This window comes from Scophthalmus maximus, chromosome 6, assembly GCF_022379125.1.
Source record: "Scophthalmus maximus strain ysfricsl-2021 chromosome 6, ASM2237912v1, whole genome shotgun sequence".
NCBI lineage: Eukaryota > Metazoa > Chordata > Actinopteri > Pleuronectiformes > Scophthalmidae > Scophthalmus > Scophthalmus maximus.
Window position 1 is genome coordinate 17,999,131 of NC_061520.1, and position 116,639 is coordinate 18,115,769.

General features: G+C 43.5%; 7 protein-coding genes across 15 annotated transcripts in view; 6 read left to right on the forward strand and 1 right to left on the reverse strand.

Moving 5' to 3' along the window:
* Positions 1-9,631, forward strand: part of LOC118309095 (RNA-binding protein Musashi homolog 1-like) — a 22,772-nt gene extending 13,141 nt beyond the window's left edge. Inside the window, exons 7-14 of the mRNA XM_035630816.1 lie at positions 4,301-4,349; positions 5,196-5,278; positions 5,433-5,550; positions 6,656-6,736; positions 7,323-7,379; positions 8,428-8,487; positions 8,723-8,877; positions 9,036-9,631. Of these exons, the coding sequence (XP_035486709.1) occupies positions 4,301-4,349; positions 5,196-5,278; positions 5,433-5,550; positions 6,656-6,736; positions 7,323-7,379; positions 8,428-8,487; positions 8,723-8,877; positions 9,036-9,077 (645 nt within the window). The 3' untranslated portion in view covers positions 9,078-9,631. The remainder of the gene's footprint in view (positions 1-4,300; positions 4,350-5,195; positions 5,279-5,432; positions 5,551-6,655; positions 6,737-7,322; positions 7,380-8,427; positions 8,488-8,722; positions 8,878-9,035) is intronic.
* Positions 9,632-12,709: 3,078 nt separating this feature from the next.
* On the forward strand, positions 12,710-15,283 carry LOC118309345 (transmembrane protein 233). The gene is made up of 3 exons (XM_035631362.2): positions 12,710-13,084; positions 13,637-13,771; positions 14,344-15,283. Exons 1-3 carry the CDS (start codon positions 12,899-12,901, stop codon positions 14,353-14,355), a joined length of 333 nt encoding a protein of 110 aa, XP_035487255.1. The 5' UTR covers positions 12,710-12,898; the 3' UTR covers positions 14,356-15,283.
* A 9,096-nt stretch (positions 15,284-24,379) lies between these two features.
* Positions 24,380-44,809, reverse strand: dnai1.2 (dynein, axonemal, intermediate chain 1, paralog 2). 4 transcript variants are annotated; one of them, XM_035631357.2, is made up of 20 exons: positions 42,457-42,475; positions 42,321-42,375; positions 41,706-41,804; positions 41,417-41,497; positions 41,014-41,137; positions 40,753-40,808; positions 40,454-40,603; positions 40,222-40,281; positions 40,016-40,144; positions 39,639-39,723; positions 39,415-39,532; positions 39,217-39,260; positions 38,782-39,029; positions 38,306-38,395; positions 38,035-38,122; positions 37,797-37,876; positions 34,145-34,293; positions 31,910-32,009; positions 28,789-28,974; positions 24,380-25,548 (listed from the first exon to the last, which is right to left on the reverse strand). In XM_035631357.2, exons 2-20 carry the CDS (start codon positions 42,360-42,362, stop codon positions 25,447-25,449), a joined length of 2,031 nt encoding a protein of 676 aa, XP_035487250.1. In that variant the 5' UTR covers positions 42,363-42,375; positions 42,457-42,475; the 3' UTR covers positions 24,380-25,446. The 4 variants fall into 4 exon arrangements, with proteins under 4 accessions (XP_035487250.1, XP_035487251.1, XP_035487248.2 ...); XM_035631358.2 differs by lacking the exons at positions 42,321-42,375; positions 42,457-42,475 and adding an exon at positions 44,678-44,809; XM_035631355.2 differs by lacking the exon at positions 42,321-42,375 and having other exon boundaries at positions 42,457-42,591.
* On the forward strand, positions 42,892-55,458 carry fam219aa (family with sequence similarity 219 member Aa). Of its 3 annotated transcripts, none has more exons than XM_035631359.2 (6): positions 42,894-43,163; positions 48,809-48,905; positions 49,600-49,693; positions 50,340-50,420; positions 52,008-52,083; positions 52,553-55,458. In XM_035631359.2, the coding sequence occupies exons 1-6, from the start codon at positions 43,104-43,106 to the stop codon at positions 52,709-52,711; spliced, it is 567 nt and encodes a 188-aa protein (XP_035487252.1). In that variant the 5' UTR covers positions 42,894-43,103; the 3' UTR covers positions 52,712-55,458. The 3 variants fall into 3 exon arrangements, with proteins under 3 accessions (XP_035487253.1, XP_035487252.1, XP_035487254.1); XM_035631361.2 differs by having other exon boundaries at positions 42,896-43,163; positions 52,008-52,062; XM_035631360.2 differs by lacking the exon at positions 52,553-55,458 and having other exon boundaries at positions 42,892-43,163; positions 52,008-52,546.
* A 302-nt stretch (positions 55,459-55,760) lies between these two features.
* On the forward strand, positions 55,761-60,995 carry zgc:109965 (Nicalin-1-like). Its single transcript, XM_035631638.2, has 16 exons — positions 55,761-55,979; positions 56,356-56,524; positions 57,147-57,337; positions 57,440-57,584; positions 57,710-57,807; positions 57,880-57,957; positions 58,113-58,216; positions 58,679-58,767; positions 58,878-59,017; positions 59,106-59,284; positions 59,397-59,484; positions 59,590-59,628; positions 60,010-60,182; positions 60,263-60,316; positions 60,397-60,475; positions 60,640-60,995. The coding sequence occupies exons 2-16, from the start codon at positions 56,377-56,379 to the stop codon at positions 60,694-60,696; spliced, it is 1,662 nt and encodes a 553-aa protein (XP_035487531.1). The 5' UTR covers positions 55,761-55,979; positions 56,356-56,376; the 3' UTR covers positions 60,697-60,995.
* A 948-nt stretch (positions 60,996-61,943) lies between these two features.
* On the forward strand, positions 61,944-64,214 carry LOC118309495. 2 transcript variants are annotated; one of them, XM_035631686.1, is made up of 5 exons: positions 61,944-62,089; positions 62,921-63,234; positions 63,313-63,363; positions 63,518-63,649; positions 63,778-64,214. In XM_035631686.1, the coding sequence occupies exons 1-5, from the start codon at positions 61,970-61,972 to the stop codon at positions 63,866-63,868; spliced, it is 708 nt and encodes a 235-aa protein (XP_035487579.1). In that variant the 5' UTR covers positions 61,944-61,969; the 3' UTR covers positions 63,869-64,214. The 2 variants fall into 2 exon arrangements, with proteins under 2 accessions (XP_035487579.1, XP_035487580.1); XM_035631687.1 differs by having other exon boundaries at positions 63,530-63,649.
* Positions 64,215-64,695: 481 nt separating this feature from the next.
* Positions 64,696-71,521, forward strand: myorg (myogenesis regulating glycosidase (putative)). 3 transcript variants are annotated; one of them, XM_035632502.2, is made up of 3 exons: positions 64,696-64,825; positions 67,013-67,393; positions 67,559-71,521. In XM_035632502.2, exons 2-3 carry the CDS (start codon positions 67,131-67,133, stop codon positions 69,348-69,350), a joined length of 2,055 nt encoding a protein of 684 aa, XP_035488395.1. In that variant the 5' UTR covers positions 64,696-64,825; positions 67,013-67,130; the 3' UTR covers positions 69,351-71,521. The 3 variants fall into 3 exon arrangements, with proteins under 3 accessions (XP_035488395.1, XP_035488396.1, XP_035488398.1); XM_035632503.2 differs by lacking the exon at positions 64,696-64,825 and adding an exon at positions 64,845-64,998; XM_035632505.2 differs by lacking the exon at positions 64,696-64,825 and adding an exon at positions 66,239-66,822.
* The last annotated feature ends 45,118 nt before the right edge of the window (positions 71,522-116,639 follow it).

A 116,639-nucleotide genomic window follows, 5' to 3' on the forward strand; every position in this document is an offset into this window, starting at 1 on the left:
GGCAGAGAAAAGCAGGAATGTTGAGATAGTGAGGAGGAAAAGTGGCCGCGGAAAAAGGGGGAAACCACCAATCTGATGGGCCATCAACGTGTGAACGTGTCCACCGCGCTGGAAAGGTTTGGTTACTCTTTAGCTAACTTCACTGTGAGGGGGTTCGGGACTGTGTTTCAGCTTCAGGCTGTGTATTAACTAATCACATGCAACAGCTGCTCCTGTAACAGCCCCCCCCCCCGCTCCTCCACCTTATCCCAAATCTGTACCTCAGACACAAACTCCCCTCCCGTCCCGTACAGACACAAACCCTGCTCCCTTCCCTCTCAGCTTGTTGCCGTGGTGACCTGCTTTCGCCCATTGTCCTGCTGTAACCCTGTGTGTGTGTTTGTGTGAGTGTGTGTGTGTTTTTTTTTTTGTTTCCTCTAAAAAATGCGAGAGAAGTGTGTATTTGCATGAATGGAAAGAAGGGCGTGAGGCAGTTTGAAGGTGCGGCCGTGTGTCCAGATTCAGCCAGACACTTGCTGATCCACTTGTCACAAACTTCAAGTGTGTGTGTGTGGTTGTGCTGCTGCTGTTGGTGAGCAGGACTGTTCGAAAGCGAACGCTGCTTCAGGATGTGGCCTAATGGTTTGGAAGAAAATGAACAGCCCGCCGCGGGCTCTGCCTCGTGTCTGCCCGTGTTTCTCTCCCAGGTGGCCTCCGTCTCATGTTTGGGGCTTATTTCCATATTGCAGGTGCTGATGCAGATTCAAATAATGTCCTCTGATTTCGGGCCTCGGGTCGACGCGCGTGACCATCGCGCCCATTGTCAGGTGGATGTTGGGACATGCGTCGGGTTTCCTGTGCGTGTGTAGTCAAAAGTGGCCGAATCAGTTTCTCCCCCGGTGATCGCGGACGCTCGTATCTGAGACAACATTCCCTCCGCAGGATGAGGGGGATGTTTGGACTGTTTGGACACGTGAGACCAAAGCTGTGTCATGGACAGTTCCAATCCCACAGTGCATTCCTGCTGAGCAGGAGGTATTTCTTGTTTATTATCCGAGCCTGGTTACAAGGTGCAGGTCGGGATGGAGTAGGACTCCGTGCCCTGTTTGTTTTCATACCGTGGCACCGCCTCGCAAAAGGAAAACACAGAATGCACTATGCATTTTCCGCAACTCTTTGATGCGTGCTGACGACGACTATTTATTTTCTTTAAGTGTACTTCTGAAAGCACACTTGCGCAAACTTCATTAGGCTGGACGGACACGGCGGCCTGGTTGGTCGACACACATCAGGTGTTTTGGACCAGAGCGAGGAGTCGCAGGCACGTGTGTTTACTGAACGAGTCTGAGCTGCTGTTGCTGAACGTCCCCCGGACCAGCGAGACCACAGCGGCCATGTTTGTCTGGGAAGTGAGTCTGAATCCTGAGATGAGGGTCTTGTGATCCTTCTCAACCTGGTGGAGAGCTGAAGGGGAAAGCACCTCCCGTCCTTCTGCCAACGCTGAATGCAGAGCCCTGTGTGGACCAGAGCAACGTCTTGTACACTGGATATCAGGCGGAAAGTGTGGCCATTTTTTTTTCAGGCATTTTTCGGTCCCACAGTCAATTATTAAATTCCAGGTTTTTTTTGCCTTTTATCCTGCCTCTGTGTGCTGCATTCCTGAAAGTACCTTACATGACAAAAATACCATTAACCGACCCCCCCCCCCCCCCCCCCCCCCCCCCCCCCCCCAACCCCAAACTATTTTAAAAGTAAAAAAGAAGAAAAGAGAGAATGTGTTTCAGCAGCAAGCGAACGGAAGAAGTGGACGAGATGAAAAGTGCCGCATGTGGACAGGACAGACGGGAAAAGTTAGGACTCCGCTCACCCATGTGAGCTGGCGATTAGGAGGCTTGACTGAACACTTTGTCTGCTGGCCTGTTTAGAGAGAGAGAGGTGGCCGCAGAGAGAGAGAGAGAATAAAAGAGGGAGATGTGAGGAGACAGCAAGGGGGGGGGGGATGTGAATGCCACCTTTCATAATCTTGGAGGAAAGTGAACTGGACTCGCCAGCAAACGCTTGTTCTTCAGACGAGAGCTGTATGCTTCACTGAAACCTGTTTTGCTGCTCAGTTCGCCCTCGCGTCGCCACACCTGAGAAAGACAGAACTTCACGGGGGCGTGACCGTAACTCTTTTCCCCTCCACTCTCCGCGCGCACGCTGGGCAGTCATCACGGACCCCCTGCCGCTATCCAATCAGATTGTCTTACAGCACCCCGGGGGGCGTGGACACTGGAGAGCGTCTCCTCGTTGGCTCTGGCAAGGCCGAGGTGGACTGGTGTTCGACCACATCGTAAGCTCGCACACGTCGGCGCTGCGTTCTCATGGAAGACAATTAGACTGACCGTATTAGCTCGACTTCACGGCATATAATATTTTCTGGGCTGGCAAACAGCTCAAAGCCCCTGGCACCGTCCGTTCTAGCCATCCTTCCAGAATAGATGCTGCAAATGCTACCGGGAGGGCTAGTCCTATGATAACATGTTGGCTCGCAGCTGTCTGCCCACTGTCCTGCTCCCCGGCTCTCTGCTGTGTCATTGAGTTTGGACGACCGGAAGGGTGGAAGGCATGAGGAGGGAGGGGGGGGTTAAAACTGAATGAAGGACAGACAGAGGAGGGGGTGTGTGTGTGTGTGCCTGTGTGTGTGTGTGTGTGTGCGTGTGTGTGTGTGTGTGTGTGTGTGTGTGTGTGTGTGTGTGTGTGTGTGTGCCTAAGCTATACATTGAGAGTTAAAAGGGTCAGGAGGGCTGTAGAAGCAACCTTGATCCTCTCCATATTCATCATTTGGAAAAAAAAATTACTTTTTCCCTTTGCACATGCACAAGCGTAATCTCAATCTCGGAAGGTGTGTGTGTGTGCGTGAATGTGTGTGTGTGCTTGCGTGCGTGCGTGAATGTGTGTGTGTGCGTGCGTGTGGATGTGTGTGCGTGTGTGTGCATGCGTGTGGATGTGTGTGTGTGTGCGTGTGTGTGTGTGGATGTGTGTGCATGCGTGTGGATGTGTGTGTGTGGGGGTGTGTGTGCATGCGTGTGGATGTGTGTGTGTGGGGGTGTGTGTGTGGGGGTGTGTGTGCATGCGTGTGGATGTGTGTGTGTGGGGGTGTGTGCGTGCTTTTCATCCGAGCTAAAGGTTAGAAATCAGACTGCTCTGGTCATCCAGTGGCCTCTGTGCCACTCGTGTTACACTGGTTTGAGTTTCAGTGTTTGCTGCCTAATGAAAATAGCAATGCAGTCATACTCCGCGTGTGTCTCCATGTGATATAAACTGTATTAAGGCCGGCTTGTAGATTTCTGTGAGTGCTGTCCCGGGTTAACAGAAAACACAAAAGTTATTTCTGCAGCGATCCCGGCCTTGGCGTCCCTGTCTCTCTGTCTCTCTCTCTCTCCTCCTGCCGTCAGAGCTGGAGCAAAAGCTGCTAAACTTTCCTGCCAGTGAAGGACAAGGGAGGGAGGAGGGAGGGAGGAGAGAGAGGGGGGGGGGGGGGGGGGGGGGGTGGAGAGGAGAAGGAAAATGAATAGGGCAGTGGAGTGAGTGTAGAAAGGAAAGTGGAGGGAGAAGGAGAATAAAGGAGAGCATGTTAACAAAAAGAGCCCAGTTCACTTTGTCCTCTGATCGAAAAAAATGTTCACAGAGAGATTTTCTGTCCTCTATCAAAACTTTACCTTCCACCTTTTTTACCACCCCCGTTATTCATCACCGTTTCCCCTTTTCTCTTTCTCTGTCACATGCTTTCTCTTACTCTCCTTTCCTCTCTTTTCACTCCATTCTATTCATTGAAATGAGTTTGGGTTTGGGGGGGGTAAGTTCTTCTAATTGAAATTCTTTACAGGGTCTCCATGGGAATAGTAAACTTTGCAGGGAGGGAAAGAAAGACGGCGAGGGTGAACAAATGAAAAGGGGAAAAAAAGAGGGAGAAAGACAGAGACAGAGCAAAGAGTGGGAAAGAGTTTTCTCCGGCGTCTCCTGAACGGGGAACGTTCACTCTTCTCTTTTTCACGATGATAGATTGTATTTCATTTTATTTTTATACAGCTCCTCCTCATTTCCCCATCGCTCTCTTCCCCTCTCTGCTCCTCAATCTCTCTTTTTCTTTTTCTCCTTTGTCACCTGTCACCCCTCCCTCTCTCTCTCCTCCACCCTCTCCATCTGCTTTCCCCTCTTACTCCAATGCTGAAAAGGGACAATGGCACCCCATGCTGTGTAATGGTGTGTGTGTCTCTGTGTGTGTGTTAGTGTGTGTTACTATGTCGTTGCTCATCTATTCTTTGCTTTGTTCTCACAGGTCGATGATGCCATGCTCATGTTCGACAAAACAACCAACAGACACAGAGGTATGTACGGAGAGTTACAGTCGAACACTATGTCAAGACGTGTTGGGCGAGCTGAGCGAGACACCCAGACACAGGTTCACATAAATGAAAAGAGAAACGGCGTGATGAGACTCGGTAGGTGAGGCTCCACCAAAGTAGCCGAATATTTCTCAATTCCCATTCTTTTGTCTTTCCTCTTCTCTGGCCCGCCCCTCGGTTCATTTATCTCTGTCCTCTCCCTGCGAGCCAGAAGAGCAAGTGCCCGCTGAGGGTCGCAGTGCAGGTTCAGGATGCTTACAGGCGAGGGCGTCACTTAATGAGACGTGAGAAGTGAGGAAAGCGGCGGAGGGGAAAACCGGGAGGGCGCGGAGCTAGAGGAACTCGGCTCTTGGTGAACCTCACCCCGTCCCCCCGCTCCTCCGCCGTGCCGACGCCTGATTGACAGAGCGATGCGGACGCTGGTGTCGTCAGCCGCTCGTGTTAGGAATGGCTGGTAGTGGAGGGAGAGGAGGAGGACGAGGCGGAGGAGTGGATTTACGGCCCCTTGTCAATTGTTAATTACGTATGCACATAATCGCCCTTTACAGTCTCCCCCCACAAGATTTGATGTCATTTCTCCAAACAGTTTTTACTAAGCTACTCATATTCAGGACTGTACGTTAATGGCACACTGTTCTTACGCTTAGCAGAGAAGTCGTCTAAAGGAAACGCTTTCACAACATTTTATTCTCAGTATAATTGCTGCGATCTGGGGTCGCGGGGTCTCAGCTGCAAAGTGTTTGCCTTCGTAACAAGCCCCAGGACGTCGCAAACATGTCCCATCAGAGAGGCCGAGGGCTGCAATAAGCCTGTGTGTGTTTCTTCCAGGCTTTGGCTTCGTCACCTTTGAGAGTGAGGACGTGGTGGAGAAAGTGTGTGAGATCCACTTCCACGAGATCAACAACAAAATGGTACATACATCTCATCAACATTTTCATTCTCATATTGTAATTTAAACGATCAGAAAACATTGAGCATGATTTATTCAGTGGAACAAGAAATGTTGTGAAATTAGGAATTTGTAAATCTTGAACATTAAATAAACATTTGTGTCCTGTATTTCAGGTGGAATGTAAGAAGGCCCAGCCCAAGGAGGTGATGACGCCGACAGGCTCAGCCAGAGGCCGCTCCAGAGTGATGCCTTACGGGATGGACGCCTTCATGCTGGGCATCGGCATGCTGGGTAAGATCCAAATATGCGAGTATTAAAATCATAAGTACGGCCTATTTACATATATATAATACCACTCATTGAGAAGTTTCATCCATTATGTTGTTGTGTAAAGCAGAAGCTTAATGCAACACTATTCAGTTTTATCAAATATCTCTTTTGTGATATCAAAAGATGGGTAGTAAGTATCACTGGGTTTAACCGTCGAAATGAGTATCCTCACATGTGTAATTGAAGAGTTTGAATGATTGCTTGGGAAAAATAAATATTTAAACCTGCAAAGCCTTGATTCCCTGAGCTGATTCTCATATGCTCATTTCCCGCGAACAAAGCAAAGATGAATGAAAAATTTAGAGGTCACGGACTGAAGGTCGATACACTTCTGCACACTGGAGTGAAAATATCACTTGGAAAAGAGGATTTAAGAGAAAGCGTTACCCTCGTGTCATCTGTAGCCATTTGGCTCCCTCTAATGGACAGTTGAGATCGCATCGTCCCCATTTTTCTCACTAAGGGCTACAGATGTGGATCACATCAGGTGTCGTTTGTCAGTGAATAGTCTTTGGTGAACCACCCCTAGAAAGGAATACAGAGAAGACATGTTATAATAATAATATAGACGCCTTAATAATCACATGTTCCATTTAGGTGAGTTGCTCCAGATTCATTCATTTTAAACTCCCAGTTATCTTATAAAAAAAAAAAACAGAAAAGAAAGAAAGAACCCGTACAGCAAAATACCAACCAGTCAATACTAATATCTATGTTTGCTGATTTAGTTTTTGTTAGGACCTGGTAAAATCTGCATTCAATATTAATGAGTTTGTGACATGGCGTGCCTCAGATACTGTATATACCATGCTGATAAGAGACTGGTTAGCTAAAAATCTGCAGCACCTGAGGTACAAGCTGTATTGACTCACTCACACTGTATTTTATTTTGAAAATCAATACCTGCTTAGGCTCTAATACTTTGTCAGGTAAAAGTGGTTGCCTGCTGTCGCCAATCACAGAATGTGATGCATTTGTGTTTAGCGGCAGCTCAATCTTTTAAAAACATCATAAAGTTACGAAAGCCGAGTTGACAGAACGGACGATTTTGCGTCTCTTCTAACAGGCTACCCAGGTTTTCAGACTACGACCTACACCAGTCGCAGTTACTCCGGAATTGCTCCTGGCTACACTTATCAATTCCCAGGTAAGTCTGTTTTACACCTCACACCTGTTTCACTCTGCAGGATACAGGCTACAGCATATAAAGTTTATTCAGCTGGGAGGACTGGGAATGGAACACACACACACTAACACACACACACACACACACACACACACACTGTTCACATCGTCTTTATATCAGCAGTCTCTGGCTGCTTGTAGATTTTAAGAGTTCGATAATTCAAATTTTTCCTGTCACTTTTCAAACTATCCTCCTATGAAATATCGCCGTCCGTTACAAATGTCAAATGTTGATCTCCGCCCTTTGGTTTGTGATTTTTTGCCTGTTTTCCTCTTTTATTCTTCCGTGTTTATTTTAGTTTCTTATGTAAGCCCCTTTCATGTGGCCGTGTTGCCCCTCCTTTTCCTTTGCACCGACCTTCCTTCCCTTTCGTACCACAGATTTCTAACTGTCTGTTCTTGTGCTTCCATGTTAGTGTTCTACTGTGTCTACATATCTATGTGTGTGTGTGTGTGTGTGTGTGTGTGTGTGGCTTTGTAGTCTGGCTGGTGACTGTACTTACAAAGTGCTCTTTCTCTCTCTCTCTCTTGACCTTCTCTGTTTCTAGAATTCCATTTAGAGAGGACCCCCCTCCTGACATCATCCCACCCCCCTGAGCTGACAGGTCAGTGGCTCCTCACTCGTCCAAGGGCCCCATGCAGAGAAGAAAAGAAAAAAAACGCTAAGATATTTTGGAGCAGAAAGTCAAATGAATCTTCTTTTGGCATTTCTGCTGCTTAATACAGTTAACCTGGATGACTGAGAATCTTAATAGGCATACTGTAGATCTGACAAAGGATCAGTTAGAATCCACAGGTCTAATGCAGCTTTTTGCTCTTTAGATTCATTTTAAATAGTCACGACAGACATGAGAGTATTCTTGTGATGATAGTTTACTATAACAATAAACCTTTTTTTAAGATTTTGGATTTAAAGTACAAATTAATTTAAAATTCATTAGAATTGAAAAAAAAATCATACATCAAACAATTGTTGGTGATTGATGGCCATGAAATCAGCTTTACTTAATTTTTCCTTTCGGTGATTAGTTATCGACACTTTATGAAAAGCACATTTTTGGTTTGAGTGGTAAGATGAGATGAGCTAAGATCATCTCTGGTGTTCCTGTCTTCATTTGTTAATGAGCGGTTTCAATCCCTAAACTGACCCGCCATTAAAAAGTATATGTTAAAAAAAGTAAATTTTATGTTATACTTTCCCACAAAATCTGCAGCATCTGTTGATTGTGATCAGGTTTTAGTTTAGAGTTTGGTCTCCTCAGAACTGCCTCAGAACTTATCCCACAAACGCTGCACCGCTTTGTAAATGACTGTTAGAGCAAAGTTATCCACGTAAACAGGATGTTTTGTGAACATGGCCCCTGAAGCAGCAGCTCTGTCTTTACATCGCCACCCAGTGGCTCTAAGCTGTACTTTCATCTTTGCACGGAAATGTCATCGTTTTTTCTCGGCAACATTATGTCGTTACTTATTTAAAGAGCCTATGGTCTAATGTCATATTACCGGTGCAGGTGGTTTTTGGATTTTAGTCCCTCCACCAGTTGGATTTAAATCAGACGGTACCGAGCTGTAAATTGTTACTTGTTTTGATATGAGAGTGATCCACTGTGAGTCGTCTGTGCAATAATTTGGTTTGTCTTGTGTAATCCTCAGCCATTCCCCTGACTGCATATGGACCAATGGCAGCAGCCGCTGCAGCAGCCGTAGTTAGAGGTATGTGTGTGTGTGTGTGTTTTGTGTGTGTGTGAAATATGCTGAGACAAATCGTGTCTTCTTGTGCATATTTGTATGCTTGCCTCAGGTAGCATAGCCTGCTTGGATAAATAAAAGAATATTTTTAGGTGTGTGTGTGTGTGTGTGTGTGTGTGTGTGTTTGTGTGTGTGTGTGTGTGTGTGTGCGCGCGCGCGCAGAAAGCCAGAAGCCTGACTTGTCTCTTCGGTCTTTTAGGCTCCACCCCTTCACGCACAGCTGGTTTCCTGGGCACCAGCAGCCCTGGACCAATGGCTGACCTATATGCCGCAGCCAATCAGGATTCAGGAGTCGGCAGCTACATCAGCGCCGCTAGCCCCGCCCCTAGCACAGGGTTCGGCCATGGTCTTGGGGTAGGTCACACACATACACACAAACGTTCACACACACACACACACACACACACACACACACACACACACACACACACACACACATGCATGGATACGCTTATGTTTTCACAGAGTGAATAGAAAGTGTACTCAGCCTTTGTGTGTGTGTGTCTCCTCAGGGTCCACTGATTGCTACTGCGTTCACTAATGGCTACCACTGAGAAGTCTCAGGTCACTGAAGATGGGAGGGCTTCTCCTCTGCTGATGAGCCAATCACAATGCTGGCTGCCCACTGATGGCACAACCTGATTGGCCGGTCACAGGCTCTAGCGGGCATCCCTGTGGCTCCACCCACCGACTGAATATCTTTTTAAAAATCCTGAACTCTTGTTTTTTGCTGTACTAATCTCACTTCCACATAACGTCCCCCGTCTCTCCTCTTTTGTCCTCATGTAGTCTAATAACTAGTCTCCACCCACTCTCATCCTTTTCTTTTGAAGCTGAGAAGAGAAAACTCGAAGAAAAAAAAATCTCTGAGGAAATATTTGTCGTCTTTGACAAAGACACAGAGGACTATTGAGTTTTTTATTATTATTATTATTATTATTATTATTTTATTTCAATGTTATATGTTGTTTCATCATGAAATTGTTGAAAGCTGTTACTGATGTGGCCAGAGGGAGAAAAAGCCGTGTGACATGGCTCTTTGTCTGAAAACCATTTTTCACAAAAGGAAGAACAAATCCAACAGTCTTTTTTTTTTTTTTTTTTTTAACTCAAGCTTCACGGAAACACGAAAAAAAAACAAAAAACTAAAATGTATATTTTGGTAGTCTTTAAAAACAAAACCTTTGTAATATTGTTATTAATATTGACATAATAATGATAATCTGTAAGGTATTTTATTCTGTAATTGGTTTTAAAGCAATGTTTTTATGTCTTCCTGTAAGATACTGTACATAGAAGTTGGGGTGGGTGTGGGGGGTCGGGCGGTGGGTGGGGTTTTAAACGAACCGGCTGGCATGAAAAGGGTTATTAACAGCAGGATGTCATCTACTACTTTGTGTGGTCATCTCACTACTTTTATCGGTATACATAATGGTATATGTGTACGTCGTTGGCCAGTCCGCTCCAGCGTCGCCCTCCGTCACAATAACTGTCGAGAGCCTCCGGGAGTTTAGTCTGGCATATTTGTTCAGTTATAAAAACTGTTGTTATTTTTTTTTTTTGTCACAAAGTCAATGCTGCGTTTGCTTTACTTCTCGAAAAAGCAACGTTGACTTTTATAGTTTTTTAACACCGTGATGAACCAGATTTCCTGCATCTTCGCGAAAGCTACTTTCAGATTGAGATGACGGACTACGGAAGAACAACAACGACCTTAACAGCAGAAATCGGGTTCGCGGGGTCGGGGTTCGACTTGACTTCCTCTTTTTTGAAAATATATATATATATTTTTTGTGCGAATCACTTCCTAATGTTTTGTTTTTTTTGTTTCGTTTATTTCTTTCGTTGAAAAAAAGAAGAGAAAAAGAAATCTTTTATGTGGTGTTCTCCACAGTGAAAACAAAATGAAGGACATTCTCAGAGAAGCAATTGTAGAAAACACCACGGTCATGTTCTCTTATCTCTATTGAAAGTGCATGTGATTGCGTCTGAGTGTGTGTGAGTGAGTGTTGTGCGCATACATCAAGGTGTAATATGGAACTACTTTTGGCAACGAAAGGAGCATTTCGATTGCCTTTTTTTGGTACTGAAAAAAAAAGAGAAAAAAAGATCACCCTGTTCCATTTTGGCTCATCTGCTCCTCTCCCCTGCCTCCCTCCCATTTCATATTTAGTTTTAATAAATTTGAGCTCCTCTGGAACCGACATGTTATTGTTAATGTACAGTTGCTGCTCTGTGTAGTGGTGAACAGAGGGGGTCCGGGCAGGGAACCACAAATCGAACAGGGTCTCGCTCCCAGTCGGGTCTGATGCAGGTCCTCAGTACAGACAACGCTGGCTGGCAGGAAACGTCAAAATGCCGGAACAATTCTTGTTCGGCCGTCTTGCCGCAGCCGGAGAACTTCCTGATCCAGCCAGTCGCTCCTCTGTCAGACCACCTGGGACACGACATAAAACTACTGCTGGACACCAACACTGTAACTTTTTAACTTACAATAAAGCAATAAGTTATTTTTTACCTTACAAATGAAAATAGTACTATTATTGGTAATAGCAGACGACGTGTGGATAATTCTGCGGCATTAAGACTTATTTTCAGAAAAAAACCCTATATTTTTCTGTTTTAAGATCCTGTTCCCCTTGTATATTCATTTTAAATGATGTCTTTTTCTTTTGTTGATGTAAGAAAAAGGGCCAACGCTCCGAATGGAGCTTGTAGCTCTTCACGAGCTCAGTGAGAGTTTCAGATTTGGGCTGTCTTCTGCCAAGCTTTACAGCAATGCTTTTCTTTTTTTCCTTGTTTTTTTTTTTCTGACAGTTTCAATTTTAAAATCCTAATAAATTATTCTAAAGCATTTGACTGCTTTGGTTTTCTTTTTTTTAAACTGCATCTGACTGTATATACAGGCATACTGATGTCACAATATGGGCCATATTAGGTGCACCCTTTAAATGTATTAACCTTTTGTTTTTTTTCTAACGGTGTTTACGTAAATGAATTCAACTTAACAGCTCCCTGGGAATGGACACGCGACCTTTGGGAGTGTCCTGTGGTGTTGGGACATTGGTACCGGATCCTTTGGGTCCTGTGGGTTCACCTCCAGGGTCTCCCCCATGGATCTGGCTTCTTCCCACTTATCCTACACGTTTGATCGGATTGGGATGCGGGGAGTTTGTCCTTCTGCGTGAGGCTGCTGCTGGCGCGGGTGTGCCATGGAGGGGGGGCGGGGTCTGCTTGCTGTTTGGTCTGCAACGATGTTTAGGTGGACGGTTTGTGTCGGAGTGACACCCAGATGAATGTTAGGACTCAGGGTTTTTACCCACAGAACATTGTACTAATGTCTGGATCGCTGCAGTTAAAACCACTCTGGTACGAACAAGACACGGGCAAAAAGTCTGAATTGTGGCAGAAGATATCAGCGAGGATCCCAGGTCAGAAACTGTGTATGAACTTTGTTTGATTACGTTACTGTTACGTCAAAGTGAACCATTCGCGCTGCTCTCACCCGTGTGTTCGGTTTAACACCACAGACGTGCACGATTGGGCCAGAAACCAACACAGTTTTCAAAGGGATTGACTTCTGGCAAACATAAACTGGGAGATGCCATAATTCTATAAAATATCTTCTCTGGGCCTTGTGGCCCTGGCGTCATGTCTCCTGGCCTTTTCTCTGCCTCCAAGAGAAGGGAGGTTCCCATTATTTGTGTTAATGCTCGCAGCGTGGCCTACAGCTATGGCAATATCAATCTGTGTGTTGGTCGATTGACTGGTTTGTTCCATTTGCCATGACATTCACCTTCATCTGCAACATGAACTGCGATGAGTTCGGCGATCGAACGCGCCGTCCTCGGACAGTCCCGCAGGACGAAGGACACTCTCAGCTGAATAGCTGCAAAAGTCAGAAGGCAAGGCAAGGTCAACTTGTCCCCCGTGCGTAGTCTGAGAGTTTCCGCACTTCATCGGTTCCGGACTGTCAGAAGGTGTAAATGGTGCGGCGCACGGCACCGGGCTGTCGGGGGGCATCATTTCCACACATCAGCATGTTGTGTGTTACCGTGAGGTGCCAGCAGTGGTAAACAGAGTCTGGTTCCTCTCCCGGGGCCCTGGATGGAGGCCAGCAGGGTTAGTGATCCTGTCTCCTGTCCCACCTCGCCCCCCTGCTCCCCTCTCCTCCCACAAACTTCAACCGGTGCACAACATAACAGACCCAACAACCAGACACTTTCTAGTTAAAGGTTGAGACTCCTCCAGTGGGATTTTCTACTCTCTCAGGTTCTGCGTAGTTGCAGCTTTTTCGTGACGCTCCACTCTTTTTGAATCCGGGTGTTGTTCTTCACCTCCCGACGGTGTTTCAGTGAGGTAGAAACCTGCTGAAATGGCTCTTGGAGTCCTTGATTCACAAGTGAAGGGTTCGCTGAGCGGGAGCACATATTTTGACCGAGGTTCTATAGAGGAGCGTGAACCTCCGCCTCCACTCCGCAGCTACCTTTGTTTGACAATTTTCACCTGCTTTTGTCCTGCATACCCCGTCAACATCGTGGCCCTGGTCTTCTCCATCATGGTAAGCATTGACCACACATCTTAACTCGGCTGAGCTGACCGCGTCTCATCGCCTGGACATATATACGTGTCATTGAGGAAAACGTGTGTAAGTGTAAGAGAATGTCTTCAGGATGCTAAATGAGTTTCAGTTACTCCGTGTTCTGTGCTGTGTGAGTGTGTGTTGAGTCGTGAGCTGGTCATCTAACGAACCTTCGTGATCCTCCATTTTGGAAAATGAAACCGAATGTCCGTGTTGCACGGTGACGATCTAAACATTCCTTCACAGGCCAAACCTCAATCGACACTGTTACACTGTATTCAGTATACAGACTGCAAGAAAACAAGAATAAGAATAAAATCTGACCATGAAACCATGTGACAAAGTGTCTGCAAAATAGACTGTAAAGTTTTCAAAATTTGGTTAATAAAAAATAAAGAAAAGTCATTTATTTTGCTTATTTTGAGGCTTATTTTTGATAACCAGCAGTTAGTGCAGTGTTAGTAAAAGTAAAATCCTCAAATGCACTGACCGAGTTTCACACTGTGTCTAACGGCGATTTCATGTCCTCAGTCTAGAAACAGTTACTACCAAGGTGACTACGATGGGTCCAGACGGCTGGGCAGGAACGCCCTGTACGTCTCCGTCGCCTGCATCATCATCGGCCTCCTCATCATCGCCATCAGCTGCATTGTCCATTTTACCACGGTAGGTTTTCCTTTTCGCAGCGACGCCCTGATCTGTGCTCGCACACACAACCACCACGGGTCAAAGGTCGTTCTGTATCACATCATGATACATCGTGTCAGTCACATCATTCTTACTTGCTGAGGTCCCCTGGGTTTTTGCTTCGTCGGTTCACATTTTTCTTGGGTAATTTTCCAGAGAGGACAAAAGGTCTTAAACTGATTCACCCATAATCTTTATTCCGAGAAGATTTTAGAACAGTGCACGTCCTCTTGTTTTATTAAAACAGTCGCTCAGTCGTAATGTGTGACCCCAGGACTCCCTGAAAAGACGCTCTGATACGGCGTGGGTTGTCCAGGTGGAATATTAAAGCCATTTGAATTTGATGCAGTGCAGAGGTGGAACAAAGTGAGAAGGGTGAAGATTTTAAACTGAAAGGCAAACTCTCAAGTATTCTACGCTTCTATTGACAGATAATTGAAACAAATCACAACACATACAGTATACGACCGACTGATTTATCTGCTGTGGATGTCGTTACCTGTCCTGTATGTGAAAGTCCTTTCATTCCACGTGTTTCTCTTAATTTTCAGATGGATTTTTAGCACAGACGACATGTCGCACCTCTGGTGATCTCCGGACGGAGTCGGGTGGTTCGTTTCTAACCATCTGCAAACCAAGAGGACTCGACTCGTGTTCACTTCGATCTGCAAATCACTTCCTTTCATGTTTCCTGTTCTTTACATGGACACACAACACCAGCGGTCAGTGATGAGGCAGCTTCCTATAGGTGCGTGGGGGAATCCACGAATCACAGCAACATTTTTCTTTGGTCAGGTTGTGAGCTCTTGTGTGACACAATGTATATTCTCTGTTGTTAGTATAAAATATGAAATGATGACATAAAAAAAACATGGAATACATATTTTATTGATCATGATAACTTCATGTATGATAATGATTGCATTTTCATTGAAAGATGCCAGTCTGTAAATCTGACCTTTGTTACTTACTTAGCAATGACATTAATAATATTATGTGCTGCTAAAAAATAATGACTATAATATTTTGATGATATCATCTGTGTATCTAACACGTGACCTGGGAATTTGACTTTTCCTCTCCGTGGAAATGGCTCTAAACATTTCGAGAAACCTAAGGTTTGCTTTTAATAACTTGTCTTCAAATATTTCACATTTAAAAGATTAATCGTGGTTTAGATTCACACGTTTTCAGTGTGTCAATAATTCCTCTGACTATAGTGCCACACTGTTCCCTGTGTGGCCTGACATGCCTGAGCCCAATGTGGCATCAAATCTGTTACATAGAGGTAAACACATCAGGAGATCAAGTAACTTGTCTTTGAGATTCTTTACACCTGCGAGACCCTGCGAGACCCTCACACTTAAAATGATGTTTAACGTTGAACTGGCTTGTTTCTGTTGTCTCTTAACTGTTATTCTCGATGTCTTATCTTTAATGTATTTCCATGCCTTGTATCTGAATTGTTCTATATAAATACTCTTGCCTTTCCTTTCCTCGAGGATTTCATTTGCTCCGAGTCACAATTACAGTTGTGAATTATTCCACTTTCTACGCAGATCTCCGAGAAACCCCTCCTCGAGGCTCGAGGTACAACCTGCTATGCCGGGACATTTTCTTGTACTTTGATATGTCACAGTATATCCCAGACTAAATATAGCAGATCTCCCATCCGGTTGCGTTGCAGGTTGCCCAGTCTGTCACATGAAACGCAGCCTGCTGCGAGGGAACCGAAACACGTGAAAAGTGTCATAAAAGGGTGGGAGCGAGTGATGATTCAGACGGGTTGGAGCTGGAAGTTCCCTGAGCTTGTTTTGGTGCTTTCGATTTAATCTCATAACTCATCTCAGTGTATTTCTATTGGACAACAGCACTTTTAGGCTGTATTGTCATTTATCTCACAGCACCCGTGTTGTAACAAGGTGGTCCATGGACCCCGAGGACGCACACATTACCCGTGCATGCTCCACACAAGAGAAGAATGCACTCTCGGCGTCTTCATGTTTGATTTGCACCATGAGCCTTTCCCGTCAAAGCGATTACCAGCGCGCAGGTGTAACTCAGAGCAGTGTCTCTGATGTATGAGGCCTTCTGCCGGGTTTCAGAAGTTGTCTTAATGCCCTCGGACAAATTAGTTTCGGAGCGGTAATCGTCCACGATTATCTGGCGTTGCCTGAAAGAGGAAACACAGCGTTGTTTGTAGTGCCACCTCTTTGATGACACACCAAAGCGAGAAGCGGCAGAGAGGAGGATGACAAATGAAAAGAGTGCGGGGTCTCGACAGCCTTTGGTAGGATTATCAAGGGATCAAGGCAGACTTTGTGACAGGAAACCCATTTCAACGGAGCTCCTTTGTAATGAACATCTCACACAAACAAGATTGACTGAATTCAATTTTTTTTCCAAGGCAGATTCTGATCCCCAGCTTCCGTGAGACGGCTGCTGTTCCCCCCCCCCCCCCCGTACGAGGACAGTGGAACATTGTCCTCTCCGGCTCACCTGAGGATGAGCTGTTGTGCGTTTGGAGAGAGCCACTCCATGACTCAACTGAGGTGCCCACAACTAGGCCACTCTCCAACCAGCTGCTTCCATTGAGCAGCAGATAGAGGCTCCACGCAGACGTATCCCGTGACACATTCCTCCCGGGGAGCAGCGGTTTGATCCGGCTCGAACAAATGAAAGACGATAACTGTGGGACTGATGCAGAGCAGAAATGCCGATATCCTCAAGGATTCACTTTTCTCTACTGACAAAATGGCTTTCGTTAATGTTGTATTTTAATCTCAGCTGTTTTCTGTTTTGTTTGTAGTTTTTTCGGCTCGTCAACTGTTTTCAGACCCGAACTCTGGATTAAGTCAGAGTTTGCAGCTGATGGATGAAGAACGCAGCAGGAGATTGTTCGGGTCAGACATCTTCGCGACAGCGGGAACATTCAGGTGAGGGGTGGCGTCTGGGTAGAGCGCCCACTCGCTCGCCTTGAATCTCCCTGACATTCTCCTGCTGTATTCTCACGTGGAGCTCACTCTGACAGTTACATTTCCTTCCTCGCCTACGGCCCCTCTCGGGGCAGCTATTGTCTTGTTTTAGATTAATTGACCTATTGACCTCTTGGACTCAATAGATGTAGACACCACATAGACATATTATCATCTTATAGATTTACTTGTTGAAAATGTCTTTGCAAACCTTTGCCCATTAACACATCTCGCAGACACCCCCAGCGATTACATCCGATGGGAACTAAAAAGATAATCCAGCACCGCTGCTGCTCGCAGCCGTCGATGCAGTGGGATCAGTGAACGACATTTCATAGTCATTTGAGAAAACTGTCGTCATGTACTTGTCGCCTCCTGTTGCTGAGATGCTTTTCATTCTGTTCACATGACACGCACATCCACGCTGATATTACTTTACACTGACTCATAACTTCGGTGCCGCTGTACGTGAAATAATTACTTTAGTCTTGGGGGTGTTGCTATGAAGACGTTGTGTCTATTTTTTAATTGCACAAGTATTCAGCCTGTTGTTTTGTAATATTTTCATTTTCAAAAACATTGTATCATAGAGTAACCTGCAAGGAGCTTATTTCTGCTGCGGTTTGTCCTCTGTATGACTGAATGACCTTTGAAAACACATACGGGAGCAAAACCCAGTGACACAAAGGAGGTCAAGCGTAAAAGCACGGAGGATCCATCTTGTACTGCGTATTGTCATCATCACACAAATAGTCGTATGAGTTACTGTATATACACTGCATACATCATGTGTGGTTTCTGCTGATGTGGAAATCTTTGGAGAACCACAGGGAGCTTAACATCATTTAGAAGACAAATGAGTAAACTACAGGCGTGTGTGGCCATAATACAAAAACACATATTTTTAGATTCCCCTGACTTCTATCTATGCATGTTGAAAATAATATATTGGAAATAGGGTAATGATAAGTGTAAAGCCATCACGTAACATTCAGCAGTAATCAAAGAATCAGGATAAATGACCCGAATAGGTTTCAATTTAATAACCAAAGAACATTATGTTATTTACAGTTATACAGTTATTTAAACTTTACTTAGAAAAAACTGAGAACGAATAAGCTTGAAACAAGGGAAAGGCTTGAACACAAAAACTGCTTAGCAAGAGTGAATGTCTTGCCCAGGGGAGGCAACTAGTCGCCATCAGAGCAGACCTGACTTGATGGTAGAGGCTACAGACTGCAGGTGGAGAGCTTGTAGCTACAGTGTCACATGCACGGATATCTGTATCTATACTTTGAGCTGTGTGTTTTTGCGTACAAGAGAAAGAGAGAGGGAGAGAGAGACAGAGACAGCCAAGATGAAACTGCCAGCAATATTGTTTCTGGCCTGTAGAGGGAGCTGAAGTAAACATGGTCCCTTGTGCTGATCCTGCCTCCCACTAAGTTTATGGGAATTTTTTGGAAAATTTCTTAAGTGATTTTCATGGACTTTTCTTTGGTGTCTTCACTTATACACACCAGCTGGATGCAGACTCGTGATCTTCTCCAATATGAACGTCTGTCATCCCCCCCCCCCCCAAAATAACTTGGACCGACAAAAGATCCCACCACACAGTTCATTGTGTCTGACGAAGACTCACCATAAAACCGAAGACTGAAAACAGAACACTGTCTCCTCCTGGAAAAAATCTAAACACATTCCACAAATGCTGCAATCAAATCCTCTCAGTCGGCCGCCGTTCAGTCTCGAAGACGTCTCCGTGCTCGGTCCAGTTACGGTGCATACGATAGTGTTACTTACTGGAAACCCTGCCACGGTGGAGGCCGGGCTGCTCACTTAGCTCCGAAACGGGCCTGATATTAAAAGTATTGATCTGAGCCGGTGAAAGGTATAGAACCGTCTCTGACCTGGGAAAAGATCAAAACGTGTAGTCTGGTTTGCTTCTCCTCTTCATCCTTTCTACTGTGACATGACGTGATACAAATGTTGTGTGAAAATTAGACGACATGCATTTAAAAGGCAATTTGCAAAGTGTGTACTATTAAACAGCAAAAGGTGAAGTAATAGCACGGCCAAAGGAGGTGGGTGGGGACTGTTCGAGAACGCGAGAAATACAATTCTCTTGAGACTTGACTTTGGTTTTGGTCCCCTGATCAGCTGAAACCATGTGTTTGGCCACTCGCTGCACTGCCACGCAAGGTCGGAAGTCATGGTTTTGGTCTGAAAGGAGGCTTTGCTTGTTCTCTCCGTCACAGCCCCCCCCCCCCAACCCTTCCTCTCTGCAGCAGGAGCCCTGTGTAATTACATCCAAGACCTACGCTTGATATCACTGCTGACATCCAGCAGCACAGCCCCACCTCTCTCTCTCTCTCTCTCTCTCTCTCTCTCTCCCTCTCTCTCTCCCTACCTCCCTCTCTCTCTCTCTGCTGTTGGAGAGCTCTCTCACAAATGAGCGTGCAGTCCTGGCTCTTTCTCAGTGGTGTGCGTGTAGCACAGAGCAGATGGAGGAGGAGAAGACGAGGGGGAGACGGAGACGGACGAGAGGAGGGGTAGGAGCAGAGGAAGAGGGGACTGTTATCCAAGTGAACAGAAATAAAAATGGAGAATGGAAGATGGGCTGTTTATTAAAGAGACAAACTGTTGGCTGAGTCTGTGGGGTAAGTGTGCGGCCGTGAGACTTTGCTTTGGCTTGTGGCAGCACATCAAATTCAACAGTGTTTGCGTCTCGGCGAGCTGAAGTCGACGTAACAGAGCAGGGTTGGATGTCCGGTTGTGACTGCTCAGACTCTCAGGGGAAGTTTTGCCACAAAAGAAAATCCTCCTTAACCGTCTGAGAGTGATAGAGCAGAGGCTTCTCCCCACCTGAGGGTTGGAGGCTGCATCCAACGCCCCCATGACTTTATCAAATCCACCTGTCACCCTCCGGGAGCAGCCGGGCTCCCCATCACTGCGTTGCAGGTTTGAAAATGAATCTCCTGAGGGACAAGGGATCTGATTACGGGATCAGACTGATTGATTAGAGGCAATTGCAAATCTGTGAGCAGGGTTTTCCCCAAATGCTCGGTGTGTGTGTGTGTGTGTGTGTGTGTGTGTGTGTGTGTGTGTCAGACAGCAGCTATAGAGAGAGGAAGAGACTGGATTTAAGGCTGACTGAGAGGGAGAGACAGATTCAATTGAGTCCAAGTGAACACTTCCCTTGTGATTCACAAGCCTTGTACGAGACATTTTTCGATCTATGCATCTTCCAATTATTTGACGATGCAAAGCAGAACTTCTGAAACGAGAATAAGGCCACTGTTCTTGAGTTGTGAGGACACTTCCTCATTGGAAATTAGGGGCCAATTTAAAATCTCAACACTATATTTAAACTTGACGCGCGTGCTCTCTCCTGTGTGCTGTGAACCAAGGCGCACAGTGCACGGCAGAGACACGCCCTTGGTGTGCAGTTAAACTAGCGGCACACGAGTTGTGCACGTGGAAACAGGATGGGATCAGGAGAAAGCCGCTGCCATACATTATGAGTGGGTTGTGTTCACAATTGGTTTGGTGCGGTTAACTATCATAGACACTGATACTGCTGTTTTAAAAGCAGAGCATGCTGGCGGTTGTGGTAATGGAGCATCTCTGAAGAGGAAACCATGTAGTGGTGTGCGATATGCAGAGTGGTGAAAAATACAGCAGCCTATGAAAACTGTGTGGTTATTCTACAATGGACGGCAAAGTGGTGCAGTGGTTCGCACTGTTACAAGAAGAACGGGGCCTTACTGTGGAGAGTTTACATGTCCTCCACATGCGTCCTCCCACCGTGCAAAGGCAACGCTAAGGTTAACTGACGACTCTGAAGAACGTGAATGTGTCCAGGGTGAACCACGCCCCTCACCCCGTGTCAGCTGGGATTGTCCCCAGCACACCTCGACCCTTAAGAGGTGCTATAGATGTGGGTGCGGTGGTGGCTGTGCGAAATGTTGCCACAGTGGGTCTTGTGCATAGTTGTGATTTGTCACTCTGCTGGGAGGAGAGGCCTTCATACACCGTGGCCCTCAACAGATGCTGTTAAGAACGGGCACATCGACTCTACCAGGGGTGGCGCACCATCATGTCTAATGAAATATACGTGAGCACAATAAAAAAAAAGTAGATTGTGACAAAAAATGGCAGATCTGCTTTAGTACATCTCTTAGTACATCAACTTTCATCATTGCTGGGGTCATGGACCTTTTTCATGACAGACATGTTGACAAGTGACAGTAGGAAAAGCATATTAAAATGATCGTTGGCCTAAATTCCATTTGGCTGCTTCTGTTTCAGGCTCCTGGTGTTATGCACAGTGGCTCACTGTCAGGTCTGACTGGGACACTTGAACTGAACCGATCCATTGTTGTGGTTCTCAGCAACACCTGTGCTTTTCCTACTGTGACATTTCAAAATGGCTGCTGTGAAGACAGCCTATAGGCCTGATCCAGCCTTACCAACGGTGTGCAGGTTTTCTTTCCAAGCAAGCTGCGGTCAGTGGTTGAGAGGAAAACCTGAAGACTGTTGACACATGGTCAGCACATGTGATCCATACTTCACTCTGCTGTTGTTGCTGCTGCTATAATCTGAATAAAAACGTATTTTGGAGAATGAAGCATGCCCTGATATGTTTTTCACTTTGGTCACCAATTCCTTTTGAACATCTAAAACAAAAGCACTGAAAAATGTATTTTGTCGTTATCTTAAGTGACTGACGAACGACCCGCTCCTATGTCCCATTTCAAACCCTGGTTTGTTTGTTTCTCTCTGCTCCTCTCTCACAGACAAGGGCAGGAAATCACAGGAATCGTAAGCAGCGTTTTCGATAGAGCAGACCACTGTGAAATCAACATTGCCAGAAGGTGCAGCGAGGCTCATCTGCATGGTGGAGTGTCGGCGTGTCACCCCAAAGAAAGACACAGCCTTGAGGAGTAAACATTCGTCTCAGCGGGGGGGGGGGGGGGGGGGGGGGGGGGGCTTTCCTGCTGATGTTCAATCTCAAATACTCAGCAAAACCAGATGTTTTCATCGCGCCAAAGGAACACTCCCCTTTTCATAGTCACAACAAATAAGGCATCTAACTGCACAACAGAAATACAGATAATGTCCATCTAAGGGACGTGTGTAGTCCAAATACTATGGATTCGAGCATCTCCTCTTATTTCAAGACGCAGGTGACGCTCAGCCTCACTCGTTCCTTTATTATGAACCAAGGACATGACAGAGCCAATTTTAATATCTAAATCCATCGACTCTGGAAACAGCAGTGCAGTCTTCCTTATGGAATCTGAAGAAAGCACGACGGGCCTGTCCACAGCTGCGTTGGTGGCCATTGCCTGCAACACCTTGGTTGCCATCCTCCTCCTCCTCCTCTGTCTAATCCTCTACCGAGCCTGCAGGGTCCCGTCCAGCCCCGAGAGGCTGCCGGTGCTGGCTCCGGGTGAAGGAGAAACCCGGCAGCTGAACGAGCTCAAGTACCTGTTGCCCTCCTGACTTCAGACGGATGAGTCAGATGGAGCAACGGGCGATGGCCTCAGTGCACTCCTCCACAGGAGAGGGGACCGGGACGGACTGGAGGCCATAATGTGGCGCGTCCCACCGACTTTTTAAGAGCCCCCTGCCCGTCTGATGGCAGACATGACTTCACAAGGGCAAGTTTAAACTGTGTCGGAGACAGAAGGCTATTTTTATGCAGCCGTTACTTATCAGCTTTGTCCTTGATTCGCCACGAGCACAAGGAGGAATGCCAAGATGAATGTATTCACTCAGCACAGACGGCCTGAACGACACGGCCACGAGGACTGGGGCAGATTATACACCGAGACCGGGAGAGAGGAATGATCCGTGCACAAAGAGCGGCTGGCCTGTTGTTGGAGCTTTCTAAATATATCCTCTTATTGCATACTCTCCTGGAAAAAATAAATACCAATAGAGAAGCAGCCAATCGCTGAGAACAGGGACTTGAGCCTGTGTGGAGTGTGTGTGTCATTGTCACTCGTGTATACCAGCGATCTGCGAGGCATACCGCCATGCTGAGGATGTTACATAAGGACTAAGAGGGGGCTTAGTTGAGATTTGTGTCCTCTTCAGCACATCCCTCACACTGACATCTGCCCCTGGCTGTCCCACTCACTCTGGACTGAATTGCAATCATATGGAGTCATACGGGTCGCAAACAGAACCTGCCCGTGTTTCCCCCACGTCCCAGCGCAAACGAACAGTGCTCATCGAGCATTTAAGCGCTTCGACGTCAGAAGGAATGTGATGGCGTTGAAAGATTTGACAATGTGCAGTGTTGAAGCTTGTACCCTCCAGGAGTCCAGCTAGTGTCACTGATTAAGGACACAAAAAGTAAGAAAGGGCTCTCAAAATGTATTGGTGTTTGCTCATATGATAATGTGGCCGATCAAGCATCTAATTACAGAATTGGAAACATTTCCAACTTCAGTATATTCCAGTTGTATTTTTCAACATATTGGTGACATGAGAATCATTTTAAAATATGATGGATCCACAAAAATATTCTACACATACTGACTCCTATCAAAATGATCAGTTAGAATTAACAATAATTTAATGATCAAATATAAATGGATAAAAGAAAGACACCAATTGACCTGGGACCTGCACTGTGAAGCAGGAGTTGTGGTCTGTGAGGTGACTTCGAGTTAAACTGTGTGTTTTCAGGGTTATATTGGTGGTTCAGTTCATTAAGGTAAATCTCCGAGGTAGCTTCTGTGTCAGGCTTGCACAAAAAATGGCAGGCAAGAACCCTGTAGCACGACACAAAAGAAGATGCGGAAAAGTTCAGGTGCAGAAACGGGGGTTTAGTGAACAAGCAGAGGTCAGGTGGTCAATAAGCGTATGGCAAACAAATTCTGTAGGGGCGGGCAAAAAGGAAAGTCCAAAGGCCAAAAAGGCAGGTCAAATCGAAACACATCAGAATCAGAATAACAAAACGCTGGAGAGCTAGGTTTACACACTAGCCGCTCAGGCAAAGAAGTGAGGGAACGGACTGGTATATAGAGTGAAGGGCTGATGAGGAGCAGGGAGGGTGGGCTGGGGCAGGCCGGGGGAATGGAATCAGCAGGTAATTCAGAGCAGGAGGGAGAGAGTCTGAAATGACCTGATGAGAGTTCGGATTCTCCTTCTTCTTTTCCTCAGCGGCTCCATCCATCATTTTTCAGTGTGTTTTACCACCGTGTGACATCACATGTAAATGCTTCATGTGTAACAGTAACTTACATGACTTGTGTCCCTTCAAGGTCATATTGAATTGAAGCAACTCTCCTATGCATTTAGAGAATCCGAACATCATGGCTGCCGATCAAATACTTCCGGGTCACTTCAAGATTTAGGAAACTTCCTAAGCAAATTTGACAATTCAACCATACCCTGGCTGAAGTTGTGACATTCAGAGGATCAGATTAAAACCTGTTAACCAATCATATCCAAAGACATTATTCTACAGGTTATAATAATGTGATCCAATAATAAAGAGCAAAAGATATTTACACATATAGTTTTTGCTGCTCCAGACTTTCCATGTGTTCTTTCCAGCTTCTGACAAACAGAAAGTTAATCACACCAAACCAATACATAACTGTTATATCTTTATTTTTAGTGAACAAAGATTATTTGATCCCTGACAGTTTTGATTCTTGTACTCTCTAATTCTATCTCGGCAGCTCAGAATAACAAGAGGAGACTCCGATGTTAAATGAAAAAACAAACTACACCCTCTGACGATTTTTATCAGAATCCTTTTTTTGCACAATGTTTAATATTTCCCATGATTATAAATGAACATTTCAACAAACTGTTTTGGCAGCAAAAAAAAGTCAGACATTACTTAACTTAAAAAAAAAAAAATCACATCACAAATGGATAGCATGAAGTCAGTTCATCATCAGACAAATGATTAAGATTACTGACTCAATAAAGTTCCTGTTCTTATTTATAGTATATCCTTATCCTTACTGTTATTACAGAAAATCCTTTCAAGTGGTTTTTCCCTCCATTATAGTCATGAGATCATTGTTTTTATTTCACCTTGGTGAATGTCACTTTTGTCAGTTCCCATCAGCGTTTCTTCACATATCATATCAATAACAAGCCATGCGAGGTGGCACACAGAGCACTGGGTGATGCTCAGATCGGACGAGGTCATTCGGACGAATGTGAAGGGACAGAAAAAAAGGGCAAAATAAAGACGGACACCACCGTGACTCCAAGCAAAGTTTCTCCAGTATATGGGACATTAAAAGGCTCCTCTCTCATCCTTGGACGAGTGCCCAGGACAGCGTGTGCCAGGCAAGATAAGTCATCTGGATGTGGTCCACGAATGTTCAATCTATTACGCTAATTTATCTCCCACTTCACTCGCAGTAACTCTCCCCCCTCACTTTTTCAGCTTCGTCAACGTGTACAATACACACAGAAGGGGTTTGATGAATCCCTGCAGGAGAGGTCAGCCAAGCCCATGCTATTCCAGTGTTGCCAATTTAATACGTATCAAGTGCTGCAGCATCGATGAATGCATTATTAATAGAATATGAATAATGCATTTACTGATTACTGATTTTATTTTTTTTAATGAACATATACAAACTGTTTTCTTGATATGCCGATGTTGTTTACTGTTGCACACACTGAGCAACAGAGAGGTTAAGCTGTGCTGTTCTCCGGTTGCTGCAGCAGACTGAGGAGCTTGTCCATTTTAGCTACTTCCACCTCTGGACCCGTCGCCAGCTCCTGACCCTTCTTAGCCTGCACACACGCACGCACGCACACACACACACACACGCACACACACACACACACACACACACACACACACACACACACAGACAGACAGAGAGAAAAGTTATATTGGAATTTATATTTACACCATATTGTGAAATGTGCTTTAAGCTACGACCGAATGCGCGCCAACGCAAAGAATGAATTCAAAGAGATCTTTTGAAGTTTTTTGTGGTGTGAGCATGTTGTTATTGTTGTCACATTGAAAACTCCAGCCACTTACTCACTGTAAGAGCTACAATATACAACATGGCTCATTTGTGCTGTATTGCTGCAGTACTATATTCCACCTCTGTGAATGAATATCTAACAGGAATCTCCTCATCACGGCTCCTTTACTATCATTTCAGGCGTTTCTTATACTGAACTGGACTTTGATTCAAGTTGCCTCATACAATCTTGCGGTTCACCGCAGCTTCACTTGATTTCTTCACTAACCATCCTAATTAGGAAACTGTGAAGATTCTCATTCGTCTGGGTCACAGTAATCCGAAAGGGTGTTGAATCAGGAGCGACCACTTCAGTGGTGGGGCAGCAATTGGCCAAGTCCAGTCCAGTTGCCCCTGATCCAACACCATTTTTAATAGGAATTTAATGCTGGTACTTAAAGAGGCAGCATTACTGTACAGCTTGTACCACATTAAACTGTTGACATTACGTAATAGTATTGCAACCTACTGGACATTCTGTACAGCTGTTAGGGACTTTTATTTTCAAAGAAAACAGAAGAGGTCATTCATAATTACTTGTCAAATTATTCCAAAACCTCACAAGAATCAGATAGCACTATCAATATACTTGGACTGACCAGGTTTCACTGGTACACCCAAGAAAACATGGCTCAGTAGTTGAGGAGAAGGCCGATTTAATATGTGGATCAGTAATCGAGCATCAAGTAGCTCCCTGTGTTCAAGAAGTCAGACATGCTCTGTTCTCATCAAGCTCTTTCATTGTGTGGTTTGCTCACATTATAAAAAACACATTATGAAGCATGAAAAAAGCATAAAGCTGCCAGCTTGCATACTGATATGTGTTACACTTTTGAGGGCTGTGTTGATGAAAAAAAACCCTCAACAGTATATGATGCTAAAGCTTTGGTGACACATTGCACTTTTATTCGTACGTTGGTGTCTGTCTGTGCACCTTCAATTAGATCCCGACAACACTAAACAGCATTGCACATTACATAATTGTGTGCTTACAAGAGCAAAGCACTGTTAACCTTAGAGGTAAACATATAGTGAGTACAATGAATAGGATATTAGTATGGAAGTAGGAGGGTTGAACAATTAGGGGTGACTTACGAACACCTTTTTTGAGCGTGGAAAATTTGATATTTATATTTTGGTTTGGCTATTTTGGAGACACAGTGATCCAGACAGACAGCTGCATTCCCCAAACGAGGAACTTCAAATCTTGATGCAACACAATATCTCTGCAATGATGAATGGCTCAATAAAAATAAAGCTTCCTCCACAGTGGAGAGAATGGCTTAAGGAGCACAATGCGGCACTTAATAGCCTCTGTTTTTGTTCTTCGTCTGTATGAAAGTAATGCAGCCAATTCCCCACCTGTGCTATAAGCCAAATACATTTTATGTCTGCTCATTTCCCAATACTGGACATTAATACAAATGTAAATGCAAGGGCAGAAGTTATATCCACAGAGGCAACAGTGATAAAAGGACTATTATAGCATATTTCAAAATGCTGCTTTTATAGTGTTGATTTGTGGTTAACAAAGAAAGAGGCCATTGAAAAGACGAGATGAGATGGACACATTCATGTTGCACATCTTAACAGAGTGGTCATACAAAGATGATGGGCTTTTGCTGAGTTTGTGTAAAGTACACTGTGTGTACTCTCCCCTGAATTGTGACAACTGTACAATGCAGATCTCGTGAGCAACAGAGAACTTGGCCACTTGGGCCCACTCAGAAACAGAATCACAGCTCATACTACACCTAACATTACCCCGTTGATGTCTGTAGCCCTGAGGCTTACAACTGGGAAATAACCGCTCAAATCAGCACAAAGGACAAGCACTCGGAGCACTTTAGAACATACTTTCCCAGTGAACACGCTGCGGTGAATATGGAAGAACTGAACAATTAATTAAACCCCATTTGAGAAGCACAAGTGAACAAGAGAGGCGGACAAGTGAACTGGTTTGGCAAGCAAGCAAGAACATGGGCTAACTCCTCAGGTGACAACGCTCTTGTATTGTTAAAATTCAGATTGCTTAGCCACTGTGTTTGTGTCTAATGTTCAGTTTCCACACAGGGTTCTAAAATGCTCTGAGCACTGTCAGTAGTGCTGGGCTGTGCAATTATGTCCCTGTTGCACACTTTAGGGATAGGCCGAGGTCACTAATGAGGTAGCACTGTGTGTGTGTGCATGCGGTGAGGAATATATACCTATTTACCCATAAATTGTGTTTGGCAGAGGGAGAGCTGTTTATACAACTGGTGGTGGAAATGCCATCCATAATGCACAATAACATGTTGTGAAAATAAATACATATGTAGTGGAACTTCTTCTAGTTTGTATGCATGCACATGAACAACACAAAGGAAAGCGAGAGAGGCAGCAGAGCCGACTCTAAATGGGTCCTGATTAAAGTGTTGTAACTCATTGTGCCATTAGGTTTCCTCCCGTGCTTAGTAGAGCTGCTGTGATTACTCCACAGCCCATTAATCATTGTCATCAGTGGCAACGCAGCCTTCAATGACTCATCAATGTGAATGGACTAGAAGCCTTGTTGCATTGTTATAAAGCAAAATTAGCTCTAGGTCAGGATGTTGCGAGATTGACTCATCTGATCTGCTTTCATTGATGTGGAACAAGTGGCAGCCATGAAAAATACAAAAAAGGGGCAAACATGCGTCCAGATTGTTTACAGATTAGATGGTATGAGGGGAAAGAACGCAATAGATTAACACACACACACTCCTCCAAAGTGCTAAAAGTGTTGGAAGTTTGGTAGCTAATTTGTAATGTGGACAAGCTCCACTTGTATTTGCCAATAAGGCCTAATTATAAAGACAAAGCAGGGAGAGAAGAAACATGGAATAGTAACGCAGCGGCATTTGGATCTTCTTACCACTTGTTACCTCTTGGACGCGCTTAACATTTGTGTAGACCTGGATTAAATTAGTGTAAATGATTGCAATATAATTATCTCGAGGAAACTCTGCAAGATTCTTACCTTGGGTTTCTTGCGAAGGTTGGGGGAGAGTTTGAGGCTGGTGACGTAGCCTCGGTCATCGCCCACTATGATGATCGGATGGATGGGGTTAAACTCGACGCGAGTCAGCTTGCCCTTCTTTTTGGCCATCACGGCCGGCTGGCAGATGGCCTCATATTTGTTGATGTTGAGGTCAAAAACATGAACCTTAAGAAACAGAAAAAAAATCCAGTTAAAATGTATAGCAAACTTTTTTTCAAATTTTGTTAGTTCTGACACTGATGTTTAAGAGCGATGGCACTACTACAACAGCACAGACTGAGGGTGTACATACAAACGCCATGATACCTGGCCCATCTTATTGACTACCGTCTTTTGGCTGTGGGATATGAGTATTCCCATTATGCCTCCAGAGTTAGCAGGAAAAGGCGAGATATGTTGTTACAGGTCTTTGATGTGAGAAGGAGAACAAGCCTCGGCAGGAAAGCCAGCCTGACCATCTGGTGCAAAGAAGGGTGTTCCCAAGAAGCTCAAATGAGTGTGCACTTCTGTCTGTGTGTGTGTATTGTATATGTGTGTGTGTGTGTGTGTGTCAGAAGCCCAAATACAAAGTGATAGGTTTCTTTACCCACAAGGACCCGGATCACAGTTATCTTCTTTCAGGCTAAGTGCATTTAGACAATCTGATGACAAAAAAAAAAATGAGGCCAACTGCAGAGCACAGCAAACTACTTTTACCAGCCCATTAGGGTTCACAGTCTGTCTTTGTGTAGCAGCGCCACACAAAACATCACAGATATCACTTGAAACCGATCGTCATATTCTACCAGGGTACGACCTTCTGTAACCTCTGTTGCAACAGTCATATTCTAAAATGTTAATGCTATACAAGTACAAAAATAACTTTGGTCATGATTGATTGCACTACACACTGACTGAGCCCGGAGCAGAGAGACGTGTGGATTTTGAGACTCATCAGTGGGGGAAATTCTGGCATGTGTCATTTCATCCAGACAATTCAGTTCCTCAGCAGTCAGCTCAGATGGAGAGGCAAGGACAGCAAGTACGCAGAGATGTTTGTTTGCACTGCACCAGTCTGTGTCATTCTCACACCTTGGCCTGCCAGGCAAGTCAGTGTCCTTGAAACACACACACAAATGCACGCACGCATGCACGCAGACAGACACGCCAGGTTGCATCTCTAAATACACATCAAGCAGCACACCACTCATGCTGAGTTACTCAAGGTCAATCAGACACTTGTCACAGAAGACAACAAATGTCCTGCGAAGAAGCTGCTACCCCTGGGGAAGATGATCCTGATTAACGTCACGCAGTGTGACCGCGTCACACAGTGACTGTCTGACTTCTGACAACATTCTGTTCATCTTTGAAATCTGACAGCGACCAAATGTCAAGGAGAGTTTAGCCTGGCCTTGGAATTGCAATAATATAGTTATTTAGTGGCTTTCATTTAATTTGGCATGCCCCTGTCATGGCGTTCCAGTTAGCACATGATACCTACATATCATCCAAGCACATCCTTAAAATGAGATTGGAAATTATATTTCAGTTTTGAGTTCAGGCCATGGAGCGGCTACACTGACCCTGATCCACTCCAGTTTAATATTCTTGTCCTCCCTGCAGCTTAGAAAGGAGATGATATTGTGCTAGTAAAATGTGAGCCCACTGATGAGTTTTTGATGAGTTTTTTAATAGCTTCGGAAAACTGCTTTTGATCCGGTTTCTGGGAATAAATTACGATACACATGAGAATTCTCTTGCTTTCTAGCAAAGTAATTTCATTTTATCCATAAATTTGTTTTTGTTTTTTGGTAGAGGATGTTTCAAATGAAACAAACTGCCGGTTTTATTCTGGGTTTAAATATCAGCTGAATTTATTTCCAAAGGGACAATTGCTTTGATTTGTTTATTTGTTGGGAAATCAGCTGTTTCCTCACTTCCATGTGGTAATGATATATTACATGGTGTGTTATTACAGTATGCATTGTGCCTGTGCTGACTGAATCTGAATCTTGGCCTTGGAGAGGACATGCACGCACAAGTGCACACGCACACACACAAACACACACAAACACAAACAAACACACAAACACACACACAAACACACACACACACACACACACACACACACACACACACACACACACACACACACACACACACACACACACACACACACACACACACACACACACACACACACACACACACACACACACACACACACACACAAACACACACACACACACACACACACACATAAAGTGATAGATCTCATTTCCTCTCTGTCACTCTCACAACACTTCACTTGGCACACTGGACAGGAAATGTGTCAGACACAACACTCCAGACTTTAATAGCGTGGCACCTACTGGTGTGAAGACAAACAGATGGGGAGTTTGCAGCCATACCAAAAAAAAAAGTGGCGAGTAGAAACATGGCATGCACTGAAATTACTTTTGGCTGGAATCAATAACCATTGTCGGGATAGGTAGTCGCCCCTGTAACAAGAAACCCTGTCTGAACAAACTCTACTGCCTGAGGTTAATCTGAGACTCACCCTTGTGAAGATAGTGAGGGTTGAGTCAGCTGAGAATAAAACTATATATTATAATAATGAAGTGGGTGGCAGGTGGTAGATGGCGCAGCTGTTGGGATATATATATATATATATATATATATATATATATACATACATATATACATATACATATATATATATGTATATGTATATATATATATATATGTTTATACATATAATGTCAGGTAAGTGATAATCAGGAGGTGAAGCATCGTATAGACCTCTTATAGGTCTGAGACTGGTTGTTAGTATATATCACCTGTAGCCATGAAAATATCATTATTGTGTCCCGTCATCTAAATCTAATTAAAGACAAGGACACACCTTGTGTATCACATGGAGACTGGGCAAAACCTATCACCTTTTTAACTAGGAATGTAAAAACACTTAAAGATACAATCAAGGTGAGATTCTTGGAAAATCTACGCTTAAATCATGCATATTTTGAGGGCCTCAACGAAACAAATACACTAAAGAACTATAAATCTCCCAGGTCACGCTGTGTGTTGAAAAATGTAAATTTAAAAGGACACTCACCGTTCCATCTATTGTGACAGCTGAAAATACAGTGGAGGAGTATGGAGACCAGGAGACATCTCCAACAGCTGCATTCAGGTCAAAGGTGAAGATTGGAGTGCTGGAAACACACACACACACACACACACACACACACACACACACACACACACACACACACACACACACACGTCAGACGATGTCAGGACTGAACAAGATAAAGAAAAAATAGTTTGCACAATCAATTTTAGGTTGTTTTTTGTTCTGTTTTTGGATATCAAACACATTGTTTCCCTGGTCTAGGCCTTATTACATTGTGTTTTATTCCTCCTAGTTTCCAATGGTGGAAAACCAATCCATGGTAAGCAGTTACAAATAACGCCAGACACCAATGCCTCATCAGAACCGGGCAGAGGAAACGTGTGGCGATCAAACAGAAGGCGTCCGCAAACTGTTTCCTCATGTTATTAACTTGTGAAACAAGACAAAGAAATGAAATGGTTCAAAGAGCTGGAAACAGGCACGTCTTTAAAAATTAAGGAGGAAGCGTGAGGAAAACTTTCTCTTTCAAAAGGTAAAGAGGGGGACATGAAAACAATGTCTGTGGGAATTTGGTGTTTAATTTAAGGAACTAACTACCCAACCAACCCGAACCCTCCCCAAAAATACATCCCAATTCAGTCAGGACTGCTATAGTCAAAATTAAGTAATTTCTATGCAAAACAGAACCTCACAATTTCACGAACCTCAGAAAACCAATGAGGATGGGAATTCAACCACACACCTCATAACTCTTCCCGTCTTTTGCACCTGCTGCCTTTAATACGTTTGTGCAAGATGTGCCTCAGATGACAGAAAAAACGTACTTCCGTGAGCATGTTTGATAAATATCATGCACTCTGGCGGGCGTAGACTGTGTCTCAAATAAAACACAAAAGGCTCATAAATCCTTCCCAGAATCTTTTAAGAGAGGACTTTTTTAGGAGCAAAATGACACTGCAAATGTAAATCCACAGTCGGAGCTCTGAGGATTCATAAATTGTGTTCAAGTTTATCACTGGGCTGAGGAGCAAATTTATCACGCTGACCTTTTGTGTGTGATGAATAGACTTGATGCAACTCTCTTCTATTATCACAACCCCCTCAGTTTATTCAGGACTGGCTGATGTCATCTGACAGAAATATGAGTCTCATCCGTCAAACAGAAGGAACAGTTTTTCGGTGTCAAGCTTGACACTTTGTGCGGAGTTTGTAAAAGTTGCTTGATCCCGTCAGACCCTCCCCTGGAAATAACAAGGCTTGTAATAATGTGATGTTATGGATTAGTTTTGAAAAACCCTTCTTGTCATAATGGGCGGATGATTACTATCATTATTCAGTCTAGCTGCCTGGGCGGACAAGAAGTGGGACGTACTATCGGTAAGTTGAATAAAGCAGGGGTATTATGCTGGGTCCATGATGAGTATAAAGATGCAATAAAGACTAATTTACAGTAATATTATGGAAAGATTACAGGAATAATGACATCTTAGCCCTTCTTCGCTCAAGCACAGAGCTTCAGAAATGGTACTTGCATTAGAATATAAACATTTTGCAGTTTCTCATCTGTTACCAACCACATCATATACATAAAATATATATTCTTTTTCTCAAACAAAAAATACAACAAAAAACGGATAACTTAAACTAAAATATTTGTGGGAATTTTCTCCTGCACTGCCATCCTCGTCACTGCTCAACTCTGTCTGCACATCGAGTTTTTAAGCTCCTTATTTTAACCCAACGCTGAAGGGGTTCAAAGGGAGACTGTGACGCTGAGTACTTCAAGCTATTCCCGGAGACGTCACCCTCCTCTTCAGATGTGCTTCAGCCAAATACACGATCCCTCACGGGCTTCCCACAAGCCGACACAGAAAGCTGGGTTTGATACGACGTGACAAGCAGCGTCAGAGACGAAACTCTAGTTGCTGGGATGGTGGGAAAGTGCCACTAGAGTAGCAAAGTTACTGTTTCAACATGTAGCACCACACGTTTGTCACGGACATTGTGTTTGTACATCTTGATACAAGAAATGAAAACAATGTAATACAGGAAAATCTGCACATGAATGGAAAAAGAATCTGATGATAAAAGAAAACGTTTACTGAGACCTAGATAAAATATAAAGAGAAAAGAATTATAATTTTGTAGCTGTGTTAAAATATGTAGTGCCCAGAATGAAAATGTTAGAAGTATTCACTGTCTCAGTAATCTTACTTGATGGTGTGGTCCCAGATCTTGATGGTCCAGTCTGAACTGCAAGAGATGAAAACCTTTGGGTGAAAGTGGTTCCACTTTACAGCATCCACTGCCATACTGTGGGCAACATAGGTCTCCAGGAAATGGCTGGAGTAAGTCTTGGAGCACTAGTGAAAAAAAGACAAAGTCGTAATGTAGACCAACATTAGTGATATAACCACATGTTTCCAAATAATAACTATAACAATGTTCAGTGGCTGATCACATTCATTTCATTCTGGTGGCACCTTAAACTTTAGTCGAAGATTGTCGAAAATAGCCAGGAACTATCCAATACTGTCTTATTTGTTCTTACCCAACTCCAAATCAAATGGCAACTAAGGTTTGCACAAATCTGAGCCTTTTTATTACATGTACCAGACTGCCCTTGTAATGTGAGTCATGAAGGTTGTAAAAAAATTTGCTTACAAAAACTGAAGACATACAGGCTTTACACAACATCTCAACCCGACTTAACACAGTGAATGAATTCTCACAGTGCTGCAGGTGCACATCAACATTTCTACTGTAAGGTGCCCTGGTAACCGCTGGTTACAGTTCATACCCTATAACCCTAACCTCAAATGAGATGACATACCTCTAACTATCAACTTTCCAAAACAGGCACTATAATATCTGCTTAGCTTAATCAAATCTGTGTTGCCTTCCAAACGGTTATTTTCTTGATATTAAAAACTGGTAATGGTTGTTATAAATGTGTCAAAATCCGAGACCAAATGAGGCTGAAGTGGAGTTTGAAGCTACACATGTGGCAAGACAAAATGACAAAGGTATTCGTAGGTGATTTGGGGACTTCTGTTGGTCAACAAAATAGTTTTCTTTATGTTTTAATCAAGACAAATTATTAAGACAGCTTATAGTTGTCCCTTATCTTTGTTGGGGAGGATATTTGTACACAGGAAAAGTGAATTTAACAGATTTTTTCCAGTGATTTGTTTCTGCACTTCCATAAAACTCAGGGACTTTCTGGGGCTGAAAGAAACTTAGTTGATTTAAGTTCCAAACACATGGAACCTACACTTATGCAACCCAATAGATAGTTTTTTTTATGAAGACTCCATGATGTCACCAAATTATAGCACAGGCGGTTAAAAACCTTTAACCCCAAAGCACGAGCTGAGGAAACTTGACTAAGTTCAGAGCCACAGAAGACATATGCAACTGTTTTGCCAGGTTTAGAGCATCCGCTCTTCATGAGTAGTGAAGTGATGACAAAACAAAACTCATATTCAATTTTCTTAACCAGTTATAGCTTTTGAGGAAGAAAACCTTAACATAAACCAATTTGCTGAGAAAGCTTCCTGTATCTGAAGAAATGTTCCACTAACAGCTGGTGGGATTTTTTTTGCAGTGACATTGTTAATTGGAGTGAGGCTACAAGCTCAATATGCTTGATAGTTTTAATCCAAAGAGAGTATTGCAGTTCTCTGCGATTTGACATGGAAGTACCCTTTACATGTCCATAGTTTGTTTGCCACTGACAGAACAGCGCTTGTACCCAAACAGCAGCAGAGTTAGATTGCAGGGATAAATTAAACGGCAGTCTAGCATAAAACTGCTTTGTGCCTCGTGGGGACAGCTGTTGCATTTCCAAGCACTGACAGATTGATTGTGCATCTGAACCTTGAGGTGACGGGACATATTCTATCACACGTATTGGGTGCTTGTGTGGCAACCTGTCTGCAAGGAGAGCTAGGTGGGTAAGGTGATTGCCTTTTTTCTTGATTGTGTACATTGCTTGGTACAAAGCCCAACAATACACTATCAAAGACAATTACAATTAGGTACAGGGAGTAAGACAGTGATTCCATAGAGGTAAATTCAAGATTTCCAGTTCAAACTAGTGTCTTGCCATAAATATTGTTGTTTGTGCCGCATGGTGCACCATATCAAACATGGTTATTTTATCTTTTCAAATGAAGTAGTGTCACAACCTGCAATTATACAGCTGTTTTAATTGTTTTTGGATTACAGTGCATCACAATCCATACCACATTTAATCAAATGTGGGCTTGGTTTTTTTCCCCCTCAGGGTTAAGTATTTTTGTTGATAATAATGAAAAGATAAACAATTCAGCATTAACAATATCACTGCTTGCCTGAGTGTGTGTGGGTTTGTGTGTGTGTGTGTGCTCGTTCAAATTGGTTTATTTATTTTTATATAGTGCTCTTGCGTGTCTTAGATTTCTGCAGCCGGGAATAAAACTCAACTCACATTAATTCAAACACTGTATACTCTTATGGCCATGATAGGTCGCCTTCCAGCAGTCACAAGATTTTAATTTGATAAAGATAAGCCATCACTAGTCTTAGTGATGTGTGAATTAGTCACAGAGCTCTTTGACATGTTATGTTATTGAAAAGTTGAAATGAGGGCACAGTAACTGCAAACTAATGAGTGTCTCTCTGCCTACAGTAGCAAGAACATGTGGAGGATAAACAGAGAGAAGGTGGCAGGCCGGCCAAAAAAACTACCAGCTGTCTGATGTGGACAGAGAGCCTCTGCTTAAGGAGACTCATTAAGTGCTTAATGTCAAGCCTGAGGGGCTCCCAACACACGCGCGCGCACACACGCGCACACACACACACACACACACACACACACACACACACACACACACACACACACACACACACACACACACACACACACACACACACACACACACACACACACACACACACACACACACACACACACACACACACACACACACACACACACACACACACACACACACACACACACACACACACACACACACACAAGCTATCAAGTTTCTACTAATAGCGTGTGGAAACTTGATAGCTTGTGTATCCTCGGGAGTGCAAGCCCAGAAGGATATCGGTAAGTGCACCGCAAACAAATTGAGCTTTCATTTTTCATGGTAGATACTGGGAAACAGGGTGAAACTCGCAGATGAGCCTACTGTCATTACAGAGAGAAAAAACATTTTAGAGAACGTGTTTTCGCCTTGAGATGGGTGTTGCGGTAAATTTCAATTCCTACATTTATTTTTTTCGGCCTTTATTACTTTATATACCTAACTTGTCATATACATCACTTTCATGACGCACAGCTGATACTCTGGTATCAAGTATTGCTGTTAATTCAGCACTGACTCTACTTTGAACCAATTCACTGGTGGTGAGTGAAGTGAATAAAAGAGAACATCCCCATTTAATGTAGTGTTCATCAGATATTGATGAAATTATACTGTTTATATTAGGGGTCGACCAATATGGCTTTTTCTGGGCCTATACCAGTTAGGCTATTACTAATCTAAGAGAACGATAGACGATATTTAAAACCGATACTTTTCTGCAGTAAAAAAGTCTTAACTCTTAACTTTGTTGAAATGTCTTAAAGCATATAAGGAAACAACAAGTTTCAACTCAAAGTGCAGGGAGCTACAAACAGCATTATGAAGTTGAACAAACTATCATGGACGGAACATTGCTAAAGTCCATAGAGTATTGATTGCGGCTGCATCAGAGCCAAAGTAGAGCATTTTATAATGAAATTATCTTATCGGCAAATCAGCTTTGAACAAATGACCAGGCCTGCGTCTCCAGGCAAATGCAGCATAGTAGAATCGTTGACACCTACCTTGTGTATTTTCCCCTCCCCTGTGCCAACTAGGAAGAGATAGTCAATCTCTTTGTGGAAGTCGAATGCTGTACCACAAGCTGTGGGCAAGAGGTATCAAGCACTTAAATTACAACTGCCTCATGTACCGGACCAAACGAAATCTGGTATCAAGTTGCACTTTATATTAGTAATAATGGTAAAAGTTACATTCATTTATATAATTACAACATGACATGCTGAGTGAGTAACGCCTCACCGATGATGGGCTGCTGTGAACCTTCTGTCCCCTCGGACATGGCACCATTTAGTGAGAGTTTGATAACGTCTGTAAAGACCAGCTCATTCTGCAAACATGCATTCATTCATAAACATGTACACATTAAATAAAACAAATATACACAAGTGCTCACACACAAAGTATTTGATCAGCAAGTATCTTGAAAAGTTGCATTATATTCTGCAGGGATAAAAGACTAACCTATGAAAAAAAAAAAAAGCCACAGAGAGATTTGTATATTTTTTGGCACCTTAACAAGTGTCCAAGACGCAACTCGGCCATCGGATGACACAGAATAGAAGTTGTGGTTGTTGTCCAAGTCATCCTTCTGCCAGCGTACCTGAAGGACATACAACAGAGCAACGAGTAAATGCACGGGAAATGGATGCTTTGTGTGAAAACGTTTTGTGTGCTAGATCTAAATAATCCGAAAAAGATGTTACATTCACATAGCGTATCCTCTACTGCACGGAATTACGTGTTTAATTGGGAAGACTCATAAATCAGCATCACTGCTAACTTGGTTTTGGGATGACTCAAAAATGGCTACCATTAATCTTGTGTGATTGTAGCAATGGAGAAAGAGGAATTGTGCAGGGGTGGAGGGGCTCGAACTTGACACATGCACGCACGCACGCACGCACGCACGCACGCACGCACGCACGCACGCACACACACACGCACGCACACACACACACACACTTCTGCCCTGTCCTCTGCTCTCACCTGCCAGACAGGGTCAGTGTGCTTGCCAGTCTTAGCTGTGCTCTTGTGCACGGCGTCCATTCCCTCCTTATTCAAGTTGTAGACAGCCACACAGCCGTCGTAGAAGCCCACGGCCACCAGGTAGGAATGCTGCTCATGGATGTCGATGCACAGGATTCCAGACTTGGTGGGATAGGAGTACTCTGGAAACGCTGTATTCTTTAATGAGTAGAAGACAAGTAAGCCATGCTCCTGTTTATTGAAGTCGTCTGGACAGGAGAGGGACAGAGAAGAGGGTATGAATATGTAAATGTGAAATATAAAAAGGAATATGTAAAATAAATGAAAAAAAACCCAGAACACATACTCTTCACACAAAGTGACAATTGCAAATGAGATTAGATTAAACAAAATGAATATTGTCTTAGACGTTTACTCACTATCCTGTCTACTTACATGATCCCATACCCACAGCAAACAGGTCCTGGTACTTCTTATTCCTATTAAGGGCAGATGCACTAATCAGTTACTGAGCCTCCTTGGAACAGCGGACTTGATATACATTAATGGGAATGCAATCATTATTTGTAGCAGAATAAAATCACAACCCCTCTCCCCCAGAATAATAGTGCTGAGCATACTGGACAAACATACCAGCAGAGGGCAGTGACAGACAGTCCTTTGGCTTGGTCATATTGGAACTTCCACAAAGGGAGAAGTGTGCCCTCCTGAGCCCTGAACTCATCAGAGTCATCCTCATAGTATTTGAAATCTGAGAGTGCATGAAGAGAGGAGAGGGGGGAAATGTGTAACAACTTGAAGATTTAATGGGACTATAGTTTAAAACTGTGTCACATGAAGAGTTTAATGGAACACACCTTGTGCAATTTCATCAAATGTATTCTGATTGACCATTCTCTCAATGATCTTGACTGCTTTTCTTACTTTGGAGATGTCGTGGCCCTGTAACAGAAACATGACAAAAGGCATATATTTCTTGATTTTCATTCCTCGTTAAACAATCACAGACTAACATCGGCATGTGAGCGTGATGCTAGAGCAATATCACGTTGCAGGGTAAACAAAGGTCATATTGTTACTTTTGTAGATGGAACACTGTGATTCGACAGTCACTAACAGTGTCTCGTATGGTAATGTATGAATTGGTAAGTGTGGTGGCAACATTATCATCAGATGCAAATATTATATATATATTTTAAATTTAGGCAGGAAAGTTGACAAGCAGTCACGTTACATGAGAGTCCGTCGACACCACGGCCCTCTTGGTGTTGTCAGGGTCTTTCTTTGATGGTGCGGCTTTCTGCTTCTCTTTATTTCTTTCTTGCTTTTGCAGCTCCTCCATGTACGCGTCATAGATCACCCACTGGAAATAGGATACTAGTGAGCGCACAAGTTCACCGATACTCAGCAGTGTGGAAACAACCCCGGCCAATCCAGTACCTGATTAGCAAGGGACGAGAAGTTGCTCCGCGGAGGAGGTTCCGGCTGGCAGCCAATTTGCTACGGGAACACAGAAATGTCTCAACTGAAAGTTTTGAGGCACCAAGCTATGAATATATTATCATACCTGAATATGATTTTCTTCATACACTTTAATATTAACGTTTTCCCTTTCCGAAGGTCAGATATCTTAACCATTATGCAGATGGATGGCTAAACTACTCTTTCCTACCCTGTGTGGGTTGTTGAGGTTCTGGCAGGCCCTCTCACTGTAGTCGAACTGGTTAGTGACTTTTGCCTCCTTCTTTTGGTTTGTTTTGGAGGCCACACTGTCCGGTCTGTCCTCTTCTCCAGCTCCACCTTCATCGTCTGCAGGTGTATCCTGCAGAAAAACAACAAATGGGCGATTTGTAGCTCATGTCACACTCTTGCAACCAGCAGGCCTTAGTCATGCGTTGTTTAAAATGGGACATGAAATACTTCCAAACACAAACCAGTCATCTGATTTTATTTATTTTTTTTTTTTTTTACCAGAGTTTCTGGTTTTGCCTCATCCGGTCCTGCTCCTGTGTCAAATGTTGCAGTCTCTGGAAATATTACACCATAATTTCACTGTTTAGAAAACAAACACATTACTTTTCACATGTGAAATATGGACTTTTAGCACCAAGTATGGAGTGAAAAAAACCAACATAATATATATATGTATATATATATACATATATATATATGACAAATGTGGTACTGTACTCTAAAGACACAGAAAATGATGCTACATGTTTCAGTGACTACCCTCTGGGAGACCCCCCTTGGCCTTCTGTCTTCGAGCCTCATCAGAGTCTTGATGCAGGAGACTGCCTTCCACCACAAAGTGAACGATCATTTGCTCCACAACGGTGGGCTTATAACAACATTCCTGAGAAAAACAAGAAGCAGAGATGCGAGGAAACGCACACAGAGGGACATGTTACATTTGCTTGGTTTTAGTTGAGAGGGTAGAAATGTTACGATACTCAGAAATATGTTTACCGTCACCTTTTTAATATGAATAATTGACAGGGAGGCAACAAGGACTGAATTTCTAACTGAACGTCCTATGATGTGAGATTGTTCAAGTACGAAAATTATGTGACGGTGTAGCAGTGACGCTTGCATGTCGGTAGCGCTAATTTAGGCTTGGATGTAACTGTCTTACCTTGGAGTTGTAGAGTACAATATTTGCGGGAGCATGCGGATTGTTTGCAGTCAGGATCCTTGTGAATTCCTCTTTTAGCTCCTAGTGATGTGATGACAGAAAAGGGTAATACATATCTGATTAATTTGACAAAGGTATTGATCACAAGGCCAAATATAATGATGAACAATGCTAATTGAGAAAACTCAGTCAAGTAAAAGCAGCAGCAAATCCATGAGCCAGATCCCTCTGCACGGCACATGTGGCTGTCTTGAACTTGAGCAAATAAAGATCCCAGCTCTTCCCTTACAGCTTCAGTGAGCTCCAGTTGGTCCGGAGGTTTAATAAGTCCTTTCCCATGATGAGACTCGTCCCAGCGATCAACCGTATCCACGCGCTCCTCGTCATCCTACAACATTGCATACAAAAAAAAAGAAGCTTCATGTCTTGGATAAATGGAAAAGTACATCATTGTTGAAATAGCCTGTGTGTTTCACAGGGTTCACCCTGCTGCATTCAGTTACCACATCTCAGAAGTCTTATCGATTTAGTGAATCTAACACACCCATCTCTTCTACATTGCAGCAACTATGGTTGGCTTCACACCTGGAAAACTTCTGAACGTTTGAGCCCTGTGTAAAAAACCAAATGGCGAACGACTTAAATGTGACAATCGGCCTACATGATGACACCCACAAATGCACTCTGCTGCTCTTCCTTTCTCTGCTTTCAGGCTGTAGAATGTATCCTCACTTTAATTTTAGTTACCACTAAAATTAGGGGCACACGTGAGAAATGTGTTTGAGTTCTGACTTTAAACTCAGAAGTCGGAATTCTGAGTCAGAACTCAAAATACATTTGTTCACGTATGGCCCTAATCCTCTTCCGTACTAGCTAGACTAATAGCTTTACTAGCTTTATTTACCTTTCTCACGGAGGCTGCAACACTTTTGTCAGTCACAGGCATTGCGACAAGAGTCCTGTTCCAAACAATTTGACCAGTAGCCGTTTGGTGAAAGTCAATATTTCGACAGAAAGTGTTAAAAAGATAAACTTCTCACTAGTAAAACTTGCTGCGTCGCAGCACCCGTCCTCCGCTGTATACAGGTTACCAAGACAACCAGTCGTGCTGGCGGAGCCAGGTCAAGATAGTTGCCGGTGCTCTCCGCTAAATGTCCCATTTCCCCCCATTATGAATCATGTTAGCGAAAGCGGCGGCCCATGAATGCATTTATGATTTAACTTTTGAAACGACGTCTGATTAAGAGTGCTGCTCTTCCGAAGTGTTTGAGTAAGGACGTTTAATGGTCAGTAGGGCATTGTGATTGGTTGGAAATCCTTCAAACATGTCGATTTATCTTTGAATAGAAACAAAATAAGCTTCAACACATGCATATATCTGAGAGAAAATGATGCAAATAATTAGATTTCAATTTTTAAAACAATTTATTTGCTCCACTACGCATTCTAATATGTCCTCCCCCTGTGATTGGTCAAGCCCATCATGACGATGCCGTAGACCCGGAAGTGGGGCGGTGCTGCTGTTTTGCTGTCGAGTCACCTCTGTCAGGATGGAGGAAAACGAACTGCTATCATGCTGAAAAACGAGGTATCACGACCAGTGAGCATCGCAAACCGGGATAGTTGAACACGAGTCGCCGTTTTATCTTTTAACCCGCTGCGTCGTTTCCTGCCACACTTCGCCAAAATGATGGAAGAAATCGACAGGTTCCAGGTGCCTCCAGTCAACGGGGAGACACAGCCATTGGTAAGAGACGATAGACAAAAAAACCCTCATCACATCATAATCAAAAGATTATCCGTTGAATGGCAAGGGCAACATTTTCTATCTTGGTTGTGTTGCACATCGCGACAGCTGTGCGACATAATCTGCGTATGAGAGCTAACGGATCGCTGTAGGACAAACTGGATCTTTGGGATGGGTGTGCATCGATTATCCACAGATGAAAGGGTGGCGGCGGCGGCTGTGTGTCTTTCTATAGAAGGACAAAAAATACACACTCTTGTATCTATGAATCAATTAACTAATACGATTTGACTTTTACTAGAAAAAACGCCACTGGAAGTTAAACTTGATTCAAATCGTTGTTGTTTTTTTTTATAACAAAAATGTAAATCCACGTCGGTATGCGCCTGTTGGCGTCATCATCTGACAGAGGCCACTGTTTTGATTTGGTCATGCGGTGATGACGTGTGATCGGGTCGGGCTCTGTGCGCCTGAATGGGAACTGTGTGTCCGAGCGCCACTGCAGAGTGCAGCCTGATGGCCAGGGCGAGGAGGCCCCGAGGCAGGAACCAGCCTCATCCCTCCTGTGATTCATCATATGATTATTATAAATCATATAAGATGCATAGTTGGTGTGAATGTATTACTATTATTATTATGTTTCAGCCTGTTTATTTGGCCTTCTTCTGCCTCAAACTTCATTCAACCATCAAAACGTTCAGCTCAATCGGGACATCCCTGCTTGGGCACAACTTTTTTCATAACTGCCATACTATTCGACGTGTTGCTCCATTGAAATGAATGAAGGTAATTATCCAAAATGTACACATTTTCACACTTATCATGCATTTTCAATTCTTCTTCAAATCTACTCATTCATACTTTCAGCCACACAGCCCAGTTCAACCCCTTAGAGTGTCCCACATCTTTCAGACATTCTAGGTAACATTCAATATTTCAAATCCCATTAAAAGTTAAAAAAATATTGAATCTGTTTGAAGGAAACCCTTTCAGTCCCTCTCACGCTTTAACATTAGTGTGTGTGTGGTGGAATGTCCAGAGCGAGAGTGTGTGAGATAAAAGTTGGTGGAGATGAGCTGGAAACTAATTTAAAAAAATGCTCAGCTCTCAATCCCACAATTTTCTCTCTTCATACATCATTTTTTAACATCAAAATGTAGGTATTTTTGTGCCCTTTCACACAATGCGATTTTGACCAACTCCTGCATTATACCAACATTTTAAGCAGGTAGACAGTAACCAGCTATTAGCGAGCAAATCCTCAATACTCATTATAACAATATGTAAAGGCCTTTATCATAACTCTATTGCTCCAGATCTTGTGTCTGACTAAGCCAGCATTATGCCAGGCAATGTAAATATAAATGTCTTTCTACTATGAACTTAATTATTAACAATTTTGGACTGCTCTTAAATAATGCCCTTCTTATGAGCTATTTCACTCCGAAAAGGTCTGTACCAGAAAATCAAATCTGTTTCCTCTGGCATCTCTGGAAAGCAAAATTCTCCCTCACCTTATGGTTTCTGTGGTGATCTGCCATTTTGCCCTAAGAACAAGAGTTCTTCACGGGTGGTGGTCTCTGTCCGGTTTTGTATTTTCAAATGTGGTCAAGCAACTTAGTGTGTCGCCTCTGTGTCTGCTATTATTCAAATGGAATTCTGAGAGGATTCACTACCTGTTAAATGCGATGAGATCACAGATCATAGGAGTGTGTGCGCCTTTGATAATTGCATCAATGGATGACCCAAATTTGCATCATAATGGAATGTTTTGAATGTTTTGAAAGCCAAAGTATTTATTTTTACCGATCCCTAACAGTGGTGGGTTAAGTAACTATGAATGAAAACGGGATGTGTCTGATAGCTTCTCTACACTAAAACTGTTTAAAGAAAAAAAAATGAGAAAGCCTTTATTATGAAGCAGCCACATGAAACACAATGTAATTGTTCCCGAGGTTAACACTGTCGGACGCCTCTAAACATTATTTTTGTCAGCATATCTTTTTACTTTTTCTCTAGGAGAATCCACAGCCAGTTGAACCTTGTTGCTCGTTGCTACGGATAACAATACATTTTGTTTGTTCTTACACTGAACACATTGAAAAAAATATTTAAACATTGTCTCAATTTGGAGTTTCAGTGTGAAAATCTGAATTAGAGGAACTGGTCATTCTTGCACCAAGACGTCGGTGTGCTTTCATTTACTACCCATTTCCCACTTTTCCAACTCTTCAGCTCTTTCATCCAAATTCAAGACTGCAATCCAGTTTAGCGTCAGCCTTTCATCAGCCAGCATTCACACCGCAGTTTCTTCAGAAATTGGCTTTTCTAGTTTACAACTGTGTTTCCTCAGTGTTTGAATGCCATTATAATGTAAGCCAAGTTGTAAACCACTTCTGAACTGATATGGCTGCCAATAATTTACCGATCCATACCCCGTTCATTTAAAATTTGAGTTGTGAGCTTTTATATCAGCAATACACCCAACGCGCCTGCCAATTTCTCTTCAAACAAAGCATTCTCAAACAGATGTCCCCTTTTTAATATTCGCCATAGGGGGGTTTGGTAAAAGCAGAGCTACCCCTGAGGCTGAACTCCAGCAGACATCACAGAACATATTTCCTCCAGTGCAGAACGTCTCCTTTCTTATGCAGGGGCAATTGCTCGCTCTCTCTCTCTCCATGAAGATTTGATCAGTCTGACTCTCACTTTTCATGCTTATTCTGAAGGATTGAATCCAATAGCTCTAGATACTTGGATTGCATCTGCAGCCCTTCTCTTCAAACCATACATTTTTTTCCAAAATCATAACTATAATCATAGCCTGTGTGAGTCAAACAACACTGTAGGCCTCTTCTGTGTTACCTCTTCTCTTCTGCACTTCCAGTCTCTGAAACAGTCCCTCATTTATAACAATTTGAAACATGTTATGTTAAATGTAAACCTGGGATTTTTTTTAAATTATCAGTTTATGACAATGATTACTGTTGCCTTGCAACACCTTAAGGTTTCAGTGTAGCCCAGTTGTCGTCGCTCTTCATGCAACAGTTTTAATGGTCACCTGATGTATCAATCTTCACCGCTATTGGCCAGAAGCATGTATGATCCAATAGCTTGGTGTCTGTGCTGTGTCAGCAACCCTGTGGCTCTTCATCATCAGAGGTAGTAAAGGAGTCTCTAACAAGAGGACACGCCGATGAAAATGGAACACAAATTGTGTGTGTGTGTGTGTGTGTGTGTGTGTGTGTGTGGGGGGGGGGGGGGGGGGGGGGTGTGGGTGGGTGGGTGGGTGGGTGGGTGGGTGGGTGTGTGTGTGTGTGTGTGTGTCTGTCTGTGTGTGTGTGTGTTTGTGTTTGGGGGGTGACCTTGAATAAGTGCAGGTCTATGTGGATGCATGTTGAAGGTCGGGGTAACAGGTCATGTTTTAATTCTAATACATAAAACCGTATGTCACCCTGAATGACATAGTTCAAGTCTTAATCATTGATTTGTGAGTGACCTTCAGCACACGGTCCTTCAGGGAGCCTTTGGCTCATGATGTATATAGGCCGATAAGGATTTCCCTCTCACTTATTAACGTTGGGAGCATTTATTTCGGCAAAAGTTTATACTAATATAATGTACTTCCAGATGAGTTTCAACTTGTTTGTTGTAGGCTCTGCGCTTCTTGCTATCAGGAAATGGCTGGAAATTCTGTCACCGAGCAGCTTTATGCAGAATCTCTTTCATTATTCACTGTGAGCTCAGCCGGGGAAAAAAATCAAAGGGATTTATTTGACAGACGATACAACCCTATACCTCATTACAGGATCTGTCTGTGGTAGAAGTGAGAAAAACACAAGTAAGAAAAAAAAAATCCTGTGGGTAAGCCTTCCGATCCAAGGGAAGGGGCCTGTGCAGAACACAGAGGGCCCACGTTTGTGCTTGTTCCAGTGAAATGACTTTGTGTGCATGCTGTGCTCTCACAGCTCCTAGTAGGAGTGTCCTCACCGGCGCAGTTATCATCAATTATTCCAGCCTAGTGAACAATGCTTCATCACCAGATGAGGATGAGACTGTTGTAGCCAATGAAGGTATATTTGGCTCAACTGGACTGCATAAAACAAATGTTCTTGTTGAAATGTGTGAAAATCAGAGGAGGCCACTTTTCTTTCCAAAGATATAGGTTGCAATGTTTGGCTGCAGAGAAACATTTGAAAGATGTCAACCTTTTGATCTAGTTTTTAAACATGCTACATGAAAATCGATGTGCAAAGTAAGCTTCTCGCTGTCCTTTGCTAAATGCTCATGGATTTTGCATCAGTTTATATTGGATAAGCTCTATTGACCTCATGAAATTGGCCTGCAGTTTCTGTTGTATCTCAATAATAACATGAAAAGTGTTTTTCAAGCAAGTTTAGTCATATCTTTGCCTAGATCTTTTTTATTTTGTTATCCCTTCTCACAATTTTTACAGGAAGTACCTTGGCCTGTTATGTATTGATATCTAACACTTTGATTATATATTTTATTTTACATTGGTATCATACCAGTATAGAGCAGTAGACTGAGCCGATATGAACCGTCAGTGTACAGAAGTGTCTATGTTTCGGCTCCAGAGTCACTTCATTGCTGGATGGGTCTTTTTAAATATAGCAGCTATTCCTATGGAGAGAATACAGTTTTTATAGAGTTATTGAAAGCCAAATGCCTGGTAGCCTTGGCCCATGTGGCCCAGGGAGTCCCTCGGAGTGCAACAAGGGGAGGCCTGTGGGATCGACATAATGTGGAGCTCTGTCAGCAGGACAGGCAAAGCCCGGTCCAGCTCCCCTCTCTCAATCTGGGGGAAACCGTGGCTCCAACAGTAACCCCCTCTGTTCTCCCACGCCTCCTCCCTATGCCGTCACCGCTCACACATAAAAGAAACAGAGCCAGCGACATAGGCAGAACACTCAAGCCCATTGATGGTGCAAAGCAGGCAGCTATAGTAGGCCGTCGTATTGGGAAATCTCGCCAGCGTATTGGACCCAAGCAGGTTCTAAAGAAAAAAAACCCCCCCCCAACAGTTTTTCTTGTTGATGTGGGTCTGTAATAGCCAAGTGATAAAATGAGGGGCTGCGCTCAGTGCGGAGTTGATTGTGCCCTCGGGGCTGCATTCGATTTTCACATGCCCAAGTGAAGTATAGCACAAGTTCATTGGAAGTGTGTTACTTGAAAACAGCTTGGGTTCACGTTTAATCCCTGACAGCTACAGAATTAGGAAACTGTGCCGCAGTGACACAGCTAGGACTAGGAAAAGACCTGACCTAGACGGGACATGAGATTGTACTTAAGTAAGCCATCTACGGCTGCAACTAACGATTATTTTCATTATCGATTAATCTGTTGATTATTTTCTCGATTAATTGATTAGTTGTTTGGTCCATAAAATTTCATAAAATGTTTCCCAAACCCCAAGATGATGTTTAGTTCTGTCCCCACACCAAAGATATCTAGTTTGCTGTCATAGAGGAGCAAAGAAACCAGGACATATTCGGCGATTAATTTAGTAGTTAAAAACGAATCGATTAATCGATAAACTGTTGCCGCTCTAAGGCCATCACATTTAGTATGTGTTTTCATTTTGTTGAATCAAATGCTTACAGACTGGGTGTTTCTCTTCCTAGGACCCAGCAGCATCTTCCACCTCGGAGGTGAACCCTGACGCTAAGGGAGAGACTGTTGCCATGAACTACAAGCCCTCACCTCTGCAGGTCCAAATAGGTATCTCAACACAACAACACACAACACATAACACAACTTCAACCTCCGTATGTGAGGTTTGACAGTGCGCAGTTCAGCTAAATTATGAGAAACCTTCAGTGGAATGGAAAGCATTCAGCACATCAGTGAAGTTTGTGCATGCAATTTGCACAATGGGCTAACGCAGTATAGATTTACTGCACCAATGCATGGTCAAAATACACTGAGATTATTTATTTCTACTATAAAATGTGTCAGACCATGTCTTGGCTGCTTGGGGATTGTGTCGCCACAACATTGCGAAAGCCTTCGTCACACTCAGGATTCCTCGTCTCTATTTAGTCCTCCGGGACCTGTGAAAAATGTTCCTCCCTCAAATGCAGCAGTCGATATCTCAGGAGGTAAAATGATTCCCTTCTCGGAAACTTCTTATTTTGAAACTCAGCGTGTCTAGGAGAATTTATATTTGCATTGTAATATCAAATGTATTTAACTTTAACGTCGCAGGCATCTTGAAAGGCATCTATCAAATTGCGACTATTGTTTTTTCCGGAGTGAAACTTTGATTTCTTCCAATCCAAAACAATGCATGCCATGATACATCTTACACATAGCAATTCAAGAAACGAACCCATAATAAATCTGTCATTCATGGTCACTAAGTTGAGGTTGATTGATGTATTTATTGATGACCTCACCAACTGTGGTTGCCCAGAGAAACAGAGAGACCTCGCCAGGAAGGGATCAGTGAAGAACGGCACCGTGGGAAGTCCTGTCAATCAACAGCCCAAGAAGAATGCAAGGACAAGGTAACAGCCTCCACAACCGCAAATGCATCAATCACCACTTCGGGAAATGTGTGTTTATATCGGCTGTTCGCCATTCAGAGCAATATACTCCAACTAACTGAAATGCAGAAAATGGACCACGCGGCTCGTCGCTGACAGCTTTATTTCCTACACATGCTATCAGACTTCCCAATGTCATAAAACGGCGCAGAAGCTTTTAGAGGAAGCCAAATTCAATGTTTTTTGTGCATGAACGTTGATCAAAGAGTCAAAGCACTGAGCACAAACCCACCGCAACCGGCTGTATTGACAACTGCCTCATCTGTATAATCCTACTCCCTGGTGGATTAGTGGAAATATAAGAAAGGCTACCAACTGGTCTGAGACCCGAGTCCCTGAGGCAGAGAGATAATCTAGGAAATGTCTGCAGACTGGAGGCGACAGATTAGCCCCAATTTCTGGGGGTTCGGTGGCCTGAAAAGAGAGCAATATAAAACTCAGGACAAACATCCTGTTTTGTAGAACTGCTGCTCTATTGCCCTCCTTCAGTGGTTTGTTAACAGTATTTTTGTGGGTGTTTCAGTTAGAGTAAGTGTTAAACCTCCTTGTGAAAAAATGTGATGAATATTTCATCAAGTTTTGTCTTGTTTTCTGTGCTCTTCTCTAGGTTGGTGGTGCCAAACAAAGGCTACTCCTCTCTTGACCAGAGCCCAGATGAGAAACCTCTGGTAGCACTGGACACCGACAGGTACGTCGCTTTGTCTCATCGATTTTTCTGTAATGCTAAAAGACCAAACTCTTCAGGCAGACTAAAAGGAGAGAGTCGGCAGAATTCTGCTTAGTAGCACGGCCTCTGTCATGTTTGTACATTAATCCATAGAGCAACTTGAGAGGGTTCTTAACAGAAGGGATCCTACGTAAAAAAAAAAAAAAAAAAGGGGGGGGCAAAGCCTCTCCCAGGGCTCAGGATTAGAGGACAGCGGGGTGAGGATTTCGTTAGGGAAAAGCGGCTCAAGAGGGAGAACTCGCTTCCACCCCGTACGAGCGGGTCTGCATCTGACACAGATGAGTCCCGCGCTTTGTGCCCTTCGTGTGCAGCTACACAAGGGGAACTCTCTCATGTGGACGGAGCGCTCTGGAAGCCAACCAAGCTTACGTCATGTCATTGCGTCACACAGAATACACCCGACTGGCTCACAGCAACCCATTTGTTTACCGTCCACATTTTAGATTTCACGTGCACACCCTTTGCACAAGGTCCTTTGTCCGGTTCTCTTTGTTTACAGTGTATGAAAGGAAGATGCCTGTTAGCTTTGTTAAACATGATGTCAAAACTCCTCAGATAAAATCGTGTACAAAAAAAGTGCAGCCCGTGTCCGTATGTTGACTTCAACTTGTGAGTGCTGCTGTTCACTCAGGCTCATTATGAGAGCCAATCATTTCCACATATATATATATATATATAATAAAGAGGGCAGCATATTGTCTCCACGGGTTATAATGTGATGTCAATACCTTAGAAATGTCAACTCTGTATGTTTTGTAATCGCCCCGTCTACCAATTAAATGAGCTGCAACTGTTGGCGAGCATTAGCAGCCTTTAAAGGAGAACTCCAAAGGCTTTAACACATTAGTGATTAGTTTTTATGTTTCAGAAGGAGTCCCGCTCCGCCTATGATGGCAGTTGTACTGTATAATGTCTTCTGTGGCTGTGGAAAATAGCCCTGGTGACGTCATCAGTCTCATCTAGAGTCCAAACTTCAGAGAGACCAAGAGAAACGAACAGATGTCACAGAGTTTGAAACACATGGGCTTTAAGGGAGTGTCAAAAAAAAGAAGCACAAGTTGCATGATGGGAAATGTAAGAGCCAGTATTTTTTGCCTTGACTTGACTTCTGCTTCAGTTTCAAACCTTTTTTTTTGCATACCAGTGTGTAGGATGTAGACGCATCTATTGGCAGAAATGGAATATAATTTTCACAATTCTGTTTAAAGTAGTATGAATGAAGAATTGCTGTGTTTTTATTAGCTTAGAATGAGCCTCAACATCGGGAGCAGGTCCTCTTCTACAGAGCCTACCATGTTGCTCTGCCATGCTTCTACTGTAGCCCAGAACAGACACTGAGAAGGGGTCTTGAGTTGGTTGGACTCTGCTACATGAAATATTACACACTGGTTGTATAAAAAATCAGACTCGCACCAAGTCATTAAGAAAGTGCTTCATTAAGTTGCTGGACCACCCCTCTAAAGATTCAGATCTCATTTTCTCTCATGTATTACTCTGGTTCCGACGCTCGTTTTTCATGTCTAACCGCTCTAATCTCCTGTCTTTCAGTGATGATGACTTTGACATGTCCAGATACTCCTCATCAGGATACTCCTCAGCCGAGGTGAGATGTCTGAGGGACCAGGTATCTATGCACACGTTATATTGTAGTTCATGCCGTTTCACCCCACAAGTGTCTCCACCTGATCACCCAGTCCCATATTCACACCAGGTATACGTGCACCCATTTAAAAAAAAAAAATGCACCGATTCTGTCAAGCGTTCACTTAACAGTACGTAATGATATATCCCCATTTCTCATCCAAACAGGTAGATTCCCGTTCACGTCTTCCACTGGAGTGCCTTTTGTTTGGTGTTTGCCTCTTGTTTCTTCCATTACCACCTCAGACCTCTTTGTTTCCTATGTTGTTGCTCTCTGTTTCTGAAAATCCCATTCATTTGGCTCACCCTTTGATTTAACATCTATAATATATATAAATATATATAAATATATATATTTTTTTGGGGGGGGGGAATCAGCATAAACAGGTCATCCCTAGCTCCAAAGTTTGTCCAGATGTTCTGCTGACATCATCTTTCTTTGGCTTCTGCAGCAGATCAACCAGGACCTGAACATTCAGCTCCTGAAGGACGGGTACCGGCTCGATGAGATCCCGGATGACGAGGACCTGGATCTGATCCCCCCTAAAGCAGTTAACCCCACCTGCATGTGCTGCCAGGCTTCTCCCTCTACAGCCTGTCAAATCCAGTAGCATCCCCCACCCAGAACATCTCCTGCTTGCACCAAAGCCAACTACTGACCAGAGTGGCTGCAAGGAGGAAAAACTATCAGCTTGCAATGGCACAAAGGGAAAACAAGGGTTTATAAATGCTCAAATAAGAAAAGATTATACAGTAGGTGAAGTCTTGAGGAAAGAGTCAATATGTACAGTATCCGTGCATGTTCCTCCTATGGTAGGATCTGTGCGTCTTACTTCTGCATAGTTGGTTCAGCGGGGACTCGACTGATGATGGCAGAAACTTTACCTCTAATGACAACGTGTCTCTTTGGCTTCTCCTTTGTCCGACTTCCATCTCACGCTTGTGGATGTCTTGGTTCACGAGGACCATGGAGGATTGTGCGATGTTGTGGATGAACGGAAAAAAATGACGGGGATGACAGGAACTCTACCAGATGCATGTGATGGTAGAAGAGGTGTCGTCATATGGTAGTGCACCGCCCACGGAAAGTACTTTTTTTGTTCCTGGTTAAGATTTAACGAACAAGAAGAGATTGGATGTTTTGTAGCGACCATTGTTTTTTTTCCCCTTCCTTTATCATTTCTTTCTGCGAGTCTGCTTTGTTAGCCTGTGCATATGTGTCAGACATAGAAAATACATACGTGTGTATCTGATTATGTCCAAGAAAGTAGTGGAAAACCATGAAGTTACAAAATGCACACAATCACAACATCCATCCATCAGCGATACTGCTCCTCATTTGGGGGTTTGGTTGACGGAGGAAGCCCAAGCACCCGGAGAAAAAAAGCCACCTAGGCACGGGAGAACACTATACTCCCCCCGGACAAAAAGGGGGTTCAAACCCAAAACCCTCTTGCTGTGTGACCTCGCTCGCAACGTCAAAATAGTAATGTCAGAATTTTTTTTTTTAAATGTTTGAATGTCAAACCAAGGTTGTACTGCTTAATCGTTTCATATTCAGTTGAAAAAAGAAACTGAGAACAAATAGTTTTGCATGTTGCCTGTTCACACTCTAATGTCTAATGACCAGCCTGTGCAGATGATTTATCCCTTTTTATTGACCCCAGATACGCCGTTGTGCTGACGAGACATCGTGTGAGGTGCACTTTTCAGAACACGATTAGTAATATTTAGGTTTACCTACTGTAGCATCAGTAGATATAGTGATTTTAAAACACAGTGGCGGGGGCAGCTCATTAGTTGGTGTCTATTATTTCAAGATTGCCCCGACATGAGAGGGTGATGATCACAAAAGCAGTCGCCACTAGTGAATGTGGTTACAAAAATAATTCATATACTTGAGGGAATCGGTGAATGGATAAAAGGCTGAGAAAATGAGTTCATATCTGAGAATGTGTACAACGGGATTCCATAATGCCTGGAAGGAAAATTAAATGGGATTAGTTTTTTTTCCGGTTATATCAAGGGAAATTTAAAATTGCTCTCCTTTTCTTTAAAGTTCCGTTTTAATTGTATTTGTTTTGTACGTTTGTATATTTGCGCATAATCCCCCTTTTGAGGTTGGATACCGATTCGGGGACAATAACTGTATATGTAGCACCTGACACAGCTGTGTATTGTCAATGCTTTATGCCAATGGATGTTTTCCATGATGTTGAAAAGGAAGTAGTCCTTGCCGTTTAGAAGTACTGAATACATCTTCTGTATTTTTTTTCTCATGTTTACATCATTCTGAAGGCACATCTGGAGCTCCGCGGACATCAGCGGTTTTTCTAGTGGAGCGGACTTGAATCTGATTGGTGGAGGATCAGGCTGGGTTTCCCCAAAAACACCTCAACAATGAGAGTTTTGACATATTTGTGACTTCCTGGTGCATATTGCAGCTAATATGACACCTGAAAAGCATTTTTCCTCTTTAAAATAACCTATAGACAAGCTCTTATCCAGCTAATGGGAAAGATGGCTTTTAATAGAACCACAATTCTAAGCATGTGTGCACTTTACACTTGTGGTCCAAGTTATTTTCTCATGGTAAAGTTCAGAGTATTGTGTTTACACATTTACAATTAAATACCGTGTGCATCTACGATGCAGTCTCACTTCTTTTGATACACGATGGTGTTTTTGGGGAACCTCGCGTCTTTCATATCTGATGCTCCTTTTGCTCAAATATTTCACGAGTCATTGAATGGAGATCAAACACTGTGTGGTGTATGACTCTGAAATGACACATCTGCAAGCTTGTGATAACATCATTTGATTTACAAAAGTGCACAAGGATACTGTAGATCTTTTGCAGACAAGGTGCCATATGTGTAGATAGTGTATTAGGTAGGAAGAAGACAAACAGTACAGTAGGTAATATGTCACCAATGCATCTAGCTGAGGTGTGTTAGGTCAGTAGCTGTGTACAGTACAGTACAATATGAACACTGAGGGACTGTATGACTGATTATGGTGCTTCATTTTTTAAATTTTTTATCATTATCATCCTGACACATTCACACACGGGTTGTGCACTACTCCTGCCCCACGTGGTCTCACCTGGGGCGTAGCTTCACTAATCTCCTGAGTCTGGAAACTACAGCAAGGCGTCGTAACAAGCTATTTATTTGCAGTTGTGTGTGTTTTAATTTATTTTTTTCATGTATGGGGGAAATAATCCATATACAAACAGATGCTTTTTATTTGTCAGATAGTTTATTATGATGATTGTGTACTGGTTCCATTTAGATTTTAACGGTGTTAAAGTTCTGTGTATAGTGCAACATAAAAGAATAAAAATTAGGTATCTGAATTTTGATGCTTCTTCGGTCATTTTTTGCTTGATGAAAAGCTGTTACTTTTTTTAAAAAAACTGAATTTTACATGTTCCTGAACTGATTAGGGGGTGAGGCCTCGGTGCAGCCTCAGTCGGATTCGAGTGCGCCAATCCAACACTTCTCCGTTCTGCGTCCAACTGTTGTCCCTGCAGGAGATGAGACAAATAGCTACTGTGTGAAACCGTTTTCCTTCCACCCACGCAGAGTCTCCGGCGGTGAGGTGTTATGACCCACTGGAGTGAAGTGAATGAGCGCAACAGTGCAGCCAGCAACGAGAGGATGGCAAGGAGGGATGCTTACTTAGATAATGGAGTCGTGAGTGTGCGGGGTGGGGGAGTTTGTGATTAGCTTTGAGTTGATCCCCTGGCAGCAGATGGCAAATGGTGGCTTACCTAGAGACCTTGAATCCCGGTAGCTGCAGCAGAGTGAGTCCACGGCGCAAGGACGAAGGAGTGCGCAGTGAGAAGACTCCTGAGACGGGACAGCAGGGAGACAGGTGAGTGACAATTCAACACCCAAATTGCTGCTAGTTGAACGTGGTTGACCTCAGGGTCACAGGTAGAAAATATCAACAACTGTGGGAGACTCCTAAAGCAAGTCCATGTGGTTTGACACCATGTTAATATCTTGTACGAGACGAGGTTCAATTAACTTCTTCAGTGACCAACTCATGAAAACTCTCAAGGATATCTAATGGTGTCTGCAAGAGATGATCATGTGATGTTAAAACGATCACGGTGGGCAGTTTCACTACACACCACAGTTATTTGGGTCAACCTGGTGTCGTCTTGTCGCGCCATACTTGCAATGTGTTGTATGTCACATAAACTCCAAAGTGTGTGATGTGGCCTAATGTCAACCTTCGTTCATAGACTGTAAGAGGACGTGGCGTCATGTCGCTGAAAGACCTGTGTGTAGGCGCCGTCCTGTTGCTGCTGCTCCGTGTCCAGTGTCTGCATGGCTCGGCTCTTCCTGCTGTATCCTCCTATGAGTTCACCGCCTACAGGATGCAGCAGTACAACTTGGCACAGCAGACGCACGGTAAGTTCAGAGAAAAATGACTTCCATTTATATTTAAGTACTGCACTTTACATACAGTCTCGAGGTCCACATTATTTCAGATGCAGACTGTATGTGCTCATGGTGTCATCTTCCCAGAAATAGAAATAATAGACAGGGGGAAAATGATTTTACGATTTCATCATTCCAACCACATTAATCATCTCATAACCCCTCGGATTTATCTTCTGACCTTTCTGTCACTGGTTTGAACTATTGAATATTTGTTCAGTAAGGAGAGAAAGGGGAAGAAGTATAAAGAAGTAAAAATAGTATATTCCACAATGTAAAAAAAATCCCTGTTGTACTAAAATTTTACAATAACAATACTCAATAATCATCATCACACTATGATAATAGTAATATAATAATAATAATATATATATATATATAATATTATACATTTGGATTATTTCTACACTAGCAACTGTAACTATAGCTGTAAAACTAGTAGGTGCATTTCCCTCTCAAATGTAATGGATTAAAAGTACATAAATATTAGTATTTAATTAATGTAAAATGAGATGTCAAATTACAATTTGATATTTACATTATTTTTGGCCTTTTTAGTTAGTTGGTTCTTATTCTTTTTTTCTAAACTAAGGTTGCCGTGGAGCAATTGTGGTGGCAGAGGCGAGATCAGCCGAAGAGCCGGTGCTGACCCGCCGTTGTGTCATCATGAAGGTGCCAGACTTCACCACAGAGAAATACCTGGAGGCCCGGAGACAAAATGCTGCTGCCATTCTGATCCTGCTCCCCAGAAACATCTCCAGTATCCCCCATGACATTGTACAGGTAAGACGTTCATCCGAAAACATCCTTTGTGCTGCTGGACAGGCTGTAAAGGCTGGTTCTTATTCAGTATTTTTTTGGGCCATCTCTTTCCTTTTCCCTCAGTCCTTCATGGTGAGTGAGAGCGAGACCCTGCTGAAGGAGACCCTCACGCCCGTGTATGTGGTGCCCGAGGATGAACAGCTGCTCTACATGTACGAGGAGGTCAAGCAGGCTGCAGCCAGCCGGACCTCGTCCATATTCATCCGAGGTACGAGGAGCGAGAGGATAGACAGGAACATGACAGAGCATGCGGAGGAAAAAAACATTGTGGAATGGATTTACAGCTTATAATAAAATAACATGTCTAAAAGTGTATGTTTTTAATGTTGGCAGTCCTTCGAAGCATGATCACAGCTACAGCCTTTCAGATCTTGGTGAGCAACAACGCCCCCATCAAGGCCGTGACTGACACCTCGGTGGCCACACTGGAGGTGAGCGTGGAACCCGACGAATTCAGACTGGTCCTCGGTTTGTCACTGTGTAACTGCTGGTGTGTATTTCAGGGAGTGCTTCCAGGAGCAGGGGACGATGTACCCACTATTGTCATCACCGCCCACTATGATTCATATGGACTGGCCCCGGTGAGTCACATGCGAATGATAAAACACCCGCTGAAGATGCGTGTGGCAGTTTTATGTCGACTTGTTTGGTCCATTTCCCCTTCTTAAAAACATTAGCACGCACACTTGGATAAACCGTTCATGCATGAATGGGCTCCTATCTGTCTGTAACACAGTGGTTGGCCTATGGAGCGGACTCTAACGGCAGTGGAGTTACCATCCTGCTGGAGTTGGCTCGTCTCTTCCAGAGGCTTTACAGTAGCCCGAGCACCAGACCGCCGTGAGTTCCCATTTCTACCACACCAAAGCATATGCAGTTGGGTCAATATATGCAGTGGTGCAATATAAGTACATGTTCTCAAGTACCTAAATACAAATTTGAAGTACTTGTAGTTTACTCGAAGTAACTCATTTTATGCAATCTTACAAAACACTGACCGGACCATTTTTCTCTATGGTATCTACTAATGACCTGCTAATGATAATAATGTAAGCATTTATGTTTATTAGAATATTTTTTTCATAATGAGTGCTACTGTTCAGTCCAAACCTGACTGGAAACCTGTTGTAAATTTATGAACTGCTTAATAATGGTTTAGGACCAATTTAAGAAGTTTTTCGATGTCTGACAAACTAGCCCACATCATGTTAATAGGTGAAACATGCTCAAGCAGTGGCTCTGTCGTGGATAAACAAAAGCTTGATCATTTAACTATTCTCAGATTCATTTTTGGTGTTTTAGATATAATTTAATGTTCTCCTTGACCGGAGGTGGAAAATACAACTTTCTGGGCACAAAGAGATGGATTGAAGAGAATCTGGACCATGCAGGTGAGTTCTTCACTTTCTCCGACCATGTGGGGGGTCTGCTGTGTGTGCTGATGTGAATGTAAACATGAACTGTCCAGCCTATGTATTTACACCAAACACATTCCCTCCAGAGTCCAGCCTGCTTCATGACAATGTGGCATTCGTCCTGTGCTTGGATTCACTGGCCAACGCTGATGAACTGTACATGCATGTGTCCCGGCCTCCTAAAGCCGAAACTCCCATGCACTCTTTCATGCAGCTCCTGGAGGAGGTAACTCATTTTACCGCTTGGTTGCAAAATGCGGTCGTGAAGTCTTGTCAGTTTGATTTTTTTTGTTGGTTTCTTCTATCTCTTCCAGGTGGTTTCCTCCAGGTTCCCCTGGGTGACGGTGGGTTTGGTCCATAAGAAGATCAACCTTGTGGAGTCCACAGTAGCCTGGGAGCATGAGCGCTACAGTCTGCGCAGGATCCCCGGTTTCACTCTGTCTCATCTGGAAGACCCCAAATCTGAGCGCCGTGGATCAATACTAGACACAATGTAGGCTCTGAACTCTGTGTCGGATCAATTTGAGCTTGTTTACTTTTGATGAGACGATTCCAAGAGACACATATATTGGCTGTTATCTGAACATGTGCATATCTTCTCACAGCTCACAGGTGGATTTCAGGAAGATGAAGCGCAACGGCATCATCATAGCGGAAGCACTGGCGCAGTATATGTACAATCTCTCAGACAAAGTGATTACATTTGCGAGTACACGCACAGAACCTGAATACAGAGACAGAATAGTCATGATGTTTTCTTGTATCGCACGTTAATATGTGATTGTAATCTTCCACCAGGGTTCTCCAAAAGATATGCAGATTTTTAAGGGCCAAATGGTAAGTGCCTGTTTCTTTCTTTCTTTTGTCATTTTGTGAAGGAAATTGCTGACCTCTGCTGTTTGTTGTTAGGCATTACACAGTGTTTGTGTGGACAAAGGCCCAGACTCATGTAATAGCTTTAGCTATTTAGTTAGTTTGATTCAAATGAATATTGGGGACTTCAAATAAAACAAATGCGATATATCAAGAGGTTTAAAATTCTCCAAAAGTGGGGAACATGTTGTGCTTTCGTCACAGTATAATGTGGGAAGAATTTCCATTCATAATCACAAACGCACTGTATTATAAGATCCACGATCTTTTATGGTTACATACATTGAGAAACCTTAGAACACTTACAAAACGCTCTGTGAATCCACATGTAAATCCTCGATGCAGGACTTCCAGGACAGTCGCATGTCCAGTCTCATGTCCTTCCTGACGTCAGTCCCCCGGGCAACCCAGCTGTTGGACAAGGAGCCCAGTCACATCCTGCTGGTCAACTCACTGGAGCACGAGTTTAAACGATACCTGCAGCAAGTCCACAGGCACAATTTTCGACAGGACAAGAGGTATCGCGTGACGTTAAAAGCAGTAAACGCTCATCTTCCCTCCATCACTTGGTTAACTTTGGTCCATGCTCTTTACACAGGGACCCCGATATTACCTTTTTCGATCAAATGGACCAACCAGTTGTGATGTACAGGTGAATGTCTTTGTTTTTATTCTTTGTGTGCATGTGGGACTTTTTATATGACTTGGATAATGACACACTTTCTCTCCCAGAGTGAAGCCTGCCGCCTTCGACCTCTTCCTCGGGGGCTGCATTGCTGCTTACTTGGGGATTGTTTACTATGCAATCCAGGTTTGACCTTGTTCTCTTTTATAATGTCTATTCATATTATGTCGCGGCATTGCTTTCTTGCGAAAGGAGCACATCACCTTGTTCGTGGTAAGAGACACATGGGGACAGATACCACATGATGCCAGATTTGTTTTCTCACACCATCTGCTTGTTCCCTCCTGCAGAATTTGGGACGTGTCTACACAAAACTGAAAGCAGCGCTGAAATCCAAGCACCAGTGAATCCTGTAGGACTGTGAATATTGCGTCTGTGACGACGGCCTCACCGGTCATGCAGATCACGGAGGAGAAGCAACGGAACAAGCGTCTTCTCACGCTGATCGTGTGCACAACCTATCAAGTGCGCATTTTCTTTGAAATGTGCATCGTTTTAAAGATATTTGTTTGTACCATTCATTGCACATGCACTGTAATATGAACCATTTCTTAGCGGAATGGACTGAATTTTGTTTTCAGATAAGACTTTTGAGAAACAAAATAAATAAAGGAAAAGGGTGGGGAATTATCTTGCCTGTACTGAAGTAGGGTCTTATTTGTTCACAAGCACGTCCCTGCCACATAATTACCATGATTCTTCGTGTCCTGTGCTCTGTATCCCTTGTTATGGATTCGATCGGGCTTAACATGGCTGTCAAACAAGGCCCAGCCGCTGCAGCGGGATGGACAGCCAGCTTCCCTCACTGATAACTCGGCGAGGGCGGTGGAGAAACAAAGGCCCCCTTCGGCACTTTGTGAATTATTGATGCTCACGTGACGCGCCGACGGTGAATAGAGGTGACCCTGGATGGTGCTGGTGAGATTTTTCTAAATCCCATCCCTCCGCTGGTTTGTTCTCGGCTCTGCAGATCTGATAAAACTGGGTCTGTTTCAACTACAAGGCGGTCGGCAGCCAGAAGCTGCGCCTCAGTGTTTGAGATCAGTGGTGGCTGGTTAGTGAGGGACCCTGGGAGGGAAGTAGGTCATGGACAGTGCCCCCAGGTATGTGTGTCTCTGCAGGAGGCCTGGGGCTTAGGAGGATTAGTGGCTCAGGTAGCACAAAGAGTTGCTCTGGTTCAGCGGGGATTCTCTCAACCAGTCTGTTTCCAACACAGCAGATTCATCAAAGTAGCTAGAAGGTGAGGCATAAAGATTTTTTTATTTTGAACCATGTATTTGGTAGGTGAGTTGGATCCATGCACGGTTTACAGCAACTGATGCATGCACAAGAGAATCACTTGGACCTGATGCATTGAACACACACACACACACACACACACACACACACACAAAAACCCTGGCAACGAAATAGGCAGTGCACACAGGGCAGCAATAATTAAGCAAAGCAAAAAAACAAAAAACATTTTGCAGAAAAAAATAATGGAAAAAATAGAATGAGAGGTAGATGGATATGAGGGGGAGGGAGGAGCCACCAGGTGACAGGGGAGGAGAGGGATGTTCATGACTCTCAGGCAGACTGAGGTCGAGCAGTGGAGAATAAGTAAGACAGTTATTGAATATGACTCCCCAGCTCTACATCACTGTGTACAAAGAGCAGTTCGCTTCACCCGGCGGAGCGAAAAGAGCACAGCTGCGACCCACCTCTGCCCACCGCAGGAACAACCCCCAGCCTCGGCCGGTAAGATGCTCGGCTCACTGTGCCACACACACACACACACACACACACACACACACATCTATAACTGCGAAGGGGAGATGTAGAATTGCTTGAGAGAATTTGTCTTCAGAATCAATTAATAAAGTCTTAATCCTTCATGTAATTTAATCAAAAGCAATAATACATAATTTCTTAGAAATAAGAGCGAACATTTCCTGGTGGTGCATTTAAGGTAAGACAGGACTAATTGGGTTACTTATTATTGCCACTCTATTGTTCTCAATTTGGCCGCACCAAAGGGTCTTACAGTAATTGCCGCCCGGTTGTTTACATTTCCCCCGTGCTCGGTGAAAGCTGTGTCCCATCTATTATTCAGAACGTCCTCCATGCCCATTTATTTATCCAGACGTGGAGTAAACAGAGCTCCGAGGGGGTGCACGGTCACTTTAATGTAAAGAAAGAAATAGCTAATGACTGCACAAGGGAGGTGACATAAGCTATTTAAAAAAAAAACACACAATAGAAAATCTAGAAATCTAGATGCAACAACATGCAGAAGGAAGCCACCTAAGTGGAATCTTGGTGGCACTTCATTCTTAGCAAACAATGGCATTGCACTGACAGAGAAAGGAATAATTTTGGTCTAATCAATTTGGAAAAAAACTGATTGTTAACTACATGGCACTAAGTGAGGTGTCTGATAATAAAGTACGTATGCCATTGACATGAGACGTACTGTATATAGTATCTTATGTACAGAGGAATATTCAGTCTATCAGACAGAGGGGATTCCTTTTCTCTCTCTTGATGTTTCTACCTATTGAAAATCCCCTCTTTTCTTTTCCTTTCCAGGACTTTCTGTTTCCCCAGAGCCTCCAGCCAAGCTACAAGTTAACCCACACTCAACCACACCCGTCGCCCCCTGTGGACGACGGCCGTCCTCTCTTCCCTCCTGTCAGACATTTGTCATTTCACAGTCCGGTTACCACTCGTCCTGACAACCATCTGAAAACTGCAGAGGCAGGCAAACAGCTGCACATGCCTCCTGTCAACCCAGCCGCAGTGCAAGCTGTGCCCTCTGCTGACAGTCTGTGGAAACTACAGCCGGCCGAGCCTCCTGCTGGCCCTGGCATTCAGCTCCACGCAGCTCTGAGGAACCCACAAAGGTAGCAGCAGTGAGTCAGCTCAACACACGGGCCCCAACACAACACGGAAGAGATACTGACTCTGATTTTCTTCCACAGGAGAGTGGGTTATCAGAGTAACTTGCATCCGCTCTCGGCACAGCAACCCAGGTGAGAAACCGACCTCTGACCTCTGCTCGTGGCCCCTGAACTTTTGGATCACCGGTCAAGTTAATCAGCATCACTGAGAGAGAATTGAGTGATTCTACAAGTCGTATCAGTGTGATTGAAAAAACACAACAACAAACCAACCTGAAGCTTACAGTGTCTCTGACAGGCAACGTGGGGGTGCTCAGCTTCGGACAAGACCCCAGACCAGCGAGCCTGCTGCAGCTCAACATCACTTTCAACGGACTCGATATTACAGGTCTCACTCTAACAACCCTCTGGATCATGGGTGCGTATTCACTCGCATATTAAAAAAAAAAGAGAGAGCATAATAATTTACTAGAATATGCAAATCTTCAGTCATTTAAATAATAACCACCGACGTCTAATTGATGCTCCTGCGGTTTTCTCCAACAGCGGGTGCTACAGCTGCTTCCAAGTGGTGAAGCCCTACCAAGCTGGGCACTACACCATACACCCGGAGTTTGTGTCTGAAAGCCTTTCCTAGGACCGTCAGGGCACGAACGTGCAGAGTGGGGGCCCGCGGTGGTCCTTGAGGGGGCGTCCAGGGGGTGTCCCCCAGCACAATGAGGGAGCATTAACTCCACTGTCGTTTAATTCTCTGCTAATTAACCCAGCGAGACAAGGTGTAAGAATGAATAATGTGGCCGCAGGCTGCACTCGCACCGATGCCGTCTCCCTGTGTGCAACGTGGACACTCTTACAGTTAAAGTACCAAATCAGCAGCAAAGATCCAAGCGTATAAGGGGCTCAAGGGTGATCACGTTGAATGGGGCACGCGGCCCTAATGTGTATTTGTGTATGACATTAAAATTTGACTCTACTATTAGACGGAACACCTTCCCCATCGGTATTCTTTATTGCATGTTTGGAAAGTTAAAACAGTAAGAGTTCTGCAAACATAGAAACGTTACCCCGGGGTATTACAGACGTATAATGATGATCATTGTTGGTAATTTGCCTAAATTTAGTACTTTTTCTTCTACCGGCGTTTTTTTCTTTTTAAACCTATTTATTTCTTTTTATCTTGTGTTTACTCTGTAGACACTTGGGGATTGCTTTTAGCAATGGAAAGTGCTCTATAAATGAAAATTTGTATTATTATTATTATTATTATTATTATTAGTGTAAAAGCAAGTTTATTATAAGCACAGAGTCCCCTCAGACACTTCTAATGCTTTTTCTCTCTCTGTACATGATTTCATTCAGCCACTGCTGGTTTGTTTAAATCATCAATCACGAATCGGTTGAATCTGCGCAGTTAGAAATCAAAACAAAACACACAAAGGCCGTGAGAGAGACCGGACTACATTTCCCATGATGCAGTGGGCGCGGACGAGGCGCCTACGCAACAACATGCCTTGATTCCTGCCCTCGGTCCTTTTCTGAGAACTGAGGCGAACAAGTCGTGGCCGGAGCCGCTGCGCGGGGCTGCAGCCGATCGGTAGGCAAAGATCTATCTCTAACAGCCGGGGGTCAAACGCAAGGGGCAGGAAAAACGGCGTGCGGATTGCCACGTTACTTGCACGCAGTCCGTGTTTATTTTTTCCCCTCTCCTTAAAAACTTTTTGCTGCACCACCCCGGCGCACGACCACGGCTTTACATCGGACTCCCGTGTGCGTACTGTATATGGACGTGGTGTGTAAAGCAAGAAAAGACGTTCGTGTCTGTCCAGTTATCAAGTTAGAAATGCGCGCGTGTGTGTGAGTGTGTGTGTTCTGCGTTTTTATTTAATAAATAATGTGCAAAAGTAGAAAGTTCAACACTGGAACAGAAGACCGTTACAGTTGCATTTTGCAACTTGCAACCCCCCCCCCCATGCACACGCACGACATAGTGAGACCTCCTCGAACGCCTGCTCCAGCCTTATCAGCACTTGTGTGTGTGTTTATTTCCCCCCCCGTGTCAGAGAAGATAGGAAAATCGGCTGAAAAGGCAGATATGAAACCTCCCGGATCACACCACCAACAAAGAAATCTGCCTGCGCATCAATTTTCCATGAGAAAAAAAACTGTCAAAATGTTTTTGTCAGGAAAAAACCACCACATGCATGCAAAGCAAACACACGTTTTCTATTTGATATATATATATATGGGCTTGGATATATCAAATAGAAAACGTGTATATGTATAAAATAATTTCTCCTTGTGGAATTTGTGTTAGAGATGAAATTATTAATTCATTTGTTGAATGACAAAATGAATGTGCAGCATTTTTCACAACTTTTTGTCTGTATTAAGCTGGTGGATATGGTGTGTATTTTTTTTTAAAAGGTAAAAAAAAAGTTAAAGCCTATTCATTTTATCTTAAAAGAAATTTAAAGGAAACAAAATCTTTTTTTGCTGACTTTGTCGTCATCACAACAAATTGAATAAAATGAATGGGTTTTGGACCGGTGTTGAACTTGAACATGTCACCCCTGGAGTCCTGGATAAACTGTGGTTGACGACAACGATAGACACTGAAAAACAATCATTTCAGATACAGTTTTCATAGACCAGGCCTGATGTACAGTAAATCTTTCCTGGTCCGTTTCCCCGCTGGAGTCCAGCAGCCTCAGTCGATGTCTGAGGAACCAACAGTTAGTTCTCTGTTAATTAATGATGGTCTTATGTTATCACTCCTGTTGTTCGGGGGGAAATCTATACCAAGGGTGGTTGAACACAGAATTAGTCAATTAGATTGCTAATTAATAGCAAGCATTTTTTTTTATCATCGACCCTTGCTGCCAGAGTAGAGCATGGGGGGCAATTTCCGTTAGGACTAGGACTGAACTGGCGAGGACGGGAGTCCCCTCGGTCTGCTGTGCATTCTGATTTAATCTATTCTGATTAGCTAAAGCCACAATAACAAACATCAACAAGTTAATTACCCATACGAATTTCTCCTGTATGCTTAACTATCCTTTGTCCCTCTTATCTTATCTTGTTTAAAACTGTTTGCTTTTTGGCTCAAAAGAACCAGGTAACTTCCAGTTTTGGTTAGTCCGGCACGATGGAGCACAAAGTTTAGTATGCTTTCCTTGCCTCCCCGGCACTGGCAGAACTTTGAGGCCAAAATCCCCTTTTCCTGCTTCCTCACTTCCCCACATACAAATGAGTCTTCTTTCACTCGAACTCATGTGTTAGAATTACTGCAGGGGATGCACCACCTCATCTTCTTATGGGTAACGGGCAGTGGATTTGTTTTGTTAAATCTCAAACGCATCTTTAAACTTTACATCCTGACAGTTTAATACCTTTAAGGGCTTTGAGATAACTTGCTGCGCAGCAATGCATGTAAGACAATGCTGGAAATGTTGTGTTGGCTTTGAACTGACAGGGAAACGAGATGGACTGAGAAACAGGCTGGCATATTGAATTTGTGTGGATCCGGCCGGGGCTGTTTTCCTTGATGTCTCGGATAGTTAAGTCAATATATTCTGACTCTTTTCGCCATTGGTAAGCAACGTTGAATGAATGCACTGCACAAAGGCTGCAACAACTGGCAGCCTTTTTGTTGTAATCATTTCATTTCGGACACATTTTCCATTAAGAAAAGTAGTTCATATGAGGGCACCTAACATTGCGTGACAATCTCAACACTGACCTTTTGTAAATGTTTTTTTTCTTTCTCTCTCTCTACGGACAGTCAAGAAAACAGACATAACAGCGGGGTCAGAGTGCAACAGGAAGAGGCGTCCCTGGAAAACGTGTACATGGTCTGTAGGAAATCAACTCTCGGATTTGCCAACTGAGCAGAACAAGTCATGTACCAAGTGGTACCTGGAGGAGCTGGGGGCACAATTACAGATGTTATCCCCAAGCAGAAACACAGCAAGGACACTCGACCGTTAGTCGGAGCTGGCGTATTCGGCCTGGTGCTGGTGATTGCGGCAGTGACTGCGTGGTGTTATTACATAGCCTCCCTACGCAAAGCTGAGCTGCTTGAGACTCAGCTGCTGGATCTGAATAAAGATGGCTACATTATCCGCAACCGGGGAGGTTCCATTGTTTTCAGAATGGATTTCAGGTTAGTGTATTTAAGTGGTGTTTGAATTTTGATGCATGTGCACAGATACATATTTCAGATACATCACAAAATGTCTTGGACTCATGAATGTACAGAAGATTTATTTTTGTGAACATGTTAAGATAGATTGTGTGATCATTGTAATTGTTTTGCAATCCTTGGCAGGTCAGGGACTCTGGATTTGGATTCCTGCTCAAAAGAAGGGGAGATGCTGAGCTGTGGACGCACCACTGATAGAAAACTGAACTTCTTCATTGAGACGGTACGACCTAAGGACACGGTGCAGTGCTACCGTGTGCGTTGGGAGGAACTGGTTCCTGACATTCCTGTTGAGCATGCCATGACATATAAGTTTGCACATTGGTATGGTGGTGCTGTGTCAGCAATTCAGCACTGGCCTATTTCTATTTCCGGCCAACAAGCTCCCAAACCCTTTGTTACTAGTGACATCTACTCAAACCGCAATGCATTTGGTGGTATTTTGGAGAGTTACTGGCTTTCGTCCAATGCTACAGCCATCAAGATCAATAATTCTGTGCCCTTCCACCTGGGCTGGAATGACACGGAGAAGACCATGTCCTTCCAGGCCCGGTACAATGACAGTCCCTTCAAGCCAAACCCAGGGGAGGTTCCATGTGCTGAACTTAGCTACAGAGTCTGTGTGGGCTTGGATGTGACATCCATACACAAGTACATGGTCCGCAGGTACTTCAACAAACCAAACAAAGTGCCCGCCAAAGTCATGTTTCGCCATCCTATTTGGTCGACATGGGCACTACATAAGACGAAGATTGACCAAGAGAAACTCTTGGCGTATGCTGCCAATATTCGCAAGCATTACTTCAATTGCAGCCACCTGGAACTAGATGACCGTTACACCAGCCGCTATGGGGAATTTGAGTTTGACCAAACAAAGTTCCCTAATGCCACAGCCATGTTTCAAAAGCTGAAGTCAGACGGGTTTCTGGTTTCACTCTGGATTCACCCTTTTGTTAACTATGACTCAGAAAACTTCCATACTTGTGTAGAGAGGGGCCTGTTTGTCAGAGAGCCTACAGGACGACTCCCAGCTCTGGTGCGCTGGTGGAACGGCATCGGTGGCATTGTGGATTTTACGAATCCAGAGGCCCGTGATTGGTTCTCCTCCCAGCTACGTTCATTGCGCTCCAGATATGGGGTGTCCTCTTTTAAATTTGATGCAGGGGAGACCAACTACTTACCATGGAAATTTAGCACAAAAATTCCCATTCGAGACCCCAGTTTTTTCACAAGACGTTACACAGAAATGGCCATTCCCTACAATGACAGAGCTGAGCTGCGTAGTGGCTACCAGTCCCAGAACATATCCTGCTTCTTCAGACCAATTGATAGAGACTCTGTGTGGGGTTATGAGTTGGGTCTCAAATCTATTATCCCCACAGTGCTCACCATTAGTATTCTTGGTTATCAGTTCATTCTACCAGACATGATCGGAGGCAATGCCTATCTGAACCGCACAGATGGAAATCGCGTGTTACCAAATCGAGAACTCTATATCCGCTGGCTGGAACTGTCAGCCTTCATGCCGTCCATGCAGTTTTCTATTCCGCCATGGGAATATGACAATGAGGTGGTTGAAATTGCACGGAAATACACAGCTCTCCATGAGAGTATTGTGGCGCCACGAGTCCTGGAGCTGGCTGGCGAAGTGCTGGACACTGGGGACCCAATCATACGGCCCCTGTGGTGGATTGCCACTGGTGATGAGACAGCCTATAAAATCGACTCCCAGTTCCTGATTGGGGATGACCTCATGGTAGCCCCAGTTTTAGAGCCTGGAAAGCAAGAGCGTGACATCTACCTCCCTGCTGGCCATTGGAAAAGCTACAAGGGGGAGAGATTTGATATCAAGGAGCCACTGCACCTCACAGATTATCCTATAGACCTGGATGAAATTGCCTACTTTGTATGGGTGTAGCAAAAAGCGAATGTAAACCTGAACGGACTTGATTTATCCATGCTCCAATTTGCTGGTGAGACAAGCTTCACGAATTTAGATGAAAAAGTTGTTTCTTCCTGGAAGAAAATATGAAGCCTTTTAAAAGAAATGCATTTTTTTAACTATAACAAATGAATCCAGCATCTTTTTAATGACAATTAAGGGTGAAGGATAAATTAAAAGTGCACATGTGGTTATAGTCATCAAATTGACCATTAAAGCAATAACTTACATTAGCCACAATAAGCTACTGGTCATATCAGAGCAAATAGGATGCTAAAAGTAAAACCCCATCATGTATTTATATGACTGAGGGTGTGTTTCATGGTTATTAATTGTGCTTTTAATGTGTACACTTAAGAAGTGACGTATATGAAACATTTCAGAATGTCAAAAAGGGAATATGGGAATAACAGTGATTCTTTTTTTAAGGCACGGTTGCACAGGTAGACCATAAAGTTGTTTTTGAGTATCACAGTACTTTGAAGTTAACTGATGCAGTTCCTGACAAGCTCGAGCGTGACCTTTGATGATGTGGTCAGTGACATCGTCAAAGGTTTGTATTTCAATTCAGAAGGATGGTCACCATGGTGACAGCAAGTACAGTTTCAAGTAAATGAAGGAACTTTCTTGACCACTCAGCCAAAAAACGCCAATGGACAGTATGCTCTTGCTTTTGTCCTCAGCAACACGCTCACGGAGATTGAAGTGTTTTGGATGAGCAGTTTTCGAGAAACGATGCAGAGAGGCAGACATATTTTTAAGTAAATGTTAGCCAAACAAATTGTATGATGAAAGGTTCATATAAGGGTTTCATTATTGTCATAATGCAGGTAGATTACATTTAACCTATATCTATACAAATTCTCTGTTTGACTGAGATATCCTACTTTGCTTTTGACACTAATAACTCTTGTACTCTTTTGCTTCAAGACACCTCTCAGGGAGTTAGGTTTTATGCCTTACCTATCAGGATGAATGCTCGAACGTTAATCATTACAAATTGCATGTGTTCTCATTGTGTAACACAGTGTCTCGTAACTTCTCTTAGCCCAGAAGAAGATGGCTTTTTATTTGGCACTAAGTATTTAATGCTCTTCCTCAGGTAACACTTTTCTCAGGCTTGTTTTATGTGCTTCACTCTGCAGTGGTAAACAAAGCACACATGCAGGACAGAGATACTCACAATGTCTAATACGTTGACCACCACCTCCAAGAAAGTGAGGATCTCTTTGATTTGTGGAATTCTGAAGCACAATAGCCTAAATGATAATAGTTTGGTTTCTTTATACCTACTTGTTATGCAGTTTGGACATCCATAGATGTGATGAATTTAGCAACATTTAATTGTCAAATGAAATGGTACGGTGCGTTTTTTCACTTTGTATTTTGCTGGTTTGAATATTTTGTCACTACAGTGATGTCTCTAGTTGCTGCCACATATGTTGGGATTTTTTGTTATGCTATACATTTATTATTGTTCTATTGATACATATTGGACTTTTCTTAAGTAATATTGATGAATTACAGGTTAATTAACCCTTTATTTGCTAAATCTCTTTTACCATACACTAATGTTGATCATTAAACTTTGGTTTGGACTGCAAAGGCTAATATCATTCCTAATTATTAATAAAATTAACATCAAATTTTTTTTGAGGATTGTAAATCTGTTTTCTTAAATTGTTTTTTGTTGAGATCATTTCTGATGAGTTTGTAAAGCTGCGATAAAGAAAGGTTCTTTGTGAAATGAGGAAAATAAAAAATGTCCACATTCTTACGGTGCAATTTACACATTTGGCAATATTTGTTTTTATCTGTGTTTTAATGCTGTCTGCCGTCCACCCATTTTCGAATTTTGCTGTGTGCTCTAACGTGTGGCTCACACGTTGACCTCAGTGGATTTTGTCTGGGCCTTTTGACGTAGTATAATCACAACAACACCACCTATTTATAGCACTTCTCACTTAGGACATCTGGGCCAGGCCAGTCGCTGAGGCTATATCTGCCTGGGACGGCTTTATGACGAGACCGAGGGGCTGTTTTGGACTGAATGATTTTTGCTGGTGGCTCCTGTGACCCAGTGTTTGGGATTGCTTCAGGTTGTTGTAGCTTCAGGTTATGAATCTATTAAAAGAATTACATTTTGACTTTTGTGTTGAATCTTCTTTCTGCTTATTTTACACGTCGTAAGACGCGCATGGTACATAAAAGTTTTGTTGCCATGACCACCATTACAAGATGTCTGATTTTTAAACTCACTAATGATGCAGCAACATTGATCCATATGCGGCCAAACTTTTTCATTTTAAACAGACAAATAAAATTCAAGGGGAAAAAATTCTGGACATGAAATGCGGGTCAGGGAGCTGACCGTGCAGTCAATTAGCCAATAGCAACCTATAACCTCTCATGAGTCTGCAATACATGAAAACTAATGTGCCCATCAATTGGATATTGAAAGAGGCACCCTGGAGGGGCTTTTCCAACTTTTTGACGCCTGGCTCATCATGGGGCAATAATGACAAGGCGATGAAACAATTGTGCGGGTTATTTGGAGGCTGTGTTCAGATCAATAAATCATCTGCTGGTTCATGATGTGAGGCCAGAGATCGCCTGATATGAAAGTGTGTGGCTCTACACCATGAATAAGAAAGACAAACTGACTGCAGTGGGTGATAATAGCAGCAATATTTATTAGAAGTACAGCATTAAACATGTTTGTTGTTTTCTGAGTTCAAACAGCCTAAACTGGACCATTTCTCACAGCTACAGTCGATCTTTCTTCTGTCCGGGGAATTTATTCTATTCCACACCAGCGGGATATGCTTCAGAACTACTTCACTTTATTGGCCAAACCCTCATCTTTCTTCAGAATTGATCTGGACCCGCAGCCTGTGCGGGGAGGACATACATTCATTGATTAGCTGTCTCTGTGCAGCCGGGATCGATATTATTTGTTGGTTTGCTTTCTGCAATCATATTGTTTGGTTCTGCCCATCTTTTCATTGACTGGACAAATAATTTATGTAGGATCTTTAGGGGGAACTGGGAGATTTCTTGGCGGAGGTTTGTCAAGAGAAACTGATTAAAAAAAGAGAGTTTTTCACACCCAAAATAATAGTGGCTTGATTAATCTTGGTTGAGTGTAGAGCTTTACTCTTGTCACAGTGTTAAATTTGTGTTTTTAAAAAGAAAGAAAATGCATATTTACTTATTGTTAAACGCAGTAAGAGTGGATATAACAAACATTAAACAATAAGACGTTTTGGTGTGTTTAGAATGTGTTAAATTATATTCAGGAGGAAACAACTCACTGGTGTATCCGTCAAATAGCTGTCTTTAAAATTATTAGATATTGACAAAAATAACTAATGAGACATAAAAAAATCTATAGCTGTTTTGGGCCGTGTGGTGCTGCAGACGGCCAGAAGGGCGCAGTGTAGCTTCATTGATGAATTTCCTCTCTGACATGTCCATGGTCCAGATGTTGTGCGCACACACACACACTCACACACACACACACACACACACACCGAGAAGGACAGAAACTGGCAGAGGCACTTCTCCCCCTTCCTTCCCCACCTGTGAGCCCACCTGTGTGTCCATCTGCAGAGAGGAGACGCCAGTTGTTCTGGTTAGGAGCCAGTGTGTCTCAAGTACCTTCTCAAATCCTCCTTCCACAAGTCTGTGTGTCCTTCCCAGCATAAGGCATACACAGTAGAGGTAGAAGAGTTGCGATGAAAATCAACCATAAAAACATTTCATTTAAAATATATATATATGTATCCTGCAGTGTCCTTCTTTCAACCTGGCTTATTAATGCTAGAGCTTTGATTTGAACAAATAGAAACAAATGGCACGTTGGGTTCATAACTGAATAGTTTAATAACGGCCACAAACAGGCTAATTAACGGAAAGTATACAATGCAAATGACTTGTGAAATAATAACAGGTAAACATTAAAAAACCTCACTGATGAATCCCTAGAATTGTTAGATCGCACGATAGGAGACAAAGAATGATGAATAAGCTTCAGTTTTATAAAAAGAGAAAAGAAAAAAAACGCTTACCAACCTTTTGGAACTAAATGTGGAATGGGCATTTATTGTAAGATGACCGCAGGGGAAATAAAAACCTCCATGGCCGTCTCTCTTGTGAAGTGAAAATCTTTGTCCTTAACCCAAGATTTTCACTCCGTAACTAGAATGACCTCGCATCTGGTGCTGCCACGGCTTGTCTGACAGGAATATGTCTGTCCTCGCTAGGTAACAAATGAACCCAACACCCCCGGGACCGGTCTCACATCTGTTTATCTTTTTCACCTGTCTGCTCGCTGCACACTCCTGTGCAGCCTTTGTGGATTCCAGAGCATGCCTCTGGCATTACAGGGACAGACACAGCCGCTGTTGGCTGGTAGCAGCATTTGTTAAACTTTGAAACTGGGCATAGTACAGTGTCTGTCTTGTTTCTGTAACTGTGATACCTAACTAATTGTAATATTTCTGCCTCTATTTTACAAGACTAGTCAACCAAAAATTATTCCTTTCCTTAATTGTTCTTTTTTTCCTCTTTTTAATAATCTCTAATTGTATTATATGTATTTTTTTGTTACAGCTAACGCATGAGTTGAAAAAAATATTTGGACAATGTGTCAACTAAATATTCTCCAGATGTTTGCTTTCACATGCATCGATGTGATAATAAACCAAACAACTTTGAGCTTTCAACTTTTTGTTGGACAAAGCACTAATGACATCGCCTTGAGCTTTAGGAAATCACAATGGGGACTTTTTCACTACTGTCTGACAATTTATAGAACAATTGAATATAATCTCTAAGAATAATCAAGACAAAAGTAGGCAGATGGTTTGATGGTTGAGTTTGGATTACTGGGTTTTACCCAGTGCAATTTTTATAAGTGAAGGTAAATGGCAACAGATATGCAGAAATAAATAGTGAAATGAAGGACTAAGGTGAGGACAACAGGCAGGGCTCTTCCTCTGTGCCCTGGTGAGGGTACAGGGTTGAACCAAATGTCAGGCACCGAGGAACAGATGCATAATTGAAACATTGCGTTGGTGCTACAGCCGTGCACCACCTTGTTTGATTGATACCTTTTTAGAACACTCCTGTCCCCTCGTGCTCATGGGGTTTACCTGGGAAGAAATCAGGGGAGGGGGGAAAGGTGCTTAGGTGGCTCATCTGGGTTTTAGAGGAAAATTGGTGCCATCCATCAAACACTGCATTTAACAAACGCTAAGGCAGGCCGGGCCAACAAAGGATTCGTATATAAGGCAGCGAACCGGGAAACATGTGAGGTGCAGGGACTGCTGAGGGTCTATCAATCAGCCAGTCAGCTCCTTTATTTAACAAGCGAGGGCCACAGACCCCGAGGGCCACACTCCATATTCTGGCTGGTTGGGCTTGCAGTCTTCTTCTGTAAAATGAAGAAGGAAAAAAAAGGGAACGAACGGGATGAAGGGAGGAAGGAAAGAGGGGCATGAAGGGATTGGGGTTGGGGGAGTGATGGAGGTGCAGAAGGGTTTGGCCCGTGTCCCCTGGCGTGCCGGTGCGCTTCATCTTCTCAGTGCAAGGGCCTGGAACTGCTGCTTGATGGGATTTTCAGCCCTGTGGCCTCCGCTGTCCCAGCATCCATCTGGAGGGCTGCCGTGTGCACAGCGGAGAGCCAGCCACTCAGCGACACAGCCATAAAGAACAACCCGTGGGCCAGCCAATGCCACTGATCTGAGGCTTGCAGCTCTGTTCAGTGGACAGGCCAACACTCAGTGGCACACATTCCTGTCAGGGACATAGGCTGATCCCTAAGCTACTGTGTGCTCAGTGGAACAGAAGACACGCTCTGTGAGGCAGCCCACATCCAGCCACTGACTTCTTCAAAGCTTGGAAAATTGGAATGGAACAAGGAGCGCACTATTCAGCATCTTTAATGGTGTGGAGAGAACTATCCTCCTGTCTCTCACTGCCCGGTCCACGTGTTACTGTCACGGAATATATTTACTTATTATTTTTGCATTGTGCGAATTTAGATTTGTACAGTGGATTCGGTATCTGATCGAGGAAAGCAGCAGGAGTTATAATGGCACCTTGTCGATGGTGCAGTTGTGCATCTTGTTGGTACACAGATTCCCGATTTGAATAAGCCTGTTGGGTGGCTGGCCATAATAAAACCCCGCCTGAAAACAACGCTTCCCTTGCACGTTCAATAAGACACTGAATTCGTTTCTACGGAGAAGTTCAATTTAATACCACAACGCACAGCATCCAGAACAATAATATCAGCGATACATAATTGAAAATCAAGACCAAATATGCAAAGACAATCATTACTGCCTCTCATTATTGGATCCAATTTATGTTTGCCCCAGGGGACGGAGTAGCAAATAAATGGATTGGTAGTGTGGAGAGCTGAGATACTGCACTCGCCCTATTGGTGTTGAACAAGCACAGGATCCAGCCTGATATAACTGATACAGCTGCGGAAAGTTTGGATTGGAAAAGGTTTTTGTTTTCTCCTAAGGGCTAGGTGACATCATTAGCATATTCCCCCCTCCCTCTCCTGACGACTGTAAATGCGGTGAATGCAGCCCCCGTGGTGGGTAAGGTGGGCAGACGGCAGACTGTATAAATAAACAGAGTCTGTCTGAGGGCAGCACTGTGGCCCCCACCTGCCCACCATCAATCAATATTACAGCGGCCACTGGCAGCCCAATCGCCCTTTTATAGGCCTGTGAAATGATCAAACATCTGCTCATAACCATGCTTCATATATAGATGGATCATATGTACAATATCAAATCCCGCATATCAACCAGCACAACAGCATGTAGCAATGACAACACGGTGCCTTTATCCAAAGGCGTGTACAGTGGCAGACTGGAAGTGTGTGTGTGTGTGTGTGTGGGGGGGGGGGGCCTTGAGGCGGATCTCGGCAATAACAGGATCAACAGTGGGCACTGTAAGGCTCACCTAATACCATGGATCAATAAAACCACAGAGGCTCGATGTTTCCCATCTTATTGTTTCCCGAACAATCACCTGCAGTCTTATTCTCCCAGCGTCAGTGTCAACTGTTTACTTGTTTGCTTCGGACCATGCTGATGCAAGCTCAGTGAACGTGATGAAAGTTGAGCCCAGTAACTAGTTTGCCAGCCGCGGTAGACAAAGGTTGCGGGGGCCTGGTCCATGGAGACGGGGAAAGAATCCAAGTGGTCCAAGGTTAATGGTGGCTCGGAACAAAATGGATTCAGTGCCAGGGGCGTGCTGACAGGTGATTTGACATGAGTGAAGGTGGGCCATCAATCTCCTGTTGGCCCTTCTGACCCGCCTCTGCCCAGCTGCAGCAGCTAGGGGGCGCCAGGTGTCACGGCGCCCTGACCTGTACAGGTCTGCAGATAGCCCACCTGCTGTCTGCCTAAAGCCCCCCCTACGGCTAGAAGAGACTCCCATCGCTTCACGCTTGGCTGGCATAATGAAACTGTGATTGGAGGATAGTGAACTGTGACAGGCAGTAGTAGACTCAAAGTCTTCTCGCCAAATTCAAACCTCTCGCTCCAGGTTTCCTTTTTACAGCCCGCTCTCCCCTGGAAGCGCTCTGACAATTTAATGGTGCAAAAATGATAATCTGCCAGCCTATCTTTAATATGCTTTCATACCCTGCGTGGCTATTGTCTCGTGTATTGCAGGATAAAGGGATTCTACTCATCCAACCTGAGAAGAAATATCGGGTAAAGTACGGTGAAAAAAAACTACTTTGTGTGAGGTGAGTGTCATTACATTCATGTGCCGCGTGTGCATGCTTCCCCCCCCGCTACACCCGTTCTCCGGGGAGGCTCGGCGTCACGTTTAAACCTGACATAAATTCCCTGTCACAAATCCCTGCGGTGGCCAGGCTTGTAGGCACAAAAGCAAATATTTCCGTTTCTGATCATTGCCGATCCCTTTTAACATCCCCACCCACTGGCCACCCTCCTCCCCACCCTCCTCTGAACCTACCCTATACTGCAAGCCAGCCATTTGTCACAAAGTAATTATAGAATTATCGATTGGCAAGCAATTAACACCTTTCCTCTCTTTTTCCACCCACCTCCTTGCCCCCCCCCCCACCACATCCACCCCATCCTTTAATTTGAACTTGGAGAGAGAAAGAATAAGAAAAGAAGGAAAAACCCGTGGGAGTAACACATTTAATCCTACTGGCATTTCCTAGTTCTCCTCAAATGAATAGGGCGACGGGGACAAAATGGCTTTTCTCCTTCTCCACTGCTGTTTCTCTACTTGTCTTGCCCGCTGATCTACCTTTAACAGACAGGGCGCTGCTGAGAGTACAGCCAAACACTCTATTCTAGCTCAGATGAATGAATACGGCATTGAGCTTCATTTCAGGAAGAAAACCCTACATGCCTTATAACCACATAGCACCTCATATGATAGCCGCATTACAGTATTTAAGCTATCAAAGGGGAACGAAAGCACCTAACCATGCCTTTATATTTGGCAGCCTCTATTTTTTCTTTTCCAGCTGCCACTCATAGTTCTAGTGCCAGTAGTAGTCCAGATGGATGCGCAAGGGAACGTATCTAGAACCTCCGGCTGGCAGGTGTCTGAGTCAGGATGGATGTCATGGAACATCACCTTAGTAACATATGGATATGGCCCGGAGAGGTGATTCCCCTCCTCGGTTGTTTCTCGATAATTCACCTTCTGTTCCTCTTCCTCAGCCTCTGACCGTCGTATTCTGCTGGTTGTGTCCACTAAAAGGTTTTTTAAAAATACTATAGGAATGTTTTGTCACATCTGAAGGATGGGGGATGAAATGTATTCTTTAAACTATGGATCACACCCAAAGTGGGTCACGGCTCTACTTTTAGTGTGTTCCCACAGTGAAAGTACCAATAAATATTAATGAGGCCGTGGGATGATGAAATTTCTAATTTGGAGGTTCTGCGCTGAAAAAGAACCCAAGTTACAGGACTTAATTTTCCTCTGCTATCTCAAGTGTGTGTGTGTGTGTGTGTGTGTGTGTGTGTGTGTGTGTGTGTGTGTGTGTTTGTCATGGCAAAGCTACTTCGTAACTTCAATCTAACACATCACAGCATCACAAACAGCGTTGGTTGTACATTGTTAATTTCTCTTGTGGGAAGCTGATGTGAGAGAGAGCTGCTGTTGTCACCAATCACACAAATGACAACTAAATTATTCATATTGATTTTGATTTTTAAAAAAGAAGCCGATTATGTCACTAAGATCACAACAATGTGCTGTTTTTGTAAGTTTCAAATTATACATCCAAGCTCAGCCTTATGTATTTCTCAGTTTACATTTGTTGGGGCTTTACAGTAGATACAAAAAAGCACTTTATATTTTTTTTTTCACATTTTGAATACTAGTACTCTCGGAAAAAAAAGAAAAGAAAAAAAGAACTATTTGCAAATGCAACACATTCAATTCCACCACTTTCCCCCCTGAAAATGCCCCTGACCAAATGTGAGTCGCATTCATTTGACAGCAATTTAGGAACAATTTGAAGCCATTGAGGGACCTTTCTCTTTCATGCTGTAGTGTTGATCAATAATTCCCCTCAGGATGTTACTCAAACACACATACAGCAATATTCCTTCCTGAAAAACACTGGGATATTGACCTGTTTTTCCTGCCCCGCGGCCCTTCTTATTTTCTCAAAGAAGGGCTAACCCAGGAGACAGACATTGTTATGGCCCTGTGCCCGATGCAGGTTTTCTGGCTTTTATGGCTCCAACACCACGGCTCTCTGTCACAGTCGCTTCAAAGCCGTCTTGCACTTGAGCAATACAAATGCCAGTCGATTTGTAGGGTTTTTTATCTATAGCTTGTTTGTTCACCTGCATTTGGGAATGCGTTTGGGAACATCTGGAACCAACAATGATCACTTTGAAATTCTATAGGCACTACAAAAAACCTGCATCTGAGGTGTTTGAAAGCAAAGACATTCTTTACTATAAGTAAACTATAGAGACTATAAAACAACCCCACAGGTCAAACCAGCTTCTCAGGAACCATAGTTTTCCCCAAAATGATTTATGTTCAGGCCTTTCTGTGTGGAGTTTGCGCTTTCTCCCCATGTCTGTGTGGGTTTTCTCTACTCCGGCTTCCTTTCACAGTCCAAAGACATGTCGATTGGGGTTAGGTCAAGTGTAGACTCTAAATTGACCGTAGGTGTGAATGGTCGTTTGTCGCTGTACATTGGCCTGGTGATTGTCAGCTGGGATTGGATCCAACCCCACACTTAAGAGATAATGGCTATGGATCCATAGATGATGGATGGAAATATATGTTCAAGTGACAAAGCCCTCTAGTGGCCGGACTAATTATGACGAGAGCAAAAGGGGGCAGTTTGATGATGAGGTGTTAATAGTGAAGTCCAGGTTATTGAGGAGGTCGAGCTGGTTGGACCCCAACCCTGACTGAACTTTTGTCGTTGCATTGTCGCAGCATGGAGGTGTTAGTTAATTATCTTTCCTCAGTTTATCCGTGACACAAACTCTTCATTCAGGAGATGGGTCGAATCACAGGGTGTAGAAAACAAACCAATGTTTATGTTGGAGGACTTGTTGAAGTTTCCCCTCCATTAACTGACTCATCAGTGTGGCCACAGCCAGAGGTGATGCATTCATCAGGAGCCAGTCCGCACTGGTGTAAAGGTGTCAAGTTTTCTTAAAGCTGTTGTGATGAGGAAAAAATGATATGTAACAGGTGATATGTTATGGAAAAAAAGAAGACTAGTGAAGAATGTATCTCCTTAACTGGGGGCAGACTCAAAGATTAATGTCGATGACCCTGCAGTTCCCTTCAGCTTTCAAGCATCTTGAGTCACATTGGTTTGACCTGCAAACTGTTCAGCCTCATCTGTAGAAACAGCAGGTGGAAAGTGTGGGGGGGAAAAAAAAACGGTGTTTACCCCACTGCACCCTACACACCACTAAACAGCACAGACAAAGTTAGCGACTCACTAGTGAACATGGCATTTAGCTGCAAAAGAGCCACGTGTTTCCTTAAGGAATTGGTGGAGAACAAAACAGAGCTAAAAAGAAAAGTGAATGTTGGACTTACATTCTTCAGGTTCCCTGACACATGATGCAATACAACTTAAGCCGATGTTGCTCTGCATCTACATGATGTGTAGATAGGCTTCAGATCAACTTCATAAGATGATAATATTGCCCTTTTCACATCAGCAACAAGCCTTCCAACTCATACGGCGTACTCTGTTTCCAGTGCTGATCTCTAGTGGCCGTGTACATAACTACCGCTAGAGGTCTGCTGTCTTTAAAACGACCGCAAACATACATCACAAGTTTCAAAAATGACATTGTTTGTCATAAGAGTGGGAGGACAGGCTCCACATTAGACATAGCAGGAACTTACCTTTCTGAAAAGTCAGTTACAGCCATAGACAACACAAATAACTCAATAATAAATTCACATACATTTTTTTTGTGTTTCCCTTGAAAAAAGCTCAAGAAAAATGTTTTGTTGCCCACCCTTTTTACTTGTACATGTTCTACTTTCATCAGTCATATGTTTACTTTGGCTCCTGCCCTTTCAAAACAGGCTGTCACTGTACAAACAGCTTGTGTGAGCTCGCAGGTAGTGATGAAAAAATAGATCAATACCAAAAGTATTGATCCTGTAATACCTTTGTCATTTAGAAAACTATTGCTTTTCAAAAGAATAAGATGAATGTGATGAATAGAAAAAAAAGCTGTCTCCTTTTTTTCCCGTTTTTACACAAAAAACACCGATCCCATCTCCTCTTCGTTTTATTTCTAATTTGTGACCGAATCACATCATTTGGTCACCCTGTAATACCAAATTACCATTCACTAACAGTCCTTTGTCCTCAGTGGTAGTTATACTACTAAAATATTGTAACCCCCCCCCTCCCCAAATGATCAAGCGATTGAGTAGACAAACTAATTAGCTGTAATAAAAGAACTAAAATAACAAGGAATAAGAAGCCTCAGGGCTCCAAATACATTTCACGATGCATTTGGGGACGTCCCAGGCATTTAACACCTCTGTGCTTGGGCAACACGGTGATGTCACATGAAACATCGATGAGGTCATGTGTGAGCTGTTGAGGTCATGTGGCAGTGAAGTGAGAGCATTTTGTTTCTGCTTGGTAGTGCAAGATTTGAGCTGCACCCAATTTATCAAGTGGATGGCGGGAATCAGACCGAAGGTACTGGTCCGCGTGGGCGGAGGACTCCCCGCTTCTTTTCGGGCAGACAACATAGTTTGGGACTGCCTGTTTGTTGTCTGGCGTGCCCTCCTGATTTGTTTTTTGTGTGTCCACTGAGTTTATGGGTTTTGTGAAAGCCCCCCCCTACTCGTTCGGCTTTTTCCACCCATGTGTCATCCGCATATTTGCAACCAGTACCTTGGAGCTTCTTCCCTGTATCCAGGCAACTTACTTACTGGGAACTGTTACTTTCTTTTGCCTTTGTCCATGTACAGATGTGGAGCACACAGGTGAACCCACAGCACAGCAATGTTTTAAAATCCAGGTTTTGGTCTTTTGTCATTTTCCTCATTTTTTGTCTAACTCTTGGGTGCGTGTGTTGAAATGTCTTCAGTTCCTCATCATATGTTTTTCCATGAAAGTTCATAAAAAAATTGATGAAACCTATACTGGCGACAGGCTATTGGTATTATCATTTTTTTGTGGTCCGCTGGGTTTGCTAATACATGCAATGCACAGTGTGGTGTTGATTCTCAGTGGCAGCAGCAGCAGAAGCAACTCTGACAGAGTCATTGGAGTCCTCACAAATATAGAAATATATTTTTCCATCTAAGTGTAATTGTAACAGGTATATTCATCAGAAGATTTAATTGTCATGCTGTCGTTTGTTCATGACATTTATATTTCATTTTGGTTGTTAATGAAGTGCTGGTGCTTATTTAGGTGTGCACAGAGAGGAACACAGAATGTGGATCCTTGGGTACGGTCGAATTATCAAATTGGCTCAGGAAGTTTCCTAAATCTTGGCGTGACCCGGAAGTTCTTCATCGGCAGCCATGATTTAATAAGGAAGTTAAAAAGATACAGAGGATCTGAAATTGAGTGTGTCTGAATGGGCCATTTAATATGTTTTGAATGTTTCAATGTGACTCAAAAATAGAAGAGTGGAGGCAAGAGCGACGTGTCCGTCTCCGTATTCCTTCCTCACTACTATTCCCCCCTTTTTAAGGGCATTACACAATGCAGAAGACAATGCCGAAAAACACCATCACGTAATGTGAGGCGCTGCTGTTGCAACGTTGTTCATAAGTTTAAAGTGAGACGTGGTAACTTATTTTAGAGTAGATAACCCAATCTTTCTTTTGCAAATGCAAAGTTGAATTCATAAGAAATAAAACACAATGTTGTTGAGCTCAACACAGCCTTACTTGCTGAGTGAGTTCATTGACTTTATGACTGTTCTCCATCGATGCTACTGTTACAGTAGGTATTAGCGAGGTTGACGTTTTCTAACACGGATAGCCGATACTGAAATCCTCTGCATACGGGGATGCGGTCATGTCAGTCGATGCAGTTCAGAACCTTGCAAAGTGCACAACAAGCCAGCCATGCGGATGCATGATGTGTAATTTGCACTTCAGCTTCATTCCATGTTTTTTTTAACTTGTGGTTTCAACAAAAGTTGCACCGATTCACTTTAACGTCACTGCTCGAACAAGAGATCTATGAGACAGCTCCAACCAAAATCCGTTGTGCAGGAATTAGCTGAATTGTGAGGGTTTACGCATCTGCACTGGTCATTATGTCATCGGATACTGTGTGGGGGTAATGACTAGTTGGTGTGTAGTATATGTCACGAACAAAGGGAGGCTACTGTATTAGTCTATTGACCACAAAGGTTGGCTAGAATATCGGTCATCCTCTTTATTTCGGTATAATGACTTAATGAGTTTGTGTCTCGAGAGTTTTTTTAACGAGGAAAGGAGAAGGCCGGTGGAGCAACAGGTCGGCCTCCAGGAGGCGGCGAGAGAAACACCGGATGGATAATAGTGTTGTGGGAATAGCTGGGTGGAAGAGGGGGCTTTGCTGGCAGACGGAGTGGAGGTCCGCAGTGCTGGTCTTGTTCCCAGTCGGGCCAGGACCTGTGAGCACAATGTGGACACCCTTCGTCAGCCCCCGTCCTCACCCCTACACTTGCCTTCCAGGCTCTCATTTTCCACATGATTAGCTTGCCACCTGTCCTCGGGCTGGCCCCTTGGCCTCTGGGCCATCCGCGTCATGGCACCATTTAGCACTGGCAAGATTCTCCACACAGACGTGCTTCATAATCCTCGAGCTGATGGAAAGGAGGTCTCAAAATTATGCATGAATTTATTTTCTGATAACTGCATGTTAAGAACTACAGTAAGATGAATGTGATGAATAGAAAAAAAGCTGTCTCCTTTTTTTGTTTTGCACAAAAAACACTGATCCCATTTCCTTTTCGTTTTACTTCTAAACTGCGACCGAATCACATAATTCAGTCTTCGACCATAGGTGATCATCTTAAACCTACCTATGATGCACTGTAATACAAAACTAGAAAGTTAATGTTAGGAAGTTAATATTAAAACCGTGAAATAAAAAGTTCTTGGCCCAGGCCTCATTTATTTTCACATATCATCTCTCCTAATGATCTGATGTGATGAGATTACATTCTCTCGCCTCCATCAACAGCCGTCCATCCCATCCATTAGTTAGACTGCTTATCCTTTTGAGGGTCACGGGGAAGCCAATCCCAGCTGACAACAAAAACAAAACAACCCCCCTCCCAAAAAAAAACCCTCATTACAGCACATTATCTCAGCAACAGTTATTTCAGTTTTAGATGACACTCTGATGCCAGTGTAGTTCTTTTGTAAATCAGCGGAAGGCACTGTTTACTACAGAATACCAGCTCTAAGCGCCGTAGCTGAGCTGACTGCTGAGCAGCCATAGCTCGTAATGTTTCTGCTCAGATGACAAATGAGAAAGGATTGATTTTTTTCTTTCTTTCCTGAAATCAAAAGATCACCGTGATTTGGGATTTGTGAAGATATTAACATTTGAGGATTGTGAGACTATGGCCCTCTTTTGTACAATAACGGTAACCCAATAAGAGACCTCATTATAACGTGATGAATTATTATCATGAAATCAACTGTTCTTATAATTATTATCACTTGAAATGGGCAATTAATCATGTGTCTAATAATAGTCACCTCTAATCTTTGAACCGCTGTCTCACTGTACCAGATACAGTTGAGATGGATTATGTTCAAGGTGTGGTGCATGTGCAAACTGTCAGCGGCAGATTCTTCTTCTCCTCTCCTCTGAATACATTTTCCACCTGTTTGAACCTGTTGAGTGATGCACAGTGGCACGGTGCAACACACGTGTTATCCCTTGGTAATTCGGCCCGCTGGTAATACATTTATGCTCCATCAGTGCAAGAGATTGGCCCTGACCCATGTTGCCCCTGCCTCTGATGTCGGTGACTTTAGACAGCGGGGACAATGGGGAGGGTTACTAAAGAGGGATGGAGGTCATGGTGTGAAAGGAGAAACCTCCTTCGCTCAAAAATTACGACAAGCCAGTATATTAATAAATTGCGGGTCGTTTTCAGGCTGACGTGATCAGACATAATAAGCCAGTGAAATGTCATTACCACAGTTTGGGTTAACAGAGTGTTCTCCGTGAATATTTGAACAGGTTTTTTTTGTCGTATCTGCACTGAGAACGGCGGCGCCCACCACTTTGAATGACTCACTGTCTAAAATGTGAAAAAAATAGAATCAGGGAATCTTTGAAAGGACGGTGGCATCGGCACAGTAAAAAGACGCAGTGCAACAGGCATTAAAATGCAATTATGTACACTGTCAACCGATGATACAGCTGCTGGAGACGGCAACGGTGACAGAAAATCCGAGAAGTTTTTTTCTTGTTTTGAAGGCTTCGAGGTCTCACTAGTGAGGCTGCAGTTTTCGTGCGTTTTGCCAATTAGAGTCTCTGTACTTGGGAGGAATGACGCAAATCCTCAAATCAGAGTATTCAATCCAGGTCCAGGCTTAACTGAATGCAGGTGGGAGAGAGAGAGAGAGAGAGAGAGAGGGAGGGATAGAGAGGGAGGGAGAGAGAGAGAGGGAGGGAGCGTCAGAGAGAGTAAAGTTTTTCAAGTCTTTGTCCCTCCGCAATTTGCATGCCTAATGAAGCTGAGCAGGAGTTAATAGCGAGTGTAATGACTTCTGACTGGCTGGGCTGTGTGCTGCCGGGACGGGGAAAGGGCTCCGAATGGCTAACTGTGGAGCAAGGTGGGCAGAGGCGGGAGCAGGGAGACACTCCGCGGGTGACGGAGCAGAGGAAGCCGGGGGATCTCTTCTCATGCAAACCCTCGGGAACTTCACTCAGGAACCTCGCACGCTTTTCATCTGAGGTTTAAACAACATCCTCGTGTCGTGAGCTTATATGAGCTGAGATTGGTCGATTATTTCAGGGACGAAAGAAGCTGGAGATTATAGCACATTTCTGGAGCAGATGCCACACAAGTGCATTGAAAGAGAACATGCCACAAAAGGAAATCCTTTCATTCAGAATGAGCACAAAGCTCCTTTTCGACAACTTGATGTTTCTTTCTTTGTTGCCTATATTTTCCTGGTTGTTAGTTAAAGGGCCTCTTTTTTTAAGACAAAGATGAGAGGATGAATTCATGTTTGTGGCAGAGATGGAAAATCAGATATTTCTTGTAAGTGCAATTGGTGGATAAATCCTGGCAGAAGGTCAGATGTTCTAACTTGATCTCATAACCACAACTGTTGAAGGTTAGTGAGCTTTTTTTTTAATCCATCTCTTGTTTTAAGATCTTAAGAAGGTGACACAATTCTTATGGATAAGATTTACAAACGCTGAACACCACACCATGCGACGCTTTAATACCGTGCTTGAATTTTTATAGGACACAGAACAAATATTTCCACAGCTGCCTGGATCTTTTTTCTTCCCTCGCATCTTCTAGCTGATGTGCTTTCCTGCTTTTTTTTTGGCACATCTCACAGAGAATTCAGGTTGGCACCATTGCACACATTGGTCACAGCGTGCAAACACTTCTGCTGGCCGTAGGACACACACACACACACACACACACACACACACACACACACACACACACGCGTGCCGCTCATACTCACACTCCGTCCTGATGGCCACAGATGTAGCGGTGACCAGCCCATCTCCACCAGGTGTTGCTTTATAGCTGTGTCACTTTGAGCCTGACTCCATCTGCCACACTCAGCGGGTGGAAAAAAACAAATAAAAACAAATTCAAAACTGTGCACATGCACAGACTCATACAAACATTGATATACTCCCAGTAAAATAGTAGATAAAGTGCATTTTTAAAGATTTTCACACATCACACGCACTTGCACATGGGAACACAGACGTCCATGATCAGTCTGGTATGGACTCATCTGAATGCAGTAGGAGTTTATGGTTGTTTCTCTTGTCTTCCTGTTTCCCCTCATGATACAAGCGGGGTAATCCCTTTGTTCTCTCATCCCTATGATCCCTCATATTTATTAAATTTCCCCCACATCAAAATTAGGCCCTATGTCAGGGTTAGGGTGAGGGAACACTGGGTTGAGGGAACATAGGGTTGAGGGAACACAGGGTTGAAGGAACACAGGGTTGAGGGAACACAGGGTTGAGGGAACATAGGGTTGAGGGAACATAGGGTTGAAGGAACACAGGGTTGAGGGAACATAGGGTTGAGGGAACACTGGGTTGAGGGAACATAGGGTTGAGGGAACACAGGGTTGAAGGAACACAGGGTTGAGGGAACACAGGGTTGAGGGAACATAGGGTTGAGGGAACATAGGGTTGAAGGAACACAGGGTTGAGGGAACATAGGGTTGAGGGAACACAGGGTTGAGGGAACATAGGGTTGAAGGAACACAGGGTTGAGGGAACATAGGGTTGAGGGAACACTGGGTTGAGGGAACATAGGGTTGAGGGAACACTGGGTTGAGGGAACACAGGGTTGAGGGAACATAGGGTTGAGGGAAAATAGGGTTGAAGGAACACAGGGTTGAGGGAACACAGGGTTGAGGGAACACAGGGTTGAAGGAACACAGGGTTGAGGGAACACAGGGTTGAGGGAACATAGGGTTGAGGGAACATAGGGTTGAGGGAACACAGGGTTGTGGGAACATAGGGTTGAAGGAACACAGGGTTGAGGGAACACAGGGTTGAGGGAACACAGTGTTGAGGGAACACACGCTTGAGTGTAAGAAAAAGCACTTTCCTCAAATGAGATTTTGAGGTAACACAACTGTATGATTCACAGATTTCATTAAAAAGGCAGCACTTCTCAGACAATTATTAGTATAGCTCTTACTGCCTGTTTTATAGTCATAATTGTATAATCATTAATCAATGTTGTTTTCCTTGCAAAGCCGCACTGGGGATTGGAGTCGCAGGCAACCTATCCTTACAGCATTGTTTAGATTCAGCGATCCGTCATTCCGCCAACAGGTAATGTGATAGTGGAGGAAACAGGCAGCGCAATTAGATTTGTGTTGAACAGTGGGGCGTGTTCTTCTCCGACGCATGCTTGAATTTTTAATCACAGTTGTTCTATTTTGGAAAACAGCTGCCTTGACACAGCGTTCCAGAGAGTAAAAGGTCGACCCCTAAAAAGTGATCAAGAGATGGAGATGCTCATCACTGGCTCATGCATATTTATACTTGATTTAATTACATGTAATGGGAGGGTGTATTTGGTCTGCACAGTGCTCTTAATCAAGAGCTCGATTTTCTTGTCTACCAAAGGCAGACACCTTCCAATTTATTTTGATATTTGAGACATAGATTTTGGATTAATCTCGGAATAACTGCTCAGATTACTTACTAGTATAGTAACCTTGGGCGGTATGTATAATATAGCTCCAAATGCTTTTTTCCATTTAACATGATAAGTTATGTTATTGTTTGCATTCTATTTATAATGTTTGTCATATGACATCTTGGAATAAGGCAAGGCAGTCTTTTTCCCCAAGAGCTGGAGCCCAGTTCAGAGAAATGTATCTATCAGTTCTTCTCTGATATGTGCACAAGGATGTCCTTGCACACACTATTCCACTCACAGTTAGTGGCTGTATTATGCACTTGATATAAACATAGCAGTTTTTGTTACCAAGAAAACTCTTTGGGTACTTTTTCCTGAACTGAAACCCTCGACTTACAAAACCCCATGGGCTCACAGAGGTCCCACAGAGTCCCAATTCAACTTTCAATGTGAAAGAGCAGGAAAAGAGACTCTACTCTAAGCTTTCTCACAGAAGTCTGAGCGGTTCACCCAATCTCTGAGGCTGAGCCCAGCCACCCTGTGGAGGAAACTCATTTCATCTGCTTGTATCCGCAATCTCATTCTTTCGGTCACTACCCAAAGCTCATGGCCAGAGGTGAGAGTTGGAATATAGATTGAGTGGTATATCCACAGCTTTGCTTTGCTGCCTCAGCTCTCTCTTTACCATAATAGTCCAGTACAATGCCCACTTTACTGCTGATGCCGCGCTGAGCTCCTCTTCTCCATCCTCCCCTCCCTCATGAACAAAAGCCCTGAGATACTTAAACTCCTTCACAAAACTCCCTCTCCACCTGAAGGGAGCAATCCACCGTTTCAGGCTGAGAACCTCGGCCTCAGAGTTGAGCTCCTGACTCTCGTCCCAGCCGTTTCACACTTGGTTGCAAACCGTCGCAGTGCACGCTGAAGGTCATGGTCTGATGATGCCAACAGAAGCACATCGTCGACAATTAGCAAAGGAGGAAATCTGAGGCCCCCAAACTGGACATTCTCCTCTGCCTGCCTGCACGTTGGAATACTGTCCATGGAGATCACACACAGGATTGGTCAACATAGGAACAATCACGGCGGAGGCCAACAACAACCAAAATTGTGTTTGACATCAGGGTCAGGAGTACGGACACAAATCTCACTCCCATTATAAAGGGACCTCGGGGTGACAGTCCTGGAAGCCCCATACTCCTGATTCCCCCAAAGGCGGGCTACAACCTGGGTAGGTTATCAGTCAGTCACAGGGCTGCCAGACAGACAAACCCTTCACATTACGGGCAACTTAAAGTCACCAGTTATCCAATGCAGCATTTCTTTGGACTATGTGAGTAAACTGGAGCACAACAACAACAAAAAAATATATATCAAAAATGCTGATTTGTTGGTATTTGAGCTGTTTGGCAAAATCAGAAAGAGAGGAGGCATGTGACTTTCTCACATGTTGTAGCCAGTTCCGCTTTCCTTCCTCTTTCATCTCTTACCTGCTCCCACCGTTAGAAGTGTTCCTTAATCTAGCCTTGCTCTCAACCTGTGTCTGTCTCTTTCTTCCCCTGCATCTGTCCGTGTGTCCGTCTGCCAGCCCTAACTCCCGCTCCCACCCTGCCCCCCCCGTCCTCCGTCCTCCGTCATGAGGAGATGAATGGTGCTCTGTCACTCGCCAGGCTCTTCAGAGGGCCGGTGCTCCGTATGAGGAAAGTGCCAGTCATTAACAGGAGGGGGAGGAGGGAGAGAGGCAGGATGAAAAATGAGTTCATTTACGGGCAAGTCCTGTGAGCCGCGTAACATCAGCAGCAGCAGCAGCGGCCACCTCCCACCGCCCACCTTCCCCTCCCGTCTTCCTCCCATCTCTTTCTGCAGGTGCTCAGTGGGGATGTGCGTGTGTGGGGGGTGAGTAAGGAAGAAGGAAGGGGAGGAGGGGGAGGAGGTGGGGAGAAGTTACTCAGCAGATTTTCAGCCCTGTAAAAAGTGAGCTGTGAGCAGAGGCAGACACAAGATTGAGGAAGGTAAGTTGGCGTGGGACAAGTCCAAACGCAGAGGGGACGAGGGGAAGCAGTAGCAGGTGGGGGATTAAAACACAACCTCATTATTCAGACGGGATGCACCAGAATACAATTTTAGGTAAAACACCTCTGTTTATAGCTAAGTACAGCATGGAATCTAAAATGCTTGGTCAAACTGTCTTGAGTGGAGGTTCAGTTACTGTTCCTGTAAAAGTAATTAATTATACAAAAGTGAAAATACGTGGATCATGTTTCTGTACTGTGTAAAAAAGACAAACGTGCATCATCACGTTATAATGCCAGATGTTAATAACAATACTGATTATGTTTGTATACATACAAGTTTGGAAGGCCCTTTGTCAGCGCTGTAGTATTTTATCAGCATATATACACAGTGTCTGAAATGGGTTCCAGGTGAATACAGCACTGAAAGCAACCTTCCCAGTCAGGTGTTTTACAGCCTGTGCATACAACTACTCATTATTATCAATTGTCAAGTCCATTGACACAACAGCGGTTGTCCATGTACAATATTAAGCTACATGAATCAAATGCATTTGTCAAGCTCTGTTCTGTACAGTGACTGACAACGATGAGCCAGTTGTTGCACACACCTGTCTGAACTTCGCTGTGAGATTTTGCTCCACAAAGTCCTCCACAATCTGATGTCGACAAGGTATTACTATGGCCTCCATAATACAGTTTATTTCACTGTTTGTTATATCGTTTTTTAAAGTTCGCCAGGAGACCCCTGCATTTTGTTTCGAGGTTGTCATTGAAAACTTTCAAAAGCAAAACTGCTCTTTGCCACTCTATTTCACCAGTCCATCAGGTATGTACAGCAGTAAGTCCACATTAACTGTAATTTTCCTCTCGGCTGTGTAAAATCACTAAGAAGGAAGGCTGAGTAGTGGAACTAGATGCCTCAACAACTTCACAACTCAGGGCGGGGTTACAGCCTGTGGTTTGATCACCAACTCTGCAACCCCGGGGGCACGGACATTTTAACAGATGTAATCGTGAATGATGCTACTAATATAATCTTTCAAGTATATATTTCCCACATGCTGTGAACACAGATGTAGTGAGGCTGGTGAGGGAAGAACAGAAAACTCAAGTAAAGTCAATGAAAAAAGCAGGGATAGCAGCTCTCTGAGCTAAATGCTAATGTCACAATGCCGATTTGGTTGAAAATGCAAACGTTTCGTTCTTTGACATGTGTAATGTTAACCATGTTCATGGTTTAAGTTGAGCATGTTGGCATGCTAACATGTGCTTATCGCCACAGCACAGCAAACAAAGTCAGGGCTGATGGGAATATGATCAATTTGGTCATAAAACAAAGGGTCGGACAGACTCAAATTTGGATCTGATGATGTCGCTGGATGAAAAAGTCAGGAGATCAAAAAGTCATTAACATTCGCAATGTGGAGATTATGTAAAATTAATGGCAAACCATCCAAGCTTTGCTGGACTTGGTACTAGCTCAAATGTTAACTAGGCCAACAGCACAACTCCCACCTGCGCCAGTTTGTCCAGCATAAATTCTCAGGCATATTTCTTAAAACATAATACCGTAACTGTGAAGTTGTGTTACAGCCCGTCTGCTATAACCACTACCGCTAACCTAACTATCCACCAATAAAAAATCGAACTAAAGGCACTGTTAACAGTTTAGAGAAAGGCCAGTTCTAATACTTTCGCCTTCCAAACTGTGCTTTTTGTGGTTAGAATTGAGCGACAAAACAGATAGAGAACCCACCAAGTATTTACCAGCTGCACTGGCACTGAACTGCATCTGACCCTCTGCTCTGAACCACCTGCACGGAGACGGAATAAATAGAATTTCTTATCTGGGATCCATCAGTGTCTGCAAGTTTCCGTTCTGACCTCTGTTGCACTGGCCAAAGGCTGGACGAGCATTTTGTTACAGTGCAGTCAATCACATTATGTCGGTCAGAAGGAACAGTGAAGCACTAATCAAAAAATGATGAGGAATATATACGTTTCTTAGATATTCGGTGCAAGATTTTTTAGTGTTCTGACAGACGTAGCACTGGGAACTTTTTTGATGGCTGCCGATGTAATTCAGGCTATAGTTCTTCCTCGACATCTGTTGAACATAAGGAGTCCTTTTGCATTATTCAAGCACATCAGTTTCACTTTGCTCTGGTTTTGATCAGAGCGAAATATATGTTGATAACCCACCCTGAAAAAAACACGGAGCTAATGTTGATCCATATCAAACGAGAGGACTAAAATAGGTCTCTAGTTGATGACAAGCCCAATAAAGATTTGATTTGCTCCCTTGTTGTGTTCTGTAGACAGTGAAGAAATAGGCAAAAGGAAATAAATGGGGAGCGACTTATTACACTCAGAGAAATGAAGGGTGTTTTCAGTGAAGCCGCTGAGGTGAGAGCACATTTCAGGTGCGTTGTGCTTTGTGTGTGGTGATGTTTCTCCGTAATTTAATTTCATACATCATAAATGCCACTTTGACACTTAGTCAGGCGTGTGGCGACACGAGAGCGGAAGCCATAAATTAAATCACAGCCATTTCCTCTTTTCTCTCCGTCCAACTTCTTCCTGATTTACTCTGCTTGGCTGGAAGACCGAGGTGTTGGAGCGTTGATTAATGTTGCTCTTTGAGTGTTTGAGCGCAGTCATGGTACTTTGTATTAGTCAGAGCGCACACATATCCCTGCATGTAGTCAGACAGACCGACAGACAGAGAAAGAGACCGACGGACTGCAAACAAAGCAAAGCAGATCAAGCCTCCATCCTCTGGCTCCTCTCTGTGTCAAACCAGCCCTGTACAAGCCTGAATAATGTACCTCTCTTGGAAATTCTGTTTCATTCTCGTGTCTTTGCTCACTAAGACTCTCTTCATCAAATGCAACACAAAGTTTTGAGCACTGGGACTTGTGGATATTGAGAGAGTACAATATCTCTTTCTCCGCATCGCCTTTCATCAGCATCCTGCCGCTGTGATATACAAACCATTGCACTCCAATAGGGCGGCACAATGATTCTAAATACTTCATGTGGCTTGACTAATAGCGCTAAGCTTTTTGACAATGGTCTTGAGCGCGTCATAGCTCTTCAATTTATCAACCCCGTAGCCAGATCAAGTTTTTGTCACTCCAAAGCCGATACTCCTCCTCTGCAGGATTGGCCAACCTGTGTTTATGAGTGAATTTCCGCCCCCGGGGCTCTGCCATTAGGTGCTGTTGATTTCCTCCAGCACTGTTTAATCTCAGGCTCCAATTGGAAGCGCACATTAAAAGTTAATGGGTAGGGTGGCTATTGATTTTAAGATAAATAACACACATAACAATAGAGACCAGCTTTTAATTTTCATGTACCTTTTCATTACCTCATGCCCCTCTCTCTTTGTTTATCGCCTTTCTCGTCGGGTTGTTAGCTGGCCTTGGCTTTTCCTCGCAAATGTTCTGTCTCCGTCACAGAACAGTATTTTATAGTTTCCCCCTTTTTGCTTATTTCGCTGGTGCATCGGTGAGACGGACCTGCTGTGGAGAAAATCCGCCCCAGAGCATTGAGACCGCATGTGCGTTGCGGCCGGTGCAGCTGCGTCCTGGCTCGCGCTGCTGGCTGCTCGCGGCCTGTACCCAGTGGTCTGTCAGGCAGCGGAGCCGGGGAAACGGCAGGATAAATGATTATTTATGATCTGCCACCTCCCATCCACTCAGCTATCCCCAGGCCCCATTCATTACTGCTGCAGGCTGCCACTGTGTGCAAGACAACATGCGCACACAAATACACACAGACACACTGATACTGTGGGCAAACAAAAGACACACACTGTCCTTTCCCCATTTTTCATTCTTCCTGGTCAAAAGCAACATATCTAGAACACAGTTTGCCGCCATGTCATTTTCCGCCACCGCACGCACACAACAGAATCGGATGCTCGACACATGTCAAACTTTCCCCCAGCAGCTCGCTGTCCTCCGAGAAGCAAAAGACATCATCCCATTCGTCGCTTTGAAAATCAGATTTAGACTGCTCACTTTTCCCTGCTTGGCATTAAGTGGCACATGGCTGACGAGTCTCTGTGGTATTTGTCTCCCGCTCCATGCGTCGTGTTTTTCATTGTGCCAAACTTCCAGCAGCTGGACCTAATAAATCCTAGGAAACCCCAGAGAGCTCAAGGTAGCTTAAATAATTGATCAGACTGAGCTCGCAGCCTGGCAGCCAGCTTGCCTAATATACAAGGAAATCACAATAAGATAGGGAACACAATATGTCCATGTTTGCCTGTGTGTTTGTGCACTAGTCCGTGTTTATTCTTTGTGAGGCTTTACCACAGAATCAATAACGCAGGTGAGTTTTTGAAATACAAATTTTAAAGCCCCACGTATACGCATGAAAGCCCATCCAAACACATCCAAAGTGAGCCGAACACGCTCTTTTTCACACACACACACACGCAAACACACGAGTTTCTCCCCCCTGACAGAAAATGAGCGAGTGAAAGCAAAGCCAGTCCCCTAGAGGAGCTTTGACGTGTCAGTGTATTAGGCGTTGAGACCTGCAGAACGCAGGCTATTTCATGTTTTAAAAGCGCCGCGTGACGTCTTGTCTATAAAGAAGAGAGTTAGGGCGGGCTTTAAATGGAATATACATCACATACATCAAGAACTTGTTAAGAGAATGTATATATAAGTCCCAGGGCTAAAGTGATATTTTACAGCAAGTCCATTATAGCTGAAAATACGTTGTTGCACACTGGACACTGTAACTGTCCACTGGGCATTGGAGACCACGATGTGTTGCGCCTATAGGTGGAACCCTAGCACGATAACTCACATTAACGGTCCACAGCTGACCATTTAATACGGGGAGGGTGGAGGGAGTCTCGGAGCGTGCTGTGTACAGATGATGAATCAATATATCGGATGATAATATATGAAGGGGAGAGGATGTGTGCAAAATGATGCTCCATTAGGGGGCAATGAGCAGGGGTTTTCCAAGGGAGGAGAAATTGGGCAGTATTCATCAAGGTCCACTGATGGATGAGTGCTCTGAACACGAGCCCCCTAAACTCACCCACTGCCATTTTATTGCTCCCGAGAGAAAACCTCCTCAGGTGATTTTTATCCAGTGTGTTTGGGAGTTGACAAAGTTAATTAGACCTTGCCTGGTTTGATGTTATTAGTGGACCGTTCTTTTCAAATGCCTTTCGATACACCAGAGAATATGCATAACGTGCTTACAACTTTAAGTGTCTGGTCACACTAGAATACACCACGGAGAAAATCGTTTGCATTTCTGCAGGCAACTGGTGAATACTGGTGCTCTTGGTCCAGCCTGGTATGTACAAGAATGATATATTTACAAATGAGATTATCCTGTGCAACGACATCTGCAGAGGGAGGAGAGGGATGTCACCAAAATGTCGGGCCTAATGTGTGTCCATTTACGAGGCCTCTTGACAGGGGCATCAGATCAGAGAATACTTATGTGTCACTCTTGGAGGGCAGTTTCAAATGACGTACCTGCCCTCCTGACTTTGTAACCTAGTTATTTAATTTTTTTGGTTGCCCAACCCTCCATAACCACAGGTTTGTTTACCATAACCATAGTGTTTTACCCAACTTTAACTATCTGTAGTTCCCAAGTGCAGATATTGTATGAAGGAGGAGTTTTAAAGACATTAGCATCACACATGAAAACTTAGTTGTGCATAATCAGTATGCAAAGTCAAGCTTCGAGTTTCACAGAGTTCAGTGAAAATGGATAGCAATCCACATGAGCAGTTCACACATAACAGCAATTGAAATTAGAAAGAGTTCAAATTAAATAAACTTTAAGGGCAACATATTTTGAAATATAAAATGGATATATTTGCTGTAAAATATTTTTAAAACAATGTGATGAAAAAGCAGGTGAGATATTGCTCTTGAGGTCATTGCGCAGTTGCAGTGGTCTTATGCACAATTTCTGCAGTTAGAATAGACATGCAAAGGTGCAGTTGAACTGTAAGTGTTGTGGTACAAGTAGTCACTTGGATCCCAAAGAGTCAGTGTCAGTATTTGAGTATTTGGCAGTGCTCATTTGGCATTTGGCTCTGGGCTAGAAGCTGTTCTTCTGTCTGTGATATGATGGAACTGAAGCAGAGGGCAGCGGGTCAAACAGATGGCGTCCAGGGTGGAATGGCTCCTCGTCCAATATTGACATTTTGATCCGTCTATACAGTTCCCTGGTCACTGACCAGTATATACGTTCAACTAATTAATCAAAAGGATCAATCAATCAATTCTTGTGCCACCGCTGAATTTTGTGCTGTAGTTTATTCTTTAACTAGAATTTCATAAAATTGGATGATGGCTAGATAGCTCTGGCCCTCTTTTTATTATTTCCCTAAGACAGTTTGGAATTGGTCAACGGCAATAATTAGCATTTTAAAGTTCACCAAAGATGGACTCTAACATGAACGCTCCGCGCTAATTTACTCCTTGAAAGACTACGGGGACTTTAGTGATGAAGTGATAACAGTGCGATGCTTGGCCGTTATAATTATGTGTGCTAGTCCTTCACACTCACACTTAACCACACTTCCTCTCGCCTGTTGCGTACACCTGGCAGTGACTGATACAGTAAAGCGATGGGCTGCAGGAGAAAAGACAAAGTGTCACCTTTTCTTTTTTATATCCTCTTCCCCGCCTGGACAGCCCATCAATAATTACACGTAAACTCCCCCCGGCTTTAAGTCCTCCTCACACTCCCCTTCCCCTCTCGCCTTCCGTCTCTCCTTTGATTCTCTCCCCTCTGCATGTCGACACAGTCAGGTCCCTTGGCACCGACAGAACTATCCGCTGTCGCATCCTCCCCCCCTCTGCCCTGTCCCATTACAATGACAATAACAGATAAGAATATTTATTATGTTGGCTCACCACTCCCCGTTCCTCCAAACATCTCTCAGGGGAGCGGCTCCTCACTATCACCCTCAAAAGCCTCATTCAGTTAACAGAAGAAAAAAAACAAAACACATCCACCCCTGGCCTTGATGCTTTCCTTTATCAGTGCCATGAAAGGAGAGCGGGAGCATGTGGGCGTCTCATCTCTCCTGCTTCTTTTCTTCTGTCTCTACTCTCCCTCCCCACTTTTAATTTTCATCTCTCTTTTCCTACTCATTTCAGAAAAAGGGGAAGGGAAAAGAGGGAGGGAGGGTGAGTAAATGAGAGTGGGACGCTGGCTTGTGATAACTGCCATGCAGAATGGACATCTCCCTTGTTTATTGGCTTTTGAAATTCAATCCATTGTCTGGGACGGGAAGTGATAAAGGGAGTGGAAATACAGACGCTCTTATCATGCCAGCTCAGTGAAAGGAACTTTTTTCTCCCTCCTCCAGATGCCTCCGTTTGTTGTGGCGTACGTTTGTTGTGCGTGCACCGCCACATCCGAATAATGGTTTCTGAAAAATGCATTCATTCAGCTGATTATTTGGACCCGGCTATGCCACTTACCATTGTGCCGCGTCGTTGTGTGTAGTCATCACATTTGGAGGAGGCACACAATCGAGAGTGGTCACACTTGTCTCATAGGCTTTTCCCTGGATGTGTCATATTTAAAGGTTGAAAATTCTCCTGTTCCCCAGATACTGAGTATGTGGAGCAGTCATTGAGTGCTGTGGCCATTTTGTTGACCACACTGACCTTTCAGCGCTTTCGGACTCTCGGTTTAAACATCTGACTCATCGCGTCACCGAGGTCTACGGTCATCTCAGTTGACTTTTACTCTGACTTGTGGCAATTTGGGTGTTATCTCCAATAGACAGCACATAGGTCAGTTTGATATCATTTGTCCACCGTTGTCCTTTGTCCCTGACTAATTTGAGTTTCAGCCACACAGAGCAGAAATGAACATTGTCAGGTGTAAAATGAAAAAAAACGTGTGCGATTCGACTCATTAAAAAGTGCCTTACTAAAGGTGTAGGCGTGTACGCACTAATTAAAGGCCATGCTCTGGGATTAATGTGTTACTTAGATACATAATCTCACCATGTTATTGTCCTGGCCACCGTGACGCGGTTACAGCAAAAAGGAACTGCATCACCCTTTGAAGCGAAGAGCGCTCTCCCTGCTTTCCGTCCCCAGTGATGGAAATCACAGACGGTGGAACAGCGGAATTGACAAAAACAACTCAACCTCACAAGAGATAAAGAATCCGGACGGAGGAACAAAAGCAGGCGAGGAAGCAGCTACCAGTGAAAAGGTCCCCTCAAAAGAAACAAGAAAAACGCAGGTGTCAAACTATTTCTTGTTTGACAGTTAACATTTCATAGACGTGTGGCAGCACACACAACTGGTGATCCATCAGAGGCGTCGTGCAAAATAATAATAAAAGAATAAGAAGAATGGGCACCATTCAGTGTATGTACTGTTTGTTGAAAATGACAACTGTTGTCTATAATGAATTGTATTGTGCTGTTTGCTCTTCATTGTTTGATTTTCCTCTCAGAGTTGATGTAAGTCTACAGTGGACTTATCTCTCCTAGATTTAATTTGATTAAATCCAGCTCATTTTAATCAGTTTTGAAGAAAAGTTATATTAAGCATTTTTTCACGGTTCACCTTTTTCTTTTTTACAAGCAGACAAGCTGTGGTGATTTTGGCCATGTCTTCTCCTTACAGGCTGTAGTGTTGCTGTAGTCTCTCCTTCACCTGCTGCCAGCGATGACATCCTGTGGTCAGCAACTCCTCCGTCATGGTAGGATCGAATATTTAAGTGTTTGCACATACAGTCTAATGATGGCAGATAGACATAAGACTTAAGAGTGGACTCTTTTTTTCATTTATTATATGACACATGCTGTATGGTCATCAAATGAATGCGTAGCATTCTTTACACTTTCATGTAATGATTAGTTGTTTGATTGGTTTGTGTTAATAAATCCCTCCTTGCAAACAAAGACTAAAGACGGATGAAGAAAAGCACTTTTTGCATGATTACATTTAATCTTGTATTAAATGGCATTCAGGTAGCGTTTAATGGAATAGTACTACATAATCAATATCAAAAGTACACTGGCAACATCCTTAATTAAAGCTCTGAGGTGACTTGATGCAGTTTGTGTGCGGCAGTGGATATTTAACCTTTCACCTGTGGGGATTTAAACAAAAGAACAAAACCCAAAGCAATATTCGTGAATATTTGTTAAATAAACTCTCTCTCTCTGTGTGTATTACATGAGGAAGCACATTCAATTATACAACAAAAAAAGAGTGTAAAACCAGGGCTGGATCAAGGTCCTGTGAGGCACATGTCTTTTTTTCCCGGGGGCCGGGAAGCCCAGAGGGGTCTGGGGGCCTCTAGTGGTTCGCCCACCATGTAAGCGCACAGGGGCCTGGTGGTCAGCTTGCGCTGTGCGCACTGAGGACCCTGGCATTCATCTTCCTTCAGAAGTCTTGAGCCAAGCACCGTGCATGCTCTGAGGCTTGAAGGCCCCCTGGCAGTCCAAGGCCCCGGGGCGCTGGCCCCGCTGGTGCGGTCCATAATCCAGCCTTGTGTAAAACAAGGGAACAAGACAATCACAGAGAGAGCTCCAAACTGGGTACGACCAAAGGCTTAGGTTTATTACCCCACAGCCTTCTGTGCTTCTTTCAGGAGACATCGGTGAAATTATGTTTTTCCTTTCCCAAAGGCTTTTGTTCAACTGAGAAGTTTATTAATGCGTAGCACTGATCCATAATTTGACCTTCATTTTGATCAGTGTTGGTGTGTTGGCACCAACAGGTCCCAGAAAAATTGTTGGACTGTTATTCTTTAGATGACAAGGAAGTGAAGACTAAACTGTTTTCACACAACTGTGTTTTCGGCTGGCACAGTGAACCAAGGGATGAACCAGGAATACATCAGTTGCATTACGTCTCCCTCCACAGCCTGCTTACCTGCTATTCCCTCCATGTCTGCTGTGGGGCTCTGTCGCACAGCAAATCACACCGTCCTCTCTCTCTCCCTCTTTCACCTTCCCTCCCTTTCCTCTCTCTCTCTCTTGTCCACTCCACATTTCCTTTGTCACCCATCCCTCTGATCCTGTCTCGGCCAACAGGGACACTTTGAGCTTCTTTTTTCTTCACACGAGTCCTTGACATGTCACACTTTGCGCTACTCAAAGATCAGACTGACTGGACAGCGGACTGTGAAATGTGATATGTGATGGCAATAATGTGAAATATTCTCAAGCTTTAATTCGTCTCAAACTGTGTTTTTTTATTAGTTGCTCCCGCAGCCAAAAGGCATATAATAATCCTATTTTAACAAAAGAAATATAATGATCTGAATAATTGATGAACTTCATAAGAATAACGCTCCAAACAACACATAATCACACCAAACAGAAAAAAATACTAAAGTGTTGCTGAGCTCTTTAATTCTATGGTTAAGAGAAGACTTGTACCAAAATCCCTTGACACCGTTTCGTGGGCACAAGGTGTAGCGTCATATGGCCACAGAAAAAAGTACAGTGTTAAGAAGACTTAAGTATTAATTACTCTATCAAGCACATAGGATTCACCGTCTATATCGGGTCAGGCTCTTGTACTGAAGCAGGCTGTGGAATTAACAGAGGGCTGCTTTAATCCCCTCTTATTTTCCACATCAGCACTGGCGCATCTGAAAAACATGATCCATTCAGGCATTAATTACATAAAGTTCAGCAGTGTGTGAGTGAGTATGTGTGTGTGTGTGTGTGTGTGTGTGGGGAGGGAAGGCCATTTGTTTTCTAGACGACATCAGAGATGAAAAGCATTAATCAATTAGTCTTAGGTGATAAACACACGGAGCACACCGTCACGTTTCACATGGGATTCCCGGGTTTCAAGGTTGCTGGTGTCCACTGACAAGCGCAACGCCTTGTACCGGCACAAACACACACTGTAGTGTACACCCAGAGACACACACATCTAATTAAAACCATTGTTGTGAATAGATCACATTCCATTTCAGTGTGGTCAACAGTCATGGATAAGTAATGAGCTGCTGCCGACGGAGGGAGAGCACTTCCGCCCCCGTACTGCTGCTGGACTGCAGCAAAACTCCTTCAGGAGTTACTATGGTGATTGGTACTGTACGGCTCTACGGCAGCAGGAGTGAGAGTCACTGTAATGAAGTGAAATACTGTTCACCACAGATACACAGTTAGGTGCTGGCATAACACCCAGTATACATTAATGTTAAACATCAATGAGTTGTGTGACAAAGTCGAATTTGAATTTCAGAAATACTGTAAGTTATTTCTTTGATTTACATCCATATACAGGCTGTAGTGGATTATAGAAGTAATCCTCGAAATTGTACTGGGCTCGGTTTGGGAATGGCAGTAATGTCCTCATATTGTTTGTTATCAAGCCAAAGAACAAAGGAAATAAATCAACGCCATTCAGTAAACTTTTGTTTTTAGTGGAGAGGAAAAGTCTAAACTTTTTGGAAAAACAATCCTGACTACACCATTCTGAATTAGCTATAATTTTCTTTTTACATAGCCCAATAAAAAAGGTAACTGCTGTAATCTGAGCAACTTGTTTCAGCATCATTCTCAATCAAAAATTGTCCAACTTTGGGCAATGTTTCCATAATGAAATTAAAATAATGACCTTGATGTAAATGTCAAATAAAATTCATGCTTGAATGTATAATCACCTCCTAGACCCGTGAGAGCCAGTGAGACAGACATTCACTGCAGTCTTCCACTTTTGGATTCTTCAAGTGCAATTTCTGTTTTACAATGAGTCATTTGACTGATGCAGTACTTGATTTTTTGGTACTCATACTCAATTTATTAACCATTTTCAACTTGTGATAAATACATTGGCAGAATTGTGAATAATGACCCACAGTAAATGTCTGTTTTTGGAATTCATAATTTGGGCTGCGCACACCCACAGAGGTGTTTTCAGTTGCGCTGCTCAGTTGGACCTTCATCACGGGAGGCATTTTGACAAAAGTACAGGTAAACATTGTAAAAATGAATGACCCATGTTGAGGGTCCTGGTTCGCTGTCACACTGTCATGGCTTACAGGCTCTCTTGTTTATAACTCGGCCATCGTCGATGTTAGTAGCGACACCTGCGCTCCTCCTGCTCGGACTTAAAACAGTTCTAATCAGGTGCGAGATCCTCTGTGAGCAGGGACCGAAGGTGACCAGGGGGCTTCAGGGTCACACAGGCAGAGGTGGGAGCGCGACACGGGACCTCTTTGTTTCACTGCGGCCTGAGATTCTGCACTCACACCTCTCCGCAGGCCAAAAGTGAAGAAAGATAGGGCGGGTAAAATGAAGGCAATCAGAAAGAAGAGAGAGGACAGTGAACGTGGCCCATTAGGGAAGATGAGCATTTTCTTATTCGTCTTAGGGACCCTGGGGATGGACCCTGCCTCAAGTGATTTGAGTGATTTAAAAAAAAAAAATTGCCAGACTATCAACAGCAGAGTGGATGGAAAATAAGAAAATAAAGCAGGGCCATCTCCTCCTGTCTGACTGTCTGTTAGCGGTGATAAAGAAAAAAAAAAGTGTGACTGGTGTTGTGTGTGTGTGTGTGTGTGTGTGTGCAGTGCCTCCTCCTTTAACATATTTTCCTCTCTGTGCCTGTCGGAGCAGCGGGGCCACTTTGATCAGAGTGTTATCTGCACTGCTGCGGCCTAATCCGTGTATTTGCTCCGAGTCTTAGCTGGATCACCGCGCTCAAATCAAAGCACTACAGAGTCAGACCAGGAGAGGACGGAGACATGCGGGAACACACACTTTCAAAGGCTCACGCTCCTGCTGTATGCGCACGCGCTCTCGAGCGCACTTTCGAAAAACCACTAACCATGTCAGGCGGACCCTGCGTTGATCATCGTGCGAACAAAGCCGGAAGCACGTTTAAATCCATGCTACACAGGCAAACATGAGGATAAACACAGTCGTTGAATAAGAGTCGCTTTATAAATGACATCTAACATTTCTTATAAGAGTTATGCTTTGAAAAAAAATTCATGAACACTAAACTGTTTACCACAGTAATGGTCCATATGAGTATGTGAAGAGACGCATTGAAAATAAGTTTAAAAAAAAAGTTTTGCCTACCCCAAATGACTTGCTCTACATTATAGCACAATCAAAAGATGATTTTTGTGTTGCTGTCTCCCATCGGAGGCCTTATTTTGCCATGAAATAACAGCGTAGTCAAATATCTGGAGTCCTACTGCGCTTTAATGTCTATTTTCTGCAAATCTATGTTTGTGTTATTGACCATTTTAACATTTGCAACCATTTGACTGTAGACTGCTTCTGTTCACTTAGTCTTTCGGCAGTCAATTAATCTTTGCCACAGCCTTGGATTAACTTCACACCAGCAAATGCAGTCCTCTGACTGTTGATAATAGTAGAAATACAGGCTCACAAAGAAGAAACAAAAAGAAAACCAAGGGTGCATTTTTTCCCCCTAAAAGATAAATTAAAAGAGCAACGGCTAAAACAAACTCATTTAGCAAATAGCCTGTGAATGCTGTAGACGTGTGAAGGCTCCGATTATTATATCAAACGCTGACTACAAATCATTTCTGGAATGCCCTCTATTTAATAGATAATCCCATAGTCTTCTGTGTGACCTCCCAAAGGAATCAATGTTCACAGGGAGATAGAAAAACAAACCAGAGGGGGAGAAAGCAGAGCCAGTGAGATAATGAAATAACTTATGGAGATGTGTGCCTCCCTCTTGGGGAGAGACAGAGTCAGAGAGGGATGTTGAGAGTGTGGTAATTGCTCTGGGCCCATTCTACCTTGGGTTCAGGTCGGACTGAGGGCAAGGGATGTTTTAAAAAGAGCTCCTCCCGTTGTACACAGGTCTATATTGTCTTGTCTATATTTCCACAGGTTAGTGGAAATATAGACAAGATGGAGGCCATTACTTCCCAGGTGCAAGGGTGGAGGCAGAGATTTTCTGCTTTAGTTAAATATTCAATTTGTGTCCTTTTGTCTAATCACAAGTTAAGTCTTTTGTGGTCGTTGTCTTGGGAATTTGTTGAATTTCCCAGCGAGAAATATACGTGTTGACGAAGATCTGTCTGTGCAAGTTGTATTCCTCACTTGGATCTACAGAGCATACCAGAAGTCAGCAACAGAGTCTGACCCAGAGGAGCTTCCAGGGCTGCTCCTTAGGCACCAGGACGGCAGCGGATAGTCAAATGCATATGATCAAAAGATCAGCTGAGGAATGCTTACACATGCGCTGGATACAATGGAAAGGAAGTCAAGATTAAGTTCTAAGGAACTAATCAAAGGAAAGGAAATGAAGAAGTGCGAGAGAAGACGAAAGGGGGAAAGGAACAAAGAAATAACACAGATAGGCCATATGATAAATTGCTATTGCAGTCGCACTGGCCCGCTCACAGGACGTTTGGAAAAAGGGACTTTCTTACCTGGGCCATGGTGCTACACCACAATGCATTACCATCACATAATAACCCATAACTACAAAGTTTTGCACACATGGACGTCTTGAAAGCAGTTGCATGGGACCAAAATGTTTTTATCATGTATAATCTGGAACAACCACAGTGGTTTTGGCGTTTACATGTACATGTCTGTTGACAGATTTTGTCAGTGCGACATGACAGATAGTCACGGAACGTTAAAGGTGTGTAGTGGGAGAATTGTTTGAAGTCACTGATCATGTTTTTCCACTTTTTCCAATTTTGACATTAGCGATGAAACCTGTCTGAAACATGGTGAGGGCTAGTAAGTAGTAAAAGGTTGGAACGTCATCATGTTGGACAGTGTCACAACATTTTTGTTGTAGTATTATACATAATATTTCTTGGTATAATCGATTGATTGTTGTTTGTGACCTATATTTAAAATATATGGACGTATATATTCACATTGTAAACAAATAACGTCACTCTATCCTTTCCCTCTGCCCAGGACAAACAGAACGTCACATGGTTACAAGAGGCCAGGGAAATACATGTCAGTTGAGCGCTGGTGAATTTTACACCAGTGCTGGAATTTTCCTGGTGAAGACGATTGGACAATTAAGTTTGAATCAATACATTGACTAAATGCTGATAATAATTCTAGTCACACCTGTGGGCGGAAATCCCAAGTTCCTGGTAATGATGAGAGCGGTGCCGAGGGAAACTTTGATGCTGAGCTTTCTGATCCTCGTGAGACTTCCATGTTAATAAATGAGATCTCCTGCAAAGCAGTACTCCTTTTAACCCTATGTATTATGTATGAGGCAAAGGAGAATGGCACTAAAAAGGAGGAATCATCTAGGCACACATAAGTGCCAGAATCCAATCTCAGCTCCATTAGTGCAGGACAAATCCTATACAGTGAGAAGGGGTCTCCATATGTTTCCATGAGGGAGCTCAGGAAGCCATTATGGAAATGAAAGGGGACAAATCACATGATACAGATCACTGGGTAAAGCGGGAACAAAATCATGGTGCAGTGTACTTTGGACGGGTTGACTCAACAAAAGGGGGCTAAAACCTGTGCAGTTCACTCTGCAGACTTCTAATAAACTCTCACATGGAGGACAACAGACTGAGAGTTCCATTAGTTCCCATTTGTGTCTGCTGGTATTTACAAATGATGGCAGCAGACACAAATGGTTGTGGTGCAGATCAGAGATTACAACTCCTTCCTTACTTTTTTTATAGTGCCGGCATCCTCCAGATCACATACAAAAGTTTAGCACCGCGGCATCGTATTTGGTCGCGTGTCAACACATTATCGCCCTCTCTCCATCTTGGCAAAGCTCAGAACTCATTCTAAGTGCGCTCCGAGTCACAACCGCTGCGGAAGGTTATGGTGGAAGACAATTTGTCTGTGCTTTCCAATGAGTTAGCATCCCCTCCGAGCGTATGCTCCATCACTGTAGATACAGATCCTTACAAACAATCTTCCAAATGCTAATTGATGTAATTAAAGCCGTTGCATCCAGAGGAAACAGGTGCAGGTGGCAGGCATTATTCATGTCCCCTTGCCCTTGGAGGTAACCCTCTCAATCTACTGAGGTAAACAAGACAGACAAGGGTGCAGTTTTTCGCTGTTTTCTTTGTTAAGGTGAGCACACAAGAAGCTGTATTTCCCACCGGTGTTGGAGTGTCATTGTTAGTGTGTATGGCAACAACAGATAAGTAATCTCCCCACCTCAAAGCCAATATCCTTTGAAATACACACATTTTCCTTGAGGCCTATGTGCAGTAACTTAATTTAACATTTATACAGACTGTCTGAATGGAGTGCACTTGCTGTGGTTGCTACACCGCAGGTATGAAAAGCCTCTAAATATGTCAAAGCCACCGGGGCCAGGTACATTCAGGTCCCAGGGAAGCAGAATCACAACATTAAACATTGACATGTTGATCCTTTAGAGTCAAAATACTTCCTTGAAAATACATTTTGCAAAGTATTTTCCATGGTCACCATTATCCCTCACCACTCCTCTTGTGTCAAGAACGTCCTGCAGTTTGTCAGGACTTTTCCCCCCACTTTTTTTTTTTGGGGGGGGGGGGGGTGCAATTGCCCTCGACCAAAATGTCAGCGTTAGGTAGTGATGGCGGTGGGGGTCTGACATCATTGCGGGGGCCTTGTTTTTATCAAACAGTGATTAGATTAATACTCATTAGAGAATATTTGTGTCTGCAGCCATCCTGTCCTCCCCGAACCAACCAGGCAACAGGCTCCCTGGCAATTAAGAACGGGACACTGTCATCCTCCGTCACCCCGCAGAAGAAAACACGGATGAGTGTGTACACGTTAGGAGCAGAATAGTCACAAACTCCCTGGTCAAAGATATTAACAATGAACTCCAATATTTATCTCTCTCTGTTTATCAAACACCTAATGCATCTCTTAATTAATACAAGGTTCCAAAGAAATATGATGTGATATGACATGATGCAACATTATCTGAAATGGCTTCTCAACCTACAGGAGTTTCAATTCCTGAATAATTGTAACAATCATACCTGTTACAATATCATCAGCTTGGTGTGGTCGGCCATAATGGGGAATTCATCAAGCGTTTATTTCCTTTCTGTGCCAGTCTCTTAATGCAGAGAGTTTCTCCTTGGCACGAAGAGGCCTTTCATTTCCTGCATTCACACCCGTCCCCCCATGTCGCCGTAATTTCAACCAAGATTTAAAAATGGAAGCTAATTTAAATTTTGTCACAGTTCCCTTTTGCTTCTGGGATGTTTTGTGTAGTTGTTGTTGTTGTTGGGGGTGGTGGTGGATTGTCACAGTGAAATGCCAGGCAAACAAATGAGATACACAGTTCTAAAATACACCATTTTGTTAAGATGAAATCTTTGTGCTGAGTAGCTTATAAACACTAAATGCCACTGCAAGCTGCATGTCAAGTTTACTATGTACCCTAAAACGTGCTTAAATTATGCAAATGGTTGCATGCTCTGCATGTGCATTTGATCCTCATTATGTCCTGTTTTCCATCTCCCGAGACACTTGTGAAAAATAATGATCTTGATGACCGCAGCATAATTAAGACTTGGAAAGTCACCATTTTCCTCCCTGACGCCATTGCTAACACTATCATTATAATTGAATATATTCAAGCCACTTTTTGAATCATTTTAGCTGGTGTTTGGTGCTCCATTAGCTTTGGGTTAGGATCATTAGGATGAAAGGAGGTCACTTTAACATGCCCGTGTTCTGAGTGTTTGGCCTAAAGGGAGGAACTTCAGAGACTTGTCACTCACTCAAAGACTAAGGGAAACTTTGTGCTCGGTCTGAGGCGACTTTAATTATGCCTGTCGTAAAGCCCCCACTTCCCATTGCTACAGAGGAGACGAAACTCTGATCTCATCTGTCTGGGAAAAGGTTCCTCAGATGTTTGTCATGAGATGGCTGCTGGCTGCCGCTGCCTTCTGTGAACATGTGAATCTGCCGGTCTCTGTCTGTCTCCCCTTCTGTCTGTCAGTCCCCCTTCTCCCACTAATTATCCAAGGTGCCAGCATCTCTGCAGTGCATTTCCCTCTGTTTTCCACGTCCCCTCCCCTGTCTCTTCACGGCCTCCCTCCTCTGCACAACTTCTGAAACATCCAAGCTGAGGAAAAGAGTATAGCGTAGCTGTGGTGAGAAGGGGAAAAGATACAGTTAGGATACAGTTAAGTGTGAAGGAAGTGTGGAAATAACACTTTCTTTTATGGGGAAATAACACTTTCTATGTAAATACAACTGCAGAAACTTTACTTTACAGCTATTTATAAAGGGCCCAAACAGAGCGAATTGCTCAAGATGTTGGTGGCGATGAGAGAAATGACTTTTGGCTTTCAGCAAAGGTTATTGTGAAGTCATTTTGTTCAACAGCTTGGTTATATAAGTGCTCTGAAGTTTTTATTGTTGTTACACGGTGAAGTGCTGCCATTAGTGGCTCTTGGATCAATACGCTCTTAACACAATGTCCATATTCACCTGAGTGCAGGGGGTTTTAAGGGACGTGTTATTCAAGTGAAAACCGCCAAAAAGACACTTGTGTAAAACTCCGTGTCTTTTGTAAATCTACTCTCAAATCCCCCACAAAATTGGCTCGGTCAAAGTGATATCTAGAGCGTGACCTCAAACGAGGCAATTTCCGACCAAGCAATAATTAAAAGAAAACTGAGGGGATAAAGACATAAAGAGTGGTTTCCATAGATATAATGTTGACCTAGAGCTGTGATTTTGCGGTGAACCGCAGCTCGGATGATTTATCATAGCTTTGTTTCTCCCACTTCATTTGTTGCCGCGAGTCTTAAGGCAGTGATTCCCTCTTTCCAAGAGTGAATTAGGTTGAAAGTCAAGGAGGCTCAGGTTGTTGTCAATAGTAATTAGAGCTGGCCACTGGCCCTGGGTTAGGACCTGTCCCGCTCTGCTGTCAGGCTCAATACCAAGTGGACGCATGTGTCCACATCACTTTCACTGAAGATCAAAATTGCCACAGCTTCTGGAGAAGAAAACACCCTCTTCTGTCACCAAGCTCGTAGTCAAACAAACCTACAATAAAGTGTATAATGCTTCATTTTTTCTTTTTTTCAGCAGTAAGAAAATGTATAAAATGTTAATAACATGTATTTACGTTATTATCATACCTTTACTTCCTCCTCTATGTGGCATTTATGCAGACCTCTCAGCTGGCACAGGCAATGTAGGTAAATGTGAGCTGTGCTGGCCTATCGTTAAAGGCACAAGATTAGGCATTACATTTTCTTTTTAAAATAATGTTTTAAAAATCAAACGATCTCCATCCAGCTCCTTATCAGTGGTAATCCTGTCAATGCCAACACACCTGGAAACGTACATGACATGATAATCACATACACTGAACACGTGCGGGCCGGTGTGAACAGGAAGCGGAGTGATTACTCTGCAGTTGGTAACTTTGTTGCAGAAAATGCCACGGACGAGAGTAGTAGTCGAGTCGCGACTGATAATCAGCGAGCGAATGCGGGTGACTGCGTTTCCAAACTTCTCCATTTTAGGCGCTTGAAAACTCCGGAGTAGTATGGACGACAGGCCGCAACGTACTGTAGCGACGGTGATGCGCTTTAAAACAAAAACGTAGTAAAGTGGACTCAGCCTGAAATATCTGCGTGCATTGCCTTGATTTTCTATATAGACATTCCCCAAGGAATGCGAGAGACTCTGCTCCCCTCACTAAGATAAAAGTCCCGACAGCTATGAAACTGATTGCTATAGTGACCCTGCATTTATGATTCTGTTTATTCTAGGCTATTAATGTTACTTCAGTCCCTGATAACGCATGAGTGTAGAAGGGAAAGTTTAGAGGGCGAATGTGAACTGGACTTGTCTTATCAGACATGCAGACATTCGGCAGAGATAGGGATTTTGGTACCAGCTCTGAGGTGGGTCTACTGGGCATAATATGACCTTCCTCCTGCTTCAGCAGATATAATTGGCTTTGGGTTGGGGATGAACTGGCAAACAGTTTTCTTTAAACTCTTTTCTTCTCGTGTCCTTCCCCTTCTCTTTCTCCTGCCCTTTTCTCCTTCACTGTTTTCCTCTGAATTGCTGCCAAGCTCTGTGTGGCTCAGTAATTAGGAGCTAGGCCGTGCTTTCACGACTCCATTATGAAAACAGCAAACGCTCCACTGGTTTATTGATAAAGCATTACACTCCGATGCAATACTGTATGGAGATGTACAGGGAGCCCGCAGCCTTTTCAGGTGGACCACCGCACAGGCTCCCCCGCTGCCAGATGAAATATCATAATGCTATAACAGCCCAATCACACACCCCATATAATACAAGACTGAAATGTTGGACTACAGCACGGCAGCTGTATTAGTGAAACTAATGCAACCCCCCCCCCAAAAAAAACAACAACAACAACAACAACAACAACATCAGCCATGGCGTGCTATGTTAAATGGAGAAAATGACAACAGAAAAAACAAATAATTCAGCCAATCATGTGCAGGAGAGACAGACAGTTGAAGAGGTAATTTTGCTCGGCAGTGCGCGAGGACGGCTATTTAAATGTGTTGTTGGCGTTCCAATCAGGTTTTCCAGGGCGCCGTGATATTTAAAAGTGACACGGGTGACCCTCCACATTTGCGAGGTGTCATCATGCATCAATCGGCGAGGTGTATATCAAAGCTGCCTGTAATGGTGTGTGCACTGGGATTTATATTTCCAATTAAATCTGCAAATTATATGATTATGTGCCGCACCGTGATGAGGCCAGTTTGGAAACGGACTGTGCTGTTCATTTTGTTTTTTCGACCTAGATAATAGTAGCGGCCGCAAAACCTGCATGCGCAGTGAGAATATTAATGTCTTGTCACACACACACACACACACACATGCACATGCACAACAACATGCAGAAGCCATCATGCTTCTGCAGAAACACGGACATTCTCTTGCGATGAACTAAGTGCTCAGTTTTTTCCCCCATTTTTTCTTCTTCTGTCAATTAACCTTGTGGAGAGGCAATAACTATGTAAGTCCTAAGTAGCTGAGATCCAGCACCTCCCCCAGACCTAAATTGCCTGTGAAAATGATATCAGACCAAGGATCTGCCTGATAAACCTGCATGTCGATCTGTCAGTCACACAGAGCACCATGGTCTCTCTGATGGCTGATATAGGTCTCAGAAAGAATCGCATGCATCTCTCTCTCTCTCTCTCTCTCACACACACACACACACACACACACAGACACACACACGCACAAAGACGCACACACACACACACACACACAAACACACACACACACAGACACACACACAGACGCACACACACACACACACACACACACACGCACAAAGACGCACACACACACACACACACACACGCACACGCACAAAGACGCACACACACACACGCACACGAACACGCACACACTGGCACTCACTGGATGTGAATTATTGATTTGAACATGTCAGCTAAGAGACAGCACAGATCGCCACTGTGGGAGAAGGAAGCATATTTTGCTGTTGCTTTGCTATGCTTGACTGCCAAGACGATGTTCACTAGAAAAGTTGCAACTTTCTGAATGTTTACAGAGCGACGCCTAACAATGCCCTGAGACAAGGGGAGCTGCGAGAGTTTAAGGATGCTGGGCGAGTTGTGGGATCACGGAGGAGGGAGGAAGGATATTGAGAGACATAGAGATTGTGAGAGCCGGAAAAAAAAAAAAGCGAGAGAAGTGTAAACTGAACAGGAAGGAGGAAAGTGAGATGGAGAGAGAAAGAGTGAAAACATTTTCTCACAGGCTATTAGTATATGCATCTCTGGGGTGCCATTTTAGCTTCCAATATCTTATCCTGAGTAAAATGCTGTGGGAGTTTTAACTGAGTTGCCGTAGCCTTCCCTCCTTTATTACTTTTCAGCACTGCTCCATAGGAGCGACAACAGTTATGGCTATAATTGGGTAAGGCTGAAAAATGCTCCAAAAGCAAATTTTAATGCTTTCAAGATGCACTTTCCATTGGACGATTTCATTCCAAAATGCAAGACTTACCATATGAAAAAAAGTCAAACATATTCACACCAAACGAACGCTGGCCCAGGATGCAAGGTTACGAGACCTTGTGTAATGGCCTTGGTTTTTGGAAGGCTGATTTATCTGTACTTCTGCAACATTGAAAGCTGAATTCTGGCCGCAGAAACTTTGAAATTTACAATGAAGGATTTTGGAATAAATGTTTTGATCATACTTAACACATGTACACAGATTCAATTTGTAATGTATTGATTGAAAAGAAGCCGAGAGTCAAACAGAAATCTAAATGAACATAATAAACATTTCCGTAAACGTGCAAACGCTGACTCCCGTGGATACAAGCCGTACATATTATCATGTTTTATATGAGTTGTTAGGTCCGACTCGTTATTGTGTACTCGTTAATAAGTAAACTTACAAGTTGGATGTTTACACCCACATGCCTCTTTAGATATCAAGCAAATATGTAAAGAAAAATACCATTGGCTTTGGAGTCGTGCTGTCTTTGGATAATCCTATTGCAAATCACTGGCTTTTTAGCGGCTAAAAAGTTCTGACAGTGAACTGTGGAGTTTTAGAGGTTTTTTTTCTGCTGTTACCTGCTGTGGCCTGGACACTAGGTTAATGGGAGCAGTGAGAGTGGGTCAAAACAAGCTGCAAGCTAGAAAAACCAAGACCATTAGCTGAAATGTGTTAAAACACACTCAAGGAATAAACACAACTGTCAGTATGGTGATTATTCTCAACAAGTGAATTCATTTCAAGTATTGATTACGGCGCCTTAAATCTGATCACCCAAATGCAACGCTGCTGGCGCAGCTCTGTTTGGTTTCACACTGTACTTTTAGTCGAAGTTCAGCGCGTGTTTGTTTGCTGTCGCCGACTGTCTACATTTCGCGGAGTTGAGTCACATCACCGGCAGCATCGTCAGCACACAGAATCCAAAGAGGTGCGCTGCGAGCCTCGCTGATGAGGCGCTGGCACTGAAAAGCCTCGTTCTGAACTTTTCTTTTCGGAGAGCATCTCGACACACCTCTTGTTTATGCAGCAGAAGTGATTTATCAAGCAGGAGATTGGAATGCGCAAGTGACTAAATGCGAGAATGGAGGGGAGAAAACAGCTCGCCATCCTTCATGATGATAATCTCCTCCGTGCTAATGCACATCTCAATATCCCAGGCAACACAAGTGAGATTGTAGTTTCTGACAAGTATGGATTGCATAACAGCATCTGGCTAATCCTCAACCTACAGGCGCGCGGGCATATCTCCCCTCTAATTAGATTTATTTGCTGCTTTCATGGGACTCGTCTTTACCATTACCATTAGGTTCTCTGGTGAAAGATGTCATTAAAATTCTCCACCAGGTTCAGTGGATTTCTACCGATTTCCATGGACACAAATGAAGGATGAGCGAGGTGGGGGGTGGCCTATGGTGCCTGTTCATATCCCCTTGCAAACCAAGGCACTTCACTTCTGTGACTCTGTAGTTACACGTCACGGTGGACACGTTAAAGTGTGTTGCTATAGTCCGGGATCGCTATAATAGTATTGTACAGTGTGTAAGTGTTACATGTTTCTCATTGTGTTGGCCTTGCTCCAACACACTGGGTTTGAAAGGAAACAATGTAATGACTGCGAGGTTAAAGTGCTGACTTTCAGCTTTAAATGTGTGGTGTTTGAGGCTGTTCGCATCTGTTGTGGATCAGCAATTTTTTAGTTTAACCTTTAGGGGATGTATTTTTTCAATGTATAAAGAGGGGCTACCATTTCTTTGTGGTTCATAATATGTGGGTGTGAACCCAATGGAATTACGGCTAAAAGTCCACATTTCAACCCATACAATCATTGCTTTGTTTCAAATCCAATGTGCTGGTTTCCAGAGCCAAAACAATACAGCTAGAATGCACTGTTTGTTATCACTATTTGATCCTGACTAAATGGAGTTATAGAACAAATTGGAGTGTACTGCAGGATACATCAGTGTGTTGGCATCACGGCAGAGGAAGTCACTTTCCAAGGTCAACCCACTTAAGAGAGAAAATTGAGAGTCTGAGGTAAAAAGCACACAATGCACAATAAGATTATTCTTTCAAACACTGACATGACAGACAAGACCTTGTAGCTTACATTTCCAATTCAAATTTTTCTGGTCTGGCGTATAAGTGGTATTTTTAAATGTGCACAAACTAGTTATGTTGTTTCCTTAAAGTTCCCCCAAAGTTGTGCTCTGTCGTGACAAGACATAACAGCTTTGAGTCATTGGAGAGGAACCTTTAGTTAATACTTTGACATTTTGTAAAGCATGCTTATGCCAGCATGCTTAGTCTCATCTAACGTATGAGTTTACTGAATTAATTCCCTCAAAGGAGTAGCATTAAGTTAACACATTCATTTCAATTTCCACATATGACGGCACTCCTCTGTCCCAGCTCCATACTACACACAAATCGTCATATACTTAATATTATACTATTTTGTCATTTAATACAAAAGAAATGAATTAACTTTAATTTTTTATTTTTTTTTACTGAAATGAACACATACTGATAGAAGACATGCAACAGTGGATGTGACTGAGCGATGATATTTAAACCCAATAAAGAGAGCACAATACGATTTGGAGCTTCATTCTTTGCTCCCCAAGAGGTTTCTGGAGCTGTCACAGCTCACAGTTTATTTCATTTTTTATTTTCTGTTTATTTATTTTTGCATTTCATCGTGGTACAATGCTGTTCATCAACGAGACACTCAAAAAAACAAATGAGTTTCTGCATGTTGACATCTTGGAGTACAAGTTTGTCACTTTATGAGCTGGAACATTATGCACTACGAAAGCGGTTGGTGTTAAGCGAGATATATGATAACACTGTGGGTTTTGGCTGATGAACACAACGCTGCCTTCCATTTGATGTGCTTTGTAGGATTATTGATTGCTTCTGTTGTAATGAGTTTTTTTTCTGAGGGACATTCTAATTGCCAAACTATGCACAAAATATATATATAAAAAAAACAAATACTGCTGATTCCTGACAGGCAGTTCAGGCAGCCCTCAAATATTACAGTTGGGGGTGAGTGATTTGATCTCTTGCTCCTGCAGTCGTCTTGTGGTCTGCACAGAGCTGGAGAGCACTTTCCCCTGCTTGTTCATTTTTGAGCCCAGAGCTCACTGTGGGCAGGCAGCAGAGGTGATGTCAGGCTGCCTATGTGGAGTCAAAACGATTTTACTTCAGTGGTGAGAGCCGAGAGTACATGCTAGTCAAACACGCACCTTTCAGTGCTTTACTTGCAAGGTACCAGCTTTGAAAAGTTTCCCTTTTCAAAAAATATGGTGCTGTGGACCTTGCAATTAGAGCTAACCCTGGCAATTGCTTGGCCCTGCTGCGAGTGAAAGGCAGTTTTAGGCATGCACTGACCTTCCAATCTTGAATAGGCGTTGGTCTGCCTAGATATGAGCTAGATCTGCTGAGACTGACCATATCTACCTCATGTCTCGGACAGCACATGTCTGCCCTATGTAGTGTGGGCACTGTAACGGTGCCACCTTTGTTTTTGAATGTGGACAAATGGAAAGGACACTAGTCATAGCTAAGGTCATTTCAGGTAAAGCTAGAGTCATTTTTTTCTTGATCTAAATCTCTCCCATAGATAATTTCCCCATCTCAACTCACGGCTGAACAAGACGGTTCAGATTGTGCAAAATGATAAAACTCAAGGGAGGAGAGGTTCAGAGTGAGAAATGCATGGGGCAGGGGTCACGCTGGAGACCTGATAGATTCAATTTTAAGGCAGCGAGCAATTTGAAAATTCATCACGTATGGGGTAGAGATCACGGCAAACCTGCCTTTAGCAGCATTATTAGGGGAAAAAAAGGAGACATAACCCCACCCTTCTCCGAAAACCTAGTGGCGTACAAGAAAGAAACACATTCAAATTTCACACATTTGGCCGCAGCGTTAAAGGATTAGGGTCTTTAGATGAACTAATTGACTGGATTAGAGCTCTTGTTACCAATCTCTGCTTTTCTCTTCTAATCTGGAGGTATTGTGAAAGAGGGAGTAGAACTGCACAAAAAAAAATCCCCCCCAACAAAACAGGGCAAGGCAGCTGTTCCTCAGATCCCATCACAGTGTGCTGTGATACGAAACATGACTTTTTGTGATTAAGTCATGGAGCATGCTGTAGTATCTCCCCAACCCTCTGCCAGCAAGAAAAAGACCACCAACACTATAGTTATTACCAGCAAAGCCTTTAATATAACATGTAAAATGGTGTAGGGACAATATGTATCTACACAGGCTGAACAATGTGATTCTGTGCTTAGTCTGATTCGAGATGAGCGTGTGTGTGTGCGCGTGTGTGAAGATGATTGTTAACTGAAGGGAAACATCATTTCAG

Coding starts and splice junctions, on each gene's coding strand:
- LOC118309495 (XM_035631686.1), top strand. CDS start 61,970: ATGACTCCCCAGCTCTACATCACTGTGTACAAAGAGCAGTTCGCTTCA. Junction 62,090..62,920: donor ACAACCCCCAGCCTCGGCCG/GTAAGATGCTCG, acceptor TTTCCTTTCCAG/GACTTTCTGTTTCCCCAGAG. Junction 63,650..63,777: donor AACAACCCTCTGGATCATGG/GTGCGTATTCAC, acceptor TTTCTCCAACAG/CGGGTGCTACAGCTGCTTCC.
- zgc:109965 (XM_035631638.2), top strand. CDS start 56,377: ATGTCGCTGAAAGACCTGTGTGTAGGCGCCGTCCTGTTGCTGCTGCTC. Junction 58,217..58,678: donor AGCCCGAGCACCAGACCGCC/GTGAGTTCCCAT, acceptor TTGGTGTTTTAG/ATATAATTTAATGTTCTCCT. Junction 59,285..59,396: donor GGATCAATACTAGACACAAT/GTAGGCTCTGAA, acceptor ATCTTCTCACAG/CTCACAGGTGGATTTCAGGA.
- LOC118309345 (XM_035631362.2), top strand. CDS start 12,899: ATGGCTCTTGGAGTCCTTGATTCACAAGTGAAGGGTTCGCTGAGCGGG. Junction 13,085..13,636: donor CCCTGGTCTTCTCCATCATG/GTAAGCATTGAC, acceptor TCATGTCCTCAG/TCTAGAAACAGTTACTACCA.
- dnai1.2 (XM_035631355.2), bottom strand. CDS start 42,576: ATGGGACATTTAGCGGAGAGCACCGGCAACTATCTTGACCTGGCTCCG. Junction 41,498..41,705: donor AACTGGAGCTCACTGAAGCT/GTAAGGGAAGAG, acceptor TCACATCACTAG/GAGCTAAAAGAGGAATTCAC. Junction 41,138..41,416: donor TTGTACTCTACAACTCCAAG/GTAAGACAGTTA, acceptor TGTTTTTCTCAG/GAATGTTGTTATAAGCCCAC.
- myorg (XM_035632502.2), top strand. CDS start 67,131: ATGTACCAAGTGGTACCTGGAGGAGCTGGGGGCACAATTACAGATGTT. Junction 67,394..67,558: donor GTTTTCAGAATGGATTTCAG/GTTAGTGTATTT, acceptor AATCCTTGGCAG/GTCAGGGACTCTGGATTTGG.
- fam219aa (XM_035631359.2), top strand. CDS start 43,104: ATGATGGAAGAAATCGACAGGTTCCAGGTGCCTCCAGTCAACGGGGAG. Junction 43,164..48,808: donor ACGGGGAGACACAGCCATTG/GTAAGAGACGAT, acceptor TTCTCTTCCTAG/GACCCAGCAGCATCTTCCAC. Junction 52,084..52,552: donor TGAGATGTCTGAGGGACCAG/GTATCTATGCAC, acceptor TGGCTTCTGCAG/CAGATCAACCAGGACCTGAA.